Source organism: Miscanthus floridulus, chromosome 1, assembly GCF_019320115.1.
Source record: "Miscanthus floridulus cultivar M001 chromosome 1, ASM1932011v1, whole genome shotgun sequence".
NCBI lineage: Eukaryota > Viridiplantae > Streptophyta > Magnoliopsida > Poales > Poaceae > Miscanthus > Miscanthus floridulus.
Window position 1 is genome coordinate 78,129,581 of NC_089580.1, and position 144,179 is coordinate 78,273,759.

At 43.6% G+C, this 144,179-nt stretch overlaps 4 protein-coding genes, 1 long non-coding RNA gene and 3 pseudogenes across 6 annotated transcripts; 4 read left to right on the plus strand and 4 right to left on the minus strand.

Annotated features, from left to right (window-relative positions):
• The first annotated feature begins 44,969 nt into the window (after positions 1-44,969).
• LOC136459113 (two-component response regulator EHD1-like) lies at positions 44,970-46,252 on the plus strand (annotated as a pseudogene).
• Positions 46,253-47,720: 1,468 nt separating this feature from the next.
• LOC136459121 (uncharacterized) lies at positions 47,721-49,281 on the plus strand (annotated as a pseudogene).
• Positions 49,282-53,060: 3,779 nt separating this feature from the next.
• Positions 53,061-54,212, minus strand: LOC136487667 (uncharacterized). The gene is made up of 2 exons (XM_066484769.1): positions 53,603-54,212; positions 53,061-53,512 (listed from the first exon to the last, which is right to left on the minus strand). Exons 1-2 carry the CDS (start codon positions 54,097-54,099, stop codon positions 53,353-53,355), a joined length of 657 nt encoding a protein of 218 aa, XP_066340866.1. The 5' UTR covers positions 54,100-54,212; the 3' UTR covers positions 53,061-53,352.
• Positions 54,213-63,267: 9,055 nt separating this feature from the next.
• Positions 63,268-65,032, minus strand: LOC136487678 (GDSL esterase/lipase At5g33370-like). The gene is made up of 4 exons (XM_066484780.1): positions 64,663-65,032; positions 64,439-64,566; positions 64,101-64,343; positions 63,268-63,997 (listed from the first exon to the last, which is right to left on the minus strand). The coding sequence occupies exons 1-4, from the start codon at positions 65,015-65,017 to the stop codon at positions 63,509-63,511; spliced, it is 1,215 nt and encodes a 404-aa protein (XP_066340877.1). The 5' UTR covers positions 65,018-65,032; the 3' UTR covers positions 63,268-63,508.
• Positions 65,033-68,872: 3,840 nt separating this feature from the next.
• LOC136487687 (chaperonin CPN60-2, mitochondrial-like) lies at positions 68,873-74,940 on the minus strand. The gene is made up of 17 exons (XM_066484790.1): positions 74,680-74,940; positions 74,058-74,189; positions 73,630-73,789; positions 72,028-72,203; positions 71,843-71,938; positions 71,344-71,448; positions 71,167-71,253; positions 70,988-71,077; positions 70,839-70,919; positions 70,681-70,749; positions 70,497-70,574; positions 70,320-70,415; positions 70,090-70,189; positions 69,871-69,974; positions 69,690-69,795; positions 69,496-69,574; positions 68,873-69,279 (listed from the first exon to the last, which is right to left on the minus strand). The coding sequence occupies exons 1-17, from the start codon at positions 74,746-74,748 to the stop codon at positions 69,177-69,179; spliced, it is 1,731 nt and encodes a 576-aa protein (XP_066340887.1). The 5' UTR covers positions 74,749-74,940; the 3' UTR covers positions 68,873-69,176.
• Positions 74,941-85,187: 10,247 nt separating this feature from the next.
• On the plus strand, positions 85,188-87,438 carry LOC136487698 (uncharacterized). Of its 2 annotated transcripts, none has more exons than XM_066484800.1 (7): positions 85,188-85,619; positions 85,694-85,850; positions 86,021-86,116; positions 86,192-86,228; positions 86,410-86,679; positions 86,793-86,817; positions 86,984-87,438. In XM_066484800.1, the coding sequence occupies exons 1-5, from the start codon at positions 85,582-85,584 to the stop codon at positions 86,445-86,447; spliced, it is 366 nt and encodes a 121-aa protein (XP_066340897.1). In that variant the 5' UTR covers positions 85,188-85,581; the 3' UTR covers positions 86,448-86,679; positions 86,793-86,817; positions 86,984-87,438. The 2 variants fall into 2 exon arrangements, with proteins under 2 accessions (XP_066340897.1, XP_066340903.1); XM_066484806.1 differs by having other exon boundaries at positions 86,021-86,104.
• An 82-nt stretch (positions 87,439-87,520) lies between these two features.
• LOC136487711 (uncharacterized) lies at positions 87,521-88,716 on the plus strand. The gene is made up of 3 exons (XR_010767331.1): positions 87,521-87,840; positions 88,028-88,213; positions 88,551-88,716. It is a non-coding gene; the product is annotated as an uncharacterized lncRNA (long non-coding RNA).
• A 17,337-nt stretch (positions 88,717-106,053) lies between these two features.
• LOC136459132 (pentatricopeptide repeat-containing protein At1g12620-like) lies at positions 106,054-115,023 on the minus strand (annotated as a pseudogene).
• Positions 115,024-144,179: the final 29,156 nt, after the last annotated feature.

Below are 144,179 nucleotides of genomic sequence, written 5' to 3' on the forward strand. Positions count from 1 at the left end.
GCCATGTAGCTTATTATTTGGACTGAATAACTACTATGATTGAAAACAGTTTTCCACTGAACTAGTAGGACTAAATAGGCTTGTTAACAGTTTGCCAACTACAGCAGCATTTGGTAAAATCACAGTAACAAGTACTCCAGGAGTAATACCAATGAAAATAATATCACAAGAATTATAAAGTGTTCTGCGCCTAGTTCAAAGTACTGCTCCAATCATACATTCATATGTGATAGTAACATAACTATAAGGAACTCTACAAATAGTTGGCGCACAATCTTTCCATCTTAAATAGAAAGAAACAAAACTTTATAAAGAATAAGCTTATAGCGATTAGGCTTTATTGGAGAAATACTATGCTATTCTCATTGACACCTACTTTTACTCTCCTTGGAAAGCCCAATCAAAACTTATCATTGGGCAGTCAAGTGGATCATAGAGTATTTGAAGGACTAGATCAGAGTTTGGTATTCTTCAATTATTGCAGCCCCCCCCCCCCCCCCCCCTGAGCAACTAGCACCAAAACATACACAGAAGTATCTAGTGCTTCCACTAAATTATTCCACCCCAACTTATCTTACATAAAAACCTTAAAAGCAACACGAGAGATTCACAGACTTTAACATAAGAACGCTGGATACCTGCTGATGTCAAGCAGTTCAGGGAACAAAAATTTCAACGATCAAAGAATCCACATTATCAGGTGACGTTCGTATTATGAACTGTACATTACAAATGCATAATGTCCACAACCACAGTAAATGCAAAGCACCTCTAGCTGACTTAGCTTCATACTTGGCATGAGATACATCCATAAAATCATTCCCTGATTTTCAAATAATGCTAATAACAATGAGCAAAAGGAAAATACATGCCAGACAATATTTTGATTTTCCATAGAATGATTTCTTGATTCCATGTATTTGTGATGCATATCAGTTACAAGAATAAAATCATAACATAGCAATATCCTAAAGATTAAAACTCCCTGGATACAATTGTCATGGATTTGTGATGCAACTTGTCAAAAGTAGTACTTTAATTGTGAGACATATATGAATCAGGAATAATAAGGGAACAACTTGTGAGAGAATTAGAGTAAATTAAGCATAAGTCCTTTATCTATATCAATAAGTACTAGCTTCAAGATACATAAACTATTCAAAAAGAGATATGTTTGAGACAAACCTACACTACAGGGCAATGTCAAAGTTAACTCATTTGTATCAAACTTCTCTAAGTTTGGCCAAATTCATAGACAAATTTATTAACAAAATTCAATCCACATCCTGCAGGAAGACCAAATCAAAATTTGCTCATACAAGCACACACTTGGGTTTAGATCTACAGATAGCCAAATAGCTTAAATTAGGGTTCCAGTGCTAAGTTTTACACAAAAGGAAGGGAAGAGAAGGGACAGGCATACCTAGTGTTGTGGATGCTCATAGCTATAGATCTAGATGCCTGGGTGCCAGGGCGGAGCTAAAGCGAGCACGGTGGGGCTGGGGTCAGAGGCGGACAAGACGGAGGCGCAAGGCATAGGGCGGTGGGCATGAACGGTGGCTCCATCATCATGGGCAGCTTGGAGGCGAGGCGCATCCTGCGGCGATGGCCTGGAGGACGGTCGAGGCAAGTCACGCGGCGGCTGGCCTTGGGGACGCGCCTGGACGACCAGCGGCATGCCTGAGGCCATGCCCTGGAGGGCCAGTGGCCAGTGGCAAAGCTCTTGGTGCGGTAGGAGGCAGATCTAGGGGCGGCGGGAGCCGGCGGACCTAGGGCGGCGCGCGACGTCCATGGAGCTTGGTTGGCGAGCGGCGAGCGACGGATGTGGAGCAGAGATGGGGCGGCGGACCTAGAACTAGGAGCAATGGGTCATAAGGGCGTGGGCCGTGGCGCGTTTGGGATAGGGAGCGGGGGTGGCAGCCGCTGGAGGATTAGGTTTAGGGTTTTTTTTTGTTTTTTTCACTTTCTTTTCTATTTCATATCGCGCCAATACCAAAAGGCAGGCGCCATTATAAAAAACCGGATGCCAAAGCCAAATCCATGCGTAGAACTTATTTTTTCTGTGCGTACGTAATTTTAATCTGTGTGTAATACAAAACCGACAGAATAATTATGTTTTTTTTCATGCGTGTATAGTTTTTTCCTGTGAGTTTTATAAAAACCCATAGAATAATTTCAATTTTTCTGTGAGTGTATATTTTTTCTATGTGTCTTTTGTCACACACAGAAAAATCATACAATTATCCTATGAGTTTTCGTATTTTTCTGTCGGTATATTCTGGAACCGACAGAATAATTGGAATTTTTCTATGTGTAGCGAAAAAACGCACAGAAAAATTGGTCACCCACAGGGCAATTCAAGATTCCAGTAGTGTTGCCTCCCTTTAGACCTAGCCTAACTAGCTATGCCCTAGAATATGGTGGAGCTCTAAGGATGATTAGGGTTTCTGTCTTCTCAATTGACTTGAATGCTTTCAGGGGGTGGCAGGGGCTGGTATATATAGGCTGGAGCATCAATCCTAAGCCCTCGGATCAAACCGACTTTAATCAATGATGTAGATGCAATCTAGAAGGTGGTGGAGAACTGACATAGCAACGAGAGGCTGATAGGTGGGCCCTAGGGGCCGGCTAGCCCCACCTTGCGGTGCCTCACCCTTTGCTTCGGTGTGGTGTCCTCTCGAGTCTTCTGGAAAATTTTGGGGTTGTTTTCGCTGTGGATAAGCATGATTAAGTTTGACATCTAGGTCCACCTTGACGGTTATTTGGATAAACCTTACAAAAAATATAGATTCCCCAAAACTCATAGAATTTGTTAGTTTAAACCCCTAGACATTCGTTGGTGATTATATTTATGCCCTTATACATGTTATATTGATGATTTATAATGGCTATTAACTTCCGTCAATAAACTCTCCCAAGCTTAACCTTTGCTAGTCCCTTAGTAAAGCTAAACTCAGGAAATGGATCAGGAGTTGCATCAATGCTTTCACTCCTCAAAGGTACACATGCGTTCAAACAAGAATTCTCCTCCGGATTAGAGTAAGACGATCTGACTTTCAATCTTACTCATATTAACTTCAACAATGGGGCTTCTTAGCCTTCACTTGGGTCTTGAGCAATTGAAAGACAAAACGATCAAGTCAAGCACTATGTCTCAAGTTCTTTGCTCAACCATTATGTCAAAGTTTTTATTGTTTTTTAAAATAAAACTCAGAGCTTCCTTTGTATGACACTCTCAAGTCTCTCAATATCTGTGGTATTTGTGGATCCTTACTAAGGCAATAGTGATGTTATGCCTTTCTCTTCCTACAACTAAAGCTTATGTGGAGCTCATAGGAGTGGAATAAGCATGAAAGAACATACTTGTAATACATATATTGTAAAGTCAATCCTCAGATCCAAAGAGAGTTGAGTGATACAATCAAATCAAGATGTGCATGTGTGTGGATGTATGGTGGATATATATATGGTGGCTAACCTAATTCTACTATGCTCCTTGAAAATATCTCTTTTTTAGAAAATGGAAATAACTTTGCAAGAAAACATGGGCTATCTTATTCAGCTCTCTCTTTTTTAGACGGGCATCTGAGTACCCATTGTTTTAGATATCATGGATACTTAACCATTTTTTTATCTCTTTCTTTTTTTCTTCTTTTTTTATGAATAACTTTTGCATAGCCCAATGCTTCTTTTCTGCAACAAAACTTTTGAGAGATAGCAACAAGAACTTGGAGCATTTATTTGGTGGATATCCTACCAAGAATATTTTTGTGTTCACTCCTAGTGTAGGAGTGAAACATTTTTGGGTGGATCTAGATGGAATGGCATGTTGTTGCTCCTACCCTCAGTGTAGGAGTAGTACATATGTGGGTGGTGTATACGTGATCTTGATTTTAAGAGCATGACAAACCTCTCATAAGGGTCAACAAAGCTTGACTAAACTCAATGCAAAAGAAGCAGCATATATGTGGAAGTTTTCTTATTCTAAATAACATATATGGCTCTAGTAGGAATTCAAACTTTGTCATACAGGAACTCATCATATAGCATTTTCATGTTTTTCAGAAGATAAATCTCCAGAACTTTAGTATCACTTGGAACAAGATAAACAGCAGCTCAGACCTTCTCATATCATATCCATCAATTTACCTAGACTTAGATCAAGCATATGCTACCCACGAGTTTCAAGTTCAGAGTAAATTCTTATATCAAAATAGTCGTATGCAAAACTCAGGAAAATTCAAGGCTGAAAACTAGGTACTTGAAAGGAATTGCAACAGAGCAACTATTCTCCATTTCCATTACAAGAGATTATCCTCAGAGTCCATTTATTTAGCTCTTAAAAACAGAAAACTGGATACACACTTTTTATTCTATTTTCATTTTTCTTTTAAGATCACACATTACTAATATATATATAACTAGCTAAAATAATTTTTTATTTTGTTTTTTGTTACGCATCTTTTTATAAAGCAAACTATATAACAAACTTAGAAATAGTAAAACAAAAAGGAAAGAAACACTTATCTAGATACATAGGGGATGCTCTTCCCCCAAGCTGGATGTTGTCGTGGTCTTTCTTAGAGTGGTGTTGCCATTGGTTATCCTTCTCATCCATAGGAAGCTCTTGGTGGAATGAGATGAAGTCGACCGGGTGAACTTGCTCATGATCATCTTGCAAAAACTTTGACAAGAACAACAAAACTCGTGGAATGGATTAGGATAAAGGGTTAGAGGTCAGCCGTTCGGAGATTAGTCATTCTTGAAGTTTTAGAAAGATTTTTGAATTGACAGAATTTTAGCAGGCCGTCTATCTAATATATATTTTTTGGATTTTCTTATATAATTGGATGCATGGTATTTATTTTTATTTTTATGCCACCACGGTGAACGCTCTTGCGGGTATTTACACTTTAGCTTTATTCACATGGGGCTTAGGATTTTGTAATGTGATGATGAAATGCAATCATGAAACTTTTTATCTTTCTTTTATTAGCACAATGTAAATGCAGAAAAGTAAATATGCTAAAGTGAAAATAACTCATGCAATGCGGAAAAGTAAATATGGATAACTACCAATGTTGCCTCCCAGTGAGGGTTCAGAATTTTAAGTCCTCCGAACAGGATTTGACAGGGGATAGTCCTTTATTCTCTAGGTGCATCTATCGGTTCTGGGGATGGAGACCTTGATGGTTGCACCTCTAGTGATGGTGACTCATATGTTGCCACATTTTCCTTCCACACCTGCTTCTTCTGTGGACTGGTCTTAGGCAGAGTATGTTCATCTTTCGTAGGTTCTTCATCTTCCTCCCATTCATTCTTGGGGAGTTGATTCTTTTAGCATTGGGATGATCGACGTCTCCTCCTGGAGAGGGACTTCTTTAGCTGTTCATAAGTGGTATAACTATCGAAATAGCAGTGTACCTTCTCTCTAGGGAATTGGAAGTGGACTTATCTAGATCCAACGTAGATGATCGCGTTGGTAGTGTTAAGGAACGGTCTTCCAAGGATGATGAGCATATCATCTTCTTCTTCACCCATGTCTAGAACCATGAAGTCGGCAGGGGCATAGTGATCATGTATTCTTACCATGACATCTTTTGTTATTCCCTCCTAAAATCGGATTGATTGATCCGCCATCTGCAATTGCATATATGTAGGGAACAAAGGTTCATCACCAAATAAATAATCATACATTACCTTGGACATTATGTTAACACCCGATCCAATGTCGCGGAAGGTCTTGTGGAAGATTCTTTGTCTGATGGTACACTCGATCGTGGGTACTCCTAGATCATCCTTCTTAGCAGGAACACACGCTCGACTGCCTCTGAAGCACCACAAGCCGGTCACCACTCCGCACCACTAACAACCAGACGACAGAGTCGTTAGGATTAAAACACAATTGTCATCGCTTGTGTCATCGTTGCCGATGCTGTCCCACACCGAGGTAGCCCGCTGCCGAGCAGGGCTAACCGTCGTAGTCCACCGCAAGCCATAGCTACGTCTGGCTCTTGCCAAGCCGACCCCGTCCACCAAGATCCAAGCGCGCACACCGTAGCTTCCAGGACCTAGCTACCTCATCGAAGGTAGAAGTGTCGCAAATGTCCTCCAGTTGCTAGTCAGAATGCCTCCTTGTGCCGAAAATAGCAGCCGCTAAGCGGGACTGCTCGCCGCCACACCATGCAGGTCACCTCGGCAACGCAAATCTGCTGGCCTCCACCTCCCACGTCGGCCTCATCGCTAACTCCATGGGCGCCTCCCATGCCGGGCTCGCCAACTTTCTGGTCGCAACTGGTGTACGTTCCAACCAAACTGTTGCCCTCTGCTTCCAAGTATATGCGAGGCACTCCAATCGCTGCACCAACGCCCTCCTCCTGATCGCCTTCCTCCACTGCGGACATCGAAAACTTGAATCCTCAACTAGCACTACTACAGAAAAACTTATGCGAGGCGTTTGAGAAACGGCCTCGGAGGCGGGCGGGCATTTGAACTGCCTCAGTTAATGCCTGGGATTAACCAAGGCGGTCATTTTTATTAACCAAGATGGTCAAAATCAGCCGCCTTACAAAATCAATTTACGGAGGCGGTTAAAAAATAATCGCCTCCTAAAATCCATTAACGAAATACCCCCATTTTTTGGAGGCGGACCTCCTAAATGGCCACCTCGAAAAAAAGGCTGAGGCCCAACAAGCCCAGGCGAGGCCCGATAGGCATGTTCAAGTATAAATACCTAAGTTAGGGTTTCATTTCCTCACCTCACCCTCTGTCCGATTCCCTGCTCTCCCGATAGCCACTCGGCTCCTCTCCACCCTCTCCTCGCGAGTTTGCGACATCAGCGACGCCGGTCTCCTCTCCCCTCCCCGAGCGCGCCCCCTTCCTCTCCATCACATTCTTTGTCACCCTCTCCTTCTCCCCTCCACTCTCTCTCCCTCCCTCCACACTCTCTCTCTCCCTCGTCGGCACTCGCCCCGAGGAGCTCGCCTCTTCCGGCGGTGCCATCCCTCCCCTCCCCTACCTCTCCCTCACCCTCACCGGGCAGATCTGGAGGCTTGAAGGAAGAACTAGCTCGCGGGCGTGGCGGTCTGGTGGCGCGGTCTCGTGGGCACGGTGGCCTGGCCTTGCCCCTCCTCTGGAACCGACAGTAGCAGCTCCTCTGGATCCAACGAGGACGAGCCCTCCTCCTGCAGCAGCAGCTCCTCCGAATCCGGTGAGGACGAGCCTGGATCCGGCGAGGAGGACCTCGGATCCGGCGGTGCTCGTGTAGCGGCGGCGGATCCAACGAGGATGAGCCCGGATCCGGCGAGGAGGAGCTCGGATTTGGCGGTGCTCATGCAGCGGCGGCGGATCCGGCGAGGACGAGCCCGGATCCGGCGAGGAGGAGCTCAGATCCGACGATGCTCGTGCTGCGGCGGCGGATCCGGCGAGGACAAGCCCGGATCCGGCGGTGCTCGAGCAGCGGCAGCGAATCTGGTGAGCGGCCCCTCCAGCGGGTGTGGAGGTGGTGAGCTCCACGTGGGCGACGGCGGATCGAGTTAGTCTGCATCCAGCAGCTGTCAAATTGATTCCTCTAGACCCTTTTTCTTTCAGCGAGAGCCTGATGAACCGAGATGATATATACTCCTCTCGCTCAGTCCTCTCCGAGCTATATCATAGTCCTTCCTTGTACCACACATGCCCCCGCGGCCGATCTTATTATTTGTTGCATATGTCGGAGCACCAGCTAACTTGGAGACCATCATATCCCGGTGTGTGATCGCTGCATCGGATATATATATAGCTCCATCTGTTGCTCGATCCATAGCCGTGAGGTAATTAAGTGCTTTCTTCAATATCGCATGTGAAATATACTAATGATATCTGAATATACGTCATGACTTTGTCCGGTACTATGATCTGCGAACTTATATATGTTAAGTGCTTTCAACACACAGCTAGCGCTCGATCATATTGAGGTGCTATTTGCATGGACATGGCTAGTTTTTTGGTTTAAGTTGTCAGTTCGCCTGCTAACTTGCTCTCAGACATCCACGATTTTGTGTATTCAGCTTCATCAATCCTTTTTGCAAATTTGCATTGGGATGCTAGTGTAGAGATAAATTGATGGCTGTGAAATCTCTTATTAGTAATATACACTAATTCAAATCGATACATAGCTAAACTAGATCGAGCTAGGAAGGTCTGCAGGAGATCGTATATGCAGTATGCACATATATATAGCTAGCTAGTACCTTCTGTTTGTCGCACACAGTTAAATTCCATGCTGTTTTTATGTTAATGACTGCATAATTACATGCTTCAAGTTTTAATCAATTGAATATTTTGATTCCTACTAAGCGCACTCTCCTAGTAATAGTTAACTATACATATATTCTAAATAAATTTGTAGGATGTATAAATAAAATAAATGTGCACAACTGGCCAAAGGTTTTAGTATCTTCTATAGGTGGCGTTCCCTAGTACAAAAATGAGCTGTACTTCCGGTTGGAAAACCCATTCAGTCCCGGTTTTCCAATCGGGAACACGAATCTGGGACTAAAGGACTCCTCCTTTAGTCTCGGTTTCGCGCCTGGGACTAAAGGTCCAGGCCTCCCAGTTTGGCTACGTGGGCCGGCCCTTTAGTCCCGGTTGGTATTACCAACCGGGACTAAAGGTTTTCTTTTTTTTTCTTTATTTTTGTTTCTATTTTCAATTGATGATTCATTTTGGTTTTCAAATAGGTTTTCAAATACGCATTCTACGCTGCTAATAATATACGTATTCTACACGCTTATAATGTTCGAACATTTTGTACAAACTAAAGTATGAAACTAACGTATATATTACATGCATATACATATATTGTATGTTATTTTATGTACATATAATATGTATATATATATATATATATTACAAATAAAGCTTGTATTGTATATTCTATCATATCCTTGGGATAACAAATTCACTTTATCTGGTTTGGCTTCCATGTTTCGTTCACGTCATTGTAGAACTCGCCGACAGGGTTTAAGACCTGGTCATTAAGAAATCCTGCTATAGTCTCTTGAATGGCTTTCAGTTGTTCACGTCGTATGACTTTTTCCTTCAACCATATAGTCTTCAATAAAAATTAAGTCACGTGATTACTTATATATATGAGCAATAAAATAAATTGTGAATATATGAATATATTTATATAACGTACTTTGAGGGTCTCTTCAGAGTCCTTTTTTGTGTACGCCATAATGAACTCGCAAACATAGTATACGCAGTAGTTGTTCCCCCTGTTCTTGCTTCAGAACCCACTTTTACGAAAAAAAGATTTGGTGAATTGAAAGCATGCATGGTGTTAATTGAATTATATATATATATATATATATATATATATATATATATATATATATATATATATATATATATATATATAGGGAGAGGCTATTCAGTAGCCGGCTACAAAATAAGTTATTCTGTAGCCACCTCCATTTACTATAATTTTATATACTAATTTACCATAATATAAATACATATTTACGATAGTTGGGTTACTATAACACATGGGGATATTTACCATAACGTTATATTAAACCACTTAGTAAGGAGTTACTATAATCTCGTAAAATAATATAGTAATTATCGTAACTCAAAGTGGCTACAGAATAAGTTATTCTGTAGCCAGCTACAGGATAGTAGTTCTGTATATATATATATATATGTAGCTAGTACTTACTTTGTGTGCGATTACATTCAGTGGCGCTTTGCAATGTTTCATGTGGTGTTCCTCAATGAAACTTTTCCAAACACTGTGCCCAATAAAATAAAAAAATTAATTTGGCCTTTAATAATTGTTGCAGTTAAGAGATCGGGGTATATATAGTTGCTAGATAGACCAAATTACCCTGGGATAATATCTATCATGTCTTGGTACTCTGTTTGTTCTTTTCTTAACGAGTCTAAGATGCTCAACCGACTATTGGCCATATCGATGACCATCAATATCCAGTGATTGCTGCATATGTTTTTATACACAAATATGATCGACATTAACTAGAGTCAACATATATATATATATGGGAGATAGCTTAGCAAGTAAGCAAATAATTGAACAAATATCCATATGATCAACATTAATTATTTAACACTCACTTGAAGTTGGGTAGGAAGCTTTAGTCCCGGTTGGAGCTACCAACCGGGACTAAAGGTTTCTCTAGTCTCGGGCGCGAAAAATACCGGGACTAAAGCCAAATTTTGAAGTGGATCAAAAATCGTTTCTCTACTAATGATTCTAGTATTCGAACTGATAGTCACTAGTGTGTGTGGCTCTCTCTTTTTGATGATTGTGTGCCTCTTGTTAGGCAGAGGCCAAAAGAATTATTTTCAAAGCTTTGTATCAGCTTGATGTATTATGCTTGAAAATTTAACAAAATCTCCTTTTATAAAAAAACTAAATAAAAATTAAAAGTTGCAGTCTTACAAAACTGATGTGTAAAATCGTTTAAAAAATTACAACATAGTCATTCCTTAACTTCCATGCCAAAATCACATCACAGATGGTTGCTGGTTGCACCTCAAGGCCGTCACTAAAGTTCGAGGGGATTATAAGTGACTGTGAAATTAAAATACATTGGTATCTAATTACAAATCGATTGTACAAATGGAGATATTTCCACTATCATTGGTCGACTACAATGCAAGAACCGGCTGCATAGAAGGCACTATTACAGTCGGTTCTAGGCACCAAACGTTTGTGTAACTGTGTTAATCGCTTATTTTTGAACAGGTGGCTATAGCCCAAGAACTGTCGTTAATAATGTATTTGGTCCAGATTTGTAGATTCACATTTTTTTAACGTAGATCCACATCGAAAATTAGTACTCCCTCCAGTTTGCAAATAGTTGATGTTTTGGACAATGATTCATTCTCCAAAACATATTGCTTTGACCACTATTTTCTATTAGAATACAACTTAATATCCTAACAATTTACACTCTTATGAAAGTTCTTTTTAAGACAAGTCTACATATGATCATCAAGTTTCTAAATTAAATAAGTTAAAAGTTCTTCCGTAGTCAAAGTTTTAAAATTTTAACTGAAATCTTCTCCAAAATGTCAAGTATTTGCAAACCAAAGAAAGTTAGCTTTTGGTCGTACAAAGTCGGGTGGTGTCGGGTTCATAAACCCGGGGTCCCTCGGGGACCGGCTTCCATGCCCAGGCTTGGCCCAAGAAGGAAGCACACAACTCGTGGGCCGGCCTGAAAGTCTAAAATGACAGGCCGGCAGGACGGTCCAGTCACCGACCGGAAGGTCTGGCCAAAGAGGAACAGCGCCCGCTCGTCAACTACTTCGGCCCACCTCTCCGATCGGAGCGCTAGCTTCGGACTCCAGCTGCCTCCGAACGGCCTCTCCGATCAGAAGACCTGGCCCAAAACGCTACTTCCGACTACAACCCCGCGTCTCCGACCGGGGTGCGTAGAAACCCAGCTCACCGCTCTTCTCCAACTGGCGCGACCAGAGCCGACTGGGGCCATCCGACCAGGAATGCCTGCTCGGAAGGAGGCAGGGGCGAACGGAGAAAGCAAGCCAGGGCACATAAGTCAAACCACGATACCAAGGACCATACCCTGTACACTTGCAGGAACAGTACTCTGCAACCGCCCTAACACAAACAGTGTTGCAGGCGCCGACATTTTCCTCTACAGTATTGTAGGCGCCGTTAAAACTCCCATACGGTAAGGCCCCCCCACGTGCCTCTGGGCATCAATAGTATTGTGGGCGCCGGGATTTACCGTATGGGGTGAACATGGTGACACTCCTCACATGCCTCTAGGCATCAAACATTATTTACAGGTACCGACATCCACCATTCCTAAAGAAGGCAGCGCAACCTCCCACATGCATCCGACATTCTACAGTGACATCAACAGTGTTGTGGGCGCCTACCATTATCTTGTACCAGCCGGTGAAAGGTCCTAATGGCTAGAGGGGGGTGAATAGCCTAATAAAATTTCTACAACAACACTTAACAAAGTGGTTAGACAATTATGAGGCGAAGCGAGTGTTGCGCTAGCCTACTTAAAATGCAAGCCACCTACCACAATTCTAGTTTAGATAGTGTCTATTCACACAATAGCAAAGACACTATCCTATGTTAGTGTGCTCTCAAAGACTAACTAAAGAGCCACACCAACCAAGCAAGCAAGCTCTCACAACTAGCTACACTAAAGAGGTTGTCAACTAGTTTGCGGTAAAGTAAAGAGAGTGGTTAGGATAGTTATACCGCCGTGTAGATGAAGAACCAATCAATCACAAAGATGAATACCAATGAAGACCAATCACCTTGGAATCAATGATGAACACAATGATTTTTACCGAGGTTCACTTGCTTGCCGGCAAGCTAGTCCTCGTTGTGGCGATTCACTCACTTAGAGGTTCACGCGCTAATTGGCTTCACACGCCAAACCCTCAATAGGGTGCCACACAACCAACACAAGATGAGGATCACACAAGCCATGAGCAATCCACTAGAGTACCTTTTAGCGCTCCGCCAGGGAAAGGTCAAGAACCCCTCACAATCACCGCGATCGGAGCCGGAGACAATCACCACCTCCGCTCGATGATCCTCGCTGCTCCAAGCCGTCTAGGTGGCGGCAACCACCAAGAGTAACACGAACACCAAGTGCCTCTAGATGCAATCACTCAAGCAATGCACTTGGATCACTCCCAATCTCACTATGATGATGAATCAATGATGTAGATGAGTGGGAGGGCTTTGGCTTAGCTCACAAGGTTGTTATGTCAATGAAAATGGCCAAAGATAGGAGCCACAGCCGGCCATGGGGCTTAAATAGAAGCCCCCATGAAATAGAGCCGTTGTACCCCTTCACTGGGTACTCTGCGCTCTGACCGGATGCTCCAGTCCACTTGACCGGACCCTGGGCTCAGCGTCCGGTCCACAGATGGACGCCACGTGTCATCGCCTTCAAACGCTGTTCGTCAGATTCCAACGGCTATGACGTTGATCGGACGCTCCAGTTAAAACTGACCGGACGCTGGAACCTCAGTGTCTGGTCGAGTACAGTAAGGGTCGAAACCTGGTTTTCCTTGACCAGACGCATCTGGTTAAAACTAACCGGATGCTGGAACCTCAGCGTCTGGTCGAGTACAGTAAGGGTCGAAACCTGGTTTTCCTCAACTGGACGCGTCTGGTCCACCTCGACCGGACATAGCCCAGCGTCCGGTGGTAAACCCTAGCCACTGTACCGACAGTCAACGCGACCGGACACAGGCAGTCAGCGTCCGGTGCTTCTGGATTCAGCGTCCGGTCACTGGACCGACGCTGGCATCAGCTTTGTTCTCACTTCTATCTTCTCCACCCTTGCTCCAATGTGCCAACCACCAAGAATTTGCATCCAGCACAATAGAAAATAGACATTTCATTTTCCCAAAAGTGCCGAATCCATCTCAACCCTGCACACACCTTGTGCACATGTGTTAGCATATTTTCACAAATATTATCAAGGGTGTTAGCACTCCACTAGATCCTAAATACATATGCAATGAGTTAGAGCATCTAGTGGCACTTTGATAACCGCATTCTGATATGAGTTTCACCCCTCTTAATAGTATGGCTATCAAACCTAAATGTGATCACACTCTCTAAGTGTCTTAATCACCAAAACAAAATAGCTCCTATGGTTTATACCTTTGCCTTGAGCTTTTTGTTTTTCTCCTTCTTCATTTCAAGTTTAAGCCCTTGATCATCGCCATGCCATCACCATTGTCATGCTATGATCTTCATTAGCTTCTTCTACTTGAAGTGTGCTACCTATGTCATGATCACTTGATAAACTAGGTTAGCACTTAGGGTTTCATCAATTCACCAAAACCAAACTAGAGCTTTCAGCCGGTGTGGGCAACAAAGCTCTGTAGCATATGTACCCTCGCTTGTAAAGCCATCCCCTTTATCTATAAAAGGGGGTGCGCTCCCTCCAAGGAGAGAAGGGCTTTTTTCTCTCTAAGGCTTTTTGAAGAACCTTTCTTAGTCCCATTAGTTCATTCAAGTTCACTGGTCCATGACCATAGAACCGCCAGGTTCGGACCTCAAGCACGCGCTTGAACACTTAGCTCATAGCATAGCTCTTGTCGCTCCCGGCCCTTCCGACTGGAGCCGACTGGACCTCTTGTACACCCCATCTTTCTCCTTCTTGTTTGTAACCCCACTGCAAACTTCAAGCACCTGGGCTCAGGAATAAAGTCGCTGACCAACCCAAACTAGACATAGGGCATGTTGTCTGAACTAGTATAAATCCTGTGTCATTGAGTGCTAGGCCACCTCCGATCACAACGTACGACAAAACTATAAATATTTACTAGTTGGTCATATTCTGCACCGACAATTGGTGCCATCCGTGGGGAAGACGTTGTACATTCAACACTTTTTGGTCATCGGATGGCCCACTTTTCCGCCACCCTCACCGTGGTGGGCTCGGGCGATACGATTCGCTTCAGCTCGCTGGAGTTTCCCGCACTCTCACCCACTAGGATGCGGGTTCTGCCCGTCTTCGAGCCATCCTAGGCCTTCCTATTCAGAAGTCTGGACTTCGTCACCGACTGGCTTGGCATACTACACCTCCGTGAGGAGGCTCACATCCCGGCACCCGTCGGAGGGGCGCCCTCCATCGACTCCAGGATGCATGACTTTGACAATGTGGCATCTACGCTTCTTTCCGAGCAAACTCTCTACTTAAACCCCACTGTGAGTAATGTACACGCTGTTTTTACTTACTATTCTCTATCTTCCGCCGATTACCCAATGGAACCCCATTATCTCCAACGCAACCGCCGTACAACTGGTTCCCCAATGGCCTTGCATCCTCTATGGATGCATACGCCTAGGGGCTTCGAAGGATGCTGGCGCCACCCCCTCTCGCATCCGAATTCGAGGGAATGGTGAGCTATGCTCCCACCTATTTCATCAACCTCATGGATGACGATGGCGAGAGTGATGGCTCTAGTCTCGATGACATGGCGCCTAGCCACCATCCATCCCAGGAGTGCGCCATGGCAGACGCTCTAGGACACCCACCGACGGAAGAAGAGTCCTCATGGACTCACATCTCTCTAAACCCTTGTACGGAGACCCCCGAGCTCACACGTGAGCACGGGGAGGAACTACAACAATAGTGGCCGCATCAGCCACCGACTGCGCCACCATGCTCGGCACACCATGTCATGCCCCATGCGCGTAAACCAGCGAGCGGTGCTCGGGGTCGCATCCATCGGGTCCAGCACAATGCCACGGATAGGGGGAATGATCTCCCGTAGTTCGCTCGGGTGAACCAGAACATCGCCACAGCGGCAATGCTTCTGCGCGGCCTGTCCGAGCCAAACGGCCCTTATGAACAGGCATTCCACCAGAACCTCCGGGCACTAGTGGAGACCGCCACCATTCAACAAGCAGAGTGTTCCATATCGCGACGCCGACTCATGGCCTCGCTCCCCGCTAGGGGGACGAGGACGCAGCAGATGGGCTGCTCCACCTGATCACCGCTACGATCTCTGAGCGCGGCACAGGAGGCCGCATTGACACCTCGTCTCAACTTAATGACTGCTCTGCACTGACTGCCTATGTATGCGTGGCTCGGATCGAACCGAGACATGCGCAGCAGCAACCGGAGTCCCAGCCCTGATGGCCCGGGACCGCGGACCTTTGTCCAAAACCTCATACAAATGCCGCCCTTGCCATGCTTTGACGGAGGCCAGGGCAAAGGCAAGGCCAAGCGCTAGGATCAGGACAAGGGCCCCTCTACGTAGGGGGAAAAGAACAGAAAGAATCGCCGCCGACCGGCCAACTCCGCATTGGTCACCACGGCTGATCACACGGGCACACAGCACTAGCAGGACCTTTCGAGCCACTTCCATGAGCTCATGGAGAGCCCATACACCAACCATGACTCCCCCATAAAACACCTCTACAAGGATTGCCAGCTCCTCAAGCGCCTTCTACGGCAGAGCGGCAGGCCAAAGAAAGAAAAAGGTGAAGAAGTAGCAACCGTGAAAGGGGGCATGGCGGGCGAGGATCCGGATGACTGAAGAACGAGGTGATCCAACCAAATGCCTACCGATCGAAGGACAACAACGATGCTCTTCTCTTCTAATGCTTAGAATAGCTATGTCGCTTTTCCCCTAAGTTTCAGTCTTACCGTTGTTTACTTAGCGTACGCTCCTATAAGAGCACTCTGACCCAAACACCTTTTTGGCCTAGGGCGCTCAGGGGCTCCACTAGGGTACACTACTACCTCTCTATTCTGTTTACTATCATATGGTGAAATTCCTTCCTACCCAACCAAGAGGATAGTTCGTTCCTTTAATTTGCCTTACGTAACTTTGCTTTAAAAACACTCTGACCGCACCCCACCTTTCCCTATGGTTGCGAGCAGCCAAGCCTCATGGGCCACGCCCTGGGCTTCCAAGGTCACAGCCTACGGGACAAACGGGCAGGTACGGGAAAGAGAGAATAAAAAACAAAATAAAATTATGCTAAGGGAAAACTAAGGAACAAATGGGGAATAAGCTTCCCCGAATGGAGTAACTCCATTACAGAAAACAAAATAGACCGTAGTCATTAAACACACGGGAGCATTTGCACAGGGGCTCCCCCACGAACTTAAACTTTCTATGATCACTAAACTACTTATATTTTACAAGCTATTGGACCGGCCCGGCGGCATCTGCTGCTGGGGCAACCAACGAGGGCGCGGGCTGCTCACTCCCCGGTGGCACGACATTCGGCTCGATCAAAATTAGGGCGGCATTCTCCTCCGACCTAGGCTTTGTACCATCCGTAGGCTAGGTAGCATCTTCCCCGCGCATGCTTCTGGCCATATCTTCACAGCGAACATCCATCACCCACTAGGCAGAGACCTGATCTACCACTAACCTTGCGTGCAGCGGTAGGCCCTCCCCGATCGACTGGATGTCCTCCATGCTCAAGTCTTTAGCATACCCGCTACAGATGGCAGCGAAGTCCAGGTTTGGGTGGTGCGTCGCCACCAAAGTTAGCACCCCCGACGCCCCATAGAACAACCCGCTCCTAATAAGGTCCCAAACCACATTCGGGACCTCCGCCAGCTGGACCACAGGCGCGCTAGTGCTGGGCTCCAACCCAAAGATGTCCGAAATGACAAGCTGGGCAACATTGCGGATCTGGTCAAGATCCTCCTCGAGAGCACGTCACTCTTCATGGGGCTTGGCCAATTCCTCTATATTTTGGCTGAAGGCCGCCTTGATCATCTCTAGGTCCTACTCCAGCGTCTTCACCTTTCCACCTAGCTCTAAGAGAGGAGCGACAAGCTCAGAAACAGGCTAAAGAAAAAAACCAACAACAAAAAATAGAAAAGGTATGTACCGACATGGAAGTTCTCAAGGGTGGAGAGATCCTCTACCTGCCGGGCCACCTACTCACATAGCCAGGCACTCGCATCCTCCGTCCCCATCATCCGGCCCCAGAGCATGAGCACCTCCTGGTCCACCTCTAACCGGGCCTTCTGCTCCGCATCTAGGGCCTTTCACGCCGACTCTAGGGTGTTCTGCGCCGGCACCAAAGCGGCCCGCTCCGGCTCAAGGGCCACCAAGGACTCTCACAATGCCGTCTTAATGTTCACCAGGGATGTCCGCAACCCTGCCTCGGTCTTCGCCTGGTGAGCCTTCGCCGCCTCGAGCCCTTACTCAGCGGTAGCCGCCCGCTCGGCTGCATGCCGCCCTTCCGCCCGTGCCGCGGTTGCCTCGGCTACCCGGTCCTAGGACTTGCGATGGGCGGACGCTAGCTGATGCTCGAGCTCAGCCATCCGGGCATGCTCCATTTAGAGAAAGCGGGACTTACCAGATGACGTCCCCTTCAGTCTCTACAAAAAATAAACATGCTAAGGTAACCAACAAAAGGTTTAGAGGTCAAGGACAAGAATGCAAAACTCACCTCCGTGGTGAGCTATAGGTCGACCTCGACCAACTGCTGAGCGGACTTAACCCGATCCTACACATCTCTGAGCTTCGCGGACAGGGTGGCGAGTTCAAACACCGTGGCGTGCCCTTGCTCCCCAAGGATGTCCCAGAGCTAACACTCCTAGGAATCCCAGAGGACGAACCACACCTTCATCGGGTCCTCAGGGTAGGGCGACTCTAAGTCACCCTCTGGTAGCCCACCAGAGGGCCCAGCCTCTGATTAGACCACCGTTAGCTCCTATGACAACACCGGTGGCCTCGCCATATCTTCTGCCTCATCGTTAGATGGGATGTCCACCACCTCATTTACATGGGCCACCGCCTCCGCCGCCGGACGTCCCGACTCCATCCTGGTCACGCTCTCCCCTGGCGCCTTTGGCTCTGATCACATGGGTGAGCCATGCAGCCCTCCACCCGGTGAGGTAGGGAGCTTGGTCTCCCTCTCCTCTTCCATCAAGGTCGGTGGAGGAGGGGCCACGAGGGTCACGTCTGATTCAACCTCCACCACTAGCACCGTGATCGCCGCCAAAATCGACGCCACCACTGCTGCCGTACCAACAACCGACCCGGGGGGCACCACCCTTGGAAGGGAAGGCTTCACCACTGTTACCCTATTCCCCCCGTCGCTCACTGCGGTACGCTACAGGGTGGGCCTCCAAGTCTCCTGCACGGGAGCTACGACAATGCTCAGCCCCGTCATCGCCCGGCCACTGACAAAAAGATGCAGGTAACTCACACTCCGAAAGGACTCAACAGCAAAAGCTCAAAAAGAAACAAAGAAAAACACACTGGGACAGCGGCACGCCTCTAAAGGCATGACCTGACATCGATGGGCCTACAGGGCATGGGCCGCTCCCGAGCTGCAACCCACGCCCCCTCACTTCGGCTAGGGATGGAGTTGACCCAACCGGCTCTTGCTCGACCGATGGGTCACCGCAACCGTCGGCCCAAGACTCCCCAACCGGAGCAGGGGGCGGGGCATCCTATGGCTGTGAGTCGTGCAATGCCTGGGCACCAGTCTGCCCCTCAGACTGCCTAGCTTGTTCGATCGCATCTGCGGCGGGTGAGGCCTCCCTCAACTGCGAGCCACGCATCACCACCATTCCTGGCAACACACAAGCACCAGTCTGCTCCTCGGACCACCCCACTCGCTTGGCCATGTCCCCTGCAGGTAGCAATGGGACCGACGATGCCACCGAAGGGCGCGGTGACCGTGTCCGCTTTACCGCCTGTTCACCAATGGCGTCCGCGCTCGCCGCATGCTTCTTTGGCGTGGGAGCCACCGCACGCCACGTGGCCTCCTGCCCACCACCAGCGGACGTCGCCATAGGGTCACGACACCCCTTCGAGGTCACAACGACCTCCCGACTCTCCTCCCCCTCGGTCGAAGACATGTCGCCCACCTCTGTGGAATCCTTCAACTAGATCTCCAGCTCAACGTCGGCCCTATCTTCCCCAGCCTTCACGTGCCGGGCAACCTCCTTCTCCTTCTGGTGCTTTCATTGGGCCACCTCGGCCTTCTTCTTCCTCCTGGCGTCCGTCACCACCTTCTGAGTGGCCTGCTTAGCCATGCCCTCCAGACCCTTGGGAAGGTGCGGCCGGGACTTGTAGTTTCCAAGCCCCTATGTAACGCATGGTTCCCAATCAAAAATAGGAAAAGCAGAGGAAGACATGCGGGCTAAAGAGAAGGGAGCATACCAGGGTGGACACGATCAAGGAGTTGAAAGGCATGGGCCTCCCTTTGACCCTCTCTTTGGGCTTTAGCTACAGCACCCGGCTAATGCGACTCCAGACCTCATCATCTGGCAGATCCTCCGACGACGCGCGGTCCGAGTCTGATGGGCCGCTATATAGCCACATCGGCCATGTCCTCTCTGCCAACGGCGTGACCCGGCGATGGAATAGGGTGTGGAACACCCACACCCCATTGAGGCCACGCTTTACAAGCTTTCGAAGCTCCTCCTCGATGACCCCCACCTTATGTTTCTCCTTTTTGGTGCAACCCCACGACCAGCTATCCTGCTTCTCCAGCCTCCCACCGATGAACACTAGGAATGGCGTTGCCACTGGATTCTTGATGTAGAACCACTCCCCATGCCACCCCCGGTTGGAGTCACAAGGAGGTACGCGGGATACGAGTCTCCCACGCCCGGTTTTCTCTACAAGGCAAAACCCCCCACCGGCGCGATCTCGGCCGGGTCCCCCACCGTCAAGGCTCTCAGGGAGAAGAGCCGCCGGAAGAAATCCGCGTGCGGCTCCATCCCAAGGAAAGCCTCACAGACGGTGACAAAACCAGCGATGTGCAGCACCCCCGTCGGATAAGATGCTGCAGCTCCAGACCCCACTCGTTAAGGAGCCCATGTAGAAACTAGTGCGTGGGGTATCCCAGCCTATGCTCATGGAAGGTGAGGAAGGAAACCACCTCATCGGGCCAAGGTTGTGGGGATTCCTCCCGCCTAGGAACCCTCCAGTGCGCCACCTCCTTCAGTGGCAGAAATCCCTTCGCGATAAAGGACTTCAACACCGACTCCCTCATGGTGGATGACCTCCACTCTGACATTGCACCCTAGATCATGAAAGAATTTGTGAGTTCTTCCCCTCTCCCTCACTCTCTCCCCTTTCTTTCCTAGAAACCACCGTGGCTCTCAGGAATGCTAACGGCAAGAAGAAAGAAGAAAGGTAGCAGCAGATGAGGAACAGGCAACAGAACGGGGCAAAAACCCTCTCCCTTCTCCTACTTAAGGAAAAGGGAACAACAGTTAGGGAAGGGCGCACCGATCGGAGAAGGCAAAATGGTGGAGCGGGAAACTCTCTCTCCCATTTAATGTAGATGAGACGCGCCCTGACTGATAAGACATGCCCTACCCAACAGAACGGCTCCTGATCAGGTGGGACATGGCCTAGGGCATGGCCCACCACTACTACATGACCAACCACTACCGCACGCCAGGCACGAAAACCGAAGCACCACCGCACACGGGTAGCTCTCTACATCCCTAGGCAGGACTTGGAAAAATCCGAAACTGGATCTCCACCGGGAGAGACCATCGGGCTTCCCAAGTCGATTGAATAGGTCAGAAAGACACACTGAGACATAGGTAGGAAGCGAAGGGACGCCCCAAGTAGGCCATGACGACTCCGTCACGAACGACGAGCACAGGTCCCGGTCGGACATTCCCGACTGAAGCTCTTCGAACCCCGTCGCTCAAATCTTCAAGGTGAACACTACCAACCCCCTCTATTTCCTTATAAGCATTTCATACATCCATACGTGCATTCATTCCATACGCCCGTGCCTCCCGGATGATTCAGGCCCTAAACCGCCCAAGGGCTTGGGAACTAAGCATCGCATGTGGAGCGAAATGCATCACAATGCTCCGTGTTGCATCACAAAGTGGTAGTTGCCTCATTCGACATGAGCAACCAACAAGAGCTAGGGGAGAAAATCATAGATGAGCCCCGTGCGGCCCTTGCCTGGTCTGGCAGACTGGGTCATCTCAACCTTCTCATTCAATCCTGAACCTCTCGCTAAGCCCATAGAATCTCCATCGAGGGGAGGCCGTTAGGCCACCCGGGTCGATCTCCAGAATGACCCAGGCATCTGCCAGGTTGCAGCTAAAGGAGTAGTAAAATGTCACAAGAGGGCTATGCTGACCCCATCATGAATGATGGATCTGGATTCTGCTCGATCATACCCGTTAGCGAACTCACCGAGCGCGTCACTCGAGCCCGAGCGGTCAGGGCAGGCAACAAAACTCAGCCCCTCAAGTTGTGAGGAACTGAGGATGGGGTAACGCACATAACTCACACCAACCCCTACTAAGGCCCAACGAGGCTCGGGGGCTCAAGACATAAAATGCCCAGGTCTGTGACCCTGATCTCATCCCATCCGGCTATGACTCCGACTACACTCCAAACACCTGGGTCTACGACCCCGATCTCGCCCCATCCGGCTACGCTTCCAACTGCGCTCCAAACACCTAGGTCTACGACCCTGATCTCGCCCCATCCGGCTATGACTCCAACTGTGCTCTAAACACCTAGGTCTGCGACCCCAATCTCACCCCATCTGGCTATGATTCTGACTGTGCTCCAAGCACCTGGGTCCGCGACCTTGATCTCGCCCCATGACTCCAACTCACCCAATCCCACGGCACGCACCGATGCTAGGATCAGTGAGATCTATCTCGTCTAAACTAACTACCTCACCCGATCCCACGGCGTGCACCGACACCAGGATCCGCGACCTCCCTCTCACCCAATCTCTCGAGCAACCAAAATCACCTGGGCTGCACAACGACACCTAGGTTGACAAAAAACATCTCAAAACTAAGAACACACACACGCCCACTAAAAGAACATCCCCCAGACAATTCTTTCCGAACCGACCGGGGGCTTGGGAGCTACACCCGCGGGTGCGCTCGCGTGCACCCACCGAAACAGAAAACCTCCCCTACTAACAGCACAGGAAAACCCCCCAGACGGTTTTACCCGAACCGCCTAGGGGCTTAGGGGCTCCTGTCGGGTTCATAAACCTAGGGTCCCTTAGGGATCAGCTTCCACACCCAGGCTCGGCCCAAGAAGGCAGCACACAACTCGTGGGCCGGCCCGAGAGTCTAAAACGACTGGCCGGAAGGTCTAGCCGAAGAGGAACGGCGCCCGCTCGTCAACTACTTCGGCCCACCTCTTTGACTGGAGCGCTAGCTTCAAACTCCAGTCGCCTCCGAACGACCTCTCCGATCGAAAGACCTGGCCCAAAATGCTACTTCCAACTCTGACCCCGTGTCTCCGACCGGGGTGCACAGAAACCCTGCTCACCGCTCTTCTCTGACTAGCATGACCAAAGCCAACTGGGGCCATCCGACCAGGAACGCCCACTCAGAAGGAGGCAGGGGTGAACGAAGAAAGCAAGCCAGGGCACATAAGTCAAACCATGATACTAGGGACCATACCTTGTACACCTGTAGGAATAGTACTCTGCAACTACCCTAACACAAACAGTATTGTAGGCGCTGACATTTTCCTCTACAGTATTGTAGGCGTCGTTAAAACTCCCATACGGTAAGGCCCCCCACGTGCCTCTGGGCATCAATAGTGTTGTGGGCGCCGGGATTTACCATATGGGGTGAACATGGTGACACTCCTCACATGCCTCTAGGCATCAAACAGTATTTGCAGGTACCGACGTCCACCATTCCTAAACAAGATAGCGCAACCTCCCACATGCATCCGACATTCTACAGTGACATCAACAGTGTTGTGGGCACCTACCATGATCTTGTACCCGTCGGCGTGGGCAACAAAGCTCTGTAGCATACGTACCCTCACTTGTAAAGCCATCTCCTTTATCTATAAAAGAGGGTGCGCTCCCTCCAAGGAGAGAAGGGTTTTTTCTCTCTAAGGCTTTTTGAAGAACCTTTCTTAGTCCCATTAGTTCAACCAAGTTCACTGGTCCACGACCACAGAACCGCCAGGTTCGGACCTGAAGCACGCGCTTGAACACTTAGCTCATAGCATAGCTTCTGTCGCTCCCGGCCCTTCCGACCGGAGCTGACCGGACCTCTTGTACACCCCATCTTTCTCCTTCTCATTTGTAACCCCACTGCAAACTTCGAGCACCTGGGCTCAGGAATAAAGTCGCTGACCGACCCAAACTGGACGTAGGGCATGTTGCCTGAACCAGTATAAATCATGTGTCATTGAGTGCTAGGCCACCTCCGATCACAACGTACGGCAAAACTACTAATATTTACTAGTTGGTCACATTCTGCACCGACAGGTGAAAACAAATTTTATAGGAAAAGGCCCATTTTAATTTACTACCATGAGCAATCCACTTTGTCCACTAGTTAGGCTTAGTTTATTACTACAAAATGTTTTAATTGATCCAATCGAACCCAAACATTGAGATTAGTCTTTTTTGTTTGTAAAGAAAAGAGTGTTAAGTTCAGATGTTGTGGGCCAGTGCTAGAAATGGTGCCCTATGTTAGAAGAGTATAATAGAATTGTTATGATTACTTACATAGTCATAGGTTAGGAGCATCTAACACCAAATTAGTCCTAGAGATATAGAATTGCATGAAAGTAATCATAAAAAAAGTCTCGGTGTATTTTTCTAATATATTACATCATCATACTAAATTAGCCTAGAGATATAGTACAAGTTTTATTACTCAAAATTCAACTTGTATGCACAGAAATAAAAAGAAGGAAGATCTCATTAGGGGTAGATTGGATCAATTGAAATATTTTTTGTTGGAAAGTTTAAATTTAGTCTATTTTTTTAAGAGGTTAAGTGGACAAAGTTGATTGTTCGGGGGAGTAAAATGGATTTCTTCCATGTACATGGAACTGTAGCGCTTCATGGGTTCGGTCTATAGTTACGTAGTTGCATTGATAAAATTTTATTTGAAGTTATCTTGATCCGCAAATCTGGACTACAACCAATCTTGCATTATATTTCTAACTTGGAATGTTAAGTTTGACTTCTTCTATAGTGGTTCATTCAAGAACTCCTAGATAACATGGAATGGTATAAAACTAAGAATGAAACATCGAACAAAAATATATGTGATACATTACTAATTAACTGAATGACTGACATGATGTATTTAAGTCCAAGTTGGATGTAACAAGGGCAGCTCCAGCAATGTTAAAACAGCTAGCTCATAGAATAAGAGAGAATGATAAGCTAGCTCTTCATGAAGAGCTAAGCTCATACATTTTCCTATGGTTCATATGCCTATGCTTACACATTTTTCTATACTGGCATGTTATATATGTTACTCCATTTTTATCTTTTTTTTATGTTTATATGAGCTAGCAAGTCGACTTTATTATTGAAGGTGCCTAAAAACAACTGTACATGTAGTTTTCTAGTAGTGTTGGATTGAAGGGTAAATATGCTAGTATATCTATGTGGCCTACCATGGAGTAAGATTGCTCTCTCTCTCTCTCTCTCTCTCTTGATAATCAGGTTGAATGGACCGGGAGCTGTGGCCTTCTGGGCTAAGGGTCCTGGTTATTGATAACAATTCTTCATATTTGTCAGTTATAGAAGAACTACTTATCAAGTGCAGCTACAAGGGTAATTCATTAGAGATATTTTGCTTATTAAAAAACATTCTAGTTGTATTTACGTTTATAATATCACGATGGATAAAGCATTATTATCCTTAACCACTACCGGAAACAGTAGGTTCGCCGAGTGCCTAGGGCACTCGGCAAAGCCTAAAAAACACTCGGCAAAGGATTTCTGAGCATATGTTCAACGACCTTTGACAACTATTCATATGTCACTATCCAACGACCTTTGACAACTATGCATATGTTCCTGGTAACTTAAAAAGTCTGTCGGGTGTCCTCGGGGAACCCCGAATCATCCACGATTTCTGAGCAGGATCACATTACAGAGTCATTGCAGTATTACAACATTTATTCAAATATATACATCAGAGTAAAATAGCGGAAGTCTTACGATAACTTAATTAACATAAACATAACACAAAAAATAAGCATCCTGCCCAAGGATCACACATTCACTTATCGTCATCGACAGGAACAACAGTCATGCAGCAAGGTCCAAAACAGACCTGCTCATGAGGCTCACCTACAACAAGGGTCAATGAACCCTGAGTATAAAAGTACTCAACAAGACTTAACCGAAATAAAAACTGAGAAGACTCAGGAATACAGGCTCAGGGATTCAAGGTTTGGCTTTAGCAATAATCAAAGTTCTTTTGCGTAAAAGCTCTTTAACAAAATTTTAGTATTTCAACATTTAAACTTCATAAGAACCATATATGAATCTGCCATGATCCGTAATGAGATCATGAACTTCATATCAAACTCTTTCTCAAGTCCAGCTCATGTTTCAGTTATTAACTATGATAATGAATAGTGAGTTGAGTCTCCATAACCGAGGAGCAACGACGATTCGAACCGATTAAACCCAGCTGGGGATTCCAGACTACACGACATATGCAGGTCCCTAACTTACATATATCAACCTACCCTCAGATCTTCTAAAACAAGAACAGGTCCGCGCCACCTGAGGATATAGTACTCCACCAATCCAGCCCATTGCCACATGGGTACACACTATTCCTGCCATCTCTCCACTCCCAGTGCGCAAGTAGCCATTCTTGTAATAGAATAGCTGAGTTAAGGCTTACCAGAGTATGTGGTTAGTACTACAAAGTCTCATCTCATGCAATTCAACAATGGACGAACCTTAATCGACACAGGCGGAAAGAAGCCGCTCACAAGACCTTCATGTCTTGTGGCTCTCATACACCGAGTTCGCCCAGTCTAGATTTGTTACTTCCATGCTCATTTCTCATGATAACATAAGTAACCAAAGATCCATTTAAAATTCTCAGGTGGCAGGTAATCACCCGACTAAGCATGACTAAGCATATCTAGACATTTATAAGTAAAAGAGGTAATCAAGGTAGATATAGAAAAACAGGGTTGGTAATGCACTAATTAGGTTCCCACTTGACTCCTAATCACTTAATGCAGTATATAAAAGAAAAAGCGATAAAATTTGTAAAACACAAGGTAGGGTTAAATGCATCCGGGGCTTGCCTTTATTGATGGAAAAGTTAGGTTCCTGCGACGTTCTACAAGTATCCGATCCGACCTCAACAGACGGATTAACCTCCTCTGCAACTTGATTAACTACCACGTGTTCACCTTCGTTCACTACATATAGTAACAAAACCATGTTTAACATGATGCGGAATACGAAACATGATGCTTGATGATGAATGCAAAATTAACAATTCGAATACAACTTTTCTTCATGGTACAGTTGCAAGTCAAACTAACTAAATCTTTTTCATAACACATACATCAATTGCCAAGGATCATTATCAACTAATGACCCAAGGTCGTCACTCAAATCCAAAATTTTAAACAAAACCTAAATCATTAAAGGTTACTATTTGCTTTTATGAATTAATTATTTAATTTCAAAATTATGAAATAAATCAACTTATTCTAATTGAGATCAAAATTTTTGTAAAGGTTCATCGCATGATAACTAAGTGGCAAAACAATTTTCATAATTTTTGGATAATTAATTAAGCCTAGAAAAATCATGGAAACTCATTTATTAATTAATTGAGCAATTTTTATCACATTCAATAATTACTGAAAATCAACATTTCATATTTTTCCTAAATAATATACATCACAGAGAAGTCACACAAAAATTTTCATAATTTTTGGAGCTCTAAATAAATCTATACAAAAATAACAAAAACATACACTATTCATTCATCTTTGAAAATTGAAAACTCGTTTTTAAACCGTTGAGTCACTGACATCGGGTCCCACCTGTCATCCCTAACCTCCTGCGTTTGACCATGGCGATGATGCGCTGACCGGCGATAACTCGCCGCCGGTGAGACTAACGGCGACTGCGAAGACACCAACACGATCACCAAGACTAGGCGCACCTACTGATGTCTCTACTTGTACTGATTACGACTCCATACCACCTCAACGCCGGCCATGGCGGACATGGCCAAGCGGCTGCACTATGCCGGTGAAACAAGGCCGGTAAAGATTAAACAAAAGGCATGGGAAGGTTCAGCAGCTCACCACGAACACGTCGGAGCAAAGAGTGAGACCGGAGAAGCAACGGTGACGCGGGTCGACGTTCACAGCGGCCACGGCGGAGCAAGCGACGACGACGGTGGCGCTCAGGCGACTGTGATGGACAAAATGAGCAAGCAACAAGGTAATAAGCACCACGGCATCGAAATGGAGCTGTAGGTACACAAAGCAAGGGCAACAGCTCACCGGAGAGCGCTGGCCACGGAGATGCGCTTGCGGCGGTGAGGTTGCCGGCCGCGAGGAAGAAAGATGGCTAGCGACGATTCCCGATGAAATCAGACGACCACAGTTGGATGGCTAGGCACGCAAGGAGTAGGCAAAGCTATTGAGCGCTTTGCTGCGATGGCACAGACACTGGTTCGATGGCGAGGGCTCGCCGGAGTTGAGCAAGGGCGATGGGAAAAGCAGAGCAACAAAAGGAAGGTCGGCGATGGTGTCTGAGCTTTATAGAGCGGCCAAGGGATCAAGGAGACGACACGCAATGGCCTTCTCCGCGCTAGCGCAAAGCCAAGAGTGGCCACAGGCGCGTCTAGAACCGAGCAGAAGGTCGCCGGCGGTGGGGCGGTGGTCGTGACACTGTTCACTATAATTACAGAATTGCCTTTCATTTTAAAATCCAAATTACTCCCAAATTTATATAATAACTCAAAAATCTCCAAAAATAAAAGTTGCTCAAAATTCAAAGTTCTACAACTTTGCTTTTATAACCACCCCCTAATTCGGTCTACATTTTGAAATGAACTTTTGAATTCAAATAGGGGACATTTAACGAATTTCGCCTTTTCAAATTACTTCAATTTTTTCATAACAACTTTGAAAACTCCAAAAACAAACTTTATATAACTTGACAAGCTCTACACTTTTGCTTTTAGGCTCAACCCCAAAATGTGCTTAGATTTTGAAATGGGTTTTCAGGGTAGTATTTAAATACTGAAAATCAGGGTTTTCTTGAAAATTCAAATTCAAAACCAAATTTCAAACTTGATTCAAACAATACAATTCAACACATACCACAGAAAGGTAAACTTGTTTTATTGTATGTATATCAAAATTTTCACTAAATGCCAAATGCTTTGCAATGCATGTGTTGACATGACAGGTTTTAGTATTTAAACACCCGAGGTGTTACAATCCTTCCCCCTAAAAGAAATCTCGTCCCGAGATTCAAAGCCATAGGGTAAGTAATGGAAAAGGAAATGTGTCGCGAGAACACATACAAAATCTGTCCATAAAACAGCTAAGGTCTCTTTACAAAACACAACTGGCAACAACCGAGCTCAACTAACATTGTTCTATAATGACACAAGAAACTCTAGAAATTTTTCTAACAAGAAATCTTCGGATTCCCATGTAGCTTCTTCTTCAAAATGTTGATTCCATTGTATCTTGTAGAACTTGATTGTCCTCCTTCGAGTAACATGATCTTTCTGATCCAGAACTCGAATAGGATATTTAGAATAGGTCAAATCAGGTTCAAGTTCTACTCCTTCAACCTCAACATTCTGCTCAGGCACTCGGAGACACTTCTTCAATTGAGAAACATGGAACACATCATGTACAGCTGAAAGATGTTCGGGTAGCTTCAAGCGATATGCCACTTTTCCATACCTCTCTAAAATTTGAAATGGCCCAATATATCGAGGTGCCAACTTGCCTTTTACACCAAAACGGGTAACTCCCTTCATTGGTGATACCTTCAGATATACAAAATCTTCCTTGTTAAACACCAATGGTCTACGTCATTTATCTGTATAACTCTTTTATCGGGACTGAGCTATCTTCAAATTACTTTGTATTTGCCTAACCTTGTCTTCTGTTTCTTTCACAAGGTCAACTCCAAAGAATCTTCTCTCCCTGGGCTCAGACCAACTCAGTGATGTTCTGCATCTATGACCATAGAGTGCTTCAAATAGAGCCATTCTAATGCTATCCTGATAACTATTATTGTATGAGAATTCAGCCAAAGGCAGACATTCGTCCCACTTTTTGGAATAGTTAAGGACACAACACCTTAACATATCTTCAAGTACTTGATTGACCCTTTTAGTTGGACCATCGGTTTGTGGATGATAAGTTGTACTATACAGTAGTTTGGTACCTAACAAAGTATGCAAGTGTTTCCAAAAGCTCAAGACAAACTGTGTACCCCGATCTGACACTATGGTCTTTGGTACTCCATGTAGACTCGTGATTCTTGCTAAGTACATCTTGGCATATTGGATAGTAGGATATATACTCTTGACGGGAAGAAAATGTGCTGACTTAGTTAGTCGATCTACAATGACCCATATTGAATCAAAACCTTTTGATGTCTTAGGTAGACCAACAATAAAGTCCAAACTAATATCCTCCCACTTCCAAGCTAGAATAGGTAATGGTTGTAACTCTCCAGTAGATCTTAAATGTATAGCTTTCATCTTTTGACAAGTATCACACTTGGCTATATACCGGACAATTTCTATCTTCATTTTGGTCCACCAAAACCTTTGTTTCAAGTCATGGTACATCTTATTACTTCTCAGATGAATTGATAACCTAGTAGCATGGGCTTCTTCAAGAATTGACTGTCGCAACTCTAGAACCTTTGGTACCACTAAGCGATCCTTGAACCATAACACACCTTCATCATCTACTTTGAAGCATTCTGCTTTCCCATCCTTGATTCTTTCTTTGATATGGGCTATACCCTTGTTTTCTTTCTGAGCAGCAATAATCTGATCTCGAATAGTGGCTTCAATAGTTATATTGGTCAAACTACCTTGTTGAATTACCCCTATACTCAACTTTTCCATCTCTTGGCATAAAGTCAAACCCATTGTTCTTACTGTCAGACAATTGTAATGGCTCTTTCAACTAAGGGCATCTGCAACTACATTTGCTTTACTAGGATGGTAATGTACTTCCAAGCCATAATCTTTAATCAATTCTAACCATCTTCTTTGTCGCATGTTCAAATCCGATTGAGTAAAGATATACTTTAAACTCTTGTGGTCTGTATAAATATGGCACGTATTACCAAGCAAGTAATGCCGCCAAATCTTTAGAGCATGAACAACTGCTGCTAACTCTAGATCATGAGTGGGATAGTGTTCTTCATGTTGCTTAAGTTGTCTGGAAGCATAGGCAATGACTCGGCCTTCTTGCATCAATACACATCCAATACCAATACCAGAAGCATCACAATAAACGTCAAATGACTTCTCGATATCTGGTTGTGCTAATACTGGTGCTGTGGTTAACAGTCTCTTCAAAGTCTAGAAAGCTTCTTCATATTTGGATGACCAGACAAACTTGGCTTGGTTCTTCAACAACCCAGTGATGGACTTGGATACTCTAGAGAAATCTGGAATAAAACGACGGTAATACCTCGCCATTCCTAGAAAACTTCGAACCTAATGAACAGTGGTTGGTGGTTTCCAATCAAGTACATCCTTAACTTTGCTTGGATCAACAGCAACTCCTTCAGTTGATAAGACATGTCAAAGAAACTATACTTCCTTAAGCCAGAAGTCGCACTTACTGAATTTGGCATATAGTTGATGTTCTCTTAAGCGGGTCATGACAATTCTGAGATGTTCCTTCTTGTTCTTGGAATAAACTAGGATGTCATCAATAAACACCACCACCAACTTGTCTAGCTCAGGCATGAACACTGAATTCATCAGATACATGAAATGAGCTGGGGTATTTGTCAAACCAAAAGACATTACCAAGTATTCATATAATCCATATCTCATGGTAAATGCCATTTTGGGAATATCTTTAGGCTTAATCTTGATTTGGTGATAGCCTGACCTTAAATCAATCTTGGAGAAAACTTTGGCTCTGGCCAGTTGATCGAAAAGCAAGTCTATCCGAGGTAAGGGATACTTATTCTTAATGGTCACTTCATTCAACGGACAATAGTCAACACATAACCTCAGGGTCTCATCTTTCTTTTTCACAAAAATTGCAGGGCATCCCCAAGGTGATGAACTAGGTTGAATAAATCCTTTCTCAATCAACTCTTGCAACTGAGTCTTCAACTTGGCTAATTCCTTGGGAGGCATCCTATAAGCTCTCCGAGAGATCGAAGCTATTCTAGGCTTTAACTCTATGTTAAACTGAATATCCCTATCTGGTGGTAGACCAGGTAAATCCTCAGGAAAAACATTAGGGAATTCACAAACTATCGGGATATCTCTAATCTCCTTGACAAAAGTTGCACAAACTCTTTCCACTGATCTCCTTAAGGTTGGAAGTTGGATAAGAAGCTAAGAACTACTATCAGGCAAACTCACCCTTAATGTCCTATGCAAAGCATCTATAATAGCCTTATGCTGATACATCCAATTCATTCCCAAGATCACATCTATATCTTGATCCTTGAGAATAATCATGGTAGTGGGAAAAATATGCCCACCCAGGTTTATGGGTACCTGGTATACCATTTCCTTAGTACATAGATGTCCCTCGGGCGACTATATAAAGAAACTTTCCTTTGTTTCCCTAATTGAAATTGCATGCTTTACGACAAAGGTTCTATTGATAAATAAATGAGATGCACCAGAATCAAAAAGCATAACAGCAGGGTGATCGGCGACAGGAAACATACCCATCATCACTGGCTCCCCTTTTGGAATTTCTCCAGCTTGAATATAGAACACCCGTGCTGTCTTCCTTTCATATTTGCCCTTCTGAGCATTCTAATTGTGGTTCTTGTTCTGTGCTTGACCCTATTGTTGATTGGCAGGGGCCTTCTGATAATTTTGATTAGCCTACTTGGGATATGGACATTCCCTAGAGAAATGACTGGTCCTTTCATAATTGTAACATGGATAATTGTGTCCCTGGGACGTTGGAGCATTGCCACCAGGAGCATTTGTCTATTGGGAATTCGGGTAGGTTATAGCAGGATGGACATTTGACTGTTGCCCAGCTTAGAACTACGGTGGACGATAAGGAGGACGATAATGGTTGACTGGATGATAGATTATCTTTTGCCTCTTTTGATTTCCACCAAAAGATCCAGACGGTACACTCTTCTTTTTCTTGATCTCCTTATCCTGCCGATACTTTTCCTCAGAAGCAATTGCAATATTCACTGCCTCATAATAAGTAACATTGGCACATGCAGTCATCATTATCTGTAATTTGGTATTCAGTCCCCTCATGAACCATTTCTTTTTCTTGGCATCTGTATTGACATGTTCAGATGCATACTGTGAGAGGTGATTGAATCTACCCACATATTGCATAACCATTTGATCCCCTTACTTCAAAGCAAGGAACTCATCCAGCTTCATGGCCATCACTCCTTCTGGAATATAATGAGCTCTGAAGGCAGTACGGAACTCAGCCCAAGTTATTAGAATGCTAGCTGGTTGCATAACCACTAGATTTGCCCACCAGGCACCTGCTGCACCTCTAAGTTACTGGGCAGCAAACACAGGCTTCTGCATCTCCATGCATGGAATAAGATCAAATTTCTGCTCCATGGTCCGAAGCCAATCATTAGCCTCTAATGGTTCATCTGCCTTAGTAAACACTAGGGGTCTTGTATCTGTAAAATCAACATACATAGCCTCCTGCCTGTTATGATTACGGCCATAGTTTCCTTGCACCATATTCTAATTATGCACCATATTCTGATTACTCTGAGCTATCTCTCGAAGCAATCGAGCATTTTCTATGGTCACATGGACCAGTGCTGCTATAGCATCAGCCAAAGTTGGTGGAACTGGTGGTGGATCAGGAACACCACCCTCTTCATGCGAAGAGCTAGGAATATCCGAAGCACGAGTATGAGGCATCTGTTCATAACAAACCAAACTTTACTCACAAGCTTTTATTGAGATATAAAAGAGCTCACTGCAAACACATTACATTGGGTTTACTTATTTAAGCACAAGCCCACACCTAAACAAGACTACTTAACTAGATTCCCTATTTTACAACTCTACTCTTCTCCTCGACCACATCAAACCTCGTGATCGGTATCCATTCCGAAAACATTTCCGCCTTCATTATCACTTTCATCAACCATCACTAATTCTTTGGGATCTTCTTCTTCTTCAAGTTCATCATCATCAGCAATGACGACACCAGGGTCCATTGCATCAGCTTGAGGTTCATGATTTGGATCCAGGAGGTTGCTCAGCCTATGGACTTCTTCATGCAAAGTAGTATTATGTTCTTCTAAATCTTCTACATAAAATTCTAGTTCATGCGCTCTAGCTCTAACTACATATTCCCTATGTCAAGCTTCATTTCTCCCTTCCACCATACGAACTAACATACGCTCACAGTTCTTATGAGCGGTGGTGCTACACTTCAATTGATCTTTTAACTTGCCCACCCAGATGGCATCCAAGGCTCTATCCCTAGTAGCCTGTGCTAACTCTGTTGAAAGCCTCTGTATCTCTGCCTAGGGATCAGGCCTAGAGCTGTTACTGCTGGCATCATCATTTCTAGGGGCAAGCTGGTGACGAGGAACTCCTTTAGGTCCAACGGACTTATGGAGCATTACCTTGGTGCGAGCCATACTGTAGGAAGCAAGATTAATCCAATTAAGACCATCAGATCAAAATCTAAAGAGCAGCCAGAATGGATTACATAGCTCAACCCAAACTCACTACCCAACCCAGACTCAGGGTGAAGGAAGTAACAAGTGAATTAATCATGACGCATGAATCATTCTTACGAACAAACATCAAAGCTTATAAGGTACATAACCATAGTTATTTTTATATAGGGCATAATAAGATTACTACTCCACCACACAAACCCTTTTTAATCAATTAAGGAATGGTGAGAATGAAATCAGATAAGCTAGAAGCAATTTGGACCAAATTAACAAGTTATATCTATTTGTCCCAAATCATTTTGAAGTTTTTGTAACACAATACAATAAAGACTTTGTAATGATCACTCTGATACCATTCTGTGGCAGAACCTCCTAAGTTATAGGACCCACATGCACTTATCACTATCCAATGACCTTTAACAACTATGCATATGTTCCTAGTAACTTAAGAAGTCTGTCGGGTGTCCTCGGGGAACCCCAAATCATCCACAATTTCTGAGCAGGATCACATTACAGAGTCATTGCAGTATTACAATATTTATTCAAATATATACATCAGAGTAAAATAGCAGAAGTCTTACAATAACTTAATTTACAAACCAGTTGTTTCAAACCTTATAAACTAAGTTTGATAATTATTACAAACCATAGTAGTAGTGGAGTGGCATAATTAACATAAACATAACACACAAAATAAGCATCCTGCCCAAGGATCACACATTCACTTATCATCATCGACAGGAACAACAGTCATGCAGTAAGGTCTAAAACAGACCTGCTCATGAGGCTCACATACAACAAGGGTCAACAAACCCTGAGTACAAAAGTACTCAACAAGACTTAACCGAAATAAAAACTGAGAAGACTTAGGAATGCAGGCTCAGGGATTTAAGGTTTGGCTTTAGCAATAATCAAAGTTCTTTTGCGTAAAAGCTCTTTAACAAAATTTTAGTATTTCAACATTTAAACTTCATAAGAACCATATATGAAACTACCATGATCCGTAATGAGATCATGAACTCCATATCAAACTCTTTCTCAAGTCCAGCACATGTTTCAGTTATTAACTACGATGATGAATAGTGAGTTGAGTCTCCATAACCAAGGAGCAACGACGATTCAAACCGATTAAACCTAGCTGGGGATTCTAGACCACACGACATATGCAGGTCCCCGACATACATATATCAACCTACCCTCAGATCTTCTAAAACAAGAACGAGTCCACGCCACCCGAGAATACAGTACTCCACCAATCCGGCCCATTGCCACGTGGGTACACGCTATTCCTACCATCTCTCCACTCCCAGTGCGCGAGTAGCCATTCTTGTAATAGAATAGCCAAGTTAAGGCTTACCGGAGTATATGGTTAGTACTACAAAGTCTCATCTCATGCAATTCAACAATGGACGGACCTTAATCGATGCAGGCAGAAAGAAGCCGCTCACAAGACCTCCATGTCTTATGGCTCTCATACACCGAGTCCGCCTGGTCTAGATTTATTACTTCCATGCTCATTTCTCATGATAACATAAGTAACCAAAGATACATTTAAAATTCTCAGGTGATAGGTAATCACCTGACTAAGCATGACTAAGCATATCTAGATATTTATGAATACAACAGGTAATCAAGGTAGATATGGAAAAATAAGGTTGGTAATGCACTAATTAGGTTCCCACTTAACTCCTAATCACTTAATGTAGTATATAAAAGCAAAAGCGATAAAATTTGTAAAACACAAGGTACGTAGGGTTAAATGCATCCGGGGCTTGCCTTCATTGACGGAAAAGTTGGTTCCTACGATGTTCCACAAGTATCCGATCCGACCTCAACAGACGGATTAACCTCCTCTGCAACTTGATTAACTACCACGTGTTCACCTTCGTTCACTACACATAGTAACAAGGCCACGTTTAACATGATGCAGAATACGAAACATGATGCTTGATGATGAATGCAAAATTAACAATTCGAATACAACTTTCCTTCACGGTACAGTTGCAAGTAGGGATGAAAACGGATCGGATACGGACGGATATCACTGATATTACATTTGTTTTCATATTTTTATTCGGATTCGGATTCGAATACGGATAGTGTCAATTATGTCGGATAGGATACGATTGGATATCGACATCATAAATATGTGATTTGAGTATTCGGATACGGATACGGTATCGGATGTTGGATATCCAGACTTGGATACGGACAGATCTCAACCCCTCTAAACGGATTCGGTTTCAAATATGGTTGGAAAATATCCGTACCGTTTTCATCCCTAGTTGCAAGTCAAACTAACTAAATCTTTTTCATAACACATACATCAATTGCCAAGGATCATTATCAACTAATGACCCAAGGTCATCACTCAAATCCAAAATTTTAAACAAAACCTAAATCATTAAAGGTTACTATTTGCTTTTATGAATTAATTATTTAATTTCAAAATTATGAAATAAATCAACTTATTCTTATTGAGATCAAAATTTTTGTAAAGGTTCATCACATGATTACTAAGTGGCAAAACAATTTTCATAATTTTTAGATAATTAATTAAGCCTAGAAAAATCATGGAAACTCATTTATTAATTAATTGAGCAATTTTTATCACATTCAAAAAGTACTAAAATCAACATTTTATATTTTTCCTAAATAATATACATCACAGAGAAGTCACACAAAAATTTTCATAATTTTTGGAGCTCTAAATAAATCTATACAAAAATAACAAAAACATACACTATTCATTCATCTCTGAAAATTGAAAAACTCATTTTTAAACCGTTGAGTCACTGACATCGGGTCCCACCTATCATCCCTAACCTCCTGCGTTTGACCACGGTGACGACGCGCTGACCGGCGATAACTCGCCGCCGGTGAGACTAACGGCGACGGCGAAGACACCAACACGATCACCAAGACTAAGCGCACATACTGATGTCTCTACTTGCACTGATTACGACTCCATACCACCTCAACGCCGGCCATGGCGGACACAGCCAAGTGGCTGCACTATGCCAATGAAACAAGGCCGGTAAAGAATAAACAAAAGTCACAGGAAGGTTCAGCAGCTCACCATGAACACGTCGGAGCAAAGAGCGAGACCAGAGAAGCAACGGTGACGCGGGTCGACATTCATAGCGGCCATGGCAGAGCAATCCAACTATGAAATCCATGGATATGCTCTCCCATTTCCACTCGAGAACGTCAAGAGGCTTTAGCAATCCTGCAGGCCTTTGATGTTCAGCCTTGACTCTATTATAGGTGTCACACCGTGCCACATGTCCTGCAATGTCTGTCTTCATGCCTTTCAACCAAAAGTGTTTCTTCAAGTCTTGATACATCTTTGAACCTCTAGGGTGAATACAGTACTTGGAATCATGAGCTTCTGACAGAATTTCCTCTTGTAGTTTTAGGTCAGATGGAACACAGACTCTATTCTTGAACTAGATGGTTCCTTGTTCATCTTCCTAGTGGTTGGTCTTGTAGCCTAGTTACATCAGACCATGGAGATATTCAATCTCTTCGCAACTTTTCTGAGCTTGACGAATGCGATCTATGAGATCATACTGTATGTGGAGCTCATTCAACAAGTCATGCGGTAGTATCTCAAGTTGGAAATCATCAATCTCTTCCTTGAGCTCAGGTGGTACAGATTCAGTGATCAAAGTGTGACAGTAACTCTTGCGACTGAGAGCATCTGTGACTACATTAGCTTTTTCCGGATGATAGTGAATTTCTAGGTCATAGTCCTTGATCAACTCTAGCCATCGGCATTGCCTCATATTCAAATCTTCTTGAGTGAAAAAGTACTTCAAGCTCTTGTGATCGGTGTAGATATCACACTTGTTGCCTATCAAGTAGTGTCTCCAGATCTTTAAGGCATGCACAATTGCTGCTAACTCAAGATCATGGGTTGGATAATGGTTCTTGTGTTCTTTCAACTGTCGAGATGCATAAGCTATCACTCTTCCATCTTGCACCAATACACAACCAAGTTCTTGGCGGGATGCATCACAATAGACCATGAAATCTTTACTGATATCAGGCAATGCTAGCACAGGAGTGGTGGTAAGCTTCTATTTCAATTCCTAGAAGCTTTGCTCGCACTCGGGTGTCCATTCAAACTCCTTAGTATTCTTCAGAAGGTTGGTCATTGGACGGGCTATCTTGGAGAAGTTCTCAATGAATCGGTGATAATATCCCGCCAATCCCAAGAAACTTCTGACTTCTGTCACATTACAGGGTTGATCCCACTCTTTCACAGCTTCAATCTTGGCTGGGTCAATTGCAACACCTTCAGCTAATAGTACATGGCCTAAGAAGGCAACTTCCTGTAGCCAAAATTCGCATTTACTGAACTTTGCGTAGAGCTGATGTTGGGCTAGTTTCTCAAGCACAGTTCTCAGATGATGTTTGTGTTCTTCAACGGTGGGTGAATAGACAAGGATGTCATCAATGAATACCACCATGAACTTATCTAGTTCATTTATGAAAACCTTATTCATCATGTTCATAAAGTATGCAGGAGCATTCGTGAGTCCAAAGGACACCACGGTGAACTCAAACTGCCCATACCTAGTCACAAAAGCTGTCTTCGAGATGTCACTCCCTCGAATCTTCATCTGATGATAGCCAGATCTGAGATCAATCTTGGAAAAATACTTGGCACCTCTAGGCTGGTCAAGCAGATCATCAATCCTTGGTAGAGGGTACTTGTTCTTGATGGTAACTACGTTCAAGTTCCGGTAATCAATGCACATTCTCATTGAGCCATCCTTCTTCTTAACAAATAGAACAGGGGATCCCCAGGGTGAAGCACTGGGTCTGATATATCCCTTCGAGATGAGCTCATCAAGCTATTTCTTGAGCTCGGCTAGTTCATCAACTAACATGCGATAGGGTCTCTTAGCAATGGGTCCTGTTCCCGGTAAAAGATCAATGATGAACTCTACATCATGGTCTGGTGGCATACCCAGTAATTCTTTAGGGAATACATCAGGATAGTCTCTGACCACAGGCACATCATGAACTGCCTTCTCCTCTTTTTGTGATTCTGAACTGGTTTTAAGGGCGCATAGGATGGAAGTGGACTTTCTGGACTAGGGTTCACATCTAATAACTTGGCCTGATGGGTGGGTCACTTGGACGTATCTAGGTGAACATGATATAATACCTCGGTGAATGGTTAGCCAATCCATGCCTAAGATGACATCTAGGTTTGTGGAAGGTAACAGGGTTAGGTCAGCTTTAAAGGTAAGACCCTCAATGGTAAGACTCACTCCCTTACAGATGTGGGTGCATTTTAGGTCTCCTAAAGGTGAACTGGTGATGATAGGCTTTTCACGTGGGGTTACACGCAGGTCATGTTCTTGTGCAAACTTGGATGATATGTAAGAACAAGTTGCTCTAGAGTCAAATAGAACTGATGCAGTATTGTCATTAACTAAAAACATACCGTACACCATGTTAGGGGTAGCCTGTGCTTCCTCAGCGTCTAGATGGTTGAGACGTCCATGGGTAGCAGATCCCTTGAGCTGAGACTTCTGAGCAGCTGAGTTCTGTGGGCACTCAGTGGCTTTGTGACCTAGTTGGCCACAAGCGAAGCAGGTGAAAGGAGTACCACCTATAGGGGTTGGCGCAGGTGCCTTCTAGTTTCCAGTGCTTGGTGCGGAGTGGTTCTATGCTAGGCGTTCATTCATAGAGCGGGAATGGTTGAAACGGTCCTGATTGTTGCGGTCCTGAGTATAACGGTCCCGGGTGTAACAATCCTGAGTAGGGCAGGAGTATTTGGTGGTGTAGCCTCCACTACCCCTACTCGATCTAGGGTTGTCATCCCTATTGTGGCGAGAGCGTTCCCTGGGTGGTGCGTCTCTGTGGAACCTCTTGCGATCATGGCCACAGAGGGACTCCTTAGGCTTACGCTTCCTCTCCCTGTACTCTTCTCCAGCTTCAGCACGGTCCTTCTCAATCTAGATGCAGTGATCCACCAGAGCACGCAACGTGTTACTCTCAATACCTCCAAACTTCAGCTTGATGTGTGGGTTAAGTCCCTTGTTGTAATAGTACAGCTTTTCCTTCTTAGAGTTCACAACATAGGAAGGTGCATAGCGAAGAAGATTGGTGAAATGAGTAGTGTACTCAGTCACCGTGTCCTTTCCCATCTTGATGTTGCGGAACTCCTTAGCTTTGGCCTCCATGATACCCTTGGGAATGTGATACTCAGTGAATGCTTTGGCAAACTCATCCCACAAGATGTTGGCAGGGTCCTCATGGGAATCACTGAAACTGTCCCACCAGGCGCGTGCTGCACCTGTGAGCTGGTGTATGGCAGCTCCAACACACTCATCGTTGGTGAAAGTAGTGAGGTCAAGCTTCTTCTCCATCTCCTTGAGCCAGTCATCAGCTACAAGCAGGTCAGGGTCGGTGCCATCATATGTAGGTGGCCTTAGCTTCAGAAATCCTTCCAGCTTCCTTTGGAAGTCATTCTGCTGACCTCCCTGGTGACGGTTTGCTCCATTAACAAGGGCTACAAGAAGTTGGCTCTATTGTGCCATCACTTCTGCCAGATTCGGTGGTGGTGGTGGCAGAAGGTTCTCCTTAGGTGGCGGGGTATTCTCCAGGTTGAAGGGTATCCCTCCATGTCTACAGCCATGGCCATGGCCACGGTTGTTGCCACCATGCCCCCCATTTGGTTCGACTAGTTCGGGGGTGGGCGCACGTCCATGGTTCATTAGGCGATCAGATCGGCGGTTCGGCATCTGCAACACGGATCATAGGAATTTTAGTGTTTGTGCCATAAGCGCTTATAATTCAGTATGATTACATGATTTTGACGATTTAAAGAAAAACATTTATACTATCCAACACTCATTACAAAGAAGCAATAAGATCCATAAGATGCAATAATATCCAAAACATTCATTACATGGGTTTTATTACATAGCATCATCTCCAGTAGCTACACTTGAAGACTCGCGAGAATCGTACTATGCATAGTGTCTCATATTACATCTCATAAGGGGTACATCATGGGGTACAACTTATGGAAGCTACTGACATGACTCATGACCACGCAGGGTCATTCTACTCTAACTCGTACACCACAGCTAGGATACGACTGTTCTCGATCTTGATCTCATCGTCAGACTTGTGAAGTTGGGACACGTACTTCAAGGCCTCGGTGAGCTCCTCAGTAGGCTTGGCTCCAGGTAGGGTAGGGTAGGCGTCTAGGTTGAGGCGAGTCGGGGCTCACTCAAACTCCTCTATCCTAGGCTTCGTCTTGCTACGAATCTCCTTGGGTAGCTGATCCCACATACCCTTCATCTCCCTGAGGTGCTTCCTGTTAGACTTCTACCAAGCCTGCCATGTCCTCTCACACTTGTCCTATAGGTACTCATTCTACCTGAGTGCCTCAATCAGGTGACCCTGGTTGCGAACGGCCTTCTTCTTGAACTCCTCTAAATCCTGAGTCATGGTCTTGTTCTGAGATTGGATTTTCAGCATATCAATCCCCTTGGACCTTTCTCTGTCTCCTCTGTGGTTGAACTCAGCCTTCTTGTTGTCCAACTCTCTCTACAACTCCAAGACCTTGCTGTCGAGGTAGCAGTTCCTGTTGCCTAGGTCGGCGGCTTTGTCCTGTAAGTCTGCGACCTTGGTTCTGTGGACTTCTTCACGACGGTTGAGCTCGTCCTGTAGCTTGGCAACTGCCTCAAGTAGACTAGCTCACTTTTGTGCTCCCTGCAAGTCTCGCTCCTGGTACTCCTACAGAAGGGCCTGGTCCTGACGTCTCCTCTGCTCCAGCTGGGTCACGTACCTATCCTGCTCCAGTAGGTGGATAGCCGAGACGCGAAGGCATCTATCCTCCTTGGTAAAGATAACTCTGTCGGCTGTGAAACTCTGCTCACTAGGGGTAAGGCTGAGGTTAAGGGCCTGGGCAAGTAGACGGAACTCTATCGTCTTCAGGTGACTGTGATGGACAAAATGAGAAAGCAACAAGGTAATAAGCACCACAACATCGAAACGGAGCTGTAGGTACACAAAGCAAGGGCAACGGCTCACCGGAGAGCGCTGGCCACAGAGATGCGCTTGCGGCGGTGAGGTTGCCGGCCGTGAGGAAGAAAGGTGGCTAGCGACGATTCTCGGCGAAATCAGACGACCACAGTTGGATGGCTAGGTGCGCAAGGAGTAAGCAAAGCTATTGAGCGCTTTGCTATGACGACGAGGGCTCGTCGGAGTTGAGCAAGGGCGACGGGAAAAGCAGAGCAATGAAAAGAAGGTCAGCGACGGCGTCTGAGCTTTATAGAGTGGCCAAGGGATCAAGGAGACGACACACAGTGGCCTTCTCCATGCCAGCGCGAAGCTAAGAGTGGCCACAGGCGTGTCTGGAACCGAGCAGAAGGTCGCCGGCGGTGGGGCGGTGGTCGTGACACTGTTCACTATAATTACAGAATTGCCATTCGTTTCAAAATCCAAATTACTCCCAAATTTGTATAACAACTCAAAAATCTCCAAAAATAAAAGTTGCTCAAAATTTAAAGTTCTACAACTTTGCTTTTATAACCACCCCCTAATTCGGTCTACATTTTGAAATGAACTTTTGAATTCAAATAGGGGACATTTAACGAATTTCGCCTTTTCAAATTACTTCAAATTTTTCATAACAACTTTGAAAACTCCAAAAACAAACTTTGTATAACTTGACAAGCTCTACACTTTTGCTTTTAGGCTCAACCCCAAAATGTGCTTAGATTTTGAAATGGGTTTTCAGGGTAGTATTTAAATACTGAAAATCAGGGTTTTCTTGAAAATTCAAATTCAAACCAAATTTCAAACTTGATTCAAACAATACAATTCAACACATACCACAGGAAGGTAAACTTGTTTTATTATATGTATATCAAAATTTTCACTAAATGCCAAATGCTTTGCAATGCATATGATGACATGACAGATTTTAGTATTTAAACACCCGAGGTGTTACACCACGGCGCCGGCCTCTTGGGCCAGGGAAGGCCGCACGGCGTCCAAGGACACCAGGGCGGCCAGCGCGGCCATGGCACGCTCATGGAGGTCCCCGCCCCAGCCAGCGGTGGAGTCGAGCAGCGTCGCCACCACGGAGACGGCCGCGGCCGCGAAGGGTGCCGGCAGCTCGGGCGCAGTGCTCTCCAGCTCCTCCAGCACGGCAACTAGAGCTAGAGGTCCTTATCTGTCTCTACTTGATTAAATAACCATGAAATCTTCTTTACAAGACCAGGTCTAGCCTCCTGCCTTCATCCTCCCACTAGACATGGGTCCTTATCTGTCTCTACTTCTAATCTCCCTTGCAAGAAGCACTTAACTAGCCTAAGGAAATAACTTGAGGTGGAAGAGATAGCTATCTTCGCCAGCCTCTATTCTTATTTATAGGGCTATTACATAATTCTAAGAGTGCCCCTAGGTTTAGGCTTGAACCACTTAGCCACAGGAGCAAAATGGTCCAAATTGGTTTCCATACATCAGATGGCCATGAGCCTTTCATGAAGTCACTTCGCCTCAACGAAAGATCATGACACCACAAGCCACCCCGAGATCCTCCATCGGGTTTTGAGGCCCAAACCCGACAAACCTGCCGCCTGCGGTTTTGAGGCCTAAAACGCCAAACCCACTTGGAGTCGCGTAGCTGCTACACCTTCTCCATCATGTTGACATGTGTCCCACTCATCCTTGAATGGATGATCATCAAGTGCTCGCACACCCGCCTTGACTTGGTCTAGTCGCCATCTTAACTTTGGTCAACACCGTCCCCATCACCATCCTTGCATGTACAATTGCTTGTGAACATGTCCAAGTGCTAGCCGTCCATGGTCCATCGTTGGGCCCTCGGTCCCTCAGTTTAAGCCTTCAGGTCCACCCTTCACCGCTCCTGGCTCATCGCGCACGGAGTCCTCACCCTTCTCCATTGCTGTCAACCATCTCATGCTCAACACCTACATATCACAAAGCCAATAGACATGTTGCGCACATAATTCACTCGCTCTATGGTTAGTCTCACACACACTTAACCAAAGTACCCGTCACCTCATTAAGAGTCACTCATCACTCACACATGGACACATATCAACCATGTGTTCGCAAAAAGGCATGCATGGAAGGTGTTTCAAAGGCAAGCACATATATGTGTGAGGTTGAGCAATATAATTCATAATAATTTACAATTTGGGACAAGTTTTAAGCCTTCGATACCTTGTATTTCAGAACGGAGGGAGTACTCTCCATTCTCTATAGAAAGTTTCTTAAATTTGTCACATAGATCCATTAGTTTTTATTCTGCTTGCATGTCATTTTTATTTTTTTCTGATTTTGCTTGCGACATCTCCTATGACTAGTTTATCTAGATCTCTATTACTCCCTCTGTTCCAAACTATAAGTCGCTTTGACTTTTTTGTTAATTTGGAACAGAGGGAGTATTTATTATCTATTCCACATAGAAATTTTCTCAAGTTTATTAGATAGATGCATTAGTTTTATTTATTCTCCTTGCATGACGGTTTTATTTTTTTTTGTTTCTGATTTTGCTTGCTATAAACCTCTTGATGGCCCTCGGTTCTATGATTTGGTAAGTAGTACAAATACTTGCATATGTGCCGGCTGTAGTGAAGATTAATTATATTCTCCTCCAAGATAAGGGTTAGCTATTCCAGTTGAGTTTAGAAGTATGTACCTTCCATGTTATGTCCATGTTAACCGGTAATGTTTTCAAACGGTGATACGAGCTATGCGTGTGTTCACTAAGCTTTTCACATTATATCCATGTTAACCAGTAATGTCTTCAAACGGTGATGCGAGCATAGTTATGAAGTATATCACCAGTGGGGCTTCCGATTTTCTGATAAAGCCTGTGAGAATTGAAGTGCTGAAGAACATATGGCAGCATGTGTTCCGGAAGCAGCTGATGATCGGGGAGAACTGCAACAATGCTCAACACCTCGATCAGGTTTCATATCCACCAACCATAGCTCCTGCTTCTACATGTGCCACAAGAATCACAGGAATAATCACTGAAGCCACCACGGCGACACTGGAGAGCGCGACAAGAGAGACGACTAACGGGACGGTCACAGATATACAGGATCTCAGGAAGTCAAGGCTCAGCTGGACCATACAGCTGCACCGCCAATTCATTGCAGCTGTGAATTCCCTGGGGGAAAGTGAGTAGTGATAGATCAACCACATTTCCTTATTAGCCTTTTAAGCATGTTCATATATTAACATAGTATACGTATTTTATTTGTGTTAATTATGTATATATTGGTTATACACTTGGTTTACAGAGGCAGTTCCAAAGAAGATACTGGAGACAATGAAAGTTAAACATTTGACAAGAGAACAAGTTACAAGCCACCTCCAGGTAATTAATTAGTATATATATTCTGATATATATGTTCTTGTACAAGGCAAAGGTGCATGCCACACGAATATGTCTCCTAGGTTAAACATTGGACAGGAGAACAAGTTGCATGCACGATAGATATCTCCATCATTAAAAATCCATGATGTTAATGTTAACGCAAACTAGTATATAAAAGTACAATTATTTTGCATGTGCTAACCTAGCTAGCTCAAATAAAATTCGTTCTAGAACTGCATATGGATCATTTCATTTTGTAATACTCCTGTAATATAATTGTGTTGTTTATGGATATACTGGTGAACCATAAAAATTTTACTTCAAAAAACTGATGCAGAAATACAGGCTTCACCTAAGAAAATTGAATCAAACATTGCACAAGGATGACACGCCTTCACCATCAAGCCATCCCAATGAATCAAACATTCTCAGAACCGAATTCAACAGTTCTTTGAATTCAACGTATTTTGATCAAGATGGATGCTTGGAGATCACAGACTACTCTTTGCCCAAGGATGACATCTCAAGTGGCTCAGACTGTATGCTTGGGAGAAGGAAACAACTACGACTCACCTCAAGGTTTCCAGGATTTCAGATGGGATTCAGAGAAACAGGGATCTGAAACGACGTATTTATGGAATTTCGAGGCGGATGAGTGTATCACTATAAACATGCATCATACCACGAAACACAACTAGGTAATAATGTGCTCTTATATGCCATGTCCTGAATAATGACAGCCTATGTGTAGAGTATTATTACATCCTGTACTGAAACTCATTTGTATATGTGTTGCCTACTTGAGAGTAACATAAATACTGGAGCGAACAAGAACTACTTTACTACTATATAGACCTACTTAATTTGGTATTTCAAATAATTATACTATCGAATAGTATAATATGTAATTATATGCACTTATAATTCCTTAAAGGAAACAACTAAGATATGTATGATTATTGTTTCTAACTTTTCTATAAGCCTGTAATTGATATTATTGTTTCAGTTGTTTTACTTTTTATTTTGTTCCTTTTGTATGAGCTTGGTTGCTTGGTTTTATATGTGAGGGCAGTAAATTCTGTATCCACAAGAAAAAATATGGACCAATTCCTCTCTTTAGATTGGCACCAAATAGTTTCCATGCTAGGCTGACCGGCACATGAGCGTATCATGGCAGTAGTCAACAAGCAAGGCAAACTACGAATACATGACTACAAACATACTAGAGAAGTAGAGAACAGAACACTACTCCCCGTTGGTTTTGTTAATTCCTGACGGGTTTTAAAATACCGATGGGAACCAAAAATAACTCCTATCGATCGTACAAAGCCGGCAGGAAATAGCCGGATATATAACTCTTGCCGGTTTCTTATAACCTAACGAAAACCAATATGCTGTGAGGAGTAAGAATGCAGTTCCCGACAGTTAGGAAAAACTGTCAAGAACTTTGTTTCCTATCGACCTGAAAACCGATGAAATTCAGGTTCTAGCCCTCTCAAGGCGTGAGTGTGAAAAATCAAGCAAAGTCACATGCTCGCTCGATGAGCGCAAGGTATGCTAAAACTCTACTAGTGCCGGCCCTTGGGGGGGGGGGGGGGGGGGGGGGTGCAGGAGGTGCGATGGCCGGAGGCCCAGGTGGGATGGGGGCCTAGGCGGGACCGCGGGATTAATGCAGAACTGCAGAAGCCAGGCAGCCAGTAGCGCCAGCCCATCAGTGCGGGATTAATGCAGAACAGCAGAAGCCAGGCAGCCAGCAGGCCAGCAGCACCGCGCCGCACAGGCACAGCCCGTCGCCCGTCTTGTCTTTCTTTTCAGCAATCAGGACTGAGCCGAGCCGCCGCCAACGCCGCACTGCCGCAGCCCCACACCCTGCACAGCGTGAGCGATCGGCCGATCACTACTTCGTACAGGAGACGCAGCGCCGCAACAAGGCAGCCGAGGGCCCGAGGCAGGGCTCGACGAGGACGATGAGTCGACGACATCTGAAGATTTATCTTGGTTATTGCCTTATGTCCTTTTTGTGATTTGTGAATCTTGATTCTGAATTAATTCATGTCTAAATTATCTAGGCCTTAGGGTTTTTTTCCTTGTTTAAATTTTATCTAGTACTTTGTACTCATATAGTCATGTTTTCTTATAATTTGGGTCAGGTGTAAGAATTTTAGAATGTTACCTAAGAAACATTTGTCAGGGGCTGCGAAAAGAAAACCGAAAAGACAAGAAGAACAGTTTGTTCAGTCACAACAAGGTGCTTTAGATAAGTTTTTTTCAGCTTCAAGTAGTGCTGTGCATGATGACAACCCTATAGATGCACCTAATAATCAAGAAGAAGAGCAACAACAAGTTAATGCTAATTTAAGTGAACAAGTTGATGCTATAGAGAATAAAAATTTACAGCCTTCCTCTCAACCTAAAAATTCAATTGATGATGTACAACCTTCTATTCATGATGTCTTTGATCCCAGAACTTGGGAGAATCTTGATAATAAGGGTAGAGATATTTTGATTGAAAAAGGACCGGTGAGAGAATTGAATCTTGAGTTCCCTGTAGATGCTCACAATAGACATTTTTCATATGCTTACTACTCCAGAAAGTTAAGCAATGGTGAGGTGGTTGATAGAAAATGGTTGGTTTACTCTAAATATGTGGACAAAGTTTTTTGTTTTTTGCTGCAAATTGTTCAAATCATATCAGAACAAAAGTTTGGTAGCACACGATGGATTGAGGGACCGGAAACATCTTAGTTTAAGACTCAAGGAACATGAGAATAGTGTTGAGCATATAAGAAATATGAATACTTGGAATGAACTTAGGCTGAGGTTGAGCAAAAATAAAACAATTGATGATGATTTGCAACGAGAAATTGCAAAGGAGAGAGAGTGTTGGAGACAGGTTTTAGTAAGAATCGTTTCTGCTGTCAAGTTTCTTGCTAAACATAATTTGGCTTTCCGAGGGCAAAATGAGAAACTTTATCAAGCTAACAATGGTAACTTTCTGGGCACCGTTGAAATAATGGGTGAATTTAATCCTGTGATGCAAGACCATATTAGGCGGATTCAAAATAGTGAGATTCATCATCATTACCTTGGGCATAAAATTCAGAATGAGATGATTTCTCTTCTTGCAGATTGTGTAAAACAAACTATATTAAAGATCATTAGGGATGCCAAGTATTTTTCTGTGATTTTAGATTATACTCCAGATGTGATTCATGAAGAACAAATGACTCTAATTATTAGGTGTGTGAATATATCAAGAAATGTTCTAAGGGTAGAGGAGTTCTTCCTAGAGTTTTTGAAGGTTGATGACACATCAGGATTGGGTCTTTTTAATGAATTAAAGAGTGCATTGGCCTCTCTTGGTTTGAATATTGATGATGTGAGGGGTCAAGGGTATGATAATGGTTCAAATATGAAGGGGAAACACCAAGGTGTTCAGACGCGCTTGCTTGAAATTAATCCAAGAGCACTATATATGTCGTGTGCATGTCATAGTCTGAATCTTACTCTTTGTGATATGGGAAAATCTTACAGGTAAACTATTATTTTTTATATGTTATATATTGTTTTCATATAATATGTCATTATTTGGGATCTTACTATTTATGATATTTGAAATATTGCAGGTAAGCTATTTCTTTCTTTGGCATTATCCAACGTATATATACCCTGTTTGCAAAATCTACCAAAAGGTGGAAGATTTTGGTTGACAATGTCTCGGGATTGACAGTTAAGTCATGGTCTAATACTTGCTGGGAAAGCTGAATAAAAAGTGTTCAAGCTATCAGATTTCAAACTCCTCAAATAAGATCAGCTTTAATAGCGCTAGAGAAGGCTTCAACTAATGACCCAATAGCAGTTAGTGAATGTCAATCTTTGATGAGTGCACTTGAGAATTTTGAATTTATAGTTGGTTTCGTTATCTGGTATGATATTTTATTCTCTATAAATAAGGTTAGCAAGAAGTTGCAATCTAAAATTATGAGTATAGATGCTACTCTCAAACACATTGAAGGTGTCATATCATATTTTAAGAAGTATAGAGATGAAGGTTTCACTTCTAGTATGAATACAGCAAAAAAAACATTGCATCTGAATTGGATATAGAGCCAATATTTCCTACAAAACGTCAACGAAAGAGAAAAAAATATTTTGATGAACAAGATGACCAAGACGAGGAAATACAACAGTCTGCTGTGGACTCCTTTAGAAGAGAGTACTTCCTAATTATGATTGATTCTGCAATTGCTTCATTGACCAGTAGATTTGAGCAGATCACAGCATTTGATAATGTTTTTGGGTTCTTGTTCAACTCAGAAAATTTAAAATCCTTGGATGAAGCTGATCTTTGGTTGCGCTGCAAGATTTTTGTGGAAAAATTTTCTCATGATAACTCATCCGATGTTGAGATCAATGATTTTTTTCAAAATTAAAGGTGTTGCAAGTGACTTTGCCAGATTCTTTGATGTCGGCGCCAGAGATTCTGAAGTTTGTTATGGATGCAGATTGCTATCCAAATATTTCAGTTGCCTATCGAATTCTTTTAACTGTACCTATGACTGTAGCTTCGGCCGAAAGAAGTTTCTCAAAATTGAAGTTGTTGAAGAACTATTTGAGATCAACTATGTCACAAGAAAGGTTAAATGGCTTGGCTATGTGCACCATCGATAAGGATATCTTAGACACTATTGATCTCGATACCGTCCTTGATGATTTTTCATCAAGAAATGCCCGAAGAAGTATCTTTTTATAAGAAGCAGTGGATATGATGGAGTTCTATTCTTCTTTAAGGTAATCATATTAGTTCTAGAAGTACAAATATATTGCTATTTTAGTCTACGTTGTTTCTCGCTTGTAAGGAAAATGGACCCTTGACCCATTTACTTTGGATTTTGGTGTTTGATGACTAACACAACCAAATTGAACTAATGAATTTGCAAGTGTTTGTTTTGTAGTCCAACAGGGTGCAAGACGTAACTTGGACGAAGGCGACGTGATGATCCGATGATCAACACCTCAAGCAAGACCTTAGGAGCACAAAAAAAGACCCAAGATATCAAGCAAAGTCTAAGCATGAAGATAGGAACCAAGCCATATGCAAGATCACGAAGAAACGAGCTCGCAGATGCGACCGGACGCAAGGACCGAACGCTGGAAGCGCGATCGGACGTTGGACCGGTGGCTCGGCAGACAGGCGACTGGACGTGAGGACCGGATGCTGGCGGCAACCGACCGGACGCAGGAACGTAGCGTCCGATCAAGTACAGAAAGGTTCCAGAGCGGCATATCTACGACTGGACGCGTCCAGTGGCAGGCGACCGGACACTAGCCAGCGTCCGATCAGTGGTTTGCCGGCTCAACGGTCAGGATGACCGGACGCGTCCGGTCAGGACGATTCAGCGTCCGGTCAGTAGCAGAATTGCGGGAGTTCGACCCCAACGGCTACTTTCTTAGTGGGGCTTATAAATAGACCCCCCAACCGGCCATTTGGAATGTGTGGAGCTGAGGAAACATGCCAAGGGTGTTGATACATCATTTTAGTGATCTCCACTTGCATAGTGCTTAGTGCTTTATTAGGTGATTAGCATAAGTGCTTTGCGAAGTGCTTAGGTTGATTAGACCACCGCTTATGCGCTAGCTCTAGGTTTATGCCTAGTGTTTAGTGAGGTTTGCATACCTCTTGCCACCCCGTGCTTGCGAGCACAAGTGTTGTACATCGGAGGGGCTTGAAGTCTTGCGAGATCACACCAACCGCGTTTGTGGTGTGGCCGCCACCGTGTACCGGGGGGAACAAGGCCTGCGGCGTTTCGGCCGGAAGCTTGATAGTGAAGACGGCGGGGAGCATCCGGGAGAGGCTTGCCGAGAGGCACATCGGAGACCCACTTGCGCGTGGGGAAGGCCCGAGGCTATCCACGGAGTTACCTGACCAGGAGCTTGGCCCTTGCGAGGGATTCCTTGTGAGGGGCTCCAACGAGGACTAGGGGGAAGCTTGCACGCTTCTCGATACCTCAGTAAAAATACCGGAGTCGTCGACGGGAGTTTGCATATCTCTACCTTGCTCTTTAAGCTTCCGTATTTACATTGATCATATTATTATCATTTGCGGTAGAGATAGCAACACACTAGCAAAACCGTAGTTGCACATCTAGATAGATTATCTTTTGCATAGGTTTTGCTAGAGGTTGAAAAAGAGACCATTATTTAGAGTTAGAATTTTAAGTCGCCTAATTCAAACCCCCCCCCCTCTTAGGCGTCACGGTCCCTTCATCGCTCTCGATAATTATCAGACATATTAAATTAAAAATATATTATTGGATTTGCTTTCCCTATACAAATAAAATTATCCTATATATTCTAAAATTTTATGGTCTAGAGGGGCCATCGCGATGAGTTCGCCAGAGGGCCCTCAAAATCATAGGACCGGCGCTGAACTCTACGTTACCATTTTCTTGGGTCCACATGCAGTAGCCTCTAAAAGTAGCCCCAAACCCTAATTTTTTTTGAAGCAGCCCCAAACCCTAATTGGTGCTGCCCCATTGTGCTAGGCATATCCCGCCCCACCGCCACCTCTGGATCCCCGCGCGTATACTCGTGCCTGCGGCCACTTCCCTACCCCATCGGTCCTGTAGCTGCCCCCACTCGGTCGCGCCCGCCCCATCGCACCTATAGCCACCTCGCCACCTCATTGCACCCACCCCATCACGCCCGTAGTCACCTCCTTGTACTCATAGCCGCCCCTGATTAATTGGTCTATATAGTCACAAGATGGTTTTGGCTGAAATGTTATGTCAAATTCAGATCAGTCAGTTACAATTAAATAACTGTTAGTACAATCTGAAGGCTAATAAAGAATAGAATGTTGAATAGCATATACACAGTTGGTTCCATATAAGGAACCAAATTTATGCAGAAAAACATTAATTTTCATTGTCTGGTTTGTAACTAGAATGGAATATGCAAATATCATTTCCCCGGTCAATTATTCCTCTCGTGTGTGTGTATGGAGAGAGGGAGATAGAGAGAGCGTTGATGCCAAAGACATTTCTGCACTCCAACTCGGCTGCTATAAAGGAAGGTGGCGAGGAGGTTTCTCTTCAATATGGTAAAGCCAAAATATCACACATAGATCCAAGGGATAGGTTTGGGTGTGAGTAGGGGTTGAACACACTTAGGTTATTGCAGGTAATTGAAAGAACCATGAGGGTTTTTTATATGGTGTCAAAAATGGAAGGCGAGGAGTTACATATTTTTGTTGTTCTTATTCTTTATTTGTATTGTTTCCAATCAATGTCACGGTATCTTGTGAATTTTTTCTTCGTTATTTGGTGAAAGCTAGGTTTCTTCTCTATGGAACAATTTGTTGCTTTCCATATGAGACTAAGAGTGACATGCATGGATATGGTGCTAGATCTCTAGTGGAATTGAAGGAAAAGCTTGCAGAGTGCATATTGAAACATGTGATTAGCCACATCATGAAAAAAAAAAGAGATGGGGAAAAACAAGGGCATACAGTTCAGCATCTCTGTATGTATTATGTCCACCCCACGCGGTAAGCCGAGGTGCTCAAGTGGTCAGTTAAAAAGAGGGGGGCGAATCGATCACGAACAAAGCCGCACATTGTTTGTTCCCTTTTTTGTACCACCCGCCGGTTCGAGCAAGCAAGGATCTAACTGGTAAATCAAGCAAGCATAGTGTAGGAGCATGCATGCGCGCGATGCCTAATGTATGTACGTATATACATACATTAAAACAAGCCTGATCGATCGATCGATGGAAGATGGATCCAGTACATATACGTTCATGCTAGGAGCCAGAAGTTTTTGTGGGTCTTGGTGTTGAGCAGGTATCCGGCATTCTGGCCCTTCTTCTGCACGCTTACGCACAGGCACTTGCTATGCTCGATCAAGAACTCCGCCGTGGTGTCGTGCCCGCGGCTCGACGCGCTCGGGCTCCTTAACCTGATGAGCAAATTAAATTAAAGATCATTAGTAAGTGTTTGATGAGTGGCATCGATCGAGCCCATGCAATGCAAGACGACGCGCACTTACCCGAGGAAGGAGGACACGCGGCGCTGGCCAATGACGAGGACCTCGACGCCCCGTCGCTGGGACTCGGCGAGGATGGTCTGCGCCTTGGCTTCCCGGCCCTCGGTAGCGGGCTCGACGCGCTCCCCGTGCACCCGCGCGCGGGGGTACCGCGTTTTGCACGCGGCGCGCATCGCCTCCACGAAATCCACCGGATCCGCACCGGCTCCCGAGCCACCGCCTAGAAGCGCGGCGATCGGGGAACCGGTGCTCCCGCCAGACGAGGAGCGTGAGGGCCCGGCGGCTCCGCCCGCGGCCCCGTTGTGGGGGTAGGGCATGTTGACGTGGAGGAGCAGGATGTCATCGCCCTCGACGATGGCGTGGGAGAGCGCCCACTCCATCGCCGCTGTCGACTCGCGGCCGGGATCGGCGACGACCATCACCAGCCGGGGCTTGGCCGGCGCGGTGCCTGAGGCGCGGCCACCGCCGCCTCCTCCTCGCCCGAGGTCGATCAGGGCCATGCTGCAGCCGCCGGCCGACGTCGCCGCATGCACGCACGAAGCCTCGCCGGCCTGGCTTAACGACAGAGAAGCTTTTCGGGGATGGTGCGTTTGCCAAGTTTGGGGAAGGTGGCGAGAAGCTTTTCAGGGCCACCATGCTGCATGCCGCTCGGATATAATGCTGTAATGCAGCGGTTTCTCTTGAAGCGGCTTAGCGGGAGACGCGCCCGCGCGGGGTAGCATGGTTAATTTTCACTTTCTCGGGACATGCTTTTCTCCGGTGTTGAGGCCAAGCGTGGAAATTTTGCATTTTGATCCTTTTTAAAAATTGTTTTTACGAATTGACCCCTCATGAAACATTTTCTAAAAATAGACTGAACGGTCGGCGTCTTAGGACCTGACGCCGTGGTCTGCGGCTCATCGTGGTGTCAACTGACACCGAGCAGTTGCCACATCGATGACAACACCGGTTGTAGCATACAGCATGGCCCTAGGGCCCACTGACCTCGGCGTTAAGCCAATTAGGGTTGAGCCTCAGACCTCGGCGTCGCCCGACTCAACGCCGAGGCCTGGGCACATAAGGTCGAGCACCGGCCCCTTCTTCCTCCCTCCTCCATTCTCTCCTTTCCTTGGCGGCGTTCTTTCTCTCCCCCTCTCTTCCCACGAACCCTAAACCCTAAATGCAGCTCTAGGGAGGTCAGATCGAGGTTTTTTATGCTTCCCCAAGGTGCTCCTCCTTCCCTCTTCTATTGTATCCGCTTAGATTCAGTTGCATTTGTTGTTTATCTTATGGATAGTGGCTTTGATTGGTTGGTTGATGTCATTTGCAACCGTAGGTACGCCAAGGCGTGGTAAATCTACTAAACCAAGGTAACCTCTGTCCATCGTGTTTTTTTGCCATTAATATATCAATTTGCAACAAATGGAAACCATAGGATTGATTTGTACAGTTCATTTGTTTTGGTTCTTAGAACAAAATTGGTTCTATTTTTTGAATAGGACGGTGGTGGGAACTGCCTTCAACCGTGTAGATTTAGTTGCCTTCAACCAAATAATTAGCAATACTAATTTGTCCAATAGTCAACAAGAAACCCTAATGACCAATTAACAACTCGTTGACAAACAAACCATAAATTAACAAGTCCAACCTAAAAAGTATACCACAAAGAAGGCACCAAATCAAACTAAGCCATACATTCCACAAATACATCTACAAAAATATCATACCACCATATACCTAGGGTTCACAAGTTCAGAGACAATGCAACTAAATCTATGCAAACAGATTGGAGGAGGGGAAGGAGCATTACCTCAGGGAACCGTCGGCAAGCGAGATCTGGCCGCCCTAGAGGAGCATTTGGGAGTTAGGGTTTGTGGGGGCGGAGGGGAGAGAGAGAGAGCAGGTAGCCACGCCAAACAGAGAAGAGAGAAAGAAGAAGGGGCCCGTGGCGCCACTTAAGTGCCTAGGTCTCGGCTCAAGTCGGCCCACACCGAGGTTAGATGGCTCAGTGTTAACTAATATGATGTTGAGCTATGTGGGCCCAATTGCCATGGCGGATACTTCGACTGACATCGTCACTAATGTGGCACCACCACGCCGTCACCTGACACTACACCGAGCCTCTAACCTCGGCGTGAGGTTCTAATGCCCTGAGCTGTTGGTCTATGTTCATAAAATGTTTCACCATGGATCTATTTGTAAAAGGTATTTTTAAAAAGGACCAAAATGCAAAACTTTCATAGTCCAAGCACTAGAGATTGAGGCCATTCCTAACTCACATTTTAAGTGATGTGGTAAGCAACAAGTAAGAGCATCTCCAAGAGTACCCAATATTTTCTTTCTAAAAACATAAAGTTTTACAACTCCTAAAAAAGTATTGAAAGGAATAAAGAAGGTCATCTCCAAGAGTTTCTAATAATCCACTCCTAAAATATAGAAGATAATTTTACATCAGGACTCCTATACTATTTCTAAATTATCCTAACCACTTTTATATATTCTTTCTCTCGTATATTTGCATAAGAAATCCTTTTCTACTCTTTATTCTTTCTACGCCCTTCCACCTTTAGATTGGCCGACAAACACGCGCGGGAGAGAGATGATACACGCAACTTGGAAGCGTGTAACTTTATGCGGAACAGGGTGACTTTTCCTAAGTTCTAAAAGATTAGGAGGGTAGATTAGGAGTTGTTGGAGAGGGGTTTTTTCTCATCTTGCAAAAAACCAAAAATTAGGAAAGGATTTAGGGAACTCTTAGAAATGCTCTAAGCCCCTGTTTAGATCTCACCATCTAAAATTTAGCCAACTAAACTTTAGACCACTTTAGCTTTTCATGGTTTAAACGACAGGTCTAAAGTATTGTCTAAAATTTAGCTAATCTCATAAAAACTTTTGACCACATAAGTAAGCTAAAGTGGTCTAAAATTTCTTTTTTAGACAAAATGGTGTAAAGTCTTTAGTTCTCAACTTTAGCCAACAAAAGTTTAGACTAGAAAATTAAATAGGTTCTAAGGCCAGCAAAGTAGCTCTTCATACTTTATATTATTTTATTTTTTATGATACTGTGCAGGTTAGGATAGGGTTCATGGGTTCGGAGCGCTCAGAACCCTATATATCCTCTAGTAGCCCTCTTTTTATAATTTTTTATTTCTTATTATAAGTATGCACTTGTAGAGGCGGCTCCTCGGTTGCCCTTAGAAATGAGATTTTTTAATCTTAGGTCACGTTATTTTTTCCATGCGAAATATGCGCTTGTGTGACCATAAGGGTTCGAACCTACAACCTTATAACATCTCCAATTTTCAAAAACCCATTCCCAATCTATGCTCTGTGTAGGGCATTTGTCCGCCCGAACACTGCGTTCCCAGGCCTGCGCAGCAGTCCAGCCCAATAGGCAACATGCCTGCTCCCCTCTATGCTCTCCCCCACCTCTCTACTCTGTACTGCACCCAAAAAAATATAGCACCCCTGCGACAGAAATTTTCCCTCTCCTCACCCATTGCGGCGTCACCGTGACGTCTGCCCGCCCCACTCTGCCTTGCCACCACTGCCATCCCCCGTCGTGCCTCCATCTCACGCTACGTCCGCCGCCGCACCACACTCCATCCCCCATCGCTCCCCCATCCACTATCGTGCCCCACTTTGCCTCGCCCGTCGCGGCGATGGCATGCACCACACCACCACCACGCCAGCGCCACCAGGAGAAGGTTGTTGACGGCCAGGACATCGTCTCCCGCGGTCGATTGAAGATACCATGATAGGAAGCCCCACCACCAGCGACCCGAGCTTGCTGTTGCTACCGTAGTTGCCTACTAGGAAGGTCGTGGCTGCTGCAATGCGCAACCTTAGCAACAAGATGTTGAGCTGAAAGTGCATGTTGCAAACAAATCTTTCAAGTGTTTCAGATGTTTCGTATGTATGTTGCAAGTGTTTCATATATATTGCAAAAGTAGATCCATATGTTGCATATGTTGCAATGGCTATATACATATGTTGCAAGTGTATGTTCAAAATATTTCATCTGCTTTATATTTATGTTGCAAGTGCTTGTATCTAGATGTTGCATATGTTTCACACATATGTTGCAAGTGTATGTTCCAAATGCTTCAGCCATTTCATATGTATGTTGCATAAAGTGTTTCATGTTTCAAGTGTATACTTTTGTATGGGACGGCCGGATTCACATAGCGCCCATCCGCGGGTGGGGGATGTGGATTCCCGCGTGCGCACGCAAAACAGAGCAGGCACGAGTGGTCCACACGTGTGTGTGAGAAACAAAGGGACGCGGATGATCCTCGCGTGTGGCAGGCAGTGCGGGTGGGGCGAGTTGTCTGGGCAGTGTGGGTAGTCCCCGCGTGCACGCGAAACAGAGTAGGCATATACGGTCCCCGCGTGAGCATGGGAAATGGAGCATGTGAATCCTATTGGGGGCACGCAACATGGAGTCCGAGTGTCCGGGCGCTAGCTCTCCAACAACTCCCTAATGTTGGCATTTCTTAGCATCACTACCAAGTTTAGAGTTAGAGTCCATCCCTAGTAGTGGCGCCAGAAACAGCTGTTGGTATTTCTTAGCACCATTACTAAGATTGAATAAACCTTAGCCACACCACCAAGAAACACCAACCATGATAGTTCTTAACGATTACAAAAATAATATCCACAAGCGTATGGATCTATCGCTATAGCATGTCACCCGGAAGTATTTAGGGTATCGTTATTTACATTTTCCCAAAAGAGGGCAAGGTATAAAGAGTCTAGCATGGATATGAACAAGATTTATATACTTGCATAGTGAACCAATAGTCTATGGTAGGGGTAAAAATGGTATTTCAAGGATAGTGGACACACACTTGGGCCAACTTCATGGATAAAAGAAAAACAAAGAATAAAAGAATGTTCCTAAGTGAAGTAGGCATGTTCTAATATAGCCGTGCAAAGAACAGTTAATGATCATACAAATCACATTATTAGAGTTAGAACTAAGTGTAAGATCGACGGAGAAATCTCCGAGCACTGGTCTGCTAGCAAGCCAGGGAGACTTTAAGACTCCTACACAATACCCAAACGTGGGGCATTACGAGGGACGGACAGGGCTGTCACCACCTGCCGCCTACCCCTCAACTGGGGAGTACCATCATATTTGAATGTTCCCGTGCACCCGGGCACCACGCCCGTGTACAAAGAAACTACCCATATCCCCCCGGAACTCTAACCCTATGGATCGACAAGCATAGGACATGGGCAAACCCAAAGGAACGATGAGCCGCCACCTCAACATAGCTCCACCTCTACTCATACAAGTTATATGAATGATTAAGCATAAAGTTCTACATGTTAAGCTCATAACACACAAACTATATGCTAGTTCATATGTTAAGATTATAACATGAAAACTATACTCTAGTTCTATAGCACAACTATATTGTAGATATGAGAGCAGGACTTTGGAAGAAATCTTCATAGTATTCATACCAAGATGTTTCTCTTCTTCCAAGGAGCCAAGCTCTCCTTGATAGCTTTACCTTGCTCACAAAAGTACTACTAAAAGGGAAAAGATTACAAGAGAGGTGTGAGGTGTTTGGCTTCACATAAGGTGTGTGTTGAGTATGAACTCCACCCCTATATTTATACTACCCTATGGTTAGTTTTGGCGCTAGTAAATTAGGAAAACCACCCTGAGCCGCCTTTGCATGCTGCCATGCAACCGCCGGAACAAGGTGGGTCCGAGAGGCAGTGGTGGTGGTGCGGGCGCACCCCTAGTGCGATCGCACCAGGGCTGGCCCCGCTCACCACCGCCTTGCTCCGGTGGGCTGCTGACTGGGCCTGGGTTGCTTCTTCGGTGGTGTTTGGCCTAGTTTTGGCTTGTAGGTGGGCTTTTGCTTGGCTCATTTGCGCTTTTCTGCTTTACGCTTTCCTATGTTGCGCCTTTTATTATATTCCCATGTATTTCATATGTATGTCCTGCAAAGCACTAAGTATCCAATACATGTGGAAATATGTCAATAGTAAATACATGTGTCAAAAGTTTGTTTGTTTCTCCTATTTTGGATATTAATTGGTGGTCGGATATGGTCGTTAAGGACCACCAACAAATCCCACAAGCTTAACCTTTGCTCGTCTTGAGCAAATAGCTAATACTTGGTTGTTGATCAGGAGTTGCTACTATGCCGAATATATTTCACAAGTGCCATGCCTATAACAAAGTATTCTTCCGTAATTTAAATAAGTTGGCATTTTTATCCACCCTTTTTACTTAATCCCTGTGGGGCGTGTAGCTTTTCCAAGTTCTTGGGCGGTTGCAAGATAGAACAGTTATAACAGAATCACCAATCATTCATTCCTTGATCAACTGTCTATCCGGAGGTTTTATGAGTTTTGCAAAATAAATGTAAGTTCCTCAAATGATTCTCTCGATCGCTCAATGTGTATGAAACCTCACCAAGGCATTTTGATATTTTGCCTTCTTTTTCATCCTACCACTAAAGGCTTTTTGTGGAGTTTTGGGTATGTATGAAATTGAGGCATACTTGCATCACATATTTTGCTAAGTAAAAAATCGAACCTTAAGGAGATGCAAGTTATACACTTTGATCAAGACATGCAAGTGTGTGGATTTTTTTTATAACTTCCTAATTCTAAATATTGTTTTGGTACTCCTTTGATTCATGAATTTCTCTCTTTTTGGAGAATGCCTTTTATTTAAAAGTATGGGCTATCTTTATTTCTTTCTCTCTTTTTATTTTTATTTTCTTTTTTTTATGCTCTTTAGCATGCATTTTTTCTCTCATGCCTTTTGGCATGGATACTTTTCTTTTCTTTTCCTTCTTTTTCTTTTAGCATAGTCCATACTATTCTTTTTGGCATATGAAACTTTAGAAAGAGAGACTCATGAAACATTGATGGAGTAAGTATTTGGTGGACAGAAAATGCATGCTTTTGCATAACTCTTAGTATAAGAGTTTGCATTTTATTTGTGGGTGTACGTGTGTCTTGATCATGGGCGCATGACGAGAATCTCAACAAGGGTCGCAACAATTTGACAAAGCTCAATGCTCAAACAAGTAGCATATGACTAAGGTTTGAATTTGAATCATGTCATATCGCCTTGGTAGGTATTCATAATCATTGAGGAATTTTGAATTTTAGTATTTTTAAAATTAAAAACTCCGGATGTCTAGTCTCTCTTAGAACAAAATCATAGCAAATTCTATTTGTACCATATCATAACTCGCAACAACTTAGAATAGGAGTATGCTTTTGCAATCCACAAGTTCTCAAGTTTTTAGGATGAGATATTTTTTTAGCCAACAAATTTAAATCTTGTGGAATACTAAGTTACAGCCTAGGCACAGATGAATTATAGACAGAGCAACTATTCATCATTTCAACTTAGGAGAAACTAAACATTCTTAAAACACATATGAGAGTGAAATTCATATTTTTGTTGTTTTATCATATTTCAGTTTTTTGGTATTTTTAATTTTTTGATATTTTTTAAATGCTAATAAATAAATGCAAAGAATAAATGGGAAAATTTAAAATACAAAAAATAAAAGATACAAATTACGTCTGTGGGGTCCCCCAAGCTAGCTCATGGCCAGTTGCTTGGATGATGATTCTGAGGTAGGTTATTTAGTACTTATTATTTTTTTATATGGTTTTTCTTATAGGTTTATACTTTGTTTATTCCATCCATGTCTATACTTAGCAGTTCTAGTTCAATGATTAAACTAGTTTAATTTGATCAAGGTAGGTTGATCAACCTAAGCACCATGCTTAATTTGAAAAACCTATGAAAGTATGATCGTTAAAAATCATACCCCAAACCAAAACATACTTTGTGTAGAACATTATAGAGAGCCGCCTTTGCATGCGGCCATGCAACCGTCGGAGCAAGGTGGGCCCGAGAGGCGGCGGGGGGGGGGGGGGGGGGGGGGTCGGGAGCACCACTGGTGCGGCTGCACCAGGGCTAGCCCCGCTCGCCACCGCCATGCTCCGGTGGGCTGCTGGCTAGGCCTGGGTGCTTCCTCGGTGGTGCTTGGCCCAGTTTTGGCTTGTAGGTGGGCTTTTGCTTGGCTCATTTGCGCTTTTCTGCTTTACGCTTTCCTGTGTTGTGCCTTTTTATTATATTCCCATGTATTTCATATGTATGTCCTGCAAAACTCTAAGTATCCAATACATGTGGAAATATGTCAATAGTAAATGCATATGTGTCGAAAGTTTGTTTGTTTCTCCTATTTTGGATATTAATTGGCGGTCGGATATGGTCATTAAGGACTGCCAACACCTATCTCAACTCCCAATCTTCCCACACTTGGAAAAAATGAGCTCGCCATGTGGATAAATACGTGTGTTATCCATCATGCCAATCCGATGGTGAAAGGACGACAGGAAGAATAAGAAGTAAGGTAGAGTTCCTGATGCAAATGTACAAGAGATATAGAAAGTATAAAAACGGTTGGGGTAATTCAAAACTAATTTTACCTTCTACTTTTTAGGATGAGATTTTAGAAACTATTGGAGGAAAGCCAACAAATATGTTCCCAACCTTTTAGTCACTTGGAGAACTCATTAATTTACCAAGTAATTATTTTAGAAAATATTGGAGATGCACTTAGGCCTCACATGTAGCGGGCTTGACCACTCCACCCCCAAGTTTCCCTTTATTCACTTCACCCAATTTTGAAATGAGTATTTGGGACCCTATGCAAATTCAAATGAAAAGTTTTTAACTGCAAAATTATAGATATCATCAAGTACTACAACTTTGGTTTTTCTAGTTTCTCCATCCGAGGTCATTTGAAAATTTTGAGTTACAAATTATGAGAAAACCAAACAAAATTTTTCATGGATAAATGATTTCAAATAAAAAAGTTGTCATCCACAGAGCCATATAACTCATTGAGATATACAAGTTTTATTTTTGTTATTTCTCCATTCAAGGTCGTTCGAAAATTTTAAATTTTGATCAATACGTGAGGGTTTCAAACAAAGTTTTCGGACCATAGATTATTTCAAATAAAAAATTTATCAGCTGCAACGCTTTTTTTTTAGATCTATAACTCTGGTTTTGGTCATTTCTCCATCCGAGGTTGTTAGAAAAAATTTTAAAAATGGAATTTAAAAATGTCAGAACTTCAAACTGAATTTGTTGGATCCAAATGATTTCAAATAAAAAGGTAGTCAACAATAAAGTTGTACATATCTTCAAGATATATAACTTTTATATAAAATTTGTCTTCATCCGACTTCATTTGAAAAAGTTATGAATTTTTTAGGAGAGGGCTGCCGTGAGTGTGGGGAGGAGGCGCGCCTCCGCGGCGAGCTAGGAGAGCATGGCGTGGAGGATGGATTTGAGAGTGAGAAAGAGAAAGGGGAAGGTTTTTTTGAGAGGTTGGCATGGCCCCAGCGTCCAGCTGCACTGTAGCATGGCCACCTCAGATGTTGGTGCTGCCGTGGCGGGTTTTAGACCGTTGGTATACGACGGCAGTAGTCGTTTTTTTTTATTTCGAGGACGCAAATGGAAATACCCAAAAGTTTAAGGACCCAACTCACATTTTATTCTAGTAAAAACTAACAGTAAAACCTATTATGTTTGACTCTTTCATGATTAAAATATGCTTATCTTTTAGGACGGTGGGAGTATATATGTTCAACTCAAATATATAATTCATGATTTTTGCGATCGTTCCAATTCTTCTCTTTCAGCGTGTACACTAGACAAGTACTCTGCATTTGACACGTCATCCGAAGCAAACATGGATAAATCAGAACCACACCCCCAAACTCACAGTACATATTTTTTTTATAATGAACTCACGGTATATATGTTGTTTATGTGATCATCATGCACACACACGGGTCAGTCACAGATACAAACGACGTAGGCAGGCTTGCATTGGTTGTTTCGTCTGCGGATCAGGCCTGTCTCTAGTCCAATGCGGCGTCCATCTGGAGCACGGTGCTGAGGTTCATGGGGCTGACGTAGTCGAGCGAGCCGGACATGAACTGGCTGACGATGAACCGGTTGGCGCGTTCCGTGGGGTGGTACGGGTCCCAGAACACGTGCTTGCTCCGGTCGGCGCACAGGTTGGACGCCGGCGTGCAGAGCCCCAGCCCGTTGTGGGGGCCCTGGCCGCAGCACGCCTCCTTGGCCGTGGCGAAGCCGAACGCGGCCGGGTCGCTGACGAAGTCGAAGTGGACGCGGAACGCGTTGGCCGCGATGAAGGTGCCCGCGCCGAACCGCGCGTTGAGCTGGTCCAGGACGCGCGCCAGCTGCGGGTTGAAGAGCGACGCCGCCCGCATCAGCTCCGCCGCGCACTCGCCGTTGCGGCTGAGCTGCGCCAGGATCGCCGGCGCGCACCCGAGGGGACCCGTGCCCGTCACCAGCACGCGGCGGCAACCCATCGCGTACAGCCTCTGCATGCATGCACGCGTGCAGCAGTCAGAGACACCATAACAATGCAAGCAGTGTTTTTTTTAGGAAAACAGGAGGGTGCAAGCCCCTGCTGTGCTTGCGTACGATGAGGATCTTCTTGTACTCGGAGACGATGTAGCGGACGTAGTCCGGCAGCGAGAACTGGCGGGAGCGCAGGGAGAAGGGGACGAGGTAGTAGTTGTTGACGAAGTCGTTGCCGCCGAGCGTGATGAGCACCAGCGAGCGGCGCACCATCTGCCGCGCCCGGGCCGCGCCCACCAGCGCGCGCAGCTTGCCCTGGTACTCGCCGAAGTACTGCAGCTGCCGGCTCATCCTGATGATGTTCACCTGCATATATATGCATGGGTCCTCAAATCAAATCAAATATATATAAAGAGTTCCTGATGGATTGGGCACGACGACCATCGACCAGCACTACTCACGAACTGGAAGCCGGTGTCGTTGAGGATCCCGACGCCGGCTGACGCGAAGTTGGCGCCGACGAGCAGCTTCTGGTCGCGGAGCTCGGGGCTCAGGTACGGCAGCGTGGGCTCGGCGCCGAGGTGCTCGCCTGCATGCATGACAGATGCATGGGGTCGTTAGCGCGCGCGTACGTGGCAGCACCACATACGAGAGAGAGAAAGAGAGGGAAGCCGGCCGGCCGTACTGATGATGTCGGGGATGTTTTTGCCGTTGGAGAAGCGCCCCGTGGGGCGGTGCGTCGGGTAGTCGATCCCGTACGGCGGCGAGTCGGCGCGCGCCGTGGTCATCAGGTAGTTGTTGTTGCCGTTGTCCACCAGCGAGTCGCCGAAGACGAAGAAGGCGCGCGCGCACTCCGACGGCCTCGCCAGCATGCCCACGGCCACCAGCACGGCCGCCCACAAGGACAAGGAGGCAATGCCGCTCCTGCTCATCGTCGATCGGTCCTTGGAGTAGGTGAAGCGTTCAATCATGGCTTCTTCATGCACAACGCCACCTGCAGGCTGCAGCTCCAGGGCTGTCTGTTTATAAAGCATTGGCATTGCTCGATCATGGCCTCATGGGGGCAGCAGAATGATCGCATCCGATGGGACGGAATTAATCGAGCCACAATCTTAGATGCATGAAACTAATTAAATTGCTCCGCACTTCATTCATAAATTAACCTCCAAAGCTGCTGCTTGCGCGTTCCTGCATATATACACTCCACCTTTCCCGATCAGTCCATCAGCATTAAGTTGTACTACTCGTATGTAATCACGCATATATACAATTCAGGATTATTTAAGATGACGTCATTTCTCTCGGAACGTGTAGATTAGAATGCCATCACTCACATTTTTTATCGAATAAATTTGTACCGGAGCTTTAAGATGCACTACCCGAAACCGGCTATTTGCCGAGTGTTTTTATGTTTGCCGAGTATATTTTTTTGGGCACTCGGCAAACAAGCCATTTGCCGAGTGCTGCGAAAAAAACACTTGGTAAAATAAATACACTCGGCAAACGATGCAAAAAACACTCGGCAAAGTTCGACACTCGGCAAACTAGAAAACAAACGCTCGGCAAAATTAGGCACTCGGCAAAGAAATATGTTTGTCAAGTGTAACTGTCTGGCACTAAGCAAAGAAATATGTTTGCCGAGTGTAACTATTTGGCACTCGGCAAATAATTTTTTTTTTCTCTTCTGCCCTTGAAACTTTTTCTATCCTCAACATACAACATGTGGTATTCCATGTTAAAATTTGGTATATTTGTGGATCTGTTTGCTATATTTAATTAATTTAGTGTATTTCTAAGAATTGTATAAGTCAAATTTGAACTATAAGTGATTTAAATAATATAATAAAATGAGTAAAAAGAAATTTTGAACGTCTTGTTCAGGAAACACGACCACGAACGTGTGGCCGAATGGTTTTTAAATTCTAAAAAAGGCAAACAAAGTCTGGAAATCATGAGATTTGTCATGATGTGATGATATCATACGTGGAGGCTGTGGTAAAAAATTGAGAAGGTTTCGCATAATTTGTCACGTACGATGTTTACAAACCAAAACATCTCAGAAGAAGAATCGTAGCGATGAGAAGGAATCAGTAAGATTTGGAGTCAAGTGACGGTCGAATTGGGGTTTGACTTCAAAACTTTTTGTATAGACAATAGAGAACATAGATTGTTTCATGCGAAATTTTAGTAATTTTTTTGGATCTGTTTGATAATTTTAATTTATTAAATGCAATTATAGAATTTTAATTGGTATAAATTAAATTTGAGTTGTAACTGCATAAAATAATGGAATCATATTAGTAGAAAAATCATATATATATATTGTTGAGTCAATTTGACCAGGTATTTTCAAAGTACATCGAACAAACAAGGAAAATCACGTTATGAAAAACAAGGAAATAAAAATAATAATATATTTGCCGAGTGCCCCAAACCCTAGACACTCGGCAAAGATTAGTTTGCCGAGTGCTGTGATCTGACACTCGGCGAAGCCAGCTTTGTCGAGTGTCCTCGATCCGACACTCGGCAAACTCGGCACGTTATAAAAGCACCCGGCCGCCGCCCCCTCCCTCCCACCCTCCCCTCCCTCTCCCGGCGCCGCCGCCCCTCCCCTCCCTCCCGGCGCCGTAGACCGCTCACCTCCCTCCCGGCGCCGCCATCTCCCTCCCTCTCCCCCATCTCCCTCCCTCTCCCTCTTTTTTTTGCACAGGTGGTGGTGGCGGCGGGCTAGGCGGGAAGCGGCAGGCGAGCCGGGCGGTGGTGGCGGCGGCGGGCGAGCAGTGGCGGGGCGAGCCGCGTGGTGGTGGTGACGAGCAACGGCGGGGCTTGCCGCGTGGTGGCGGGTGAGCAGCGGCGGGGCGAGCCGCATGGTGGCGGTGGCGAGCAACGGCGGGACGAGCCACGGGGTGGCAGCGGCGGCGGGGGCGAGCCGCGTGGTGGCGGTGGCGGCGGCGACGGGTGAGCAGCGGCGGGGCGAGCCGCGTGGTGGCGGTGGCGAGCAGCGGCGGGACGAGCCACGAGGTGACAGCGGCGGCGGGGCGAGCCGCGTGGTGGCAGTGGCGGCGGAGGTGGTTTTTTTTATATATTTTTTTATTTTTTTTTTTGCCAAGTGTCCATGCCCAAAAAAACACTCGGCAAAGTCTTTGCCGAGCGCCCGATAAAAACACTCAACAAAGAAACGTTTGCCGACTCTATGTACGTCGAGTGCCGTTTGCCGAGTGTAACATTTGGCAAAGGCTTTGTCGAGTATTTTTTAGGCTTCGCCGTGTACCGTAGGAACACGGCAAACTTTCTCATTCCGGTAGTGAATGGTTGGTACTTGCATCTCTCTCTGTCTTTTGGTCGTGAGATGTGACCGTGGAACAACCCCCTACACGAACAACAAACTAATGAAACCTCGTGTTTAGCCCATCATATACTCCGATTGTCAGTTACTGATCGCTCGTACGACCCCTCATTAACCTCCGATTGTTTTCTGGTCGTCACCAGTGATGAGCTTACAAGAGTTCTAATTAAAGAGAAAGACGGTAAGATAAGTCGAGGTCCTTAAATTAAATACGTGCCAGTTCCGGCAGTTCAGTGGCACCTCAAAAGTGGATGGAATCACGCCAGGATCAGTGACTGGTGTGAGCATGTCTTGTCGCATTCCTAGCTCTCTGCAGGTACCGTACGTACAGCCCCACTGCATGACTGCATCTCCCATTTCCCACATCCATCCCCTGCGTTGCCGTCGCTCACGAGAAGAGAGGTCTTGGAGACGACGGGCATCGGGACGACGGGACATGTACAGCCATGCGTGATCGATCGACGATCGGGCAATCAGCGGCCCAGCCTTTTGTGTTTACCCCGCTCAGCAGGCAGCAGGGGGTTTTTTTGCCTCCACTGCACTACACCGTCGGCGAACGGAACGGTACACGCACGCGCTGCGGCAGTGCAGCGTAAGCGTAACCTGTAGTCTTTAGACGGCCAGGCCAGGAAGTAGTGACGCCTGTCGTTCGTCCTGCTTGGCAGCATTGGCTCGCCTAATCTAGTCCCATGGCAACACAATTTTCAGGCCATTCATTGGCCCGCGCGCGCATAGGGATTAGGGAGTTAGGGACATGACCGAATCGGCAAGCCCCGCCCGCCCTAGATAGCCCTAAGCCCCTAACCACTTCGTTTGCCCGCCGCCGCCTGCTTGATCCTGATACCAATTCAAGACGTCGCGTCGCCGACCGCCGCGCCGACCGGCCGTGACGGCAACGCGCTAGCGGCAGGCTGTGCAAGTGCAGCAAGGAGCACGGCAGCCACATCAGCAGTAGATCAGCTAGTATGGAGACTAGAACCTTCTTTGGCCTGGCTCCCTTGGCCTTTTAGCTAGGTCCTCCTGCTCGTGACTGTAGCACATTGTTGTGCAGCGGCTCCGGTCTCATCCACAGTGGATGAATAGGGATGAAAAGTGGCAGAGACGAAACCATACCAAACAAATCATATTATTCTTTAACACTACTTCAATGATACTTTTCAACGAAGGAACAACAAATCAGCATAAGCATCAGTATCAGTCAAATTTCAGCGAATCAAACAAATGCACAATATTTTTTCTTATCAAAATAAAACGTTATAAAAAATGCATATAATGCTCCTCCGCCATAGGCCTTTCTTCCTCTATCACGTGCGCCATCGATGATAGTTAGCTCAGTACTACAGTTATGAATGTAACTCTTCGCAAACAAACAAAAAACGTTATGATTGTAACTAGCGCTAATCTTTGTGATGCAGATGCACGCTCTCATGCCGCGCATGCCGCTCTACCAAGTCTCCAAGCTGATCTCTCATCCAGCTGAAAGCTACTAAATCTGACGTGTCCGACTATTGGATCGTAGGGGAGAAGCAAGATGTGTCCGACACTGACAAAACAGAACGGCAATCCGATTTTACCTCAGCCAAAACAATGTACTAATAATCAGACTACAGTTGGTTCGGCACAAGATGTCAGGATCCAATCTTGATCTACAGCTTCAGACCACAAAGTACTGTTCATTTTTTTTATTCCCACACTATAGCTCCGTTTGGAGTTATCGAGAGGTCCTACGTCCGCATACTCAAAATTGTATCCGCCTGACAACCAACTCATCATCGACCAAAATACAGTAAAGATGAACTTGCACCGCCTAAAAAAGAGTCTCTGCTTTCACGTGTATCGTGGGTGTGCTTGTCTTAGTAATCCATTCCACCCATGCCACCCATTGCTGGAGCCGGTGCCTCTTCCTTGGGGATCTCTACAATTATGGATTCCGTGGTGGTCATCAGGGACGACACACTGCAAGATGGGAGGGCAAACTTGTTAACACCAGCGTAAAAAGCAGACACCAATACCTAAAAAATTTAGTCATGAAGACCAGATGAACAAATTGTTGCCAATTCAATAGCCATAGAGCAGTTTTGAACGTTCTTCATCATCGTTGGCTGTTGCTGATAGTTTATCGTGGAAACTAGTCAATAACTTCCTACTGTTCAAAATAAAAGGTCAGTTTACCTAGCAGCATCCACCAAAGCAGTTCTGATCACCTTTAGTGGGTCAATGATACCAGCCTTCACCATGTCAACGTATTCGCCTGTACAATATCATTCATTAAACATATGTAGAATTGTAGAAACATACGCACCTTTAGCATCTGATCACTTTTAACTGTTTGAATGAATTGGCAGCCAAATGCTGAGACATCATACCTTTAGCAGCATCATAACCCAGGTCGGTATTTTCTTGCTCCAAAAGCTTGCCCACAACTACTGCTCCCTCCACCCCAGCATTGGAGGCAATGGTGTGTACAGGTGTCTGCTTACAAAATATTCCACGTCAGCTTAGCACACAGGTACGAGTCCAGAAAAAATAATTCCAACTTTCCCAGACCTTCAAAGCATTCTGAATGATTTGCACACCAATCTTCTGATCAAAGTTCGCTGTCTGCAATTTATCAAGCTCCTTCGATGCATAGAGAAGAGCAACACCACCACCTACATATACAATTAAAGATTGACTATCAGGCATACGGACGCAACAGGAAATCAATAGGAGTAACTAACACAAAGGAAATCAGCATAAACATCCCATGAACTCTAAATGATGTACCTGGTACAATACCCTCTTCAACGGCAGCTTTAGTAGCATTCAGTGCATCTGTCACTCTATCCTTCTTCTCACCAACTTCTACTTCACTGGCTCCTCCAATCTAGAGGAGGCACACAGGCACAAAATCAGCAAATATCAGACAGCCACAGGTAACAGTTATTACTATAGAAAACAAAACTGTTTGAAACATGTAATCTGCCATTAGTAAATACATAGGTCAATAACCTCACCTTCAGTACAGCAACACCTCCAGAGAGCTTTGCCAACCGCTCCTGGAGCTTTTCCTTATCGTAATCTGAAGTGCTATTCTCAATTGCTGATCTAATCTGCAACATCCATAAACTATCAGAACCAGAAAGTTAGAAGCAATTTAAGTAAGCACACAATAAAAGTAATATTGCATGAACCTGCTCTGCCCTCTCTTCAATAGATTTCTTGTCTCCAGATCCATCAAGAATAACAGTGTCATCCTTAGAGACGGTCACCTGCATTGAAAAGTAAGTCGTTCAGCATATAAAATAGTATTATCAAAGCACAAGAATCAATAAACATGTCAGAAAATAGAAAATACTATTAAATCCTCTACTATACCTTTTTGCATGTACCCAGCATGTGAGGCTCAACATTCTCAAGGTTCATTCCTAGCTCTTCAGTTATTACCTGAATCATGATAGATGCAGAGATCAGACATGCTATTTTGAATTATGCAGAAAAACAAAATGCACAACAGGAACAACTGTGAAGCCTACCTCTCCTCCAGTAAGGATAGCAAGGTCCTGTAAGTTTGCCTTCCTGTTTTCTCCAAAACCAGGAGCTTTGACGGCGCAGACCTGAACACCATTCCAATTAGAACTACAGAAATGGTACCAAACACAGAAACTTGGCAGAACCAACCTACCTTGATGCCTGCACGAAGCTTGTTAATAATCAGAGTGCCCAATGCTTCACTTTCCACATCTTCTGCAACAATCAGTAGAGGCTTTTGTTTCTGTTCCAAGCAAAGAATGAAAAAAATGAATCAGTAAAGGCCACAATGATACCAATACTGATACCACTAAATGACAGCAAACAGATTACCTTTAGAGCCATTTCTAAAACCTTAACCACAGCATGCATGTTTGTAACCTTCTTGTCATGAATTAAGATCAATGGGTCTTCCAATTCCTGTGACACAAAAAGTACAACTAAGATATTTTTGTGGTGTACACAACCAAAGGTCTCAGAAAAACATATATAGAGGTAAAGGGCACTTACACATTTTTGGGTTTTTGAGTTTGTAATGAAGTACGGAGAGATGTAACCTCTGTCAAGTTTCATACCCTCCACAACTTCAAGCTCATTATAAAGGGTGTTACCGTCCTATAGAACAATTAGATCAGTAAATTGAAACAGCACAACGCAGAAAAGAGCAATTTGAGGAAGCCAGAAAAGACAAGAATGAAGCATACAGCACTGTAGCAACTATTTGATCTTTTTCTAATAACATGTACCAATGCTGTGGCTCAAAACTTTTGAGAAATATTTCTAATAACTAACGTTGTGACGTGGCCAAACAAGGAAACAATCAAAATGTGCATTTATCAGCACAAGTACACCTCAAAAACAGAACCATGTAGAGTTGTAGACAATTAGAATCACTGAAGCTGAGTGCATTAGAATACTAGTGCAAGTGGACTAATCATACAGTGGAAACAGAAGGGTCCGTAGAGGAATAGCCTAAAAATAACTCAGGTAAGCTTTGGTTTTAACTTACCGCAATAGTAATCACACCCTCTTTGCCAACCTTCTCCATAGCCTTGGCAATAAGCTCACCAATTTCCCTTTCCCCATTTGCTGATATTGTACCCACCTTTACAGGATAGAGAGAATTAAAAAAAGAGAGAGAAGGGATGGACATGATAAGAACAAAATAAAATAACTAGAGCCTTGCAGATATACCTGTGCAATTTCTTCTGAAGTGCTGATCATTCTGGCCATGTTCTTAAGATTGGTCACAACAGCATCAACAGCCATTGAGATTCCACGTCTTAAATCCATTGCATTCATTCCAGCCGCGACAGATTTGCACCCCTCAGTAAATATTGCTTTTGTCAAAACAGTGGCACATGTGGTACCTGAAATTTTTGGATATCAGATCAGGTATGGTTAGAAGAAAGCATCAACAAGCTACATACAATTCAACAATACAACAACAACAACAACAACAACAACAAAGCCTTTAAGTCTCAAACAAGTTGGGGTAGGCTAGAGTTGAAACCCAGCAGAAGCAATCAAGGTTCAGGCACGTGAATAGCTGTTTTCCAAGCACTCCTATCTAAGGCTAAGTCTTTGGATATATTCCATCCTTTCAAGTCTCCTTTTATTGCCTCTACCCAAGTCAACTTCGGTCTTCCTCTGCCTCTCTTCACGTTAATATCCTGGTTTAGGATTCCACTACGCACCGGTGCCTCTGGAGGTCTCCGTTGGACATGTCCAAACCATCTCAACCGGTGTTGGACAAACTTTTCTTCAATTGGTGCTACCCCTAATCTATCACGTATATCATCGTTCCGAACTCGATCCCTTCTTGTATGACCGTAAATCCAACGCAACATACGCATTTCCGCGACACTTATCTGTTGAACATGTCATCTTTTCGTAGGCCAACATTCTGCACCATACGACATAGCAGGTCTAATCGCCATCCTATAAAACTTACATTTTAGCTTCTGTGGTACCCTTTTGTCACATAGGACACCAGATGCTTGGCGCCACTTCATCCACCCTGCTTTGATTCTATGGCTAACATCTTCATCAATGTCCCCGTCTCTTTGTAGCATTGATCCTAAATATCGAAAGATAATATATTCCTCCTCCCGAGTAGTAGTGCCAAAGTCACATCTCATATACTTAGTTTTAGTTCTACTGAGTCTAAAACCTTTGGACTCCAAAGTCTCCCTCCATAACTCCAGTTTCTGATTCACTCCTGTCCGGCTTTCATCAACTAGCACTACATCGTCCGCGAAAAGCATATACCAAGGGATGTCCCCTTGTATTATTAGCAGCATAGCAAGAAATTAGATAACCTTATATAATCTTATTATGAAGAATCAAAGCTGGTATTCACACCAATAGAGAAAATAACAGCGTGCACACCACCAGAGCTAACAAACTTCACAAAATAGCAAAGGCTGTTAGTAGCAATACTGAACATATTGGAATCACATACTACACTTCCCAAAGATCCAAACAGTATATCAAATGTATAGCAACAGTGGAACTGAAGAAACAGCACCATCTACTCCAGGAACACAGAATACTTCCACACAAGTACTACCTCCGTCCCAAAATAAGTCTTCCTCTTGCATTCCAAGAAGTCAAACAATCTTAATTTTGACAAAATATATACCAAAAAATACTAATATTTGTGATACGAGATAAACATCATTAGATTAATCACGTCATATACTCCATAGTAAACCTATTTGGAGATACAAATATTAATACTATTTTGTATAAACCTAATCAAAGTTGAAATTGGTTGACTAAAGGATGCCATACCATCACCAGCAGTGTCATTAGTTGCGTTAGCAACCTGTTTCACAAGGCTTGCACCAACATTCTTTACTCTATCCTTAAATTCAATGCTCTTCGCAACAGTCACACCATCCTTTGTGACTTTCGGTGCACCAAAGCTTTGCTCAATAACCACATTGCGCCCCTGCAGAAGGCAGGAAATAAGTTCAAGTACAAAACAAACAACTAATGCAACAGTATTACAACAGAGTAAAACACACCAAGCAATATTGGAATCAGTGAGTGCAATAATGAGCATTTGTAGCTCCTAGAATATTGGCATAAGGAAGGAAACTGACATATGGAAGTGCTCAGCATAACTAGAAGGCGAAGTCGTGTTCTATTAAGAAAATTTGGTACTCATTATATTGTTCAGGTAATTGTTTGTCATCTGTATAACAGCATGGTTATACCTTAGGACCCATTGTCACTTTCACCGCATCTGCCAACTCCTCAACACCCCTCAACATCAGAGCACGGGCCTCAACACCGAACTTGATGTCCTTAGCAGCATAGTTCCTGCTCCAGGCAAGCCTGCTTCCAACCTGTAAGCATCACACACAACAGCCGAGAATGAGCACATTTAATTTGAAGCCACGTGATCAATTAGAGACTGCCTTGCCCAAGGTTACACAACAACAATATAACAAATTTCACAAGACATCGATTTCTGCTGGATCAGATCAAAGTTTCCCAGCTGCCTATCAGTGCATTCGAGGTCTAACAGCTAACTGGAGCACGGTAGCGACGAGATCACCACCGTAGATTTATGTAAAGCCCCTCACAGAGAGCTAGCCTAGATCTTGCACTAGCGAACTACAGATTCCGGCAGATCGCCACCAAAACGAAAGGCACCATGCAGCAAACCCCAAACCCACTGAATCCTAAGCAATCTAAAGTGACAGAGAGTCCAAAAGATTCAAGAGGGTCTAAGCCCTGCACGCAGAACTACCAGAACCCTCATTACCAAATCTGAGAGCGGGGTCCTCATCAGACCCATCACAACTACGCCCAGCAACACGAGTCTGCTCTCACCTGGCGAGCGGCGGAGCTGCTCCCGGCTTGCCGCACCTTGGAGGCGAGGCTAGCGGCCGCGCGGTACATGATTGCGGAAGGAGGCGCGGGGACCGAGGCTATGGTCGGCGAGAGCTTTGGGTGGTGTGGAAGAACGAAGGCGGCGGAGAGTTGCTTCGCTTCTTTCTTGCGTAGGGGGAAAGGACGCGAGGCGGCGACGAGGTGGGGGACGGGTGGTTTTTAGAGACAGCGCGGGCGAGACGAATGGAGGTGCGCGGAGGCACTAGAAGCATCCACTAGGGTTTAGGGTTTTACTCGTTGTTGATTGATCGCCTTTGCGGCGGGGTGCGGCCGCGGCAGCCAGCACAGGCGCTGTGGTCGTCCAAGTGGGCTTACATGTTTCTGGGCTGCGGCCCGCCACTTCTAACCCATCAATCTGAATATCACGGCGCAGGCCCACCCAGCGAATATGGAAAATACCCCTTTTGCTTTCGGAAATGCTTCTGTCCGACCTGCTTCCTTCTCGGACACTTTTTTAACTGGACCACAGTATATACAGCGTGCCAACGATCTAACGGTGTTCATCTTTTCTCTTCCACACCGCTGCTCGTCTCCTTCACGTAGTTTCTCGTCTTCCTGACAAAGACGCTGGCCTGATGCGGCTGCTCATCTCATCGACGCCGCTGACCGCCTTACTCCCTCATTGCTTTCCTCCCTCACGCCCCCTCTGCCCGCACATGTCCTTGTTCTTCCCTCACTACTATACCCGCTCGTCGTCCTACCTTGCTTCCTTGGCAGCACATGGATCTAAGTGGACATCTCCATGGTGAGGTGTTTTTCGGCTATAAAATCCTCTATGGTTGGGTGTCTCTCGACGATGAATTACACATTGGAGGTGTGTCCTCGCTAGCGACAAGCTCCTCCATGGTAGCCAGGCTCCTTCACAAACAAGCGCAACCAAATTTTCATTTTTCGGTGGGTTATTAATGAGAACGGGGATTCCGATCTTCCGTCAGGTACAGGTAACTATCGTTGTGGCGGAGAATGACACACCAATCCGGTTTCAGATCGAAAGATCGAACCCTGCAATCTTAGCACCACAACTCCTCTAGTTATCAACCGAGACACGGATCCGGTTGACCTCACCAAAAAAGCTAATCCCAACGAAGAACACAAGCAAGAACAATAAAGAAAGCAACCAAATTACAGATAATGATTAATATCACGAAGTTGAAGTCTCACAAACCGATGAACGACAAAAGTGTTCTTGACAGATTAATCTAAGCAAAACTCAAAACCTAATGACGGCGGTGGCGTATGATTATAAAGGTCTTAGGGTCGTCGCCTACCCTGGACACACCCCCTAATAGGCCCAAACACGATACACGGTCTAATGGACCAAAAGACAGTGTCGCAGTACCTTGACAGATTCTAGACGCTGACTTGTTTCGCCCGTTGATTCTGAAGGCCTTTTGATGTGAAACCACTTGGATTGACTTCCATATAAAATTAGCTTTCCAACCATATGTGGATCATCGAAAACGGAGTCCGGAGTCCTAGATGACCAGTTTAAGGCAGACTGGTCCTGAAGGCCGAGGCAGACTCGAAATCATGTTGGACCGGGCCTCCGGTTTCTGTTGAATGTCCTTGTTGATCATCAACGCCTCCACCTCTTCCTCTAAGTCCCTCGTGACCCTCTCCAATGTTCCTAAGCAAGATAACATCATTAGGTAGTAGTCTATTCTCAAAAGTATAAAAATGATCGCTTAAGAACGAGCTCACCTCTAAATTAAGTTGACGCATTCGAACTCGGGTCATTGGACCTTGCATGACGTTGGAGGATCAGCAGGTACATCTGAAGGAGTGATGTCCTCATCATCCTCCCCTGAGTCGTCCTCGACTCAAGCTTATCTTCTTCTCCCAAATAAAGCTTCAAATCTGCAATATTAAAGGTGAGACTAACCCCAAACTTGGGTGGCAACTCAAGTTTATAGGTATTATCATTTATTTTCTCAATTATCTTATAAGGACCAGCTGCTCTTAACATTAATTTAGACTTGCAGCTCAGTAAATCTATCTTTTCTCAAATATAACCAAACCAAATTACTCGGTTCAAGTTTAATTTCTTTTCTACCTTTACTACCAGCAATTCTATACTTTTCATTCATTCTTTTAATATTTGCTTTAGTTGTTTTGTGCAACTTACGAATGAATTCAACATGCTCTCTAGCATCACTATATGTTCTCTCAGTAGTAGGTAAAGGCAAAAGATTAATAGGAGCGCGAGGATTAAAACCATACACTACCTGAAAAGGACTTACCTTGGTGGTGAAATGTTCCACCCTGTTATATACAAACTTCACATGAGGCAAACACTCTTCTCACATCTTCAAATTGTGCTTCAAAATTGCTCTCAACATGGTGGACAATGTTCGATTCACTACCTCAGTTTACCCATTAGTTTGGGGATGACATATTGTAGAAAACAGCAGCTTGGTACCCAATTTATTTCACAAAGTGTGCCAAAAATGACTCAAAAATTTTATATCGCGATCTGAAATAATAGTAGAAGACATACCATGCAAGCGAATGATTTTTTAAAAGAAAAGGTCAGCAATATAAACAGCATCGTCGCTCTTATGACAAGGAATAAAATATGCTATCTTATAAAAACGATCAATCACCATAAAAATACTATCCATCCCCCTCTTAATCCTTGGCAAACCCAACACAAAATCTATAGATATATCAGCCCAAGGAGTATAAGGAATAGGAAGAGGCATATATAAACCATATGTGTTCAACCACGACTTAGCTTTTTGACATATGGTGCACTGAGCCACGTACCGTTCTACATCTCGCCTCATCCTAGGCCAAAAGAAATATGTGGACAGCACCTCCTCGGTCTTCTTGGCTCCCAAATGTCCCATCAATTTGCCTCCATGTGCCTCCTGTAACAACAAAAGACGAACCGAGCAAACTAGAACGCATAGGCGATTAGCTCTAAATAAAAACACATCATTGATCATAAACTTATTTCATGTACGTCTTTCTCTACAATTTAGCAACACGTCCTTAATTAGGATCAAGCGCATATTGTTCTTTTACTGATTCAAGCCTAAAAATCCGATAATCAAGTTGGAACCGCAATGTATATCGTCTAGACAAAGCATCAGCAATCACATTATCCTTTCATTTCTTGTGCTTGATAATATAAGGAAAATATTTAATAAATTCAACCCATTTAGCATGCCTACGATTTAGATTATGTTGAGAGCGAAGATACTTAAGTGATTCATGATCAGAATGAATAACAAATTCTTTAGGTCATAAATAATGACGCCACGTCTCTAAAGAACGGATAAGTGCATATAATTCCTTATCATACGTGGAATAAATAAGAATAGGACCATGTAATTTTTTACTAAAGTAAGCAATGGGTTTACCATCTTGCATCAAAACACCTCCAATGCCAACTCCACTAACATCATATTCTAACTCAAAAGTCTTACCAAAATTTGGAAGTTGTAGCAATGGTGCGTGTGTGAGCTTGTCCTTCAAAGTGTCAAAGGACTCCTCATGTGCCTTTCCTCAATGAAACACCACCCCTTTCTTCGTCAACTCATGCAACGGGGCAACAATGGTTCTGAAATCTTTGACGAAGCAGCAGTAGAATCCTGTAAGACCAAGAAAACTCCTCATCTGTGTGACGGTTTGGGGAACTGACCAACTCTTTATGGTTTCAATTTTCATCTCGTCCACCTCAATTCCCTGTGGAGTTACAACACAGCCAAGAAAAAAAACTCGATCCATGCAAAAGATGCACTTCTCAAGGTTACCAAATAAACGTGCATCACGTAAAGCATTAAAAATAGCACGTAAGTGATCCATATGTTCATCAAAAGACTTGCTGTAAATCAATATATCATCAAAGTAAACTACCACAAAACGACCAATAAAAGCTCTTAAAACCTCATTCATTAAGTGCATGAAAGTGCTAGATGCATTTGTCAAACCAAAAGGCATTATTAACCACTCATACAACCTGAATTTGGTTTTAAACATAGTTTTTCATTTATCTCCAAGTTTCATTCTAATTTGATGGTAGCCACTTCGCAAGTCAATCTTGGTGAAAATTATAGAACCACACAACTCATCAAGCATGTCGTCTAACCTAGGAATAGAATGATGATACCAAATAGTAATATTATTGATGGCTCTACAATCAACACACATACGCCAAGTTTCATCTTTCTTAGGAACCAAAAGTACAGGAACGGCACAAGGACTAAGACTTTCACATACATACCCACAGTCCAAAAAGACTTGGACTTGCCGTTGAATTTTCTTAGTCTCCTCGGGATTGGTTTGATAGGCAGCACGGTTGGGCAAGGTTGCTCCCAAAATCAAATCAATTTGATGCTCTATCTCTCTCATAGGTGGCAGCCCCGGGGGTATCTCAGCTACAAAAATATCCTCATACTCCTACAAAAGGTTAGTGACAGCAGAAGGCACCAAGCTAATAATATCATCAAGCGAAAACATAGCTCGTTTGCATACCAAAGCATAGCAAATATCATCATCAGAAATTTTAGCAAAGTCATATTTTGTTGCAAGCATAACACCACCCTTTAATTTAATCTCCTCAGCCTTAGAAATAGATATAGACTTATCCTTTTTAGGTGGGAGAATAGAATGAGCAACTTGCTGATTTTCAGATTGAACATTATTCAAATTAGCAGCGCGTTCTCTATAAGCTTATACAATTTGAGTAGGGGTCAAACGTCCCAAAGTAATTTTCTTTCCTTTATGCACAAAGGTGTATTTATTACTTCTACCATGGTGTGTAGCATCATTATCATGTTCCCAAGGATGACCCAATAAGAGTGAACAGGCTTACATAGGTACCACATCACAATCAACAGAATCAGCATAAGAACCAATGGAAAATGAAACTCTACAAGTTTGTGTTATCTTTGCTTTTCCAGAATCATTTAGCCACTGAATATGGTATGAACATGGGTGCGGACGTGTGTTCAAGCCAAGCTTCTTGACCAAATCAGAATTCACCAAATTATTGTAGCTACCTCCATCAATAATGATACGTGCTCGACGGTTGCTGATGACGAAGAAAATCTGGAATAAGTTATGCCGTTGTAGCTTCTCAGGTTGCTGTACTTGTGAGCTGAGCACCTGCTGTACAATGATGCTCCTATAGGACGCCGTGACCTCGTCGCCAAGGACTTCACCGTCCTCATGATCTGTATCTTGGTCTTCTCCATCCTTAATGTCAGAGGTGTTGATGTAACCATCTTCTGTAGTAATGTATGCCCGCTGACTTGGGAAGTCTTCTACACATGGCCAATGCCATGGCAGCGGTGGCACTGAATGCCTAAAGTGCGTTCCGTTGATGCAACAGATGAGGTACTCTTGGTAGGCACCTGCAAATAATTTTTACCTAAATCTGAAGGTCATGCGGGAGGTGCCTTAGGTGTAGCGGTAACTCCAGAGGCTGTTGGTCGCTTGCTCGCTAGTGGAGGCGCCCGAAAAGTGGTTGGCTTGGTCATCCCCGAAGATGGTGCCGAGCGTGGCGTGTATGTGGTGCTGACCTTGCTCTTGCTCTGCTGTTCACACCCCTGTAATTCCTTTTCTGCAAGCATAGCAAACTGAAACAACTAGTTGACAGTGTTAAATTCTTTATAATCAATAATGTCCTGAATCTCGCGCCTCAAACCTGAATAAAAACGATAAATGGAATCTTCATTCTCCTCGACAACACTACAACGCATCAATCCCTTTTGGAGCTCATCATAGTAATCCTGTACAGATTTATCTCTTTGCTCTAAACGCATCAATTTCTTACGTAAGTCTCTATGATAAGAAGGAGGTACAAAACGATCACGCATAGCTACCTTAAGTTCTTCCCACAAACCAGGTAAAACATCCTGTGCAGCTAGCTCATTCCACCAAATAATAGCAAAATCATTAAACTCACTAGTAGCTTATCGAACTCTATGATGCTCAGGCACAAGGTGAGCGCTAAACTTTTGTTCTACTGTCATCTCCCAATCAAGATATCCCTCAGCATCATAATGACCTGAAAAAGATGGTATTGTGAACTTAATCTTAGCATAAGGATCATCGGGCACATGATGATTATTACCTTGATGGTGGTGGACACCACCCATACCTGTCGTGTTGCGGCGAAGACGTCGTCGTAATCTTGCTTGTTGGGAGGTTGCTCAATCTATGTTCCTAGTGGCATCATGCACCGTGTCTTCTGGCAAGAGACCATCGATGTTGCTACCGGAGACGTCATTGTTGTTGACCGCCACCAAGGTTTTCCAGCTCAGTAACCTTGTCGGTTAGCATGGAAATTCGTTTGTCTATTCTCTCCATGTTGTTGCCAATGTTGAGTTCAATGAGTGCGCAGTGTCGGCCTTACTGACGGCCTCATTTATCCTTTTTTGGACATCCTCTACAACAGCTTGTAGTTGCTCTTGGCTGACACACTCGTTGAAACCCTTAGGATTGTTATCTCCACCCTTACTGACGGCCTCATTAGAAGACGTGCTCAAAATCGATAAAAAGCTTGTGACCACGAAAAGAGGATCTTGTGACCAGTTTTTGACCAAATTAAAATTTTCTAACCCTATTAGAGCGAGGGATGGATGGATCAAAAAAATTCTAATCGATTTTGATATATGGAACATTGAAATCCGAGTTCGTATACGAAAACTAGACCAATTTTAAGAATTGACTCCAAATTAGAGGACAAAACGAGAACAATGTACGTAAAATTGGTCACGGCAGCAAGGATTTGATGAAAATAATGGGAGAAAACACACGAACTGGACTCTAACATGACCTAACCAGCAGCAAGACCTCGACCAGGACACAAACTCAACACGACGGACTCACTACAAGATTTTCGGTCTACTGCAACGCCGAAGAATTGCAACGTAGAAAATTTGGTTGCCAGAGATTGTTGTATTACAACCATTCTAAAAAATGGTAGCGATACATGCCTTTAATACAACGGTTTTCAAGATGTTGCAAAGCTCTGTTGCATTTGGTGGACGATATTGCAATGGTGAAAAATGGTTGCAGTAGACTTGATTTTGGTTGCAATTGTGTGGTAGTACTGCAACTACATTTACGTTAGTTGCATTTGGTTTTGACTATTGCTATGGTTTTTTTGTGTTGCATAAAATTTGACAAGTGTTGCAAATGCTAGATACTTAATGCAACGAGAACTCTTGGAGGCGAAGCAAAAGTGGGGGTCAATTGCAACCTTTTTTGGCAGTTGCAATATACTTTGATATTGTTGCAAGTGCTAAATTTTATTGCAACGAAATCTATGGGGTCGAAGTGAAAATTGTGTTCAAGTGCAACGCTTATTTTTGGTTGCAATATACTTTGATAATTGCAACGAATTTAAAACTTAAAAAAAGTATGGAAAGAAAAGAATTGGGGACGCATATATTAAAATTAAAAAGTGCTCCCCACAGGATTCGAACCATGGAGCTCTAGTCCAGATAAAACCTTCTCCACCACTGCGCTATGTAGGTGTGTTCGTTGTAACTCAGGTTTTAATTTATTTGATATGATTGAAGACCTTATGAGTTATAAAACGCCCCAACCCTGGCCCCATCTCGGCATCTCCGTCCTTATGCCTAGTGTCTGAAACTTTCTGTTAAGTAGTAGTTGCTGTTAAGTACTTGATGTTAAGTATGCGTGGATGTTAATTAGTACTTGAAGTTGTACCGGGGTGGTTGGTCACTTTGTTAGCGATAGTAAATGCCTGACCGTGCACCATCGGTCACATGCACTACGCCAGATTCGTACAGTAGGAACGAGGGCGTTTTTACTGTAGGGGCGGCTGGGGTTGGGGACGCCATTACAGTGGGCGTCCTCGGGCCCCAGCAGCCCAGCCACCCCTACAGATGGCACTGTAGGGGCGGCTGGTAATCTGAGCCGCCCCTATAGTTGGGGCTGATCTGTAGGGGCGGCTCAATCACCAGCCGTCCCTGCAGTGCCCAACTGTAGGGGCGGCTGAATCACCAGCCGCCCCTACTGATGGCGCACGAATAAATAGCAGCCAAAATTTGAAAGGTTCAAATTTAGTCAAATAACAAGATGACCAAAATAAAAGTTGTAGATCTTGATGAGTTGAACAACTTTTGTATTCATCACTTTTACATCTGAAATCATTTAGGGTTTGAAAATTTGGTTTGAACTTATCAAATTTCAAATTTCAAATTTTAAAATGTGTAAAACATTGTCACATCCAAGTTTGATCAAACGTAAATGCTGAAGCATGATTTTAGAAATTTTTAGAAAAAAAAACATCACATTTGGAGTTAGTATGAGGGAGAAAAACTAGTTACAAGTTTTAGCCACAGATTAAAAAGAGAAATCACATTGTTCTATATGATCCTTACATGATCATAGTGAACAGTGTGATTTCTTTTTTTTAATCTATGGGTTAACTTTGTAACTAGTTTTTCTTCCTCATACTAACTCCAAATCTGATGATTTTTTTTCCTAAAATTTTCTAAAATCATTCTCTATCAATTTATTTTTTTGGTTTTGTCAATATATACATATGAAAAGTTTGAGCAATTTAAATTTTGAATTTCAAAAAAATGCAACTTCAGACAAGATTTTGGTACCCCAAATGATTTCAGCTGAAAAAGTGGTAAATACCAAAGTTGAATAACTTATCAAGATATACAACTTTTGTATTGGTCATTTCTTCATATGACAAAGTAGTACTGACATTGTTCATAAATGTGACACATGTCTTGTAAGGTTTTATAAACTATATGAGACATGTGTAAGATTAGTGAATAATGTGTGCTAAAAAATTGTCAAATGAAGAAATGACCAAAATAAAAGTTGCAGATATTCATGAGTTGAACAACTTTGATATTTATCACTTTTTATGTTGAAATCAATTTGGGTCTCAAATTTTGGTTCGAACTTGTCGTTTTTCAAAATTTTAAATTTAAAAGGTTCAAATTTTGTCAAATGATAAGATGACTAAAATAAAAGTTGTAGATATTAATGAGTTGAACAACTTTGGTATTCATCACTTTTTATGTTGAAATTATTTTGGGTCTCAAATTTTGGTTCGAATTTGTCATTTTTTAAAATTTCAAATTTGAAAGGTTCAAATTTAGTCAAATGATAAGATGACAAAAATAAAAGTTGTAGATCTTGATGAGTTGAACAACTTTTGTATTCATCACTTTTACATCTGAAATCATTTAGGGTTTGAAAATTTGGTTTGAACTTATCAAATTTCAAATTTTAAAATGTGTAAAACATTGTCACATCCAAGTTTGATCAAACGTAAATGCTGAAGCATGATTTTAGAAAATTTTAGGAAAAAAAACCATCACATTTGGAGTTAGTATGAGGGAGAAAAACTAGTTACAAAGTTTACCCACATATTAAAAAGAGAAATCACACTGTTCTAGATGATCCTTACATGATCATAGTGAACAGTGTGATTTCTTTTTTTAATCTGTGGGTCAACTTTGTAACTAGTTTTTCTTCCTCATACTAACTCCAAATCTGATGATTTTTTTTTCCTAAAATTTTCTAAAATCATTCTCTATCAATTTATTTTGTTGGTTTTGTCAATATATACATATGAAAAGTTTGAGCAATTTAAATTTTGAATTTCAAAAAAATACAACTTCAGACAAGATTTGGTACCCCAAATGATTTCAGCTGAAAAAGTGATAAATACCAAAGTTGAATAACTTATCAAGATCTACAACTTTTGTATTGGTCATTTCTTCATATGACAAAGTGGTACTGACATTGTTCACAAATGTGACACATCTCTCATAAGGTTTTATAAACTATATGAGACATCTGTAAGATTAGTGAATAATGTGTGCTAAGAATTTGTTAAATGAAGAAATGACAAAAATAAAAGTTGCAGATATTCATGATTTGAACAACTTTGGTATTCATCACTTTTTATGTTGAAATCAATTTGGGTCTCAAATTTTGGTTCGAACTTGTAGTTTTTCAAAATTTTAAATTTAAAAGGTTCAAATTTTGTCAAATGACAAGATGACTAAAATAAAGTTGTAGATATTAATGAGTTGAACAACTTTGGTATTCATCACTTTTTATGTTGAAATCATTTTGGGTCTCAAATTTTGATTCGAACTTGTCATTTTTTAAAATTTCAAATTTGAAAGGTTCAAATTTAGTCAAATGACAAGATGACCGAAATAAAAGTTGTAGATCTTAATGAATTGAACAACTTTGATGTTTATTAAATTTTCATTTGAGATCATTTGGTGTCTCAAAATTATTTTAATAGTTTTGATTTTAATTTTTTAAAATTTAAATTTTTTTCTCCATTTTTAAAAGTTCAATTTTATAATTTTAAACTGTATAATTAAAAACTTGGAGACTCATCACGAAGGCTTCAACGCCCCGTCCATATAAAAAGGAAACAAACACCGTCCAAATCCGATGACCACGTGCTTCTCACCCCCGCGTCCTCCTCGCACGCCGCGCGCCGCGACCCCCTCGGCTGCCAGGGATCGAATCCCACACTCAATGCCTTTTTTCAGAAAAAATGAAATATCAATGCTCCTCTCGTGGGAGACCGCGCGCGTGCGCCCGGGATGCGCCCCAACCGCCGCTCGCGAGTCCAGGCGTGAGGCAGGCAGGCTGATCCGCGCGCGGTTGCCGGGATCTCAAGCGCCACCACCTTCGCGTGCGGCTGCCGGGATCGCATGGGGCGCCACCTCCGTGCCGCTAACTCTGTGCTGATGGATGGGATGAGGCGGAGCGCCGCGGCGAAGTGCCCGGCGGCGGGGGACGAGGAGGAGAAGGGTGCGCTGGCGCCCGCGGAGGACGCGGAGGCGTGTCCGGGACCGGGAGCGGGTGATGATCTCGCATCCTATCAGCCTCCGAAGCGCGCCAAGGTGCTGATCTCCCTCTATCCCCCATGCATGTGGCTCATTGAAGTCTCTGGTTTTGATTTGATTTTTGATGTTAGCGCGGTCTCGCTCGAGATAGATTGGGTGCACGGAGGCGGATACCGCGAAGCCGTCGGTGGCGGCGGCGGCAGCCGGCGCCGTTGCGGGTCCACTGCCCAACACGGCTGCCCTGCAGGCGCTGACGGGCGCCATGGACAAGCTAGAGGCCCTCTTCAGGTGCAAGTAGGCTCAGTCCACTTGGGTTGATTTTTCACCAGTGCCTTCAATTTGGCTAGGAAGAAGAATCGATGGAGCTTGTTGCTGGGAATGAAATTTTATTTTATAGTATAATTGATTTGGTTGGCTGGACTCTGCAGTAAGGCCGGATCACTACTTTGTTTGTGCAGGTGGAAAGAGTAAGATCGATTTGTTATCAGCCAGGAGTGCTTGCTGTTTTCTTGGTTCCTAAAAGGGTGCTTCCTGTGTATCAGGTACCAACACATGTAGGTGAGCCTTCAGACATTCAAGATTTCAAGTTACAAATTTTGTCGATAACATTTTCTTGGTGGAAATTGCAGCAAGCTGGAGTGATACGTAAGAGGAGTGTCAAAACATGTAATTCTTTTTGTGGACGTACTTTTACTACCAAATTATTTTCAGATACAATGTCCCATGGCCAAGTTCTGAGCCAACCTGTGCTTAGGCCACTCGATTTAGGAAACTATAGTATTTTAAGTTTTCAGTTAACTGGTTGGTTACTGATATACTTGCATTACGTCTCATTATTTATTTGCAGATTATTTTTCTAAAGAAAATATCATGCTCTTGATGTAATTTGCTTCCTGCTATGTCATTGTCAAATATTAACAGTATGTTTCTTTAGAACAATTCCTTTATATGTTTGAGTAGATTAGTGCACTTGTTAGCTCATGTCGATGCTGGAAATGAGACGAAATGCAAAGTCAAGGGCATGAAGCAATCCGCAGAGGAGAACCCGCCGATCCGGTGGTGGAAGGGCAATCTTATAGGGAGTGGCGCGTTCGGCAAGCTCCTTGCCGTCAACCAGGTCGGTATGCATGTTTCCATCTCGAAGGTAGGACCTTTGAACGGAGAGAACTTTTTGAGCGATTTGATGGATCTGGGATTGTTTTCTTGGTGGCTGTTTATGATTGGAAGCAGCAATGCGACAAGACAGAAGGCCCAGGTGAGAAGTTTTGGTCTCAAACAATGCTTTGACTTTTATATTTTATCCAATTGTTCAAATTAAATCTATCTATCTATCTATTTATTCCACTCTAAAATGCTTGTACTGTTAATTTGACGAGTTAACCAGGGAGAGTATTTTTTTATTCACTTTATTTCTTTATCAGGTCATCTGGAAATATACTAAACAGCTTTTGCCTGGACTGAAATATTTGCAACACAATGGAATCATACACAGGGATATAAAGGCAAGAAAATTTCTCCTGTTATATGAATCCTGTCCGCAAATGCTTATAATGATGTGGCTTCTTGTTATTTTGTTATATTCCATGGCACAAATATACTTGTTGATAACAAAGGTTGCTTTGGATAGTTTGTTATCTATTGTGAGGTTGATGGCTTGCTTTGACCTCAGTAGTAAATGGCTGTCGAATTTTTCTTTAAAAGTGTTCGATCCTTTTCATTGCATCTTAGCTTAGACTAAAGTGAGCATGTGAACGTATAGAATCTGTTTTTTTACTGATCACTTATATGGACTTTCTGTTATGTGTAGGTAACTGTTCTCACCTGTTCTTTGTATTTCTTTTTGTTTAGCTGAGTGAGCACTAGTTCTCAAGTCAAAAATAAAACTACACACATAATTTGAGTTATGTGTCCTACCTTTTCTTTGCTTGCAGGTTTCAACAGTTCAGAGCAGCATGGGAGGTCCTTCCGTTACCAATTTCCAGCGGCAGCTTTCAGCTTCAGTTGTTGAACAAAAACAGGTGGGCAGCAACACATCAGCAGCTTGGTTGTTATCTCAGGTAACCAGTAACAGTAGGTAAGCATTAGTTCACTTTTAACAGGGAGTCATGATCATGTTTGTGATGGTGTACTAATTTGGATTCAAACATTCAAGCCAATAGCTTGCACATTAATATACAATTGTTTCATTATACTCAGAGTGTAGACATTGATACGGAGATTATGGTTATTGCAGGGCTCCAAAATACAATTGTTTAACAGGTCCACCACAACAGCATTAGTAAGTGCCTCTCTAGGCTCCAGCTCAGTTCTTATTTATGTCATCTTTTATTTTGCGAGCCATATGTTTATTTCTCCTGCATATTTCCGGTGTGTGCAGATCAGAGAGTTTATGATTAAGTGGTGTAACATGCATGTCATATTCTTGTCAAGGGGTGTAATTTTTACCACCAACCATTTATTTTCAGGTTACCCAAGAAACCAGCCAGCCAGAACAACAACCCCCTTCCTCCGCAGCTGAAGAACGTCTCACTAGAGGGCGCATGACTAGAAGTAATTTGGCAGCGAATTTGGGTGCTGTTTATACTACAGCAAAGCAACTGAAGGAAACTGCGGCTAGGAAAAGATCTGCATTGTCCAAAAAGAATACACAGGTACTATGTGAAACCTTTTATCTCTCTTTGCATTAAAAAGGAACATATAGTCCTTTTGGAGAAGTACATAGCTATTCTTTTGTTCTGCTCCTAAATATGGTCCAGGCTTAGTTTCCTCTTGCTGATTAGAAATATATATGGATGTGTTTGTGCTCATAAAATGTCTTGGGAGGCAGCTGCATGTATGTTTATATTTGCTTTACGCTTCAAAGTTCATGGTTGATAGTACTGCAGCTCACAGAACTCTAGTACTGCAGCTCGTGTTTTGCTTCAGTGTTCAATTAGCTTTGCCACCACTAGTCTCAGTTTAACTAATGCATGTCAATGATTTTTTCAGGAGGAATCTTGAGTTTGAGAAGGAGCATGCGAATGGTGGGACGATGGCCAACATACATATCAAGGGAACCTTCGCTGCTACAGTAGACATTAGCCTTTTGATTCGAATGAGTTCAAACAGTTGTCTGTGCTTAACACATTATTATGTGTTAAGCTATCTACTTGTGTTCTCATTTAGTTTGACACTCGGTGTGTTTTGTTAAAGATTTTGTATGAACAAATTATATTTCGTTTTAATGGATGTCGATGCTTCCTTCATTATGTATTTGTCGTTTTGCGATTATTAATTTAAGCTACCAAACAAAGTGTCGCAACATGAATTATTAATATATTAATCTGGCGTTGCAATATATGATGGCACATATAACAACCACATTTAGTCGTGGCAATAGGTACGATAATCGTGGCAATAGAGAAACTATCTCTTGCAACTACAAAAAGATGACGGTGGCAATAGAGGAATCTACCTATAGCAACCAGATAGTTAGTAACGTGGCAATAGATGACCTGTCTGTAGCAACCAACCTAAGTAACGTGGCAATAGCCTATGCCATCTATAGCAACCATTCAGAAACGTGGCAATATACGACCTCTCTGTAGCAACCAACCTGAAGAGATGTTGCAATAACCTAAGCCACCTATAGCAACCATTTAGGCGACGTGGCAATAGAGAACCTCTATTGCAATGCTTTCTCTGCGTAGCAACAACCACGATTGCAACACCTGTGTTGCGTTGCGCTTGCATTGTGTTGCTACACGACCAGCGTGTCGCAATACGTATCGCTAGCAACGCCTAGTTCGTTGCAATTGATACTATTACCACACCCATAGTGGTTGCAATTGCTTTTGTTACAACACTCACCAGGTGTTGCAAAAGCGTCAAAAGTGTTGCAATAGAGGGGCTGTGTGTCGCAACTAAAATGTAACCCATTGCATTATGCTATTGCTACCCTTACAAGTGCAACGACATTTAACCAAAAAAAATTGGTAGCAAAATTACTATGGCTACCATTTTTGGTCTTTTGCTACACTTTTTTGGCGTTGCAGTAGACCGAAAATCTTGTAGTGACTCTAAAACCAAAATATGCAAAGGCTATGGCGCGGAAGGTTCTAGGATAGGAAAAACAACATGGCACTGGACTATGGGACGAATGCGAAACACTCAAAACTAGGGGATAAATGTGAACCTGGCAGTATACCTTAGCTCTGATTACCACTTAATGAAAACGGGGATCCCGATCTTCCGTCAGGTACAGGTAACTATCGTTGTGGCGGAGAATGACACACCGATCCGGCTTCAGATCGAAAGATCGAACCCTACAATCTTAGCACCATAACTCCTCTGGTTATTAATCGAGACACGGATCCTGTTGACCTTGCCAAGAAGGCTAGTCCCTGCCTACGCAATGAAGAACACAAGCAAGAACAAGAAAGAAAGCAACCAAATTATAGATGAATGATTAATATCACGAAGTTGGGGTCTCACAAACCGATGAACGGCAAAACTAGTCTTGACAGATTAATCTAAGCAAAACCCAAAACCTAATGACGACGGCGGCGTATGATTATAAAGGTCTTAGGGTCATCGCCTACCCTAGACATGCCCCCTAATGGGCCCAAACACGATACACGGTCCAACGGACCAAAAGACAGTGTCGTAGCACCCTGGCAGATTCTGGATGCTAACTTGTTTCGATGATTCCCATTGATTCTAAGGGCCTTTTGACATGAAACCACTTGGATTGGTTTTCTTATAAAATTAGCTTTCTAACCATATGTGGATCGTCGAAAACGGAGTCCAGATGAATCCTAGGTGACTAGTTTTAAGGCAGACTGGTCCTGGAGGCCGAGGCAGACTCGAAATCATGTTGGACCGGACCTCCGGTTTCTATTGAACGTCCTTGCTGGTCATCAATGCCTCCACCTCTTCCTCTAAGTCCCTCATGACCCTCTCCAATGTTTCTAAGTAAGATAACATCATTAGGTAGTAGTCTATTCTCAAAAGTATGAAAATGATTGCTTAAGAACGAGCTCACCTCTAAATTGAGTTGACACTTTCAAGCTCGGGTCATTGGACCTTGCATGACGGTTGGAGGATCATCGGGTACATCTGAAGGAGTGATGTCCTCATCAGTTATGTTGTAGTATGTGATATGGATTTTGCGGTGTGGCAATAGTCGATTTGAGATGTTGCAACATGTGTTTTCTGGATGTTGCAATAGTCGATTTAAGATGTTGCAATATATTTTTTTTAATATTGCAACTGTCGATTTAAGATGTTGCAACATGTTTTTTAGATGTTGCAACATTTTTTTGAATGTTGCAACAGTTGATTTAAGATGTCGCAACATGTTTTTTTGCATGTTGCAACTGTTGATTTAAGATGTTGCAACATGTTTTTATTTTGAATGTTACATGAGTTTCAGTACGTTGCAAACCTTTGTTCTTGAATGTTGCAAGCCATGATTAACATCTAATCCATTTGTCTCTCTTTCCATATCTCACCCTCATGTACGGCAAGGTGCGGTGTCCAAAAGTGCTATAGGAAGCGCAACCATAATTACACTATTGCATCACAGGAGAAAGGAGGGAGTTAGAAGGGGATGAGCGTTGGGGTTGGACGGGTAGAGTGAAAGCCTCTGGATCTAAAAGGGAAGGAGCGCCAGGGTGTAGGGTCTTGATGGCGGACTAGAGAGGGGTGAATAGTCCTTTCTAAAATTAATTGCGTTGGCTAACTGAAATAAGTACAGAATTAAAACTATCAGTCTAGCCAAGACTACACCTCTCTATCTATGTTCTCTTGCACCTTGCAAAGATCCTAATTAAACAACTAAGGTGTCAGGGTAGCTAGAGCTCACCTGTCTAATTCTAGGAGCAAGATCACATAAACCTATGCCACTAGTATTTTACACACCGAGAAGCTCCTACACAATTCTAGTAAGCAAAAGCACAAAGCTCCTAAGCTCACTAGCAATGCTCAATAACAAGGCAACCAATGCCAAATTAGATAGCACAAATACCTAGCTACACAAACTAAGCAATATGACTAACATGGTTACACAAACCAAATTAGCCACGCAAGAAAGCTACTTCTATGCTATACAAGCAAGAAAGTAACTTGTGAGCTACACAAGCTAACTAACAGCAAGAGCAACTACACAAGCACAATGTATATGAAAGTAATTATAAGCTTGTGTAAGGGAATTGCAAACCAACGGAAAGAACAATATTGACACAGTGATTTTCTCTCGAGGTTCATGTATTTGCCAACACGCTACGTCCCCGTTGAGACAAGCTCCAAGGTTGCCACCGGTCCTCTTGCTAGTGATGACCCGCAAGTCACACTCTCCCACGTTGAGTGCTTACCACAAGATCTAGCACTTGACCCAACCGGACCACTTGTCGCCCTTCGCGTCTCGCTCTACTAGAGTTGCTCTTCGCGGCTCCCACGGGTCGAGCACAATGCCCCTCACAAAGCTCTTCTCCGGAGCGCCGCATAAGCTTTTTTGTTGGCTTCGATGAAGACCACCACCATACCGTCTAGGAGGTGGCAAACTCTAAGAGTAACAAGCATCACTGGTTTGCAACTCGATCATCTAGTGCCACTCGATGCAACCTCACGATGCAATCGCACTAGAATCGCTCACTCACTCGATCGAATGAACACTATCAAGCTCAAGTGAGTTAGAGGGCTCCCAAGTACTACCACATAAAACCACCAAGGCTCTAGTGTGCTCCGCTACCGGCCAAAGGCCAACCAACACTTCTATTTATTGCCCCACGAGCTAAAATAGCCGTTACCTCTTCACTGGGTATTTTTTGGGATGAACGGACGCATAGGTCATGCGCACCGGACGCGTTCGGTGTGGCAACAGGACGCATCCGGTCACTGCTTGATCGCCATGTGTCCCTTTCAAATGAAGTAGCCATGGCCACCCAACGGCCCTCTCTGACATGCTCTGACGCGACGCATCGGATGCACTGTTAGAAAATGACCGAACGCGGGAGACGTAGCGTCCGATCAAGTCCAGAGAGCTCCCAAAGCCGCTCTAGGCCGATCGGACATGTCCGGTCACACTGGACCGGACGCTCCCAGCGTCCAATCAATTATAGCGCTGAAAATCCGAGTCTTGCTGGTTCATACCAGACACGTCCTGTGTGGTGACCGGACGTGTCCGGTCGAGTCCAGAGAGCTCCTAGAGCCGCTCAACTACGACTGGACGCACCCCTATGACCGGTCCTCTCTGGACCAACACCCGCACCCCACGTCACCTCGACCAGACGCTAAACAGTGATTGCTCAGCGTCCGATCACTGCTACGACCCAGAGTCCGATCACCTCGTCAATTCTACGGCACCTGGCCAGAATACCGAACACGTCCAATATCAATATCGTACGCGTCCAGTCACGTCGGGAATACTGCCGCCTGAGACAGATATCGGATGCGTCTAGTACGCATGTTGGACGAGTCCGATCACCCCGTGACCAGCGCATTCAACTCATTTTCTTCACCAACTTCTTCTCCTTTGCAAATGTGCCAACACCACCATATGTATGTGAGTTAGCTTTTCACAATCATTTTTCAAAGCATTAGCCACTCAACTTGCCATGCCACTTGATCTTAGCGACGATACAAAGTTAGATCACTTGAGTGGCACTAGATGGCCAATATACAAACAAGTTTGCCCCTCTTGATAGTACGACCATCTATCCTAAACCCGGTCATAAACTTCTCTACACACCTATGACCGGTGAAATGAAATAACCTAGGTTATACCTTTGCCTTGCGCATTCCATTCCATGTCCTCCATTGTTGATGCAACACATGCACCAACCAATCACCAAATGATATGATCAACTTCATATCATCATGTGACCGTATTAGTTCATCGATCTTGACTTCACTTGTTTTTCACCGTTGCCTTCGTCCATCGGTGCTAAGTCTTGCCTAAGCTTCACCGCCACGCGGTCCATCACTCCAAAGCCTCTGACTTGCCCTTCATGCTTGCAATCGGTCCATCAAGCCAAGTCATGTCTTGATCTTCTCCACCTTGATCACATGATTCCATGTCATGTCTCATGTGCAATAAGCTCCTTCATCATCACATGTGTGAGCTTTGCAACATCTTTGAGACATCATCACCGTCATGACATATGTTGCTCACACACATGTACATGTGAACTAATCACCTGTGTATCTCACTTAAACACATTAATCCACCTAAGGTTGTCACTCAATTACCAAAACCAAACAAGGACCTTTCAATCTCCCCCTTTTTGGTAATTGATGACAACTCTACAAAGATATGGAAATTAAGCTCATTTCAAGCTAGCACTTCACACAAGTGTAAATTGCCAACTTGATTTGGATTTTATGCCACTTATCCAATATTTATGTTGTATGTTAAGATTTAGATAAGCATCATAAAACCCGACTTGGTACTGATAACTCCCCCTACATGTGTGCTCAAATGATTTGGTTTCAAGTTTGCACACATGCATAAATATGAAATTTATGGGAGTGTTATCACTACTCAGTGATGCTAAGGTGTATGGGATAACCTTTGAAGCATGATACTAATCGGAGTTGCACTTTTAACACCATCATTAGCATCATGAGTAGCTAGACAACAAAAGCACTAGAAACCCCGTGAAATCAACATTATGAGCAAGGTTCTAGTACCACGTGTAACAATACAAGTCTAGCTACCATCCTATGCATGTTAGTTATCAAGTCATCATTCAAGTTCAACAATTAGCATACACCACACAAGCATGCATATCAAATTTAAAAAAATTATGCAATGCAAGCAAACACATGATTATGCACATATCAAATGCAACCAAAAAGTTCATGAGCTTGCTCCCCCTACTTGTGTGCTTCTCTTGTCCAAGAATTTTGATCCTTTCACATCCTTCAATGTTTCTCCCTCTTTGTCCATGTCCATGTCCAACCTCTACTTCTTTGTCTTAATTTCTCTCAAAGCTTTCATATCTTCTCAATCTCTCACCCAAAGCTTTCACAATCTCTCCCAAAGCAAAGCTTTCATATCTTTGTACAATATCTTCCCTTTTGTCATCAATTTCCATAAAAGGTGTGCTTCTCATTAATGCAAAGATTTGTATTTGGGGTAGATGGTGGAGACTTGAATCTTGCATTTTTATGGACATCACTTGATTTTTGGAACGACACCACTTGTATAGCTTCTTGAGATACCACACATAGGATCTTTGACCTTGATACCAATTTGTGGGACATCTCCCCCTATGTTATAGCATGGGTCATCCATTTGATAAACTTGAGCTCTTGTAGGTGAGGGATGCATTCTTCATTTGATGATCACTTAAAGTTGAGGATCTGTAACACCCTGGTGTTACATTGTAACATTTTGCTAAAACATTTCGTAAGCATCTGATTTATGTGCATTGGTGTATGATAATCTTTATAATCCATGTTTGGCTTGGAAACATTTTTACGAAACGGGAAAGAAAAAGGTTATGTTTCATGTCACGTAACGCGTTTATTACCTTAATCGAATTATTGTTAACGCTAAAGGTTATAAAACATTTTGGGAATGACGATAAAAAGTTGAGGTCGATGGCAGGGATGGCTAGCGCGTATGTCCCGGGGGTCGGGTTTGGGGTTTCGACGCGAAACTTTTCAAATCAATGTCCTCCGCGTATGTCTTTAAAGTGGTCGACGAAGCCATCTTTGGCATTAGTTGTAGAACAATTGGCTTAAGAAGTAGAGCAAGGTCGCGACTGATGGTGATGGCTAGGTGTACCCCTTTTCGCATCGAGCAATTGGAATAGCGTTTGGAGCGCGGCGTACTCATTTTCTAGCTGCTTTAAAAGTCGTGCAAGTCACCTGGCTCAGCTCTAGGCGTGGTCACCACTTTGTTGGTTGCCAGCGCGCTCTGCCATGAGGGCCAGCGCCACTGCCGCGTTCGGCTGCGCTCACGACGCCGTTCACGCGAATGACCAGAGCGTCCTGACCACTGCTCGCTGCTGCCCGCCTGCGCGCTCTGCCTCACTGCTGCTCGCCTCACCAACCGACGCGTGGCGCCTGGACCGCTGGCCGTGCTCTGCTTGCACCTTGCCCTGCCCCGCTGTGGCCGTGGTCAGGCAGGGTCCCGCATCCGTGTCGCTAGCGGCTATGCTCGACACCGCTCAGTTGACTCCTTGGCCGCTTGCGCGTTAGAAGACTGCCGCTGCACTATCGCCTCGGCGTCGCGTCCGCCGTGTCCTTGCCTGGCTCTGTCCGTAGCCATGCCATGCCAAGGCTCGTCGTTTGCTACATCGGCCATGCGGACGGCTGTCAGGAGCACGCCCTGGGGTTCCCCATGGCCAGGCACGGCGGTACCTTGCGTTGACGCCTGTAGACGAGCCATGCCGCGCCGGGTGTTCCTCTGTCTCCGCTGTCCCCTTGCCGCCGTCACGTTTCCTTCCAATTCACCGATGCGGTTGCACCCCATTCCAATTGGTCTTGCCCGTAGCTCCGTTGGGCAGCCGATAACCCTTCCCGCCCCTCATAGCAGCCTGTAGCTCTGTCCTGTGCACCAATTTTGAAGGGCCGAGCTCTCGGGCCATTAAGACCCAGAGTGTTGCGCCGTCGGCTTTCTTCGCCACCAAAGCAGCTCGGTCAAATTCCTCGCACCACTAGCCTCCCCTTCCGTCAGTTGTTACCATGCTCGCCTTATCCTAGACCCTACCACCATAGTGCATCCCGTGGCGTGGCCGTGCCATTGCCGTGCTCTGTTGCACTCATCGCACGCACGTGGCCGGCTTGGCCTGAGCCACCTCCGATCGCTTCTTCATGTCTTCCAGTTCCGTGGTGAGTCGCTGGTACTCATCCACTCCTTGTTTTGTCCCGGCAGTGTTGTTGTTCACCGGAATGGCATCGCCGTCCTTGCAGGTTGCCCACCGTCGTGGTCCATGCTCGCTGCTACGTCTCGGTGCCTGTGTCTCTGCCCGGTGGTTTGCGCATGTAGGTGAGTATTGGCCCTTTATTTTAGCATGGAGAGGGCCGAGGTGGCCGACGTAGGCGTCCAGTGCCGCGCCGTCGCGTCGGTGCATGCTCTGGATGGCCAGGGACCTCCTCGCGGTGAAGAAGAAGAAGTGGGAGGGTGCTGGTGTAAAACGGTAGACTAGCGAAACAGTACCATAAAGCTCGTAGCAAATGCTGAGTTCGTCGGGGGTGTTCGTGCATTTTTACCGACGCGCGCAGGCCTTCCCATTCGCGGGCCGTTGGCCATCTGGGCCGCGCCTCCACGTGGGCCGCGCGCCTGGCTACTGTCGCGCGCGGGCGGGATGACGAGTTGGATCAGGCCGCGCGTCGTGGGCCGGCCAAGGAGGTTTCGGTTTCTCTATTTCATTGTATTAGAAATTGTTTATCTATTTAGGTTATGAACTGAACTTCAATAATTAGTAGTAAATGGCATGGTTGTCCAAAAATAGAGAAACAAAGTTTGTTAGGTTCGCAAAAATGTCGCCTACCTGTTAGTACAGTTGGTTCCCCATTGGTGGTTAGGATGGTAGGCTCATAAGCTTGAAGTAGAAAGCTTAGCGGTATATCGATCTTTAATTGCAAGATTTGTTGTGGTAAACCGACGATAACTTTAACTTTGAAATCGTTACCGTAGGTTCTTTAGGCATTTATATACTTGCTGTAAAAATGGTAACCATAGAACGAGTCGTTTAATGCCGTAATTATTATCCTTGCTTTATCGTAAACTGGCATTAGGAGTATGAATATCCGTAGTCATCGTATGAATGTAGGACGCGGTCATACATGTTAGTAGTACTGGTATATAGCTTAGACTTTAGTAGGAAGACCTCGCTTAGTAATGTAATAGAGGTACTTTTGCATTGAGAATTGCTCTTGCCATAGTGTAATCATTGCATCATCATTTCATGTAGATCACGAACAGGTAGACTTCGTACCCGTCGGTGATCCGGAGTATGACGAGGTGATCGAGGAGTACGAGGAGGAGCTTTTCACACAGGAGGGAGCCCAGGAGCCTATTGGTACTGACTTTGCTGACTCGGCACCTGCCCAAGGCAAGCCCCGGTGCATAACCCCTATTTTTAAATGATCACTGAATATATTTATATGATATGCATTTACATTACAGGCATTTTATGTAAACTACATGCATAGATATATCCACCCTGAGTCCTACTAGTGCAGGTCGAGTAGCTGCTATGCTCAGGATGTCGGTAGCGTGAGTAACCTGACGTTACTCGCAAATAAGTGATTACACTATAATACCATGATAAAATAATGGGAAGGAAAAAAATGGTGACCGGACAGGGATGTGGATTTGATACTGGTGGGTGTGAGGGGTTGTGTCCTGCGGCCAACAGGGCATAGCCCGGTTATACTTTTTCCCTGTCTGTGTCGATTAAGGACCGGTCGTTGCATATGACTCTAGGCAAGTCACAGACTTTTGTCCTGAGCACATACTTGGGTATGGGCGCAGGGAAGACTTGCTGCTCTCTTGTCGTGTATCTAGCTCTTTTCGGACCGACTGATAGGAAGAGGAGGTGGTGGAGGTCCTTGCGCCGCACTGAGTCCGGGATTCAGAGGCGGGGGCTTGGAGTCCAAGTTTGGACAAGGACCTGGACACCCAGGACAGGAGAGTGGTGGGTTAGTCCCGCTTGTGCCTGGGATACAAGCGGGGCGTGTGTCTTCGGGGCACCCAGCTGGGCACATTGATTCGCGAATCGCCGGGTTACCCAGTACGGCTTGTCTGCGGTTTAGCACCATAGTAAGAACTGGAAGTGGAAAAGGAGAAGAAACTGTATCGATTGCTCAACTTTTGCTTGAAAGTAGCACATGTGCTTATATAGATTGACTAGATAAAAACTTAATACGGCTGATGATAATAATATATCAATAAGGACTCACTATTAGTACTGCTTTTGGCTAAAAGAGAACCAACAACCATAAAGCCTAGCATATTCCTTGGAGTCGGAAAAGTATTCCCACTATCGGATAAGTCTTGCGAGTACATTGTGTTAAGCCTGGGCAAAATACCCGATACCCATTACCCGTACCCGAATTACCCGAACCCGGACCCGAATTACCCGAACCCGAGGTACCCGATACCAAATTCGGATAGCGATTTTGATTACCCGAAATTAGTTTGGGTAATTCGGGTAATATCCCCCGGTACCCAAACTACCCGAACTACCCAAAGATTTGTTTTTGTCTTTGTATTTATCATGTGTTGTTAGCTGAACCATTTGACTTATCACTTTATTAGAATATAATTCTCTCTATTTGAATGAGTGACTGTAATATATTATTCACTACAAATTGCTATTGAAATTCTATACAAATTGCTGCTGAAATTATGTATAGATCGCTACTGAAATTTAGTGTAGTTTGTTGTTTTCCGTAAATTTGGGTATATCGGGTAATACCCGAACCCGAACCCGAATTATCGGGTACCCGAATTTGCGGGTAGTGTTTTTTCGGAGGTAATATCGGGTAGCAATTTTCATTACCCGAATTTTGAATTACCCGACCCGAAAAAATTGGGTAACTCGAACGCCCAGGCTTACATTGTGTACTCAGGGTTTACTTACCCCTGTTGCAGGTGATGCTTGAGGAGTACCTTGTGTGGAGGATTCTTCTAGTGGGCTCAGACGAAATCCTCGTTATCTTATCGCTAGATGTTATCTTTTAATATTCTGCTGTTTATCATTCCGAACTCTGTATTTGGTATTGTAATAATGTACTTTTAAGAAACTCTAATGTATGAGATGGACTTGTGTTGTAACTTGTTTTCATTATTGGATCCTTGGAAAAATGTGGATCTTTCGGGTTCTCCCTTGGGGTGTGCCCGATGGATATCACTCGTTGTAGTTGCTTTTAGGGTGCTTAGTGTCTGGTGGAAGACGAGCGCCTCTATAAGTACGCTATTTCGGGTGGTTCTGCCACAGTTGGTACCAGAGCCAATAATGGTCACGAGTTCCTCACTCTTTTACAAAACTAAAAGTTTGAACAACAAAAGTTTTGCGAAAAGTAGGATGCGATTAAGTTAAGTTATATAAGTATAAGCCCTAGCTATATGGTATATCTAGGATAGCGGCACTAGTTTTACCTAATCAGTTTTCTACAGGTACACTGACTTACGTTGCGTAAGAAATCACTTAGTATGCGGAAAGTGAGTGTGCGATGTGCCGAAAATGTTACGAACGCCGCTATATTCTGGCTTGAGTGAACGTATAGGTCGAAGCATGCATCATTTAATAGCATCTTACTTGAACTTGGACTCCCCCTTCACGTATAATGAAAGTAGTAAATTGGTAGGACTAACTTAATGAATACTTTAATAAATATGCTGCCATCTCTTTAATCCCTAGATTCTAATCGGGAAGGTGTCCTAATGGATGGTTCGTCTCTCTTACAGATGAATCTGAAGTCTGGACATGGGAGCACCAGTTTAGGAGTGGCCAACGAGGGCCATGGCGACAGTGCTCGGGCCTTTGAGCATGACAACGAGGGGGCTCGGGAGGTTCCACCTTTGGTTCCTCAGCCTTTCCCGCCGCCACCACCGCCTCCGCCGCTGTCCGCCGCAGAGGTCATGGTGGAGTTGTTGGCTGCTCGTCGGGAGTCAGCCGTGGCTCGACAGGAGACTGCTCGTGCCTTGGAGATTATGGCGCAGGCCATCGCGGGTCTCGCCCGTGGAGGCCCCGAAGGCAACGGTGGGAATGGGGGTGGTGCTCGACGTCCTAAGGGACAGTCCTCTTACCAGGACTTCCTCAAGACCCACCCGCCCACGTTCACGCCGTCGGACGATCCGTTGGAGGCGGAGCACTGGCTTCACACGCTGGAGCAGAAGTTTAGGCTGCTCGGAGTGGCCAACGAGCAGAAGGTGCACTTTGCGTCCCAGCAGCTTTTGGGGTCCGCAGGTGCCTGGTGGGAGACTTTCCTGGCCGCGGAGCTGTCGGATCACCCGGCAACGTGGCAGGAGTTCTCCACCGCCTTCCGCGAGTTCTTCATACCTGCTGGCGTTATCCACCAGAAGGTGACCGAGTTCATGGAGTTGCGTCAGGGGAGCAGGACGGTAATGGAATATGTGAATCAGTTCAACCACTTAGCTCAGTATGCTGGTAGTCAGGTGGGCATGGATGACAAGAAGGATCGCTTCTTTCGTGGTCTCACTCCTGTTCTTCAGGAGAAACTGTACCTGGGGAACTATCAGACCTTTGGGGCTCTGATGAACGCCACCATTGCTCTTGAGGGTTTTCAGCGGGCATCTCAGGCAGATTGGAAGCGGAGGAGGGTGGCAGCTGGATCCTCCAGCCACCCTCATACTCAGAAGGTGCAAATTGTGAGGCAAGGGTCCTATCAACCATCCGACGGGCCTCCGTTCCGGTCACCCCAGTAGACCTCACAGACTTTTGCTACTCAGTACAAGGCACCTCAGCAGCAGGTGCAGCCCCAGCAGACTCAGGGACAGCAGGTCCCACCTCGTCAGGGATTCGGAAACAAGCCTGGTGCTTGTTTCAAGTGTGGCAAGGAGGGCCACTATACCAGGGAGTGTCCTCAGCAGCAGACAGCTCAGCCGTCTGCAAATTCCAGGCTGATTAAGAGAACTTTCATCAAGAGGAAGGTGCCTAGCAGATCCGGTCAGGTGCACTTCACGGATGCTCAGCAGGTTGTGCATCAGGAGACAGTTATGGCTGGTATGTTTACCATCGAATCCCATCCAGCTTTGGTGTTGTTTGATTCTGGTGCATCGCATTCCTTTATGAGCATGGGGTTTGTAGAGCGGCACAATTTATCACTTGTGGCTATACCGTATGCCTATAAGATCCATACTGCGGGTTCTTAGATGTTCATCAACACCCGCACGGATACAGTAAGTTTGGTATTAGCCACCCACACTTACTGTCTACAGTTCATGATAATGCCTGAGTAGGGCATTGATGTTATTCTTGGGATGAACTGGTTGCGGGTGTATGGGGTAGTATTGGATATGAAGAGAAGTGTAGAGTTACAGCTTCCGTCTTCTGAGGATAGGATGTCTCTCATCATACCCTCAGAACCGGTGTTACCTGTTGCTGCCCAGGCTGAAGCCGTTCCTGATCTTACCTCCATTCCAGTAGTATGTGAGTTCCCAGATGTTTTCCTTGAGGATCTTCCTGGATTGCCACCGAACCGTGAGGTAGAATTCTCCATTGAACTTGAGCCTGGTACTGCTCCTATCTCCAGACGTCCATACCGCATGGCCCCAAGAGAACTAGCAGAAATGAAGAAGCAACTAGAGGAGTTGATGGACAAGGGTTTCATCCGCCCAAGTTCTTCACCATGGGGTTGCCCAGCAATTTTCGTGAAGAAGAAGGATGGTACACTGCAGATGTGTGTGGATTACCGCCCCCTCAATGCGGTAACAGTTAAGAACAAGTATCCCTTGCCCTCCATTGATACTTTGTTTGATCAACTAGCTGGTGCCAGGATGTTCTCGAAAATAGATCTCCGATCGAGCTACCATCAGATCAAGATCAGGCCACAGGATATACCAAGGATAGCTTTCTCTACTAGGTATGGGCTATATGAATACCTAGTGATGTCTTTCGGCCTCACCAATGCCCCGGCCTTTTTTATGTACCTGATGAACTCAGTTTTTATGCCGGAGCTAGATAAGTTTGTGGTAGTTTTCATTGATGACATCTTAATCTATTCCAAGAATGAGGAAGAGCATGCCCGTCACCTCCGGATAATACTGACTCGGCTAAGGGAGCACCAGTTGTATGCTAAATTCAGCAAGTGTGAGTTTTGGCTTGATCAAGTGCAGTTTTTGGGACATGTGTTGACACCTGAGGGCGTTTCTGTGGATCCCAGCAAGGTGCAAGATGTAGTAGATTGGAAGTCTCCAAGGTCTGTGCACCAGATCCGCCAGTTCCTTGGGCTAGCTGGATACTATCGACGTTTCATCCCTGATTTTTCCAAGATAGCCCAGCCCATGACTAAGCTGCTCCAAAAAGAAGCTAAGTTTGTTTGGAGTCCAGCTTGTGAAGAAGCTTTTCAGTCCCTGAAGACTTTTCTGACCACTGCCCCTGTGTTGGCTCAACCTGATATTGAGAGGCCCTTTGATGTTTACTGTGATGCCTCGAAGATGGGATTGGGGTGTGTGCTTATGCAAGAAGGGCGTGTGATAGCTTATGCTTCGCGCCAACTGAAGAAGCACGAGGTGAACTACCCTACCCACGATTTAGAGCTAGCTACTGTAGTTCACTCTCTGAAGATTTGGAGGCATTATTTGTTGGGCAACAAAGTGCATATCTTCACAGACCACAAGAGCCTTAAGTATATTTTCACCCAGTCTGAGTTAAACATGAGACAAAGGAGATGGTTAGAGTTGATCAAGGATTATGATTTGGAAGTTCACTATCACCTAGGAAAAGCCAATGTGGTGGCTGATGCTTTGAGTCATAAGTCGCATCAGGTTGAGGAAATACCCTTGTCACTCCACCACACTGAGGTGCAGCTCAGATTGCTTTGACCTCAGAATTGCTGGAGCAAATTATTTAGGAACAAAAGGGAGATCACGAAGAGATTCCTCACATCAAGAAGATGCTAGCAAAAGGGCGTGGACCTCAGTTTAGCATTGATGAGCTAGGAGTCGTGAGATACAAGAATAGACTGGTGGTTCCGTCTAATGAGGAGCTGAAAGGAAAGATTCTAAAAGAAGCCCATCATTCCAAGCTGTCTATCCACCCTGGTAGCAACAAGATGTACCATGATCTACGCCAACTATACTGGTGGTCTTACATAAAGCAAGATATCACCCAGTTCGTTGCAGAGTGTGACACTTGTGGTAGAATCAAGGCAGATCATATGCGTACTCCTAGATATCTACATCCCTTGCCCATTCCTGTTTGGAAATGGGAGGATATTTCCCTAGATTTCATTGTGTGTTTACCCCGCACCTCCTCTGGTTTTGATTCTATTTGGGTCATCGTGGACCGTCTCACCAAGTCTGCCCACTTCCTTCCGGTGGACACTAGATACAATGCAAAGAAGTATGTGGAGTTATACTTTGATCGGATTATGACCCTACATGGAGTTCCTCTCACCATCATCTCTGATAGAGGGTCAGTTTTTGTCTCTCATTTCTGGGAGAAACTCTAGGAGTGTTTGGGTACTCGCCTTCTCAGGAGCTTGGCATACCACCCACAGACAGATGGTCAAACTGAGAGGGTGAACCAAGTGCTCGAGGATATGCTGCGGGCTTGTACAATCTCTTTTCCTGAGAAGTGGGATCAGTGTTTGAAGCTGGCCGAATTTTCTTATAATAACAGCTATCAGGAGAGTATCCGTATGGCACCATTTGAAGCTTTATATGGATAGAAGTGTCGGACGCCACTAAATTGGGTTGAAGTAGGAGACCGTGGGTACTTCAGGCCTGATTTCATAAAGGAGGCTCGAGAGAAAGTAAATATAATTCGTGAACACTTGAAGTCAGCTCAGAGTCGATAGAAGGCTTACGCAGATAAGCGAAGAAGGCTTTTAGAATTTGCAGTTGGAGATTATGTGTATCTCAAGGTATCTCCTATGAGAGGGGTACATCGGTTTGGTGTTCATGGCAAGTTAGCCCCTCGGTATGTGGGTCCATACAAGGTGTTGCAGCAGTGTGGTCCCGTTGCTTATCGTCTCCAACTCCCTGAAATTCTCTCGGCAGTTCACAATGTATTTCACGTCTCACAACTGAAGAAATGCCTACGAGTTCCTGAAGAATCTGTGGAAATAGAAAGACTTCCGCTCCAACCTGATCTATCCAATGTGGAACATCCTATAAAAATCTTGGATGAGAAGGAGAGAGTGACCAGAAACAGGGTGATAAAGTTTTACAAGGTACAATGGCAAATCCATTCAGAGGACGAAGCCACCTGGGAGCAAGAGAACTACTTAACAAAGCATTACCCCCATCTCCTCTCTGGGTCGGATAGTTAGTTTTGCGCAAAAATGTACTCCATACCTCTTTCTCACACTAGGCACATGAAATCTCAGGTCGAGATTTTGTTTTAAGAGGGGTAGATTTGTAACACCCTAGTGTTACATTGTAACGTTTTGCTAAAACATTTCGTAAGCATCTGATTTATGTGCATTGGTGTATGATAGTCTTTATAATCCATGTTTGGCTTGGAAACATTTTTACGAAACGGGAAAGAAAAAGGTTATGTTTCATGTCACGTAACACGTTTATTACCTTAATCGAATTATTGTTAACGCTAAAGGTTATAAAATGTTTTGGGAATGACGATAAAAAGTTGAGGTCGATGGCAGGGATGGCTAGCGCGTACATCCCGAGGGTCGGGTTTGGGGTTTCGACGCGAAACTTTTCAAATCAACGTCCTCCGCGTATGTCTTTAAAGTGGTCGACGAAGCCATCTTTGGCATTAGTTGTAGAACAATTGGCTTAAGAAGTAGAGCAAGGTCGCGACTGATGGTGATGGCTAGGTGTACCCCTTTTCGCATCGAGCAATTGGAATAGCGTTTGGAGTGCGGCGTACTCATTTTCTAGCTGCTTTAAAAGTCATGCAAGTCACCTGGCTCAACTCTGGGCGTGGTCACCACTCCGTTGGTTGCCAGCGCGCTCTGCCGCGAGGGCCAGCGCCACTGCCGCGTTCGGCTGCGCTCACGACGCCGTTCACGTGAACGACCAGCGCATCCTGACCACTGCTCGCTGCTGCCCGCCTGCGCGCTCTGCCTCACTGCTGCTCGCCTCGCCAACCGACGCGTGGCGCCCGGACTGCCGGCCGTGCTCTGCTTGCACCTTGCCCTACCCCGCTGTGGCCGTGGTCGGGTGGGGTCCCGCATCCGCGTCGCTAGCGGCTGCGCTCGGCACCGCTCAGTTGACTCCTTGGCCGCTTGCGCGTTAGAAGACTACCGCTGCACTGTCGCCTCGGCGTCGCGTCCGTCGTGTCCTTGCCTGGCTCTGTCTGCAGACGTGCCATGCCAAGGCTTGTCGTTTGCTACATCGGCCGTGCGGACGGCTGTCAAGAGCACGCCCTGGGGTTCCCCATGGCCAGGCACGGCGGTACCTTGCGTTGACGCTCACAGACGAACCATGCCGCGCCGGGTGTTCCTCTGTCTCCGCTGTCCCCTTGCCGCCGTCACGTTTCCTTCCAATTCACCGATGCGGTTGCACCCCATTCCAATTGGTCTTGCCCATAGCTCCGTTGGGCAGCCGGTAACCCTTCCCGCCCCTCATAGCAGCCTGTAGCTCTGTCCTGTGCGCCAATTTTGAAGGGTCGAGCTCTCGGGCCATTAAGACCCGGAGTGCTGCGCCGTCGGCTTTCTTCGCCACCAAAGCAGCTTGGTCAAATTCCTCGCACCACTAGCCTCCCCTTTCGTCGGTTGTTACCATGCTCGCCTTATCCTAGACCCTACCGCCGTAGTGCATCCCGTGGCGCGGCCGTGCCATTGCCGTGCTCTGCTGCACTCATCGCGCGCACGTGGCCGGCTTGGCCTGAGCCACCTCCGATCACTTCTTCACGTCTTCCAGTTCCGTGGTGAGTCGCTGGTACTCGTCCACTCCTTGTTTTGTCCCAGCAGTGCTGTTGTTCACCGGAACGGCATCGCCGTCCTTGCAGGTTGCCCACCGTTGTGGTTCGTGCTTGCTACGACGTCTCGATGCCTGTGTCTTCGCCCGGTGGTTTGCGCACGTAGGTGAGTATCGGCCCTTTATTTTAGCATGGAGAGGGCCAGGGTGGCCGACGTAGGCGTCCAGTGCCACGCCATCGCGCCGGTGCGTGCTCTGGATGGCCAGGGACCTCCTCGCGGTGAAGAAGAAGAAGTGGGAGGGTGATGGTGTAAAACGGTAGACTAGCGAAACAGTACCGTAAAGCTCATAGCAAATGCTGAGTTCGTCGGGGGTGTTCGTGCATTTTTACCGACGCGCGCAGGCCTTCCCATTCGCGGGCCGTTGGCCATCTGGGCCGTGCCTCCGCGTGGGCCGCGCGCCTGGCTGCTGTCGCGCGCGGGCGGGATGATGAGTTGGATCGGGCCGCGCGTCGTGGGCCGGCCAAGGAGGTTTCGGTTTCTCTATTTCATTGTATTAGAAATTGTTTATCTATTTAGGTTATGAGCTGAACTTCATTAATTAGTAGTAAATGGCATGGTTGTCCAAAAATAGCGAAACAAAGTTTGTTAGGTTCGCAAAAATGTCGCCTACCTGTTAGTATAGTTGGTTCCCCATTGGTGGTTAGGATGGTAGGCTCATAAGCTTGAAGTAGAAAGCTTAGCGGTATATCGATCTTTAATTGCAAGATTTGTTGTGGTAAACCGACGACAACTTTAACTTTGAAATCATTACCGTAGGTTCTTTAGGCATTTATATACTTGCTGTAAAAATGGTAACCATAGAACGAGTCGTTTAATGCCGTAATTATTATCCTTGCTTTATTGTAAACTGGCATTAGGAGTATGAATATCCGTAGTCATCGTATGAATGTAGGACGCGGTCATACATGTTAGTAGTACTGGTATATAGCTTAGACTTTAGTAGGAAAACCTCGCTTAGTAATGTAATAGAGGTACTTTTGCATTGAGAATTGCTCTTGCCATAGTGTAATCATTGCATCGTCATTTCATGTAGATCACGAACAGGTAGACTTCGTACCCGTCGGTGATCCGGAGTACGACGAGGTGATCGAGGAGTACGAGGAGGAGCTTTTCACACAGGAGGGAGCCCAGGAGCCTGTTGGTACTGACTTTGCTGACTCGGCACCTGCCCAAGGCAAGCCCCGGTGCATAACCCCTATTTTTAAATGATCACTGAATATATTTATATGATATGCATTTACGTTATAGGCATTTTATGGAAACTACATGCATAGATATATCCACCCTGAGTCCTACTAGTGCAGGTCGAGTAGCTGCTATGCTCAGGATGTCGGTAGCGTGAGTAACCTGACGTTACTCGCAAATAAGTGATTACACTATAATACCATGATGAAATAATGGGAAGGAAAAAATGGTGACCGGACAGGGATGTGGATTTGATACTGGTGGGTGTGAGGGGTTGTGTCCTGCGGCCAACAGGGCATAGCCCGGTTACACTTTTTCCCTGTCTGTGTCGATTAAGGACCGGTCGTTGCATATGACTCTAGGCAAGTCACAGACTTTTGTCCCAAGCACATACTTGGGTATGGGCGCAGGGAAGACTTGCTGCTCTCTTGTCGTGGATCCGGCTCTTTCCGGACCGACTGATAGGAAGAGGAGGTGGTGGAGGTCCTTGCGCCGCACTGAGTCCGGGATTCAGAGGCGGGGGCTTGGAGTCCAAGTTTGGACAGGGACCTGGACACCCGGGACAGGAGAGTGGTGGGTTAGTCCCGCTTGTGCCCGGGGTACAAGCGGGGCGTGTGTCTTCGGGGCACCCAGCTGGGCACATTGATTCGCGAATCGCCGGGTTACCCGGTACGGCTTGTCTGCGGTTTAGCACCGTAGTAAGAACTGGAAGTGGAAAAGGAGAAGAAACTGTATCGATTGCACTACTCTTGCTTGAAAGTAGCACATGTGCTTATATAGATTGACTAGATAAAAACTTAATACGGCTGATGATAATAATATATCAATAAGGACTCACTATTAGTACTGCTTTTGGCTAAAAGAGAACCAACAACCATAAAGCCTAGCATATTCCTTGGAGTCGGAAAAGTATTCCCACTATCGGATAAGTCTTGCGAGTACATTGTGTACTTAGGGTTTACTTACCCCTGTTGCAGGTGATGCTTGAGGAGTACCTTGTGTGGAGGATTCTTCTGGTGGGCTCAGACGAAATCCTCGTTATCTTATCGCTAGATGTTATCTTTTAATATTCCGCTGTTTATCATTCCGAACTCTGTATTTGGTATTGTAATAATGTACTTTCAAGAAACTCTAATGTATGAGATGGACTTGTGTTGTAACTCGTTTTCATTATTGGATCCTTGGAAAAATGTGGATCTTTCGGGTTCTCCCTCGGGGTGTGCCCGACGGATACCGCTCGTTGTAGTTGCTTTCAGGATGCTTAGTGTCTGGTGGAAGACGAGCGTCTCTGTAAGTATGCTATTTCGGGTGGTTCTGCCACAGGATCACTTGTGGAACCATCGTCTTGCATGATTGATACTACGTGTAGATGTGATACCACTTGAAAGAATTTTCTAGTATGGAACCACTTGTTTGATTTATTAATAAGAACCATTTCTTGAACATTTGCTATCTTCATAAGTACCACTTATAGGATATCACTTGTGAGTTGATCTAGACATCACTTATGAATTCTTGATGAAATACTTGAGTCTAGGTACCATTTGAAACAAACAAACTAGATATCTATTTGCATTGTTGTCTTGTGCTTGTACTCTTATCACTATTATGAGCTTCTATGGTTGACTTGAACTAAATTGATTTGCCTAAGCTTTCAAGTCCAATTTGAACCACTGACAAGCTTCTTCACACCTCTTACAAGGGTTATCTTGCCAATGTTATACTTGTCACTTGTTAGCAATCCAAATTAAATCAAGTACTTGGGTTCACTAGCTCATTAACAAATTCATATACTAACAACTAGATCAATTAATTATTCAAGCAATAGTGGTAGGCTATGAATTTAAAACTTTCATTTGTTATGCATGATCCTATGAAGTATGAACTATATGTACTAATCGCATACTAGTAAGAGATGAAGTGATCATGCACATTGCAATGATATATTTGCTATGTTGGAGTAGAGGATAGTCACATAGATTTCAATTCATTACTCCAATAGCAACGTGAAGTCCAATTATAAGCTTGGTGAAGACCAATAGATACCATTTTGAATTTTATTCTTCACCCATATGAAATGAATACCACTTATGATCAAGTGCACTATCTTGTTGTGGTTAGCTTACTTCATCTTTTGATCAATGCTTACATGAGAGAACTATTTGGAATACCACTTGAATTGCCATGACTAGCTCTCTTTTGGGTGTTGCTTGCTTTTCTTGATCAACTCTTTTGATTGCTTTAACTAAGCATCTCCTCGGATCACCACTTCCATGTTAGCCTTCCAAGTACCACACTTGATTTACCTATACATAGGCAGCAAGCCCCTACACTAGGGAGAAGTGACCTCTCTCCAAGAACCATTCTTGACACTTACTTGAAATAATTTAATTGATTGATCCAAGTGATGGACTTAACTTGATGAGTAACCTTGATTCCTTCTTTAAGTCCTTTTATTTCTACTTGTTTAAGTCATTTTCTTTCTACCAAATGATCTTTAATAATCTCTAGAACTTAAACTTCATATTCATTTTGAGTTTGATCTTGATCTTACAATTTGAGTACCAAATGTGTGCAAAGTACACTCCACAATCAAATGCTCTTATACTCTCTGCTTGTCATGCTTCTAGAATAAGAAGCTGTTTTTTTCAGCTCCATCATCTTAGTTCATTTCAGGGGACCACCCCAAAAAAATCACTCTCTACAACTGCCATTTGGCAGGGCTCCCATTGGAATCACTCTAGGAGCTCTACCAAACAGGCCCTAAACATTGTCCACCAGGAGGGTCATAACTCATAATCAAATACTCAACAGTCAACACAATCAGTAACTTTGACACTCTTATCTGATGTATAGAAGAGTGAAAACTCACCATCGAGGCACAACGATCGTAAATAGAGAGAAAGTGCATCACCACAATTTCCTTCATTGTAAAGGACTTTTGTTCCTCCAGGGATTCTTTGTAAGGCACGAAAATGCCTGATTGATTCATTAACCATACAGTACTTTGTAAAGCATTCCACTAAAAACCTGAAAACAATACTTGATCATCAGTTCATTGCTTTCGAAAGAAAAACAGGAGTTACAAGAAAAATCAGAGCTGGCACAGAATAGTATGTGACAGTTGGCATCCATAAGACATGTGGAGCTGCAGCACATGGTATACTTGCTTCCACATGGGACTTGAATGGTAAACACTGGCATACGCTAATAGGTAATGTTCTTACGCATAAGTTCTTGCATTAGGCTGAATATGTTTGTGATCTTCCACCATCATCCCGAGTAATTCTGCCACATCCGCTGCCCTGAATGCCAAACACATCATAGAATATAAGAAAGAGTAATGCTTGTAAGTGTAATCACTAACTACATTTGAATTCAAATGCAGAGTCAAATGTAACAAGCTGATATGAAGTTGTCTGTTGAAACACAAGCTGGTAAAGTGAAGATTTTTTTAAAAAAAGAAAAAGAAAAAGAATGGCTTCTTTGCTCTGTTGTCAGATTTGATTCTGAAAGAACAGTCATATGAGAAAGCCACTCCCGAAAAGATTATATAATAAGTATATTTTGGTAGGGCACGGCTTGCTGTCTTATGAATCGTTTTGGGCTATAATTATCTATATGTTTCTTTTACACATTATTTGGGCCCAAGAGAGCAGATTTGATTCTAACAAATAGACATGAATACATGATTGTGTTGACTAGAGAGCTAGGTAAAAAGGAAGAACAGAATAAAGCAAACAAATATGGCAGAGCTATATGTAGTTATATATGGAAGTAAATATTAAGTATACCTGTCATAGGACGTTGCTCTAGTAAATGCTTGTATAACCCAATTATAAGACTCAGTATCAGGTTTCATGTAATCTGGAAAGAGATGGGAAAAAATCAGTATCCATTTAGCAAAGTACCAACAACGAACAACAGCACATAAGTCAGCCAGATTCTTTTCTTTCTAGTAAGAGAAGCATGAAGTACTGTTTCAGCGCTACTGAGATACATCAAAAGTGATAGCAAAGGGCAATGTCATTAGGAAAAACAGAATACAAAATATGAAGGTGGCAGCATTCAATAGCCTCACTATTTTCCCAAGCAAACACCCCAAGAAATAATGACTATTTTCCCCCTGTCGGAGCTATTTTGCAATAAGGTCCAAAACCCTAAAAGAACATGTGCTGTATTGATTTCACTATGTTAGCAAAATATGAAGGTGGCAGCATTCAATAGCCTCACTACGAAAGAGCTTCTGAGACACCAGCTAGTTTTACACAAACCATGCTCAAAGCAAAACAGAACATCTATCCAATGAAACTACTAGTACCACACCCACATGAACACAACTTGGTTTCACACATGCAACACTCGGTAGTAAAACCGCATCGACACAAATAAAGGACGGTGGCTGCCACACTTCAAGTCTCAATATATGTATGTGGAATCATTATCTAATTAACAAACTACCACATCTTAATAGGAAAATGACAGAAGACCATAGCATAAAATTGGTTTAAATGATTGCCATACCTTCACCTCCATATTCCATGTTTTCAAATGTTGCAAAAGCAACTTCAGGAATTCCACAAGTAACCTGACAAAATGAGCTTTTATTTAAAATAAGCATTACGATATTGTTATTATATATATCCAAAAACCGAACCTTAATGCTAATTCAACAAACCATGTTCATAAGGTTCTGCAGCTTAACATATCTTATCTAAAGTGTTCCTAGTTTCAAACTTTGCTAATCCAGTGTTCAAAGGTTGCTTAATAAGCTGATATCAGCAGGATTTAGGTCCAGCATCATTACAGGGTTTCACTTAGTTAAATTTTCCATCTCGATATGGTATAGTGTCTATAAGAAAATTTAAAATCTGCATATCATGCTACAACCATCATGTGATGAAGCGAGACACATGAATGCAAAAAATTCTGCTCCAATAAAGTAATATATGCAAATAGTTAATAAGTCCAGAACAGAGTATACATGATGTAGAAGTGATTATAACGGAAATACCACACACTGCCTAGCAGTTCAATACAAAGCCCTTGAAGCCTAAATAGCTAGCTACTTCCTCTGATCCCAAATATAAATCCGTTAGGACATTAGGAAAGTTTCCAATACGTTACTTTGACTAGGAATATCTGTAGAATCATTTTATGATAGAAGGTTTATGAAAATAATGTTTAATAAAGTAACATCAAGTTGTCAATCTATATATTTCTTTTAGAAATTGATGGTCAAAGCTCTAAAGTTTGACTTTGGACAGTCCTAAATGAACATATATTTGGGATCAGAGGAAGTACATAAACTGACAGCCACCTATAGTAGAATTTAGAGGATGATCAAAGCATCAGCAATTAGCAGACATTCATATGACGTATCATCTCCAAGATGTGCTTTCCATGACCAAATCATAATCTTCTCATTATATAATTGAAATTGGGTCCATTTCTTTGTTCTAGGTATTGGCATAAATAAAATTGCCTCCTGTGGAGTCCTCTACTAGATCAAGTGGTCAGTGAAACAAACAAAGGCAGTAATAAAGAAGTATTAAAGCCTTAAAGCACAGTTATCCACGGATAAAGGGCGTACCCAGTGCAGAGAGCTCCCGCTCTGTGCGGGGTCTAGGAAAGGGTGTTAGTGGCAAGCCTTACCCTCGCCTGTGCAATGCGAGGAGACCGCGACTCGAACCCGGGACCTTCCGGTCACAGGCGGTAAGACTCTACCGCTTGCACCAGGCCCGCCCTTCACAGTTATCCACGGATGCACAAATAAAATTTGCAGGCCAAGGGATTAGCACATCTGGAAGGTAGTTGCCAGGTAGGTAGTTGGCTTGCAAGTGTTCAGGTTTGGTCATGTTTTTTATGTAACGGGTATGAATGCAACTAGAGTGATTTATGTGTGGGTGTGGCATTGGCATGTGTTGCAGTTTTCTTCTTCTTAATGCAATGATACACAGCTCTCCTACGTATTCAAGAAAAAAAAAATTGCAGGCTAACCTGCAGGCTGAGAAGGCAATTAAAATGGAATGTGGTTGCCATTCTTCCAGAAGCCTCCATTTGGTATGCAACTGTCAAAGCATTGGAGTGATCTCTGGCTTTGCAATCTTCTTCAATCAGAAGATCATAAATTTCATCAGTTCCTCGTAGGCCGCCTTTTGCCCCTTTCAGAAATACTGTATTGGCATCCTCCAGATAATGATTCTTGACTAGTTCCTCTGTTTCAAACAAAGACTACTATCATATTTCCAATATAGCAAATATGCAACACAAATCAGTTTTCATACCTACAAGAATTAGCCAAGCCTTGCGAATATCATACTTATATCTCTCCATGGCAGCAAGGATCTCCATGCCCCTGGTAGAAAGACCCTTCTTGGCAAAAACACGGACCAGAGCCACAAAAGTTTCATGTAGAGGGCGCACACCAGAACTGAGTTCCCTTCTAAGAGATTGCATCTGCATTCAGAAATTTAAATTGTTGTTAGACCAATGTATTAAGTTTGATTTTTACAATAAATACGTCCATACTTACTTTTTAAAACTACAACTATCAATTATGCAAGAAAAGTTCAGGAAAGATCCTGCCTAAGTAGATAATATACACCAGCTACAGAACTACAGCACGTAAGTGTAGCTCCAGCTTAAAATAAACTTAGGGCTAAGGAATCAACTTATGTATATTTGTTTCTTTTTAATATGAAGCCGCCATAGATAGGTTAAAGACAAAAATTTACTAAGTGAACAAGAATCAGAGGATGCAGTAAGAAAAAGAAAAATGCAGGGCTAGATCTTCCATATCTCTGCCTCACTGATCTCCAGAATTGAAAAAACACCCATGTTCAGACTAAAAGCTTGGATTGTATCACAACTAACTAGCCTTATTATATCTAGTAAGGTAAGACTACATAACATAACAAATACTTGCATGCATGATCATACTGCATCATAATTTATGATACATCAGACCCAGGACCAAACAACAAATTACTGCTCTGATGCACAACAGTTACGGTCTACAGCTCTCTAGGCTGCAGAAGACAGGGCTAGCAACATTGCAACTTTGAAATGCCCAAGGCCGTCACAGAAATATTACACCCAGGTATGAGGTATCTACTCTGGACATTTTGACTAACTAAATCAAAAGCTCGTAGGGTGACAATTCCTGTAAAATAACACCAGCCAACAATCCCCAGGCACTCACCAATGCCGACTTTACTACCTAGCACAGGCAGTCAGGCACACGAAATGGGTATGCGTGTTTAATCAAACACCTCATGGGGGCTTCTCTACGCGTGCGGTAGTCCAGTGGGAGCAAACTTGAGAGGAGGAACAACTTACGGCGCCTTCAGCGTTGCCAGCGAGGATGTGCGCGGCGACGAGGCCGTGGAAGGAGCGCGGCCCGGGCGAAAGCCCCGCGGCGACCATGTCGTAGATGGTGTCGGCCACACCCGCGGCATCGGCGGCCCGCGCGCGCTCCGCGAGCTGCTCGAGGAAGGCCAGGCGCAGGCCCTTCTCCACCGCCCCGGCGGCCGCCGAGCGGTCCCCACCGGCGCCCGGCGGCGCGGCGCCGCTCGGCGAGCGCGGAGGCTCGCACGGCGCAGGCGCAGGAGCGGGGGAAGCGTGCGGTGGTGGTCAGTGGGAAGGCGGAGGACGGCGACGGGGCCGGAGCGGAGGTGGAGGGGGTGGCAATCGTGGCCGGGGTTTAGCGGAATAGTGAAGCGAGGGGTTTTGAATAAGGCTTGGTGGATTTGAAGTTTTGGAGGCAAGGTGCTGAAACGGAATTATTGATACGGTTGCACACAATAGTTGAAACTGGAGATAAATCTAGTGGGTTACTCGTATTAATTAATGTGAAATGCCCCCTATAAATTTAAACAGAAAATAGAAATTGGTACGCAGATGGAACCGACTTCAATTTCAACCTATAAAAGATTGAAAATGTCCATTTTTTTGAGATTAGAAAAAGGTTTAATTTATCTCCTTTAACTATCATAGTCGTCCAATTTTTCTCCTAATTTATAAAACCATTTTATTTAACCTCTTCATCTTTTGAAAACCGTTCACTTTTACACCCTAAGCGGTTTTAATGGTGACTTTGCTGATGTGGCACCACATTAGAGCGAGTAAATCATACTAAGTTGAAAGTAAGAAGGTAAATTGGACTATAAATACTTTTATAAAAAAAACTGAATTTCATTAGAAAAATAAAAGATATCCAAATATATTTTTACATGTAAAATAATGCAATTAAAAATCCGAAAACCTGGTTTATAGCAACAACAAAAACATAGCATTTCAGTCCCAAGCAAGTTGGGATAGACTAGAGTTGAAACCCACTAAGAGCCTCAAGTCACGGTTCAGACACTTCAATAATTACTTTCTAAGTACTCATATTCAAACATAGATCTCTAGGTATATCACAAGCTTTCAAATCTCTTTTTATTTTAGAAAATTTGTTTGAGGATTTGTTTCTAAAATCATGCTCTATATTACGGTGCCTAGCTTAAAATTGTTTGAATTTTGATGGACTCATTTCGGTGCTTATTTGCTAGTAAAAACTCTCGTTATCTATTATAGTTAGTCGGCGTTGATTGTCCTGAGTACATAAAAGTGTCCGCGGAGCATCGCCAAGATCATAGTGGGCGCCCATCTTGAGCCGTGGATATATCTTCAAAGTAATTGTGTTAGCATGTGTGCGACATGCACCCTTGGTATAACATATTTAAATAAGTTTGAGTGCAATGAATTATGGAGCGTAACATGGCAAGAAATCTAGATGGTAGCACACGTCATGATGTTTTGTACACAATATGTTCATACTAGATATTAAGTATGATGTGGTTAAGTGGCACTTGTATCATCATCAAAAGTCACTTGGTCGTTAATGTTGACGAGTTATAATAGACTACGAGAGCATGCATATGTGTGGCAGGGTGCATGCAGCCACGCAGCATAGGGTAGGGGACCAGTGCCCACTACAGTCCTGACGATGCTTCATTGGCGTTTCATCAACTCCTAACGGTGCTTCATTGGCGCTTCGTCAACTAATTATAATAGACAATGAGAGCTTCTACTAGCATGTAAGCAACAAAATGAGTCCATCAAGATTCAAACAATTTTAAGCCAGACACAATAACATGGAGTAGGATTTTAGAAAAAAATCTACAACTACTTTCATAAATTTTCAAGCTAAAACAAATTTTCTAATATTAAACCGGGTTTTAAGATTTTTTTTATTGCATTGTTTTTCTATGTAAAAATATATTTGATAAAATTTTAATTTTTTTAATGAATTTTTAGATACTTTTTTAAAAAGATATTTCCAGTTCGATTTACCCCTTAAACTTTCAACTTAGTATGATTTACCTCCTCTGACATGGCATCACGTTAGCAAAACCAAGCAGGGTAGCCCGCATCCACAAGATCCTAAATACAAACAACATTACATATAAGGAATAAACTTGACATAAAGTGATTAGTTGAAATAAAGACACAAGCTACCGACAAGTTATGGTACCTACTGGTGGGTTTGGGACCTGTCACCGTTATTTGCCTATGGCATCATTGAATACTCCACTACCCCAGATCTAGACATCACTGTCGGTTCAAAAACCCCCTTTACTGCCGGATTTTGAACCGACAGTGTTATACCGGTAGTGATGAGGGGTTGACATAACTGCTGGTTCTTAAAAACCGACACTGATCTGCAGAAAATAGTGTCGGTTTCTGGCTCCACCCGACAGTGTCTAGTTGAACAACACTACCAGTTTGTAGTCCCAACCGACAATGATGATTGCTTCAAGAGTGTCGGTTCTTGGCTCAAGCCAATAGTGTTGAGTAAGCCTATACTGTCGGTTCATGGCTTAAGCCGGCAGTGTTGATCTAGACAACACTGTCGGTTGATGGCTCAAGCCGGCAGTGTTGAACAAGACAACACTGTCGGTTCATGGCTCAAGCCGGCAGTATTTTGCAAGACAACACTATCGGTTCGTGGCTAACCGACAATGATGGCCCATTCGCATTTTATTGTTTTATAATTGATTTTAATTTATATTTTTTTCATGGAATCGGGTTTTGCTTTATATAAAACATTACAAATGTTACGGTTATAGTTCAAATGTTCTTATCCAGATTTCGATCCCTAAAAAAAATTGTTCTCAGACTTCACATATTGTGCAATGCTTCTTGGACTTCTTACAATAATCTGGCGAGACGCTCTAGGCCATACTAGTCCTTGTACCTCATGGATTGTGCAATGAAAAATACTCCATCTTTTTCCAATACCTCGACTAAGATGAATTTTGCAAGCTCTGATTGCAGTGTGATGATCTCCATATTTAACAGCCTTTGGTGGTTATATTTCTTGCGCTGTCATTCAAAAAAGATGATATCCAAAGCGGAACATTAAATCATTTTGTTGAATTATTAACAGACATAAATGAAATAGAGATTATACACACCAACTTATCGGCTTCTTTTGATTTTACGTCGATGTAGCGAAGCATTGCCCACATTACATAAAACCCGCATTCATTGTTTCCCGCCGGCTGTGACAGGTACTTCCCCTCCATTTCAACAACCTTGAATGGGACCGACGTCCCACTGATATGTCTTCTTCGGACACTGAGCAACATTAAAGGGAGAAACATTAGAAGTGGTATGTGTGATTAGAAAATAATATGTTATTAGGATCGCTTACTAATTCAGCACTGCCACCAATGCATCCAGATGATGAAATAGTTTTTTCTTTAAGTCCCACACCTCGATCAGATTTTTTGCAAGATTGACACAAATGAAGATGAAATGGTTGCTACAATCACAGAATCCTAATTATCGAATAATCTTAACGAAAAAAGAAGCATAAAATTAAAAGCCTAGAACACATACTCGTTGTTGTAGGCTAGAAGTATGTGGGTTTTCTTCTTCATCGTGAATTCGTCAAAAACAACAATCAATCTCTGTTTTAGGTCTTCCATGTCACATCCATAGAGGCCTAGACATGTCCTCTCATTGACTCGCAAGGGGTCCAAGAAGCCTATGTAATCCCATTTGCTTTTTAGAATGCAAAATTTTGCTATACACCTACATAAAATCATGGGAAATACTCAAAAGTTAACAATTTGTCTCAAGAGAGTAGTTAATTGTAATATCGTGCGTGTAGGGTACTTACATAGTCCACAGCGTCAACATTTGAACATCGAGAGAACGTTTCTGGTATAGCTAAAACAAGCACTCCCACTCGATATCGAACTTCTCTTCTTTAGGATAATGGAAAACATGTGACGAACGGATAATAACCTCAAAACCAAAGTCATCCGTCTCTGTTGCTTGAGCCATGTAATATTCATGCAACTGGCGCATATATGTTGTCAGATTTTTATACTCCTCATCGGGAACTAAAAGATTGCCCCTTTCATACTTCATTGCCGGTGTTGTCGTCCCTTGTACATCATAATAGATGGCCGTGGCCTCTTCCATGGTTAATCCTGAGTTGTCTTCAACGTACTTCTGTATGTTCCTTAAATCTTTATTGTGTATTTCTTCGTCTCTTGTTGTAGCGTATTTATTCTGTGTTTGTCTTTTGAATTCGGACTTCAACAAATATGAAGGCAGTGAGGCACAGAGATTGAAGAAACTAACACAATCTTCCTTCGAGATGTGTGCTGTAAATTTTTCTTTCATCAAGGTGGTAACGCTGCCACTGAACATCCTTTTTCTTTTTTGTTGGTCCACTTTGGGAGCATTAGCGACCGAATCCAAGGACCTTTTCTACGACTGCGAGGATGTCCTTGAGCTTGTTTTGGGCTAAGGTGGAGAAGAAGGATGATGATGAGAATTCTGTTTTCCCAATGCTGATGAAGATGGAGGAGGGGGAGGAGGAGTCTCTTTTCTTGGGGCTGATGAAGATGGAGTCGGATAAGGAGGAATAGAAGGAGACCTCTATCTTCTCAGGGGTGATGGCTCTAGATGAGGAGGGAAGTGATCTCTGTTGGGAGATGGTGAGTGATCATCGCGGGTGGGCGAAGACTCGTAGTCGTCCTCATCATCAGAGGACAATTGATGGTCAAGCTTAATGAAGCGCTTGTGCCAGGCCACTTGAGAGCCCTTGTTTTGACCAAGTTTTGGCTTGTCTTCCGCTACGGGGTACTTAATGGGTATCTTGTTAAACTTCTTATCAAGTATTCTATCAATGGTGACACGAGCGTACCCCAGTGGAATTGGGCAGCCATTAATTATCCCGTCTCCCGTAGGCCAGGCCTGGCCGAGCACCACCTTGTCCTTTGTCCATTCCTGACGGATGTACAACCTGACATTGACGGGTTTAGTGATGTCATCCACTGGATGAGGCACATTCGCCTCTTCTTCATCGAGCAGGGTCAATCTATAGCTGCTGTGACCCCTAAACTGTGGGCTAAAGGCAGTATGAGTAGGGTTTTGTGGTACTACTGACCCCTTGGACAACAAAATTTGCTCGACTCGCGCTTCAATGATCGCCTCAATCCGTGCTTCCATTCTATCTTCCATCTCTTTTAGTCTCCTCAAATACTCTGCCTCCTATTCTGCTCTACCCCTCGAGCGGCTCTAGTAAGTGTTAGATTCTTGGGGGAATGCTAGTTTCCAAGGAACAACACTGGTTCCTCTAGTGCGACTAGGGTGCTCCTTAGTTCCGAGTGCTTGGGTGAGCATGTCTTTCTCCCAATTAGAAGTGCGAGTCCCTTGCCTCACCTCCTCAGTTACATGGGAGATCCTCTGGATGAGTTTGCTCATGGGTTGATTTGAGGAGCTAAAGCTCCTATCCTCGGCATGCCATACATTTCTCCCCATACAGTATAATACCGATCTAGGCTCCCAATCAGTGGTCTCAACCTCAACACCTTCCTCAGCAAGGCGATCCATCTTTTCAAGTTCTACTTCAAATTCTGGCATCTTTTTGGCATAGCCATGAGAGCCGAGTTGATGAGGATTCATTGCTTTCTACGAATTCTCCTTATTCTTCCTGCTTAGTTCTAAGTACTCCTTGGATAACCTATATTCCTTGAAATCCTGCCAGAAGTCCTTCTGCTTGCTAAACTGTCCACCATCGAAATCTAGTTCTTTATTTTGGAGGACAAAATTCTTGTACAATGTCCCCTTGAAATTCTTGAAGCATGTCCCCATGATTTCTTTTGCTTTTTTCTTGACTAACTCCCTATCATACTTGTCTAGGAAAGTGAAATACTCTAGGATCTTGACATCCCATATGTAATCCTTCTTGCTTTCAGGAACCCTCCACCGGTCATCATCTTTCCCAATCCACTTCTTGTACTTAATCGGGATGAAGTCCCTAACAAGTAACTCAAGGATAGTCTTGTATTTGGTCAAAGCTATAGGCGATGAGAGTGGATCCACGAATTCATCAAACTCAGTAATGTGCTAGTGTGCATTCCTACCAATAGGAATCTTTGACATGCCTTGCTTGGATCTAGCCTTCCTGCTACCCAAACCCTCTAGCTCCTCAGCTAGCAGAGGCTCTTGCTAGAGACACCAAGTAAGCTATGACCCTCTCAATTGATTAGCATGTGTGGCTACATAGTCACATGATACCAAAGTTACCTGGACATCTTGGTCATTTTGACCCAGATCGAGCAGGCTGGACGGGGTCCATGGCTGCTCATTCTCACCGACCTGATTGACACCGTCACCGTTTGTTGGATCATGCGGCTCTCCCACCCCAGCGATATCAGCCGCTTCTTGTTGTCGATCTGTTCTTCAGCGATGGGGTAATAGACGATGATGAGTCATGGCTAGGACACGATCGTGGTTAGTTTTGGCCATGGACAACTACTAATAGCATATGTTCATATATATATAATATATTTAATGCAAAGTCTAATAATAAGTCCACATACAACAAAGTCAAATAATAGTATATGTTCACCTAGAACAAATTCATTGTTTGATTGACCACATACAACAAAGTCCACTTACTATTCTACAAAACTAAGCCTACATCAACTTCTAAATAAGAAAAGCGATGACCATAGCCATAAATAAAAGCATGACATCTTTCTAAGACCAAGGAGCAATTCTCCTAATCTTCACATCTCTGGCGGGTGGCTTCTCTTTGATCTCCAGTGCTAGTGGATAGCCATGGTTTGCATTCATTGGACCATAGTAGGCCGGTTGCCCATGGTTTGCAAGGTAGGCCGGATGACTATAGTAGGCCCTCAAAGCTTCAGCTTCTGTGTTGTATTTTTTGTGCAAATTACCAGGGTAGCGATTGACTTGAGCATAGCAATCTTCCCAGGTTCGATAAATCCTAGGCATGTGACCAACATGCACTACATACCATGCCATGGTTGCCTATACTAAGTAAATTAGGCATATGGTAAGTGGTAATGGTAACTCACTAAACAAGAGTTATTATTCAAGTTATATGGCCAAACTAAATCTATTTAATGTTCTTTATCCTTGACATGATAAAAAAATTACCTCAATAATTGGACTGTTTATTATTCGAAGATCAATGTGGTTTAGTAATCATACTTGCTGCTACTACCGACCCAATTTTAAAAGTTGTTTTTAACTTTTTTTCTTGAACAAACATCTATAGATGCCTTTTTAAGGTATGCTATACATTCCATCAAAATCAATTGACACTCTACCTATAGCGATTATACATGTACACATTTGACAAGAATCCATCATTGCTTAAGCAAGAAAATTCTTATCTAACTCTTACACAAGCAGAACACTCCCTACCATCACAAATAAGACGTCCATAGTCATTAACATGTACCTTTGACTGCTAGTTTCCATTGCTTGCAATAATTACAAAGTACAGAGATATCATAACATTATGCAACTACTATTCGAGACAGATATGCTCATATCATTGTCACATATTCAATCTAACTATGTCAAGAGGTGTTGATGATCAATGTTTAAATACTTAGACTGCACACAGCGTAAAAGGTCACTTAGCTGTGACTCGAGGGAATAACTTGTTGCGACAACATGCAAATAACACCAATGGTTCTTAAACAATTTAGGGCCATGATTACTAGGTCCTCAACAAATCAGTAAGTAGCATAATCTCTTCAGGGAAAAACTAACTGGTTTATGTAACAACATGTACATACAAGGATAGCTAAACCAAGGAGTAACAGCATGTAACTCAATTGAATAGGAATCGACTGCTATTGGGAAGACAACAACCGTGGGGTATTTCATCAAACACTTAGCTGGTAGTGAGCCATGCACTCACCGTGGGGGTGGGAAAGCAGCTATCCATGTGCTCCTGAAGGCCTTGGTGGTGCTTCGGCGTGGGGCAGTGGATGGCGTGGGGAGTGCTCCGGCGTGGGACGGTGCACGGGTGTCGGCGTCGAAGAAGAGGAGCATGGGGCTAGGAACATCGCCGTGGAGGGCGGTGGACGGATGCTCCAGCGTGGGGTGGTGCACGGGTGTCAGCGTCGAAGAAGAGGAGCGAGGGGCTGGGAACGGTGGATGTGTGCTCCGGCATGGGGCAGTGCACGGGTGTCGATGTCAAATACGAGGAGCGCGGGGCTAGGAACGGTTGGTGCGGGGTTGAAATTTGGATAATTTCAACTCGCGTCGGGCTTTTATACTAGACCTCATCACTGCCGGTTCTAATTATAAACCCGATTCTAATTATAAACCGACAGTGATGGGGTACATCCCTGTGGGTTGTAAGTCTAAACCAACAGTGATGTAGAAATATCATTGCCGGGCTATTCTTTAAACCGGTAGTGATTGCCGTGTAGTGGTTCTAGCATAAGTAAGTTATCTTTTCCACTTCTTTCGAATACCTCCTACTGGCTCAACGGTTAAGACCCCGCAACTTAGCCCCTGATACCCGTGTTTGAATCTCGGGCAGCCCAAATTTTTTGGTTTAATTTTATAATTTATTAAGTGGTCTAAAGGTCAAAAAGGAAAAATAAATAAACCATGACAGACATCCTATACTAGCGCAGCGGTTAAGTCTCTAAACTCTGCAGCCCGAGACCCGAGCTTAAACCCAAGGGCTGGCACAATTTTTTTTAATTTTTTTATATATCACTGCCGGTTTTCAAAATAAACCGACAGTGATAACCAGCATCACTGTCGGTTTCTTCTCATCACTGCCGGTTTTTTTGAAGCCGACAGTGATGTTTATATACATTAAAAATTCTTTTATATATTGAATAAATAGAAGCATATGTATTCCTATGTCGAAATGGCTTGAAATTTTTTTGGCAAGCTTGTAACCCAAATTAAGATCTCACAAAGGATCTTAGGTTTTTCTAATCATTTTTTATTTATTATATTTTTCTGTGTGCTGAATGAGACAAAAGTGGGTGAATTTCATCTTGGACCCTATAGATTTTTTCATCCATCTCCACAAAATTCTTATCCCTAGAGCACATTAGAGCCTATGTAAAAGTTTGGTACCATTCTAGATCTTTTCATGGGTAGACTCAGTTCAACCTATAATTAATCGGTGTCATCGCGCGGAAATTCAATTAAACCTTAGAAAGTAGCAACCCATCTCCGAAAAATCCCAAACTAGGTGTTTCCTTCGCACGTGGCACGTGCAAGCCTAAGAAAAAGTTTGAAACTAATACGACATCAGAATGCATATGAACCACAGAAACCTTGATAACATATGTGTATAGTCATGGTTCGATGAAAGGGCACATGTACCTCTGTGAAGCATGTATACTCTGCCTATTTTAAAATGGCTTGAATTTTTTTATAAGCATGTACACCCAAATTAAGACCCCACACAGGATCTGAGGTTTTTTTATTATTTTTTTATTTATTATATTTTTCTCTATGCCGAATGAGACAAAAGAGGATGAATTTCATCTTGGACCCAATAGATTTTTTCATCAACCTTCACAAAAGTTTTATCCTTAGGGCACATTAGAGCCTGTGTAAAAGTTTGGCACCATTCTGGATTTTTTTGTGGGTAGACTCAGTTCAACCTATAATTAAATAGTGTCGTCGCGCGGAAATTCAATTAAACCTTAGAAAGTAGCAACCCATCTCCGAAAAATCCTAAACTTGATGTTTCCTTCACACGTGGCACATGCAAGCCTGAAAATATTTTTGAGACCAATACAACACTAAAATGCCTATGAACCATAGAAACTTTGATAACTTATGTGTATAGTCATGGTTCGATGAAAATGTAAATGTACCTCTGTGAAGCATGTATACTCCACCTATGTCAAAATGGCTTGAAATTTTTTTAATAAGCATGTACACCCAAATTAAAGACCACACATAGGATCTTAGGTTTTTCTGATCATTTTATTTATTTATTATATTTTTCTCTATGCCAAATGAGACAAAAGAGGGTGAATTTCATCTTGGACCCAATAGATTTATTCATCCACCTCCACAAAATTCTTATCCCTAGGGCACATTAGAGCCTATGTAAAAGTTTGGCATCATTTCAGATCTTTTCATGGGTAGACTCAGTTCAACCTATAATTAATAGGTGTCGTCACGCGGAAATTCAATTAAACCTCACAAAGTAGCAAACCATCTCCGAAAAATTCCAAACTTGGTGTTTCCTTCACACGTGGCACATGCAAGCCTGAGAATAATTTTGAAACCAATATGACACTGGAATGTATATTTCTAGTTGCCCAACAAATGTTACATGAATTACATGCATGACAATAATTAAACACACAAAGCCATATATATTAAAATTAGAACCCAATTAAACTACGACTTTGAAAACCTAGCTAAATAAACATTAATTACTATCGGAATCACTGTCGGGATTGATCGGGCCACGCACACTATCATGCCTCTGTAGCCATATATGATAATTGATGTCACGGATTATGTATCCGCTTGTATCAATGAAGTCCAATGTCTGTATAAGTGCACTCTCTCATGCCTCACAATACCAAAAGAATGGTCAGCCATAGATGTAACCTACTGAATGACCATTGCCCCTGTTAGATGTCGTGTTCTCGATGATGTCTGAGATAAAGAAACAACTAAGTGTTGTTCGTAGCCAATCTATTGGGAATATAGTCTGCGACATATATGCATGCAACAATGATATTAAACTAATTACATTTATTTGCTAGCATCAAAAAACAAAAGATGTTAGAAAATATTTCATACAATAACTGGAATAGGGAACCGTGGAATGACCACGTTAGGAGCGAATGGCTCATCGTCAGGGTGGAAACCTAGTTCTTATGGTGGGGGAGGTCCGTTGTTCATACCACCTGATCGATAAAATGCAAAAAAAATGAACATAAAATATATGCACAAAAAAATTCTTCCAAGTAAAATGTGGCAACATAATTAAATATAGATCGAATGCAAGGAATAAGAATATATATAAATGTAGAATGCAAACAAACATGAATATAAATATAGATCAAATAAATATAGATAGAATATTGGAGAAGGCAACATATCAATACCATTGAAAAATGCAGGAGCCATGACCAAATCACGTAGAGAGAGAGAGAGAGTGGATGTCTTGAGAAGTGAGAGTGAAACGTGAGAAATGAGACTGAGAGAGTTCGTGGGTGGGTGGGATCGATGTATATGGCTAGCAGTTTGTTTTATATAAGGGGGCATGGACATCACTACCGGTTTTTAAATAGAACCGATAGTGAAGGTGACTATCACTGCCGGTTTATAAATAGAACCGACAGTGAAGGTACATATATGTAAAGGATATATTTATTTAGATACTACAGTGGGAAAGTTTTAACAAGAACGATATATTTATTTAGATAGTAATGAAATTCATAAAAATTACAAAAAATTAGAAATAAGTTACATATACGATAATGATATATTTATTTAGATAGTGAAGGTGGCTATCACTGCTCTGTGAACCTCGTGGCATCTCCAATCTTCGATATTGCTCTATCTTTAGTAGCATTCTTCTAGTACCTCATGTGTGCACCATTTTGGTGGACTACAATGCATAATGATATATGTGGTTTGTTGTGAGAGAAAAATATTATATCATGGCTAATAAGGCCTGGCTGAAACCAACATGCATGGAGAGGCTAGCACCTGGCTAAGGGCCATTTTATAGGGGCTAACATTTTTATTTCTGAACTAAAGTTGTTGGGGCAGGTGGGAGTAGTGTTCCAACTATTGTGGTCATGGGAGCACTATTAGTATGTGAGGAGCATCTACACATCACTATTGGTTTTAGTTTAAAAACCGACAGTGAATTGGGCCTTCTGTGTCGGTTTGAGCAACCGACTGTGATAGAAGCTATCACTGCCGGTTTTAAAACTAAAACCGGCAGTGAAGGGCCCTGCCACCAACTTTTAGTAAAAATATATAAAAAAACACTGTCAGTTTGGAGCTTGCCATCATAACCTTTTTATAAAAAATATTAAAAAGTTTGGCCCGCCTGAGATTTGAGCGCGGGTCACGGGGTCGAGAGTGCGCGGCCTTAACCGCTGAGTTAGGATAGGAAGTTCGGTTAGAATGGTTTTTTTATTCCATCATAATGTACTACTAAATAATAAATGCAAAATAAAAAAAGTTTGGCCTACCTGGGATTCGAGCGCGGGTCTCAGAGTACAGAGTGTGCGACCTTAATCGTTGAGCTAGTGTAGGGAGTTCGCTTAGTTTGCTTTTCTTTATTTATTTATTAATAGAAATAATGCAGTTAGTTTATATTCTAAAATAACACAAAAATTTGTGTCTTGATTATTTAATTCTATGATAATTAATTAATGGTCTATAATTATCAAATAATAGTGTTTGTGAACATCATCTTAATATTTGATTACATAATCAATAATTAAATTGTAGAGATACGCATAAAATATAAATTAAATATTCAGTGTGAATTGCTGAAACAACATTTACATAATGATTACATAGTTAACAATAATCTAACTATCTTTAGGTGCATCAACAATGAGGGCCTCATTGTGATCAATTTGTACGTAAGCAGGTTCGTCACCCTCTTGAAGGATAGGTAGGGGTACCTTTGCCCCGAATGGAGGCATTTCCTGATAGTCCCTTTAGTCTTCTTCGTCCGTCACTCCATCGACATCGACAATCTTCTTTTCCCTTCTAAGACTACTTTTAGCCTTCCTTTTGTCTTATTGTCCCTTGCATAGAAGACTTGCATAACATCTCTTGCAATGACAAAGGGGTCATCTCTGTATGCGGTCTTAGTGAGATCAATGATAGTGAACCCTTCGCTGTTAGTATTGATTTCCTCGAGCCAGACCCACTAGCAGCGAAAAAGAGCTGCCTTCAATGGACCATAGGCTAACTCCCATATCTCCTCTATGAAACCATAGTATGTCACCTGCACATTGCCATTTTCATCGTGAGCGTCAAAACGAACACCACAATTTTGATATGTGCTCTTTCCATCTTGCTTTTTTGTGTAAAATGTGAATCCATTGATCTCATACCCTTGGTACTTAAGATATATACTCGAAGGTCCCTTGGCTAAGGCATCTAGTTGATTACCCAACTTTATTCCAAGCAAGCGACGTCGCAACCAGCTGACAAATTCCTCCTTATGTTTTTTATCCAACCAAGCCTGTGACCTGCTTGGATATAGAGTTTGCAGCGATTGCCTATGCTCATCAATGTATGGCATCACACCCTCAGCTTGCTGGAGAACAACAAACTGTGCTTGTCTGAAAGAAACAGGGTCGTCTACTGTAACAGATTTCTCCCCGATTGTTTCTTTGCCACATAGTCTTCCCTCATGACAAGATTCTGGAACTCTGACCCTTTTGATGTCCAGATAATATGTGCAGAACTCAATGGCCTCCTCCATTGACCATCCTTCAACCATGCCCCCTTCTAGCCTGAATCTGTTCCTAACATATCTCCTAAAAACTTTCATCAATCTTTTAAAAGGGAACATCTAATGCAGTTACATTGGGCCAAGGGCTCTAATTTGGTCAACAAGATGAATGAGTAGATGCAATGAGATATCAAAGTAAGTCAGCGAGAAATGCATCTCAAGCCTAACGAGAGTTTTGGCTATGTCCCGCTATAGCTGCTCTAGCGTGGATACATCAATGACCTTTTTTGAGATCGTGTTGAAGAACGAGCAAAGCTTTATGATTGGGGCGTAGACCTTTGGGGGGAGGATACCACACAGGGCAATAGGGAGCAGCTGAGTCATAATGACATGACAGTCATGGGCCTTCATAGAGCCATAGTTGAACTTGAGTTCTCTTATGTTCACTAGCCTCTTCAGGTTCGCATAGTAGCCCATCGGGACTTTGAGTTCATTGAAGAAAGAAATAAGTGCGTGCTTTTCTTCCTTCTTCAATGTCCATGATGCAACCAGAAGTTCGAACTGGCCATTCTCTAACTCTATAGGATGCAGCTCCTTCCTGATTCCCAAGTGTTGCATGTCCAGGCATGTGGCTAGTGAATCCTTCGATGTCCCCTCGGTGTCCATCAAGGTGTTAAGAGTGTTAGCGCACACGTTTTTAGTGATGTGCATGGGATCAAGACAGTGGCATACACTTAGAAATGGCCAGTAAGGTAGTTTCCAGAAAACTGATTTTTTCTTCCAAACGCTCCCATCAGGCACTGCTACTGCATTGTCCCCCTTCCCAAGGACAACCTCCAGTTTGTTGAGTTCTCAAAGTATCAAATGCCTGTCTCGATATTTTGGAGCAAAGCATTTCTCAATAGTACCATTGAAATCTTTTCTGTTCCTACGGTAAGGGTGATCCTTATGTAGGAACCTATGGTGTCCCATATAAACTATCTTTGAGTTATTTGGTAGATTTACCGCATCGGTGTCGTCCAAGCACTCGACATATCCAGTATAGCCTTTTGTCTTCTCTCTAGACAATGAACCTCAACCTGGTAGGTCGGTGATTGTAGCGATAAGTACTCCCTTGATCGTGACATGTTTCTTTTTGTACTCGTCCCAAACATCTGGCACACCCTTTTCAAACATCTCCACTAGTTCATCGATCACTGGTTCCAAAAACACATCGATGTCATTCTTAGGTTGTCTTGGCCCTTGGTCAGTAGTGGCATCTGGATGTACGACCGCTTCATATAGACCCAAGGTGGAAGGTTGTATATATAGAGCGTCACTGGCCAGGTGCTATGATGGCTTCTAACCTGGTTGAAAGGATTCATCCCATCTGTGCTCAAAGCAAACCAAAGGTGCCTTACCTCTCCACCGATGTCCTTATAGAACATAGTATTGATAGTCCTCCAGTCATGCCCATTAGTGGGGTGCCTCATTATTGCATCTTTCTTACACTCTTCGCCATGCCAGTGCAATAGCTTGGCTGACTTTGCACATGTAAATAGCCTATGCACCCGGAGAGCTATAGGGAAATACCAAACGACCTTTATGGGACCTCCTCTGGTCTTGGTACCCTCATCTGATGGCCCTTCCTTATACCATGGAGCTTCACACTTGGGGCACTTGTCCAAGTCTTTGTATTTTTCTCCATAGTACAATATGCAATCATTGGAACACGCGTAGATTTTTTCAACCTCGAGGCCGATGGGGCAGATCATTTGCTTGGCCAAGTATGTTGTTTCTGGAAACTCATTTTTTTTCTAGGAGCATTTTCCTTATTATACCTAACAACTGATTGAAGCCTTTATCGCTCAATCCGTTTATTGATTTGAACTCTAACAAGCATGGCGTCGGCTTCTAGTTTGCTCATTGGACAATTCCTATACAATGGTGTTTAGCAATCTTGTCTCATTTTCTCTATCTTTCTCAATTGTCTTTCACTAAGACATTCAGTCTCTATATTACGTAGCAGCTAAGAAATGCCATCGTTATCCTCGATGTTGTCAGCTAGCATGTTCCTAAACACATTATTAACTATGGCCATAGGTTCCGTGTTGACACCATGTTCCTTGTTAGCATCGTGGATGGCTACATTAGGCATGTCCACATCATCATCGTTTCCCTACAAAACATTCACACCAACCTCGCCATGCATAGTCCATATTGTATAGTTTGGCATGAACCCCCTGGTAATCAAGTGCAATCGTATAGACTCAATTTGACGAAAGTTCCTATGATTCTTGTAATCTTTGCATGGGCAGAAGACAGGGTTCCCATTCCTAGCATGGGCTTTGGCATCGGTGATAAACTGGCTAACACCATGCATGTACTGCTTGTCCGTTCAGGACAGATGCATCCACTCTCAATCCATCTCTGCACAAAAAATACTGAGACAGTAATTACAAAAAAATAATAAGAAATCGAGCTTCATGAACAACAATTGTAGCTCAAAAGTACCATTTTTGGAAAACATTATTGTACACTAATTATTGAAAAATTGAAATTGGTAGCCCCAGCCCTGTAAATTGAAAATCATAGTAAAAACAATTATTGCACAATATTGAAGAACAACTATTCTACTCTACTTCTAAGAACTAATTATAGCATCACATACTAATAATGATGATCTTGACCACCATGGAATAATTAGCTAGAACTTTAAATGTGTTCATAGACACCAACCTTTTGGATGATGGATTCACCACAATTTGAGCCTTGCACAAATGTCCAATTGGGAAAGTGCTCTCTAGAATGGAGAAAGAACTAGAATGAGAATCAAGCAATGTAGCCATCAAAACGAAGCTAATTAAGCAACAAAATCAAAGGAGTGGATGTTTGTTACTAACGTTAAAGCAAAAAGATCAAGCCATTCTTCAAAATCCAAGCACTAGCTTCATGGTGAAGAGCAGCCACAACAATGGAGGGAAGGGTCCAAACACACGCCTCTGTTCTCGGGATGGAAGAGAGGAGGAAGGAGAGGACGGCTGCAGCCTTTTTGTGTTGTAGGCTTATCACCATCGATTCTTGGCTAGAACCGATAGTGATAGTGTCCAATCACTGTCGTCTCTTGGCTTAAATCGGCAGTGATGAGTGCCCGCCAAAACACTACCAGTTCAAGCCAAAAAACGGTAGTGATGTGGTCCTTCATTGCTGGTTTTAGCCCAGCACTAATTATTTTTTCATTTTCAAGCTGATAACCGACAGTGAAGGTGCATCACTGCCGGTTCTCACAAATTTGGCAGTGATGTGCAAATCTAGCGTAGTGCTCCCATATCATATAATGATCCTAGCTTTGACAAATATGAACCTCATGTCAAAAGTCACACATAGCCAACACATTTTTAGTTGAATATCCATGACATTCAATATGTTGGAATATGTTGGAGTTCTATGATGGGACAAGAACAGGTGTATGTGTCCCATCTATTGTCGCAATGCAAATGTCAAAATGTGGTGAAAACTAGGGACTCTATGATCTTCGATGCACTATCCTGAATTCTAGATCTTTGGGTTTGATAATATATGAGGCCATCTTATAAGCATAATCTAACACTTGGGCATACTTTTGACTAATCATCTCCTTTGATATCTGAAAATGATTATCAATGTGTTTAGCAGATTATGGATCCATTGAAACATGGCTAGTGCCTCTATAGAGGTCATATGTTTCATTGACTTCAAGTCATATAAAATTGCACCTAGGTTTTAAGTGGGTTTTGGTAGATTGTATGACAACATGATTAAGGGACTAACAAAATTCATGAGATTTAAGGGTGTTTAGTCCCAAGTTTGATCAATGTATATTGGGCTCATTTATATGTTGTGGATGATATAAATGCGAAATGAGTCCAAGTTTGCATTATGAATTGCATAAATGACAAGCATGTGCAGAATATTGCAAAAGAGACATGGCTTGGCGAATATCAATCAGTCTCTAGTGTGAAAATTAGTGATGACACTGTCGACATGGAATTTCGTCCCATGCCGAGGACACACGAGCAAGCCGGAAGGGTCCGCTTGATGGAGCTAGAGATCCGCCTAGCTTCAACGCAGGGGTGGTCAATCCTACGCACTCCTTCTGAGACATGCTAGTCAATTTGACCCTGCAATTGACAAAGAGAGAAAGTTTATCAGTAATTAAGGGCAGAACATGCTGGTGTTGCCAGACAGTCCTGAATGTGTGGCTCTGAGAGCCGATATGAAAGGAGATCGACTAAATAGTCGATTCCAGTATATTCATAAAAATAAATCGGTTAAAGCTCATAGGGTTGTACAAGAAGAATCGGTTATCACCCTGGATGAATATCATTGTTTAAACAAATATTGGTCAATGGCAATAAGATATTAACAATAATTAGTTCATGCTAAGCCAATGACTGCAAGTAACTGAACTCCTTTATAAAAGAAACAGTTCATCATCATTTAATTATTTAATAGAGATAAATCTAATGAACATATTAGATCTCATCTATTGCTATAACCAATGGGGCATGAGGTAGAATCATGTAGGCCGTAGAAACAACAATAGACTCAACGGCCCTAACTTATTACTAATATCAGGTGGGCATGACCGCATGAGGCAGAATCATGCAGGCCGTAGAAACAACAATAGACTCAACGACCCTAATTACTAATATCAGTGGGGCATGAGGCAAAATCATGCAGGCTATAATACAATAATAAGATCATGGAGCTAACACATCTTTCAACCTATCGCTACTTCAACGATCTCGTGATGCGAACTGTTCGTGAAAACGCTCGATTTCGGCTAAAATAGATGATTCAGGCATAACGCATAATTAAAGTCATACCCTCTCAGAAATAGATCTACCAAATAACGATCTCCACTCCACGGTGCTAATAGTGGGGTGTGAGGCAGAATCACACAGACCATGATAACGGGCCATGGAATAGTTTTTGCTAGCCAATAGATCTACTCAAGATCAAACATGCCTTAACCGCACGCTATGCATGATCAAGATTGACGTAAAACAGTCGATAAAACATAACTCATCATTTAAAATGCAGATTAAATCAGTTTAGATTAACAAACGATGGGTTAACAAATATATAAGGCCAATCTAGATCAATCCCAATCGGGCGAAGTGATATTGCTGTAATTAAGTAAATAATGGAAGCAACAAGCAATATTGGTAACTTAATGAATATATCTGAAGGAATGCCACCCTTAGATAGAGCCGATAACTTGACCTTAATCTAGTTCGAGCAGTGGAGGTCAACCAGATCAATGCAGCCGTACTTGAACTAGACAAGAGTCGATAACTAACTTATACTAGAGTCACAGTGGAGGTCGACTGGATCGATGCAGCCGTATGAATAGAGGTATAAGCCATGACGGTACTTATAGACAAGTAGTGGAGGTCGACCAGATCGATGCAACCGTACTTGCTAAAGAACTCGCCGAGATCTACTCTACTCCTACTCCGAAGGGGTGGCTGGAGCCAAAAAAGTAAGTAACTTGTATTTGATTGATTGTGTGTCTTTTACAATAGCCGGGGTTTGATATTTATACCCAGGACCTGCGCATGACTCCTGTCTAAGCACAATTCATCACAATTTTTGACCCTAAAGAAAACATTTCTAATTGAAGATAACCTGAACTCTAATCTTTCCCTTTTTGTAGAGTCCAACATGTCTCGTCCTAGCGCTGATCATAGTCTTTGTCGTTATCCACTGGCGCTATCTAAAGAAAGCTGATTCTAGTTTTGCATTCGAATCAGCTAGTTCCGATCTACACGCAATTGATTCTTTGGTGACATGATCTTGGGAGTTTTCGAGTCCCTATGACTCTTCTTTCAAATTTTGGTGTAAGCACATGCCCCTAATTTTGGGATAAAAGTAATTTTATTCCAAAATTATCACGTTTGTGCCCCCGATAGGTCCATAGTCACGAGTAAAGAATCTTGATCTAGGGTCCACTGTTTGTCGCTGTCTATGTCAGCTCATGAGCCCATGCTTCAAAACTTTTACGAGAGTATCATTGCTTCATGGGCACTTGGATTCATCCTTCTAGGCTGGCTATAAAATATCTATCCAACCCTGGCGAGAGCAACTCAACAATTCAATAATGTTTCTCTTCTATCTGCCTCCTCGAGTGCTCTGACTCTATTGGACCCTCCATGGTCTATCCTTTTGCTATGAAGATCTTGAGTGGTTAGAAGAATTCTTGTGTATAGGGTGATTGTGTTGCTCATTCTAGCGCCTCGTTGAGCAAGAAGACCAGCTATTGCGGTTAGAAGAATTCTTGTGATATTACCTAAGTCTTCTTTCCATGCTTGCAAAGCTATTCTAGTGTGTTGCGAGGGCTAAAATGTGTGGACACCTTCTCCTTGTTTGCTCCTCCAAACGCCCATCGGGAAAGCCACATGCTTTTTTCCTATAGTTCCTCAATTTACCGAGAAATCGGTTGAGCATATGTTAGGCGGGCGACCTTTCCTCTTCTCTGCACAATTTTATCAACGGGCCGATGTTGATTCAGTTCACGATGACCTTTAGCCTTGTGGGGACCCAAACTCCCTTCAATCCAAAGAAGCCTTGATAGGTTGATCTCTAGTGAATGTAAATTCTTCGTATCCGTCCCATGATATTTTGTAATTTGGGGAAGCAATAAGTTCAAGTATGTTATCTCTTCGTTATCCGTCCCCTAAATTCCTAGAGTGTCGATCCGCTTCTATTTCTGATTCCAATTTCACACCCTCGGTGAAATCTATCTTCTCGCCTTCCGAGGCTATATATACAGGCCACCGCCATGGATCGAGCAAAAATCCGCTTCGTCTCAAACCTTCTGCATCCTTAGTACAGTTCTTGCTTTTTCTATAGGTTTGAGATCATGGAGAACAGCAAGAGGTCTGCTGAGGAGGCCCTCAATGGATCTACATCATCGTGCCAGCACCTTCATTGCCAAGAGGGTGCAACTCTGGCTGCTCCCATCATTTTGGAGTAGAGGGTTGACTTTGTTTAGCCTTTGGGGTCACCTTCAACACCAATTTGCCACTAGCTCTCCCGCTACCCAATGAGGTAGATCAGCAATGATGATCTACTTGCCTCCATTGATCAGACTGATTAGAACCTAGCCAGCCGCCTCTCCCTCATAGAATCAGCTTTGGCCATGATTCAAGGACGGTCATCTCTTGAGGCTAGCTCGATGGGGGAAAGGTTGGCCAGAGCTAAAGCCAGAATCATGGGTGAGACACCTACCACAATTTTCTATGTTCTTCTTAATTTCGCTTTCAAGATTTTTGATCATTCTTTCCTTAAATCTTTTTAGACCTAACTGCTCAGTTGGAAAGCCTTCGATCAGCCGTGGATCACGTGGTGGGATTTATCAATGCTAGGGGCACCGTTCTGGTGGTTTGCTTACATGACATCCCGTACCATGTTAGGGAGGTCACTCTTCATGGCATTCGTCATGGTGCTACCATGGCGTTGGCTGCTGCACAAGCCCATTCTGGCCATAATCTTCAAATTTGGCAGTGATGTGCAAATCTAGCGTAGTGCTCCCATATCATATAATGATCCTAGCTTTGACAAATATGAACCTCATGTCAAAAGTCACACATAGCCAACACATTTTTAGTTGAATATCCATGACATTCAATATGTTGGAATATGTTGGAGTTCTATGATGGGACAAGAACAGGTGTATGTGTCCCATCTATTGTCGCAATGCAAATGTCAAAATGTGGTGAAAACTAGGGACTCTATGATCTTCGATGCACTATCCTGAATTCTAGATCTTTGGGTTTGATAATATATGAGGCCATCTTATAAGCATAATCTAACACTTGGGCATACTTTTGACTAATCATCTCCTTTGATATCTGAAAATGATTATCAATGTGTTTAGCAGATTATGGATCCATTGAAACATGGCTAGTGCCTCTATAGAGGTCATATGTTTCATTGACTTCAAGTCATATAAAATTGCACCTAGGTTTTAAGTGGGTTTTGGTAGATTGTATGACAACATGATTAAGGGACTAACAAAATTCATGAGATTTAAGGGTGTTTAGTCCCAAGTTTGATCAATGTATATTGGGCTCATTTATATGTTGTGGATGATATAAATGCGAAATGAGTCCAAGTTTGCATTATGAATTGCATAAATGACAAGCATGTGCAGAATATTGCAAAAGAGACATGGCTTGGCGAATATCAATCAGTCTCTAGTGTGAAAATTAGTGATGACACTGTCGACATGGAATTTCGTCCCATGCCGAGGACACACGAGCAAGCCGGAAGGGTCCGCTTGATGGAGCTAGAGATCCGCCTAGCTTCAACGCAGGGGTGGTCAATCCTACGCACTCCTTCTGAGACATGCTAGTCAATTTGACCCTGCAATTGACAAAGGAGAGAAAGTTTATCAGTAATTAAGGGGCAGAACATGCTGGTGTTGCCAGACAGTCCCTGAATGTGTGGCTCTGAGAGCCGATATGAAAGGAGATCGACTAAATAGTCGATTCCAGTATATTCATAAAAATAAATCGGTTAAAGCTCATAGGGTTGTACAAGAAGAATCGGTTATCACCCTGGATGAATATCATTGTTTAAACAAATATTGGTCAATGGCAATAAGATATTAACAATAATTAGTTCATGCTAAGCCAATGACTGCAAGTAACTGAACTCCTTTATAAAAGAAACAGTTCATCATCATTTAATTATTTAATAGAGATAAATCTAATGAACATATTAGATCTCATCTATTGCTATAACCAATGGGGCATGAGGTAGAATCATGTAGGCCGTAGAAACAACAATAGACTCAACGGCCCTAACTTATTACTAATATCAGGTGGGCATGACCGCATGAGGCAGAATCATGCAGGCCGTAGAAACAACAATAGACTCAACGACCCTAATTACTAATATCAGTGGGGCATGAGGCAAAATCATGCAGGCTATAATACAATAATAAGATCATGGAGCTAACACATCTTTCAACCTATCGCTACTTCAACGATCTCGTGATGCGAACTGTTCGTGAAAACGCTCGATTTCGGCTAAAATAGATGATTCAGGCATAACGCATAATTAAAGTCATACCCTCTCAGAAATAGATCTACCAAATAACGATCTCCACTCCACGGTGCTAATAGTGGGGTGTGAGGCAGAATCACACAGACCATGATAACGGGCCATGGAATAGTTTTTGCTAGCCAATAGATCTACTCAAGATCAAACATGCCTTAACCGCACGCTATGCATGATCAAGATTGACGTAAAACAGTCGATAAAACATAACTCATCATTTAAAATGCAGATTAAATCAGTTTAGATTAACAAACGATGGGTTAACAAATATATAAGGCCAATCTAGATCAATCCCAATCGGGCGAAGTGATATTGCTGTAATTAAGTAAATAATGGAAGCAACAAGCAATATTGGTAACTTAATGAATATATCTGAAGGAATGCCACCCTTAGATAGAGCCGATAACTTGACCTTAATCTAGTTCGAGCAGTGGAGGTCAACCAGATCAATGCAGCCGTACTTGAACTAGACAAGAGTCGATAACTAACTTATACTAGAGTCACAGTGGAGGTCGACTGGATCGATGCAGCCGTATGAATAGAGGTATAAGCCATGACGGTACTTATAGACAAGTAGTGGAGGTCGACCAGATCGATGCAACCGTACTTGCTAAAGAACTCGCCGAGATCTACTCTACTCCTACTCCGAAGGGGTGGCTGGAGCCAAAAAAGTAAGTAACTTGTATTTGATTGATTGTGTGTCTTTTACAATAGCCGGGGTTTGATATTTATACCCAGGACCTGCGCATGACTCCTGTCTAAGCACAATTCATCACAATTTTTGACCCTAAAGAAAACATTTCTAATTGAAGATAACCTGAACTCTAATCTTTCCCTTTTTGTAGAGTCCAACATGTCTCGTCCTAGCGCTGATCATAGTCTTTGTCGTTATCCACTGGCGCTATCTAAAGAAAGCTGATTCTAGTTTTGCATTCGAATCAGCTAGTTCCGATCTACACGCAATTGATTCTTTGGTGACATGATCTTGGGAGTTTTCGAGTCCCTATGACTCTTCTTTCAAATTTTGGTGTAAGCACATGCCCCTAATTTTGGGATAAAAGTAATTTTATTCCAAAATTATCACGTTTGTGCCCCCGATAGGTCCATAGTCACGAGTAAAGAATCTTGATCTAGGGTCCACTGTTTGTCGCTGTCTATGTCAGCTCATGAGCCCATGCTTCAAAACTTTTACGAGAGTATCATTGCTTCATGGGCACTTGGATTCATCCTTCTAGGCTGGCTATAAAATATCTATCCAACCCTGGCGAGAGCAACTCAACAATTCAATAATGTTTCTCTTCTATCTGCCTCCTCGAGTGCTCTGACTCTATTGGACCCTCCATGGTCTATCCTTTTGCTATGAAGATCTTGAGTGGTTAGAAGAATTCTTGTGTATAGGGTGATTGTGTTGCTCATTCTAGCGCCTCGTTGAGCAAGAAGACCAGCTATTGCGGTTAGAAGAATTCTTGTGATATTACCTAAGTCTTCTTTCCATGCTTGCAAAGCTATTCTAGTGTGTTGCGAGGGCTAAAATGTGTGGACACCTTCTCCTTGTTTGCTCCTCCAAACGCCCATCGGGAAAGCCACATGCTTTTTTCCTATAGTTCCTCAATTTACCGAGAAATCGGTTGAGCATATGTTAGGCGGGCGACCTTTCCTCTTCTCTGCACAATTTTATCAACGGGCCGATGTTGATTCAGTTCACGATGACCTTTAGCCTTGTGGGGACCCAAACTCCCTTCAATCCAAAGAAGCCTTGATAGGTTGATCTCTAGTGAATGTAAATTCTTCGTATCCGTCCCATGATATTTTGTAATTTGGGGAAGCAATAAGTTCAAGTATGTTATCTCTTCGTTATCCGTCCCCTAAATTCCTAGAGTGTCGATCCGCTTCTATTTCTGATTCCAATTTCACACCCTCGGTGAAATCTATCTTCTCGCCTTCCGAGGCTATATATACAGGCCACCGCCATGGATCGAGCAAAAATCCGCTTCGTCTCAAACCTTCTGCATCCTTAGTACAGTTCTTGCTTTTTCTATAGGTTTGAGATCATGGAGAACAGCAAGAGGTCTGCTGAGGAGGCCCTCAATGGATCTACATCATCGTGCCAGCACCTTCATTGCCAAGAGGGTGCAACTCTGGCTGCTCCCATCATTTTGGAGTAGAGGGTTGACTTTGTTTAGCCTTTGGGGTCACCTTCAACACCAATTTGCCACTAGCTCTCCCGCTACCCAATGAGGTAGATCAGCAATGATGATCTACTTGCCTCCATTGATCAGACTGATTAGAACCTAGCCAGCCGCCTCTCCCTCATAGAATCAGCTTTGGCCATGATTCAAGGACGGTCATCTCTTGAGGCTAGCTCGATGGGGGAAAGGTTGGCCAGAGCTAAAGCCAGAATCATGGGTGAGACACCTACCACAATTTTCTATGTTCTTCTTAATTTCGCTTTCAAGATTTTTGATCATTCTTTCCTTAAATCTTTTTAGACCTAACTGCTCAGTTGGAAAGCCTTCGATCAGCCGTGGATCACGTGGTGGGATTTATCAATGCTAGGGGCACCGTTCTGGTGGTTTGCTTACATGACATCCCGTACCATGTTAGGGAGGTCACTCTTCATGGCATTCGTCATGGTGCTACCATGGCGTTGGCTGCTGCACAAGCCCATTCTGGCCATAATCTTCGTCTTCTTGCCCATGGTTTTCCAGACGTGACGCACCCTGGGGAGCATGAGCATTTGGTTGAGGATTTTTCTAGCGCCGCCAACTCTGTAGCCTTCAACACCCTAGCCGATGATATAGTAAGCAAAGTGTTTTCTGGCCAGTAGCTTGTAATAGGTGATATTTAGCAAACAATTTCTTCGTCTTGAGTGATTTTCCTTTGTTTTGTACTTCATACACATCACTTCGTCCGTGTTTGCTTTGCTTCTATAGGCGATACGCATCGTACCGGCTTCTATCACTTCAGGCTTATTTTTGCACTAGAGGCGATACCTTTCTGATATCGGCTATCAGAGTTGACGACCGAAGAAGCTGGTTATTAAGTATTAACCCAAACGCTAGGGTAATATTTCTTTAGATATTTCCCATTGATTGCTCAGCCAAATTCTTCCTCTCCTCTTAGTGTTTCCAAAATATAAGCATTTCCAGGCGCACAACATTTGATCCGATAAGGTCCTTTCCAGTTAGGTGACCATTTGCCGAATTTACTATCCTTTGACCCGATTGGCAATTTCACTTTCTAGACCAAGTCATCTTTAGAGAATTGCTTAATCTTGACCTTTTTATTGTAATATTTTGCAACCCTTAGTTTGTTGGCTTTGATATTTTCAAGAGCACGCAACCGAAGGCAACTCAAGTCCTCCAAATTGTCTATCATAAGATTCTTGTTGACTTTGGCTGACAAATTATTCTATAGTGTAACATGTCTCGATCCAGTCTGAACTTCCCAAGGAAGAACTGCATTCTGGCCATACACAAGTTCATAAGGCGACATCTTAATTGATCCATGACAGGCCATCCTATATGCCCATAGTGCCTCATTTAGCATCGAATGCCACTTCCTTGGCTGTTCCTCGATCTTTTTCTTGATCAGCCTAATCATAATCTGGTTGGACACCTCTGCCTAGCCATTAGCCTGAGCATAGTAAGGAGAGGAATTTAGTAGCTTGATTCCCATACTGGCAGTAAAATCCCGGAACTCTTCTGGTGTGAACATGGTCCCTTGATCGGTAGGAATCCCAAAATGATACACAATGTGCTCCTTGACAAAATCAATCATGTTCTTTGATGTTACCGTCTTCAAAGGAATTGCCTCAATCCATTTAGTGAAGTAATCTATTGCTACCAATATGAACTATGTCCTTTGCTTGAAGGCAGAAAAATCTAGCCAATTAAATCAATTCCCCAACCTTGAAACAACCATGGCTTGATTATTGGATTCATGGCTGACGCAAGGTGATCTCTAGACATTACCAAAACATTGACAGTCCTGGCACCCCTTGTAATACTCAAAACAATCTTCTAATATCATTGGCCAGAAATATCTAGTTCTGTGAATAATCTATTTCATCTTGTAAACCGATTGATGAGCTCCACATATCCCTTCATGCACCTCACCCATCGACACCTTAGCTTCTTCCTTAGCTTTCTGGTAACTTTCTAAGATAGTAACTCTAAGGTAATCGGCTATTTTGACTCTCCAATCATCACTTGAGGCTTCACTACTCAAGACTTCTTGAAACACTCGATATCCTGATGCACTTTGAGCTAGATGATTAGCCTCTTGGTTTTGTGCTCTTGGAATATGTTGGAAAGAGATATGAAGAAACTCCTTGAGCAATTTTTAGCACTTATCATAGTATCCTTTCAAAGCCTCTTCTTTGCACTCATATAGGTCGATCAACTAATTAATAATTAACTATGAATCTCTAAATACTTCAATTACTTCAGCCTTTACTTCGTGAAGAAGTTGAAGTCCCTTAAGAACAGCTTCATACTCCACTTGATTGTTAGTAATCATTGGTTCAGTTGGAAGAGCAAACTCAAAAGTTACCCCCTGAGGTGAAATAATAACAATACCAATGCCACCTCCTTGCTTGCATGATGATCCATCAAAGAATAACATCCAAGGCATCGACTCTACATAACCAATGCTTGGCTTATGATGCTGGGTGACAAAATCGGCCATTTTTTTGTCCCTTGACTGCTTTAGCCGATTCATACTTCAAGTCAAATTCTGATAATGCAAGAATCCACTTTCCCACTCTTCCATTCAATATTGGCATTGATAACATGTTCTTAACCACATTGGCCTTGAAAACAACTGTACACTCGGCCAATAATAAGTAGTGTCGCAACTTAGTGCAAGAGAAATATAAGCACAAGCATAACTTCTCAGTGGGAGAATATCTTGTCTCTAGATCTAGTAGTCTTCTACTCAGATAGAAAACAATTCTCTCTTTTCCTTCAAATTCTTGTATCAAGGCTGATCCAATTGTCTTGTCATCAGCCGATATGTATAACTCAAAGGTACCCTTGCTGAGGAGGGACCAGCATAGGTGGACGCTTCATGTATTCTTTTATCTCTTCAAATGCCTTTTGTTGTATGTCATCCCACTTGAATTCTTGATCATTCTTCAACTTCAACAAGGGAGAAAACGGCAGGATCCTTTCCGACAAATTTGAAATGAATCTTCTGATGAAATTTATCTTACCAAGCAGAGATTGCAACTCTATTTTGGTAAGTCAGGGGGAACTGCCTCATCAATTGCTTTTATGCTTTTTTGACCAACTTTGATTACTCTCTTGTGGTCCATGAATCCCAAGAATTGTCTAGCTGATACTCCAAAAGCACATTTATTAGGATTCATCTTTAAACCATGTTTTCTTGTGCATTCTAGAGTCTCTCGCAAGTCAGCCAGGTGCTCTTTGTACCCTTTGGATTTTATCATCACATCATCGATGTAGATTTCAACAATCTTGCCGATCAACTTATGGAAATTGTAGTTCATCGCCCTTTGATAAGTTGCACCGGTATTCTTCAAACCAAAGGTCATCACAACCCACTCGAATAGACCGATTGCGCCGGGGCACCTAAAAGCGGTCTTTGCTATGTCTTCCTTAGCCATGAAAATTTGGTTGTATCTTGCATTGCTGTCCATGAAGCTAATAACCTTGTGCCCGGCTGCTGCATCCACTAACATATCAGCTATTGGCATTAGATAACCATCCATGGGTGTAGCTTTATTCAGATCCCTAAAATCGATGCAAACTCTTAATTTTCTATTCTTCTTATATATAGGGAGAATATTCGATATCCACTCTGCATATTGGCATAGTCAGATAAATTTTGCTTCTAGTAACCTTTCAGTCTCCTTTTTGATATCATCGATCACGTTCGGGTTGAATCTCCTTGGAGCTTGTTTAAACGGCCGATATCCAGGTTTGATTGGCAACCGATGTTCAACTATTGACCAGTCTAAACCAGGCATCTCATAGTACTCCTAAGCAAAGCAGTCTTTAAATTCCTTTAATAAATCAATTAATTCTCGCTTATACTCTAGATTCAACTTAGCACTGTACGTATGTCAGGCCTTGGGTCTATCTCTAGAACAAATATCTACTTCTTTCCAATTCATCTACCGACGTGAATGCCATGTCCTAGTTTGCCATCTGTACCATCTATTGGATTATCCATTAATACAATTTTTAAAGCCGACTGCTTGGATCGACTGCTGGTTTTCACCATTGACTCTAAATTCTGATGGCAACAGAAAAGCCATTTGGATATTAGTCGATGGTTGCTTTCTATCGGCTGTTTGCTTAGTACGCCATACTTGAGGTTTACTGGATGCCTGAGCCTTTTCCATCTCTTTATTCCTTAGGAGTTGCACCCTTCTCTTCTGGCTTCTTGTTAAACCTCCTGGACACCATTAGGCCTTCCTACCAAACATATTCTCTTTCGTTGCCTCCTTCTTCATAATCAACCCAGTCCTAGTCAACAACTCTTTTTCCTAGTCGATTATGAACACTTCCATTTTTAAGCGCTGATCCATGTTATTATGATGATATGCATCTTGAGTATGGATAGATCAGTGGTTGATTTGAGATTGCCTAAACTCCTAATATTGATTGCTGCATTCTAGACAGTTATGTCTGTGTAGGCAACTTCAAACCTTCATTCTAGCAATGTCTGAAGAAAGAACAATTCCAATGTGATTTGGCTTGTTTCCTTTCGTACCCCTCTTTTTCTAATTGACGCTGGTATTCTTGATCCTTTAACCAACGATGATAATCTTTTTCCTTCTGCCACTACCACTTATTCAATAGGATCTAAGATGTAACTCATGGCTTTGTCACCCCATATTTTGACATTTCCCCTGCTCATATTGGCTCTTTTGCTTAGCGTGACATCTTCTAATTTCTCTATACTCGTCAGCCGATATTTGCATCTTGGGATCGACTATTCCAGCTTCTCTTGATTTGGCTAATGTTAGGACCTTAGTC

Bases quoted from the DNA above. Each gene is read 5' to 3' on its own strand.
- LOC136487678 (XM_066484780.1), bottom strand. From the start codon at position 65,017: ATGCCAATGCTTTATAAACAGACAGCCCTGGAGCTGCAGCCTGCAGGT. The intron at 64,567-64,662 runs GTACGGCCGGCC...TCATGCATGCAG, and splicing joins AAACATCCCCGACATCATCA to GCGAGCACCTCGGCGCCGAG. The intron at 63,998-64,100 runs GTACGCAAGCAC...GCATGCATGCAG, and splicing joins AGTACAAGAAGATCCTCATC to AGGCTGTACGCGATGGGTTG.
- LOC136487698 (XM_066484800.1), top strand. From the start codon at position 85,582: ATGATCTCGCATCCTATCAGCCTCCGAAGCGCGCCAAG. The intron at 85,851-86,020 runs GTGCAAGTAGGC...TTGTTTGTGCAG, and splicing joins AAGCTAGAGGCCCTCTTCAG to GTGGAAAGAGTAAGATCGAT. The intron at 86,117-86,191 runs GTAGGTGAGCCT...TGGAAATTGCAG, and splicing joins TGTATCAGGTACCAACACAT to CAAGCTGGAGTGATACGTAA.
- LOC136487687 (XM_066484790.1), bottom strand. From the start codon at position 74,748: ATGTACCGCGCGGCCGCTAGCCTCGCCTCCAAGGTGCGGCAAGCCGGG. The intron at 74,190-74,679 runs GTGAGAGCAGAC...TGATGCTTACAG, and splicing joins GCAGCTCCGCCGCTCGCCAG to GTTGGAAGCAGGCTTGCCTG. The intron at 69,975-70,089 runs GTACATCATTTA...TTGTATATGTAG, and splicing joins TGAAGAGGGTATTGTACCAG to GTGGTGGTGTTGCTCTTCTC.
- LOC136487667 (XM_066484769.1), bottom strand. From the start codon at position 54,099: ATGGCCCTGATCGACCTCGGGCGAGGAGGAGGCGGCGGTGGCCGCGCC. The intron at 53,513-53,602 runs GTAAGTGCGCGT...TTTGCTCATCAG, and splicing joins CGCGTGTCCTCCTTCCTCGG to GTTAAGGAGCCCGAGCGCGT.